The sequence below is a fragment of the Euprymna scolopes genome, chromosome 43 (assembly GCF_053919585.1).
Source record: "Euprymna scolopes isolate OS-2025 chromosome 43, ASM5391958v1, whole genome shotgun sequence".
Classification (NCBI taxonomy): domain Eukaryota; kingdom Metazoa; phylum Mollusca; class Cephalopoda; order Sepiida; family Sepiolidae; genus Euprymna; species Euprymna scolopes.
The window spans coordinates 28,549,213-28,693,391 of record NC_136524.1 but is presented as its reverse complement, the minus strand read 5'-3'; the positions used below and the strand labels follow the sequence as shown (position 1 = coordinate 28,693,391).

The window sequence follows — 144,179 nt, the reverse complement described above, 5'->3', positions numbered from 1 at the left end:
AATCAAAACTTAGGGTAGGTAGAAGCTGAATTAAACCTGGAGGCTGCAACTACAACAAAAATGCAAGACTCACAATCTAAACTCAAAAAAAGTAAATCCTTTATGGTTAAGAGCACAAAAACTTGATCATTATGTAACTTTACCACTACTCGCAAGAAGTGATGATCCATTTCAGTGGTGGAAGAAGATACAGGAGAGCTTACCAATGCTGAGTGAATTGGCTTCAAAATATTTAAGCACACCACCTTTATCCGTGGAGAGTGAGAGATTCTTTAGTACAGGTGGTAATGTGTACGAACTTCTGAGGAACAGGCTGCGTCCTGAAAATGGAGGAATAACTTAAAGTATTCAACTTTAAATACTGAGAAGACTATGAGAGCAGAGGAGGCAGGTAGCAAGAATAGAAGAGGAAATAGAGCAGCAGCAGGTGCAGAGCTTCAGCTTATAGTTATTCACTTAAAGAATTACAATTTGTACTTTGTAGTTGGTTTGTAATTTTTTTTTCCCTATCTAATTGTTTAATTATATTAATTTAAGAATTAGAAATTGTATTTTGTAATTTTATTTAATAAAGACAATAAGCCATGATAATGGGGAGACATTTAATAAATGTTAAGTTAAAGTAGCAAGAAAGAGAAAAGTAAATAATCGCCGATTACGGCAAAGTAGCTGATTAGGCCAATTACTGATTACCTGCCAATTAATCAGTACACCCCTAATAAAAATTCCAACATTTTATAAAGCTGAAGAGTTTAAATAATTAATATATGGTAAAGGTGCAACGTTTTCTATCCTTCAAAAGTCCTTTAAAATTACTACTATTACAGCTTTTTGAGGGCGCTGAAAGTAAAAATAATTGATAAAATTCCAAGAATCAAGTAGTTTTCAAAATATGAAGAAATTATAGTTTAAAAAGTAGGAATCAGTTTTCTATATTAATTTAACGTAAAATGAGCACCCACTTTATGTACACCTTCTGTTTGGGGTAGGGGTTTAAAATCTTGAGTTTTAGGAGTTTTGGGGCGTGCTGGAAATGACTATCGCATTTAAATTTTTTTGCAAATAAGTAGTTTTCTGGATATTAAGCAATGTAATTCCTTATGTTAGTGGCGGGCGTTGTTGTACACGCAAGCGTGCATATTTTTGGTGAACGAGTTGCGACCTTTTTATAACTGAAAATCAATTCCAGAAAAAATGTTGAAGATGCCGGACTCATTTTATTTTTCTTGATTAATTTAAGGGCATTTGGTGCCTAAATTGTCATGTTATCTTTGAGACAATTTAACCTAATAAGTTAGATATTTCTTTCTTGATGTAATATCGTCTTTTCAGTCAGCAAAGATTTTTGGTTAATCACAACCTCATTGGATGCATCTAGATTGGTAATTGATTGTTGTATTATAAAACAGCTCTTCATGTCAAGGATAATTACTAATCTTCATAGAAGATTCTTCAACTACTACTTCATCAAGAAATTAGCTTAACAGAGATGCAAAATTACGCAACATATTTTGCAAGAAAAGAAAACGACCTTTAATGAAGCCATCAGGTAAGTGCACCTTTCAATTTGTTGTGTTTTAATTTTTTGCTCTCTGCCAAAGTTCTAAGCGATGCGGGAATAAAACTCTCACATTGTAATCAATTCACAGAGCTATAAAAAGCATCAAACATTCAACTATATAACAAATAAATATTAGCAAAGGCAAAATAAATTACTCATCTACCTATCTGGAACAGTTTTTACTGTTTTTACTCATTTTAAAACGTTTAATCGGTGCAAAAAACATACATAGTTGATTGAGTGGTATGAACAAGAACATGTCGGCGAAAACTCTAAATATTTGAAGTTCTGATAATGCCATAACATAACATTAAACAAAATACTTTTAGAAACCCACTGAGTATATGTTACCGTGACATATATTGGGTGAAAAATCGATTTTATTCTTTTTAAAACATCAACAAATAAGTATAAATATTTTTTAAAAATAAGGTTCTCTTGTAGGAGATATCTCCTTGATTTCTACTTTCGCTTTTTTTACTTGATTACTGAATTTTAAAAATTATTCTAGTAAATTAACTAACTATTTAATAAGCAAAAAAAGAATGTCGTAAAAATTGAATTTAACTTGAAAATAGTACGAAGAAAATAGCTTTTTAAATTTAGTAATTAAATAAATGGGAATTTTTACTGGATTTAAATAATTCGAAATAATAAAAATGATTTTTTGTTTCAATTTGATTATTTTTATTGTGCAATAATTTTTATCAGTTTGAAATATGTTAAACATTTAAAAAAAAACATTGTTAATGAAGGTTTTGGTAGAAAAAAAAAAGTCCTTTAATATCAGCCCGCTTCTACAAATTCAGAATAGGGGCATGTGAACGAGAAAAACAACAGTAGAAATCAGGGATACATCCCTACAGGAAAATCCAAAATATTATGAGGGGTAGTCTCTTTTTTTAACTGGGGAAACAAAACCAAACCAAAAAAACTGCTTCGCAGCAAAAGTTAAGTGCAGGATATCATTTCCCTTAGGGCGTGATGTTTTACCTCATTAAATTTATGCACCTGTCATGTAATATTTTGATCGTTTAATTTCACCCATTCTTAGTTCTCTGAATGCAAGGGTATGGGTTCAACCCACCTACCTACCAGACCTTTTTATTTTTCTTTTACACCTCCAAACACCCGGACAATGCCGGTTACCCCCGCTAGTCTTTTATAAAATAACAGTAACCAAGTAAAAGTATTTCAAAAAATATTATGGGGGTGTACTCTCTTCTAAAAACAATATCTCCTTCAAGAACACTCATAAAATGTGTTTTCAATCAATATTTGTTCAATAATGGCCTAGTATTCCTACCTAGCAAAAATAGATGAGTTTTCCATGGGCGAGTCTTCCTAAATTTGAAATTTCAATATTCCGCGATATAAAGTTTTAAACATAGAATTTTTGTTAAGGGTTTCCAATATTAAAAAGAAATATTTTCATATACTAGGAAAAAAGACTATTGGCAATGTTAAATTAGGAAATCTATATATATAAAAGCGAAAATGTATGTATGTGTGTTCACTTTTTCTGTATGTCAACAAAAGGCTTTTTTCAGAGAAGCGGTCACTCGCTTCACAACTTTTTAAAACTTTTTATATCACATATAAATCGTAATATCTCACAGTTAACAACGAAGCTCGACTGTCTATTTAATTTGCTCGATTTCGGGAAGATAAATAATCAATATTTGTCGCTTGCTGCATGTGGGTTAGTCTTTTTCCTATAACATCTTGGGCGGGGGGGGGGGGAAGCGTTCAGCAGTAAATGAATACTATCCCGCAGTCAAACTTGACCTCATTAACTCATTAAAACGGGCACCTGCTAAATCCAAGTAATTAAATAAATTCAAACGTGTTTCCATTAGCATCTCGCAGTGGGGCAATGGTTAACGTTGCACATTTTTTTTTTCACACTTCAATTTACAACTTTGCCTCAATGGTTCGGGTTCGATCCTCATATTTACTTTTTTTTTAACCCCCCCCCCCCCCCACTCCTGGAGTTTCCACACACACCTCCAAACATCCGGGCAACACCGGGTACCCCTCACTAGTCTATAATATAAATCTCATCTGTCTGTTTAAATGTATGTATGCATGTATGTATGTATGTATGTATGTATGTCTGCCTAAAACTTTCCACAGAGGTGACAGATTTTCATGAGATTAGTATTGTTTTGAAGCTGGACCCTTCGGACGACAAATATTGAAAAATTGGCCAAAAACATTAATTCCTTCACCCTCAACTGGGCACTTTTCTATGGGGTCGGTTTTTCACTGATATTTTCGAAAGTCATCCTCTATTTTTGATTGACTAGCCTTAATTTAAACATTCACCACTTCTGGTTTGGCAATGGCTGCAATAGCAAAGCTGCCGTTTTTTGTTTTTTTTCACGTTCTTTTCCTCCTTCACAGTACAGGTTCGAGCCTGACTGCCTACTACCACTTATTTTATTTTATTTTTTTGCTCAACACAAACTTCCAAACACCCGAGCAACGCTGGGCACCCAGGCTAGTCTATAATATAAATCTCACTTGTCTGTTTAAATGTATGTATGTATGTTTATGCCTAAAACCTTTGACAGGGGCAATGGATTTCCACCAGATCAATATCATTTTGAAGCTTTACCCTTCGGAAGACAATTATTGAAAAATTGGCCAAAAACATTAATTCCTTCACCCTGAACTAGTCACTTTTCTACAGGGAGGGGGCGTTTTTTTTTTGCTGATTTTTTTGAAAGTCATCCCTTCTTTTCGATTGTCTAACCTTAATTTAAACTTATGTCACTTCCAGTTTGGCGATGGGCGCAACAGCAAAGATGCTCCTTCGCGGTATGGGTTCAAGCCTGCCTGCCTACTACCACTTTTTTTTTTTTTTTGCTCAACACACACCTCCAAACACCTGGGCAATGCCGGGGACCCAGGCTAGTCCTAAATAAAAAAAACACTTTTGATCTAATGTTATGATTATAGAAGTGGCAACTTTATTTGAGCATCTTTTCCAAAAAGTTTACGGAGACCTTTAATTAACAGTCACGTTATTTACACAATTTTCGTCAACAGAGAACGTTTAAAATTAATTTAATACGATTAACTCTTGTCAGTGAAAAGTTTGTTGATTACCTTTTAGGTTTCCTGTAAATTTTGATTGTGTTTTGCATTTTTTTTTTTCCAGTTACATTGATATCATTAACAATAAGATGAACTAGTTTTTTTTCTTCTTCCTAATAAATGAGAAATCTTTTATTATGAACATCTACGATTTATTTAATGAAAAATAAAAATAATTTTAGCCTATTTTTATTTTTGTTTCTTTTTTTTTCAATGATTACTGTTAGAATGTATTTAATATTCAAATATTTAAAATAATTTAAATTAAAAAATTTCCTTAAAAATGATGACTATTGATCAACGACTATTGATCAGAATTTTACAAATGAAGCTCGTTGGAAATGTAATGACCTGAATTGTGTAGTGGACTATGTGACATTTGCTTTTAAGGTTGCACATTAAGGAGATCATCCATCATCCAGAACTTATTTTTGTCGCGGTTTTACAGCCGTAAAATGTTTCAATCATAGTTATTTGTTTTCCTAGTTTTGCATATGAATTACAAAATATCTGATATTTCCCCAAAACCTTTGGCCTTGATGAATGAGAGACTAAAACTTGCTAATATGGTTTCAAATAATCTGAAATAACAGCAAGGGGAGATGCGATTCCAAATATTTCTCTTTTAGTTTTCATACATGAAGTAAATTTCACAGTGTATAAGGATTATTTGATACTCGAGATATTCATAATCGTAGCCTATTTCCAAAAGAGAGGAGATATAATATATGAGAAATGTTTGGAATCAAGTCTCCCCTTGCTGTTATTTCAGATCATTTGAAACCATAGCAGCAAGTTTTAGTCTCCCCTCCATCAAGGCCAAAGGTTTTGAGGAAATGTCAGATATTTTGTAATTCATATAAATATATATATATATAGGCCTTTGTCTTGTAATTTCCTGCCCATTGGCTGATTAGGAAGTGCGCGGTGTAAACTAGGAATCTGATTGGCTAACTAAAAACTCAATAGAAGGTGCGTATATAAAAACGCGAGACAAGCACAACTCTTCGCATAAGCCTGACGAATCCTAGCATGGATAAAACCTGGAATATTCTGTGTAGCTTAATTGCCATATATATTTTTATAACTTACTACTCACTATATATATATATATATATATATATATATATATATATATATATATATATATATTATTAGTAGTGTTACAACTCTCCTACAGTTCACACTTGTGGACTGATCATGACTAAACCTGGCATGATGATGATCCCTCACCTAGAGATGGTGCACACCATTTTCCAACGTAAAAGTCAAGGTCATAGCCTATGTATATATACTCTCTTACAGCTCACACCACTAGACCAATTATGCCCAAACCTGACATGATGATGGTCTATGACTTTGGGATAGTGCACACTTTTTCAAGGTCAAGGTCAAAGGTTAAGGTTGGGATTTTGATGTATATATATATATATATATATATATATATATATATAAAGAATAATTATTGTGTAATTATAATTATCAAGTCCCTTTAAGAATACTTAAGAATGGGCACTGTCTGCGGAAAAGCCAGTCAACTAACGTCTATGCAATTTTCACAACTTCCACTCATTCAAATACCCTGGATTGTCTAATGCCTGCGGCCAAATTAAGTGTTTAATAGTTTTAATTTTCTCCATTTCCATGGGGATTGTAACAACCTAACAAATGGAGCAAAAGTTGGCTTTGTATATATTGACATTAAGATTATGTCTACATTAGCGCCATCAATTTTCAATTACTATACTTCTGTTACTTAATTATAATTATACAATTATTATTATTATAATTTTTTATGTAATATATATTATTGTAATACATTATTAGATTTTAGTATTATTATTAGCAGGAGTAGCTATTAAGATTATGTCTACATTAGCACCATTACTTTTCAATCACTTTTCTTTTATTATTATGATTATTATTATATAATTATTATTGTAATTATTATATATATAATATATATTATTATTATATTATATTATATTATTATTACTTTTATTATTATTATTGTCAGTAGTAGTAGTAGGATGCTATTAAGGTTATGTCAACATTAGCATCATTACTTTTCAATGACATTCTTTCTATCAGTTCCCAAATCACACTTGTCTATTTTACACCTGTTCAACGCAAAGCCTTTATGCCTAAGCATTTGTTTAGTTGTACAACTTTTGATGAGTAACCTAATTATTACAAGGACCATCTGTCTGGGTCACAATGGCACAACCTTTTTTTTGCTTCCATTAGATATTTTTTTTGTTATATTTTTTTAAGCCAATTTTTCTGTCATTACTAAATTCTGGCTGACTATGGAAGCATTCGTTGCGTCAGTCATGCAGTTCATAAAGGAAAAATAATACTCTAACGAATAGAAATAATCTTTTTTTCTCAACTGCTTTTTTTCCCCATTTTCACCCAAACAAGGCACAGTGCCAATTTGATGTAGGTGGCTACTATCAGGAACATAAGTTGCAGGGATACTATGTAGGGAGTTGAACAGCAAAGTGTATGTTTACATTACATTTGAACTTCTGCATGTCAGTACAGTTGGGAAAGCAGGAACCCGGAAGGGAGTTCCAGTGTGTAGCAGTTCTGGGGCAGAAACTATTAGAGTAGAAGGCCTTTTTACATTTAGGGATCACTACTGTGTAGGGGTGGGATTTTGCTGATTGGCAGGTTTGTTAGGGGTGTTTACATCACGGGGATATAAGTGCTTTCAGTTCATCAGAGCATCCACCATTAAAATACTTGTAGAACAGGCAGAGGGATGCAAAAATTTGTCGATGGGACTGAGATTAAAGCTTGGACCTATCAGGGTGGCAGCTCTCTTTTGAACTCTGTCCAGGAGCGAGAGACTAGTAGCAGGTGCACCAGCTCAAATGTGACAACAATACTCCATACATAGATGAATCGTTTTGTTTCAGGCATAGGTAACTTTCTAGCACAGAATAGAGAGCTCACCTTCATCACAGCAGCCCTGACAATGCTTTCAATATATTTGTCCAACTCATGTTCTCTGTGAACGTTAAGCTGAGTAGTTTGAAAGAAGTTCTTTCAGATAATGTATCTTTAGCCATTGCTATTAGTTGTTGAGAAGGTTTCTTCTAATTATTGAAGAAGACAAGCTTAATCTTGCCAGCATTGAATGTGACCATCCATTTTTGTCTCCATTCCACTACAGATTGAAGGTTTTTCCGCTAGTGTTTCTGCCATTTCCTTAGATATATGTTTATTTGTTTTCTCCTCGTGCCTGTTATAGAACGTGGTGTCATCAACAAATATACCCATCTCTGAGACAATTTCATCAGGAAGGTTATTTATGAATATTAAGAATAAGAAAGGTCTAGGGATAAATCCCTGAGGTACACCTGCATTTATATCATATTGTTTAGATGTATGATTGTTGAGGACAACCTAGATTCTTCTCTTATTTAAGAAGAATTTAATTATATTAAGTATTCGCCCAGTAATATCATATGATCTGATTTTCCTCAGAAGACCATCGTGCCAAACTCTGTCAAAAGCCTTAGATATATCTAGGGTTACTGCTTTATCCTCCTCTGCTTTGTCCAGTGTATGGTTAGAGATTACAGTTAGGATATCTGATGTAGAACGGGCTTGCCTAAATCTATATTGTTGGTCGGTCAGAAGTTTAGCAGCTGTAAGGTTAATTATGAACTCAAATATTTTGGTGAAAAGAGGGAGGAGGCTAATGGGGCAATAATTTAATGGGCCAGTTCTTTCAGCAGAATTCTTGTAAACTGGTACCACAGAAGTAGTTTTCCAGCAGTCAGAAAAGCAAGATTCGTTAAGGCATTTGTTGCAAAGTTTGGAAAGGACTGGAGCAACCTCAGCAGAGCAATTTTTAATAGCACAGCTGGGATGAGATCGGATCCACATGCTTTTGAGGTGTCTAGGTTTTTTTTATAATACCATGCACCTGAGAAGGAATAATTTTCAGATCATCCAGTGTGGCGTCAGTCCGCAAAAGAAAGTCAGGGAGGGAGTAGTTTGCTGGGTCCAATGTGGACTGGTAAGCATGTTAGCTGTCATGGTCGCCGTGCAAATAACCTCATGATTGTTGGATAAATAAATGTTCAGTATTTACACAAAAATAATCATTTTTTTTTTTTAAAGTTTGTCAGACAATTTTTGAATTTAGGATTACTTAAGTAAAAACTAATCAAAATGTTGATGTGTAATCTGAAACGTAGAGCGTTAAAAATGTTTGCTTATATTTGGGCCTAAATTTGCTTTCGGCAAGCCAATAAAGGCGATCGCAGAACGATTTTGCACCGAAAATCATTAACGAATGCGTTGAACTTCCTAAACTATTAGCTAGAAAATCTAATGTTGCCTTGTGACTTTTGTGTTTGATTAAAATGAAAGGTTATTTTATTTTTTATCATTTCGATTTTTTTTTTATTTTTTTTTTTAATTACTATTTTGATTAAATTCCTTGTTTGCTTTTAAATAAATATTTTCTACACGCCGGCAACACTGGATTCATCAACTACCAAAATTTTTTTTTTTTTTTTTTTGCTTTTTAATTTTTCTTATTTTTGATTTTGTAACTATGGCTTCTGATGACAACAAAATGCAGCTACTCACTGTAAATTATACGACAACAACTTTCACGTTTCGCCGGTGAACGTTGATAAATTTGCTGCCTTTAGCATTTCTCACTATGACAAGTGTACACATATAAAAAAAAATGAAATAAAAGGTTTATTAAGAAAAAAAAAATCTAATTAAAAAAATTAATAAGAACAAAATAGTATTTTTCATCATATATATAGTTTTCATCAGACTTTTTATTTTTTTTTTTTTCGATTTAATTTTCTTTTAGATGAATTATTTTTCGTTCGTCCATTTTGCTATTAATGTCAATAGGACGAGTCGTCAGGTCAAATTATTGATTTTTTATTTTTGTATGTCTATGTGTCTATTTTCAGCACAGCTAACTAATTACTATCGTTTTTTTTAAAGTATTAATAAATATATAAAAACAATTATAAAAACTAGAAATAAAACAACTAAAAATGAAATAATTATTAATATATATGATGAGATAGCATTGTCAGAAAATCGCCATTAAAAATGCGTGATAAAAACTTGAATAATTAGACTTACTATCTTTCGAAGCTTATGTGAGAAATTCCATAGCAACGCCATTTTGTTTGTCCGCCTAATATGATTTGCTAGACGGTCTTTGATGGGTTCAATTTGAATTCGCCGGTTTGGCGCTAATTTTGTTACATGTGCATTTATTTTTCAGTCTAACAATGAACATGGAACTAAAGACTCACAGCGGTGCTCTGTTATAGAGTGCCAGGATTTTACCTTCATTGGACACCATGCAGTGGGTGGACAAAGGACATTTCTCTAAATACAGAGACAAAATAATTGCTGAACTTATTTTACCCAATGAGGATATTCTACAGTGTTTGGCATGTATATTTGATTATAGGAAATTATTCCTATTTCTTTCAGAGACAACGAGGTCCTAAAATATGCCATATTGGGTGACAACATTCTCGCCGTGATTACTCATGTACAACATGGATCCTTCTAAAAGGAAACCTGAACTAACATTCCCACAGAGGAATCAAACTAAAGGCTCCATTGCGTATGGATAGCAAATTCAGCCACTGTTTTTGCAAGAGATTTACCGTGAACCAAAGAACTTTCATTTATTGATACATCTTGAATAAAATTTGAGTTTTAAAGGTATGGCTTTTGTTTGTAGAGTTTCATTTGCTATCTGCATTGGGTGTGTAGGGAAGAAATTTCTTACATTTATAACTAATTGAAAAATGAAATTCAAACCCTAATTCTTTTTCAATAAAAGGAGCATATATAAATCTGACGTGAGAAAATTAATTATTTTCATTTTAATAGACATGAATGGGGGGGGGGTGAATTAAAAAAACGTTTGTCTAGAATATTATATTCGGTTTATTGGAAAGAGCCTAAATTTTCACATTAAACCTGCAAATATTGTAAAAATTGAACCGATAGAGAAATTTTAATAGATATTTAAATTGAAAAAATTGAAAATAAAATTAACTCGTGAAATTCAATTCATTTTATTACGTAATAAAAATGGTTTCTGAATCCAATGGTGCACTACTACACCGTTCAATACTGTAAAACTGAAACGAAGCTGTTCTGCTTGAAAAGAGCGCCATTTTCTTCTTATTCATATTTATATCGATTCTTTGCTTTAAAAAACTAAAGTAATTACGTGTTTAGTTTTTTAATATCCCATTTTGCTGTTTCGGATTATTTTACTAAAGTAAGTAAAGCTTCATTATTTTTCAAAACTGTTTTTGTTTCTTTGTTTTTCGATATTTCGTCGATATTATTTAGTAAGAGTGTTTAACAGAAAAGCCAACAAACGACTACCCGAAAAAATAAATATACAAGAAATAAATGTTACCATAGTCAATAAAAGTTCAGTTCATGTTTTTTTGTTTTGAAATAGTTTTTAATGCTCTTTACTTGAAATAATTTCAGCGAACCGAAATTAAAACGAAATTTGAAGCGATAACTACTTAAATGAATTCTTATATAAACTACACATGCTATAATCGAATATTCCTCAAGCACAAAATAACGGAAAACATTAAAATATGTTTATAAATATTCCTTACATTGACGGAACTCTCTTAAATTGTTAACACAGAATGCTCAGGTGCTCCACCTTCAAATTGAAAACGGGGCTGTCCATTTCAAAGTCGCTGCCATTTTGAGTTTTTTTAAACCGGTTTGTGAATTAAAAAAAAAAAAAATTCTTTTTACAAACTATTTAAAAATACAAACCAATGAATTTTTCTACCATAAAAGTAACTTTTATTTACTAGGGTAACATTTATTTCTTGTATATTTATATTATTATATATATAACATTTTCTCTTTGCAAGGAAACATCATTTTGTTGGTCACTCTTGGATATGAATGGAAACAAAGTTGATATAAAAAAATATATTTTTGCGAAAATTATCTTTACTTTCATCATATTTTGCTTAGAGTAAAATTTTTGAGTATCAAAACCTATCTCTTTATAACCCCCTCCTTTTCATAACCTATCATACTTTCATCAATCACAGTCCATTTTCTGTAGGCTGTATTTGAACCCAGTTAACGACGAGTACTTCTGCTAAATAACATTTTAGCGTGAGTAATGGTAATTGGTAATACGAAAGGGGGAAGAAAATTCCTTTTAAGAAACAAAATATCCAGAATTTTACATCTAATGGCTTATATAAAGATGCGAAAAATCCGGTTAACGTTCATAAAAGAAAGCATTTTTTTACGGTAATTCTTTTTTAGCACACCAGCACACCAAAAAGTACGCCATGTGCTAAATTTTATTCCATCATAAAAACAACTTTTTACAGAAAAAAAAATTTTTTTTTTTTTTTTTTTTTTTTTTTTTTACGAATCGCAAATAAACATAAAATTATATAATAAAAACCGTGTTTATTATTTTTAAAATCCAACAATGGAATTGAAGTCAATGTTTTCGATTGTAAAACAAACCTAGGTTTTTTTTTTTGGATAAATCTCTGTGTGGCATACCACTAGGTATGTCAGAATTTTTTGGGAATTTTTGACACCCCTAACACTTCTATGTAATGCAATCGATTGAATTTTATGAGTTAAATTGTTTAAAATTTTTTCACTTTAAAAATGTATCAAAATTTTTCTATTGGTTCAATTTTTACGATGTTTTCAGGTTCAATGTAAAATTTTATGTTCTTTCCAATAAATTGAATATAATATTCTAGACAAGCGGTTTTTTTATTCACTCCTTCCCCATTTTGAAATATCTATAAAAATTTTAATAATTAATTTAATCACCAAAGTTTTATATATCACAAATTGAAGATAAAAGATCAATAAATAAAATAAGATAATTTAAAACAAAAAAAGAATAGTTATTTGCATATTTACCTGTAAAGTCCAAAGTTTTAAACCTTTTTTTTAAACCACCTTGATTTTTTTTAAGTGAAACCTTATAATCTTTTTATATTGTCCAGACAATTTCGTACAATTATAACAATTTTTTCTATTTCATTCAATGTTCTTTTTTAGATATTTAAAAAAAAATTCACTCTGTAAAGAAGAAATAAAATATGTTAAATCAAAAACTCATGTATTTCTTTGATAGAAGAAAAAAGAATTGAAAATTGGTCGAGTGGTTTGCGTTCAGTTGTCGAAAACTGATGAGTGAAATATGATCATTTTTTACGTACGGTAACTGATATCGACCAACTTTATCGACTTCAAATATCTAATTAATTACAAAAGGGAGATAAAGGGAGATAAATTAAATGTTTGTTTCTTCATATAGTTACTATCGAGATTACTTTTGAAATGTATTTGATCAAATGTGTTGGTTTTTACGTTTTGGAAATAATTATTGACGTCCCTTTGAGGCATCCATATTTGAAAACTTGAAAAAATTGAACAAACACCGCTTGGCTAATGGCAGCTAACGAGTTGCGAAAACGCAGTTTTATGGCACCCTTGCTTAAAAAAATCCTTTTATTTATAAAATACATGGAATATAAAATTTAAATATGGACAAATTCTTATAAATGAAGAATGGAAGCACCCACTGCTTAGTATTTTTTATAGGTAAGTGATTTTTTGGTATTTATATACATTTATTAGATTTGGATTTAGTTAAAACTCGTTGAATTTTGTGAAATCTTTTTTAAAGAAAACCGATAAAAAATATATTGTATATTTTTCGATTAAACCTTTTATTATTTTAAAATTTGGGCTTTGCTCATTTTATTGAAAAAAAAAAATTAGGGATTGAAATTACATTTTCATTTTGTTATAAGCTTCGAAACGTAGAGAGTCTAATTGATCAAATGTTTATTCACTACTTTGTAATGGCGACTTTCAAATAACCTCTTTACAAAATATGTCTACAATTTCAATTGATGATTAAATTCCTTATTTTAATTTTCACAGAAACAAATTTCATCATTACATTCTTTTTCCAATAAACAGATATCTATTTTGTGTGAGCTAAACAATTGCGATTCCACATTCCTTATTTTCAATAAACATTCTGTATTTATTTTAACTTAGGATTGGAATTTTCAATTCCAAACCTAGCTAGGTTCATAAGAATAGTGGTTGATGGGCAGAAATCAGAGGCCTACAGTATTAATGCTGGAGTACCCCAGGGGTCCATCCTGGGCCCAACTCTCTTCCTGATGTACATCAATGGTCTCCCAAAACATATACTTAAATCATTCGTTGACATCCATGCTGATGATACGCCCATCTATGCCAACACATCAAAGTAAATGACAAAGTTCTCTCTAATTCTCTCTCCTCTGATCTTGGGCGCGTGGTACAATGGGGGAAGAGGTGGCTGGTCACTTTTAATGCATCTAAAACCAAGCTTCTATCTTTGCATCATTAACGCTCTGATCCCCATCTGGCATCAATTGAAATGGATGGCTCTCGTCTTGGGGAGGCTCCATGTTTTGACAAACTTCTGGGTTTGACCTGCACTCCTGATCTGAAATGGAACACGTACATCAAATCTGTTACCAGGGACGCTGGGAAAATGGTGGGATCCTTCTACCGCTCCAAAAGATATCTCACTACTAATGCAATTCTCTATCTGTATAAAAGTCAAGTACATCCAAGGATGGAGTACTGCTGTCACATCTGGGCAGGAGCTGCTAAAAACAGCCTATCCTGCCTTGACAGAGTACAAAATAGACTTTGTGGTTTGGTGGGGGATGCCCTTTTCTCTTCCCTGCAGCCTCTCTCCCACAGAAGAGACGCTGCGAGCCTGTCTTTGTTTTATCGTTATTTCCATGGCAAGTGCTCGTCTGAGCTCCAATATCTCGTCCCCCCCCTCGCCAATCTTTCATGAGAAACACCCGTCTGGCTGAAACTACTGTCAATAGTTTTCTCCACTCTTTATCTGTGCCTAAATCCAAACGTATATTTCATGAGCAGAGCTTCTTTCTCAGAAGTTCACGACTGTGGAACTCTTTTCCGTTCGCCTGTTTCCCACCTGACTACAACTTGGATGTCTTCAAATCCAACATAAACAAACTCCTGACAAACCGCCCCCTTAAGTAAGACACTCTATCAAATCTCCAATACTAATGATTACTACAATACTATCTCATTGATTACTATACACGCAATAACCCTTATCCCTGAGTGGCCTCCAGGCCTTGATAAGTGGTGATCCCATGTAAAAAAAAAAAAAAAAAAGCTTCGCAAGTTCGAATCCTTGACTATCCTATTCCATATTTACATTTAACTAGTAACCTAGTTTTTTTTTACTTACATGAAAAGGGGACAGCCCTTATCATGTAACAGGTAAATGTCTAAACATTCTTGTAAAAATAAACTGTATTCAATTTTATTTTTTATAAAAAATAATTCCTCAGTATGCCGAACATAATTTTATCAAAGTCAATTTTGTTTAAGAAAAAAAAAAAAAAAAGAAGCCAGCTTCATACCCGGTGCATAAATTTTGATTTTTAAGAAATAATAGACGCGGTTTTTCATATATATTTTTATGCTCATTTGCTAGGTAAATGTCTAAACATTCCTTTAAAAACAAACTTTATTCAATTTTATTCCCTAGAAAAAATAATTCAGTTGTCTGGTACGCCACACAGAGATTTATCAAAAGAATTAGTTTTGTTTTACAATCGAAAACATTGACTTCAACTCTGTTGTTGGATTTAAATAATAAACGCAGTTTTTAATATATTATTTTATGTTTATTCACGAGATAAAAATGTAAAAATAAGTTTGTTTTTTTTTCTGTAGAAAGTTGTTTTTATGACGGAATGAAATTTGGCGCGTGGTGTACTTTTTGGCGAGATGGCGTGCTAAAAAAGAATTACCCAACCGCGGTAATTTTTTAAAGGTTATGCCAAGTCTTGTCCGGGCCTTTCGGGGCCTGGGCAACAAGTGTCAAGCAAAGACCATATGTGGGGGAACCTCACATATAAGTTATTAGTCAATGTAGGGGAAACCCTTCATACCAATTGTCACTATCCAGCTCCCCAACTTCCCGGGGAGTTGGTCCCCATTTCCCCAAACTCTCCACATTAAAAAAACGGCCTTGTGTCTAATTTGCTCAGTGGGGAAGCAAATAATACATACTTCTGTAAAGCAAAGTTTATATTCAGACAAGGAAAAATCAACTGGATAGGTAACCGACTTCATCGTTGGTTAAGTCAGAAATAGTTGGTCAAAAAATGATAATTAAAAATTTAGGTCAGTTAAAACTGGAGTTGCCCGAATTTATAGGTGTCAGTCTCGAAACCGGATGTGATCCAGACATCACTCGTGCATCAACGTGTATTGAAAAGATTTACATGGTCAACAGAAGAATGGTAAAAGGGAAGGGGGCCAAAACTATGATTAGCTGTGATAGAAACTTAGCTGATTAAAGTTATAAGCCTGTCAGCGAAATGGGAAAACGTCTACTACTACTACTACTACTACTACTACTATTATTAAAATAATAACATAAAAAATAATACTGAATAATAATAATAATAATAATAAAAATAAAAATAAAAATAAAAATAAAATAAAAAATAAAAATAAAATAAAAAACATAAAATAAAAAATAAAAATGCCTCCCCGCGGGACAGTTAGACACCAGGGTCGTTTTTTTATTTTGAAGAAAAGGTATAAAAATAAAAATTGTCTCAGTCGTGAAGGATTTCTCCTCCACTGAAAGAGAACAAGAAATGGAAGTGCCGCATCTGAAAAACAGATACTACACTTTGATCTTGGCAAAAAAAAAAAAAAAAATGGAAATTGTAGTAATGGTAGTTGGTAATCTTAAAGACTCAAGACTTAAGATATCAATGATAATAATGGTAGTAAACTAGGTACGAGCAAAAATGGTGGAATAAAGATAGGGGGACATAGTTTTGAAAGCTGATTTATCACTATTTTTTTTGAAAGCTGATTCATCATAATTTTGAAAGCTGATTCATCATAATTTTGAAAGCTGATTCATCACATTTTTTTTGTAGGTTTCCGATTACTTTTTTTTTAAATTGTATTTGAAAGATTAAAGACTAAACTTAATTTCCATAAGGGGAAAAATATTTGTAGACATGAAAAAAAAAAAAAAAAAAAGTAATAAAAATGTTTTCACTGCGAACTAACCAATTGAGCTAAATTTTGGAGTTAAATTCATTGTAAAAATCCTTTAAAAGATAAATATTAGTTTTCTGGGTCTATTTCAAAGATAATTAGTAAAGTAAAGTCCTAAGATATTGAATTAAATAAATAAATAAATAAATAAAAAAAAAACAAAAAAAAACACCTTGTTTGTACTAAAAATAGCTTAATTAGACCCCAAATCGAGTGATTCTGCTGTTCGCAAAAGCGCAACCAACTAAAGTTTTGTAAAGACGGAATATACGGAAGCCCAAAATTTCAGACAGTTGAAAGACTGTGAAAATGACGTCATGTAATTAAAAGTGAGTAAGCGGGGATGCTAGTTTTCTTTTTTCCCAGACGTGCATCCGTACATTCATATTCTGAACGTATAAAAATGTAGCATTTTTACCGTTTTTTAATTTAATTATTTTTCTATGTTTCTGTTTTTAAATTATTATTTTTTTTAAATTCTTGTTCAATATTATTTTTAAAATTATGTTACGCCGAAAGTTTCACATTCATTTAAGCAAGTAAAATATTAAAATCTTGCATATAAAAATTATGCGAAACCTGTAGTTAAAAAAAAAAGTAGAAATTCTTTTTGCTATTATAATTTTTGTGTGTGAAAATATTAAATAAACAATGCTTCGTTCGAGAAATTCATTTTTCTTCGAGTTATATCGAATTCATTAATAAAGACTTTAGGGGCTTTTATCGTAATGTTCCTGTAAAAATTAAATAATTTTTTTTAATTGTAATAATTTACGATGCTTTATTTTCATAAAAAAAGCAAAAATAAATTAAATTCATTTTTTTATTACTGAAAACCATAACTTTAGTAAAGATATTTTTTGTTTAAACAAAATAATACATTTCCACTAAGATTTAAATAAAAAATTAGTTCAATATATTCCGTGATTATTATTTGATAAATACTGAAAATTTCATTAAAATTGGTTATTTCCTGAGTTTTGGTGAATTTTTAAGTAAAGGGTAAGGTCAAAATGTATATTCATTTTGAGCATCGGCATACATTTTGCACGTACCTATAGTAAACAAGCTGCTCGTGCATGGCTCCCCCTTTGGTGCTGCATGTGAGATTATGCCACAAAAAAATAGTGAAAAAATGATGAATGTGAGAAGTGTGAAGGGCCAACGTTGCCTTCACATTTTTACCAAGTTTCAGAAAAATCTAATGGATGAGGGTGAAAGTTATGGCATAAAAAGTGTCATTTTTTGCAATTTGGAGGCATTTGTGACCCCTTTTGAGCTCCTGGGAATGCTGAATCCCAGTGAAAATGGACAAACAGTGCAGTTTCACGTCTTAATACATGTATATTTGAATTCAGCACCATGGAAAACCACTATATAGACATACATATCAAGTTTTTGAGTAATATGAAAATAGAGCTCCAAAAAGACATGTTTTTTAGCCCTAAAAGTACCATAGAGATGCAAACCAGAATTTTTCCAGGGTCACCCATACTGAATTTATATTAAGAATAATGGCCTTCACATCTTGGCTAAGTGTCAAGAAAATCTAATGGATGGATCAAACGCTATGGGGGGGAAAAATTGTAATTTTTTGCCATTTTTGGGTATTTTTTACCTCTTTTGAGCCCCTGAGGATGCTGAATCCCAGTGTAAATGGATAACGGTGCCGTTTCAGGCCGTAACACATGTATATTTGAGTTGACCACCGTGAAAAATCACTATATAGTCAGACATATCAAGTTTTTGTTCAGAAATATGAAAAAAGAGCCAGAAAAAGGGGCGTTTTTAGGACTGAAAATCTCTGGGGATGCAAACCAGAATTTTGCTAGAGTCACCATACCATGGCTACCGAGAGAGCAGGCCAATGAACATGACAGCATGACGTCATTACCAGATCAACATGTAGGCAAAGACATGAAGATGTCTAAAGTTTCCGGTGTTCAACCATGTGGCCATAAAAAATATTTTTCGTTGCCTTATATTGTGGCTGTTGTAATTATATGTTTTTTATTTTCCGAAAGAGAAAAAACAGTTCTCCATTTAGATTATTATTGTTGTTGGCATCCTTCCGTCTAGATAGACGATGGAGAATCGCGCCTGAAGGTTGTCATGAGTGGTGGCAACTGTTGCTGTGACTGAGCAGACCGATGCGGGAGTGGCAGATTCTGTTGCACTTCCCGCAGGCATACCCTCTGTCATGCTCTGCCGATGCTGCTGCTGATGTCATTTTGCGCCTGCCTCTCTAATCCTCCCACTGTTCATCTCTTCTCTCCTCGCTCAGTCAGGCAGATTTCTGGACTTTAACCCTCCAGGAGTCACGGTCTGCAGCATAGGATTAGAGGTCAACAGGGTTGATGTTGCCGGATTTTAAGCCCCTTTTGCACACATCCTTAAATCTGAGGAATGGTCTACAGGTTGGTCTCCTGCCGGCTAAGAGCTCGCCATACAGGGTCTTTGGGGATTCGGCCATCTTGATTGCGAACGACGTGCCCCAGCCAGCGCAGACATTTCTGGGAGGGGAGGGGAGAGAGGAGGGCAAACATGCTTGGAAGATTTGCTTTGGCAAGAACATATTTGTTCGGAATGCGGTCCTGCCATGTAATGCCGAAGATCTTTCTTAGATTGCACAGATGGAAGGCATTTAGTCTGCGCTCTTGATGCTTGTAGAGGGTCCATGTCTCACTGCAGTAGAGTAAGATGCTGAGGACACAGGCTTGATGTATCCTCATCTTTGTGTTTATGGTCAGCATGTTGTTACTTCACAATTATTACAATTATCATAATTGCACATTGGGATAATTTTAATCTAACAAAATATAACGGTAAGTGAACTTGTTTTATTTCTATCGAAGGAACTTTTATTTTTATCAAAGGAAGTCAAATATTTTATTTTATTTATTCTTTTAAACTGCAAAACAAACAATTTTTATATGAGAATCATAACTCAATAACTTGAGTTTTATTTCTTCCGCCCGTCACACCAATAATTTCCTGGGTAAGGTTAACACTTTTGTCCAAACTTCCAACTTCTGTACACATAACGCACCTTCTCCCAACGTACTTCTGCTAATTCAACTTATTGCTTTGAAATCCAACTTCAAAATGAACGACCCTCTCAAAAATCAACCCTCTTTTATCTCCAACCAGGAGCATCTCATTTGCATATCAAGTGGTCACATTGTAGGCATATAAAGCGATAAGGCAGCCATTTTTGTTTCTTTCTTCTTCATTCATTTCATTCCACGACCGACCCATTGAATTATGCACACGTGCTAATTAGGTAAGTCGCACGTTTCCCTATATTTTTCAGTCCGATCTTTTAATAATAAATAAAACTTTTCATTGAGTATTTCCAAATATTTTAAAGTTAGAAGCATTTTTCACGACAGATTTTGTTTTATTTTTACTTATTTTTTTAATTATTATTATTTTTTTTTTCAACTAAAACGATCGATGAATTCAATATTTTAGCACTGGGCATAATTTATTTCTTTGAAATATATTTAAAACTTAAAAGTTGTTGTTTGTTTTATAACATTTTATCTGTAAATAATTTACATGACTGAAATGGGAAATGAAATAGGAAATTTTCTATTCTCACCAGAGACAAATTCATTTTAAAAATTCATTAACTAATCAGTTTTAATTAAAGTTTTTTGATATTTACTTAAAATAAAGAGTACATTAAATTTTAGTTAACATATTTTCTTGTGCTTTATCTTATAAATAAATATTGTACACACCATGCTGAAATAATAACGTTATTTAGAAAGCCATTCTTAACAGGAGTGGGGCTTTTTAACTATTTTGCACTTTCACCTAACAATTTATTGAAAAAAAAAGATACCATAAAAATTTAACTTGAAAATCCTATCTAAAATATAGCATGGTGCATACACTGCACAAGCACCATTATTATTATTATTATTATTATTATTATTATTATTATTATTATTATTATTATTATAACAACAACAACAATAATTAAAAAAAAGTACTTCACGGGGAATGTGGACCCTATGTAAACAGGTCTTAATTTAATGGTTGCTCCCTAAAAAGCGTATACGCAAAAGGTTTCATTGGTTTATTTAATAATAAAAACTTTTTTGAAGGTATCATTTGAGGCAAAAAATGGCCAAAAGTATTATTTGAATATGTATGAAAAAATAAAAAATATTAGTGTGGAAAATATAATAAAAATAAATGAAAACAAAATGAAAATAAAATAAAAACAAACACGAAATAAAAGTATGAATCAAATTTAATTCAAGAAATAAAAAAAATTCGAAAAATAAAATACATGCTCGATTACAAAAAAATGTATGAGATATATATGAAGAAAGTGAAAGAAAACTTTAGGGAGCAGCCATTAAATTAAAACCTGTTTACGCAGGGTCCACGTTCCCCGTGAAGTGCAAAAAAACAAAATAACTGTAGATGACATCGACTGACGCTACACCAACTAGTTGTGAAGGGTCAGAGAGGATCCAAGGTGGGAGAGTACTAACCAGACATCCACTGGAAGTGTGCAGTTCAAATCTGGTACCTTGGGGTGGCATTTTATCACTTAAACCGCAGGAAACACCAATAATCGATGCCAATGAGAAATTAATGGCAAACGGCTGTTGCGTGCAAGCATCTGCATAAGCGGTCAAGAGGTAGAGAACATTGGAAATCTGGGGAGACTTGTTGTCACTCAGTCTCCAGTGAGTACCACAGGTTACTGCAAGTGAGCGATCACTGATGATGGCCTGTGAGACAATCCTAGTGAGTGAAATAATAATAATAATAATAATAATAATAATAATAATAATACCCCAGATATCTTAGCACTAAGTGAGACTAACCTACACTCCTCCATCCCCTCTAACTACTTTAACATGCCTGGATATCTCCCACTTTGCCGTAAGGACTTTGACAGACATATGCACGGACTTGGAGTTTACATTCGTAATACCCTTCCCTTGACTAGAGAAACAAACCTAGAATCGGACGATCAAGCCTTTATGTGCTTTAGACTAAATATGCAACATAACATTATTTTATTTTCATTTTTAACATAACTTTTATTTTCTCTACTGCTCTCCCTCAACCCAGGACTGCACCATAATAAACAAAGTCTCTGGCAGCATAGACACAGCACTCTCCCTCCACACTAGCGCACAAGTACATGTATTTGGTGACTTTAATGTCCACCACAAAAACTGGCTTGGATTCTCTACTTACACAGATGCAGCGGGCAGCACAACACATAGCTTCTCTATATCTCACTCCCTATCACAAATGGTTACGTTTCCAACCCTTTTCTCTGACCAGCAAGAATAACACACATCACTTCTAGATCTGTTTTTGACCACAGCTCCCGATGATTGTATAACGATTGCCGACAGCCCACTTGGGAACGCTGATCATGCAGTGATAATGGTTGAAATAGCCCTAAACTCTAGAGTCCAAATTGAAGAGTCAGTGCTCAAAACAACGAGATATTATAAAAAGGCTGACTAGGAAGCCATCAAAGATCTTATCAGAGATCTTATCAGAGATGCCCCATGGGGAAATATTTTTTCTCTTCCTGCTGAACAATGCGCAAATCAGACCACTGAATGGTTCAAAACTGCAATTGAAGCACATGTTCCCATGCGGAAATTTTATAGCAAGCCCCACTCTCCCCAATTGTTTACTTCGACTTGTGCAACTGCCATTGCTCAAAGGCAGCATGCATACTGCAGATTTAACCAACATAAGTCCAGTTCAAACAGACAGAAGTATATAGAAGCTAGAAGTAACGTTAAGAAAGAAATAGCGACAGCTAAAAGAGAATTTACTGAAACCACTAAAAAACGCATCAAAGCACAAAAATTAGGAATTTGTGACTTCTGGAAAATCAACAACAGTGTAGTAAATAATGGGCAATCAACAATTCCCCCGCTAACCAACAATCACGAGGTTGTTTGTTCAGCAACCGAGAAGGCTAACATGCTTGCCAGTCGGTTTCCCTCAAACTCCACACTGGACCCTTCCAACCACCCCCTACCTGACTTTTCTGTACGGACAGACGCCACGCTAGATGATCTGAAAATCACATCTGCTCAGGTGCATGCTATCATAAAAAACCTTGACACTTCAAAAGCATGTGGACCCGATCTCATCCCAGCTGTGCTATTAAAAAAGTGCTCAGCTGAAGTAGCTCCAGTTCTCTCCAACAAATGCCTTAATGAATCTTGCTTTCTGGGCTGTTGGAAAACTACTTCTGTGGTACCAGTATTCAAGAATTCTGGTGAAAGAACTGACCCATTAAATTATCGCCTCATTAGCCTCCTCCCACTTTTCACCAAAATATTTGAGACCATAATTAACCAAGCTCTAGTCCATCACCTTACAGATGCTAAACTTCTGACTGATCAACAATATGGATTTAAACAAGCCCGTTCAACAGCAGACATCCTAACTGTAATCTCTGAGCATATATACCATTCACTGGACAAAGCAGGGGAGGGCAGAGCGGTAGCTCTAGATATATCTCAGGCTTTTGACAGGGAATGGCATGAGGGTCTGTCTCCTCAGGAAAATGAGATCATACGGTATTACTGGTAGAATACTTAACATAATTAAATCCTTTTTAGATAAGAGAAAAATCCAGGTTGTCCTCGACCGTCGTACATCTAAACAATATGATATAAATTTGGGAGTGCCTTAAGGGTCTATCCTTGGGCCTCTATTGTTCCTAATATTCATAAATGACCTCCCCAACAAAATTGCCTCTGAGATGGGTATATATGCTAATGACACCACACTCTATAACAGGCACAACAGAAAAACAAATGAACACATATCAAAAGAAATGGCAGAAACACTAGAGGATGACCTCCAATCTGTAGTAGAATGGGGACAAAAATGGATGATCACGTTCAATGCCACCAAGACTAAACTAGTTTCTTTCAATAATTACAAGAAACCTTCTCTACCACCAATAGCAATGGCCAATGACTCTTTATCTGAGAGTACATCTTTCAAACTCCTCGGCCTAACATTCACAGGAAACATGAGTTGGAACAATTACATTGAAAGCAATGCCAGGAGCGCTGCAAAGAAGGTAAGCTCTCTCTACCGTGGTAGAAAACTACTAACACCCGAAAGTATCCTGTACCTCCATAAGGCTACCATTCACCCATGTATGGAGTATTGCTGTTATATTTGGGTTGGTGCATCTGCTACTAGTCTCTCGCTCATAGACAAGGTTCAAAAGAGAGTCGCCAATCTGATAGGTCCTGACCTGGCATCTAAGCTTCAGCCTTTGTCCCATCGACGAAATGTTGCATCCCTCTGCCTGTTCTACAAGTATTTTAATGGTGAATGCTCTGACGAACTGCCCCCACTTGTGCCCCCATGATGTAAACACCCTCGACAAACTGACAGGCAGCTAAATCCCACCCCCACACAGTAGAGATCCCTAGATGTAAAAGATCTTTCTACTCCAGTAGTTACTTCCCCAGAACCGCTAGACTTTGGAATTCCATTCCAGGTCCCTGCTTCCCCAACTGTACTGATGTGCAGAAGTTCAAGTGTAACGTGAACCGACATCTTGCTGCCCAAATCCCTACATAGTACCCCAGTAGTTGTTGCCCCTGATAGTAACCCCTTACACCAAAGTGTCAATGTGCCTTGTTTGGGGTGAAAATGTAATAAAATAAAATAAAAATAATAATATTCCTTCCTAAATTTACCAGTACCCTGATTTAATATCGTAGATGTTTACTATATTTTCTTAGTTTTTAACCAATATTCACATTATGGTATGATTGTCTTTAAGTACTTATATGAACTTCATTTCCGTATTCATGTATTCTGCACTGATGTGAAAATGAAAACTACAGCGGAGTATAAGATGCCTAACCATGTAACTGATGAAAATATGCTACACATTTTGATGAACAACATGGGAAAAAATGAACATAGAAGAACAGAAAACCAAAACTTTAAATATAATTTCTGTATTAAAAATAATAGTTATTTAAATATTTCAACATATAATCTTGTGGGGAAAATCCAGCTCCTCAATAAGGAGTACTCTAGATAGGAACAAAAATAAAAATTGTCTCAGTCATGAAAGATTTCTCCTCCACCGACCGAGGACAGAAAAGGTGAATTGCAGCATCAGAACATATACTACTACACTGTGATCTTGTCCTGAAGGCCAAGAATTGTTTGTGTTTTATGTTTCTTTAATTGTTTGTTTCCTAAATTCATAATTCAGTTTTATCAGTATTAAATTGTATATTGCTTTAAAATTACTTAATTTTACATAGAAAAATATTTATATTTTATATTGAATAAACTTCAGTTTCATTATTAATCGAATTGGATGCCTTTCTTTTGTTTTTTAGTATGTTTTAATCCTCTTTTTTTAAAATGCCGTCATATAGTATTGACAGTAACAGTTCAACAAATATTACCTACATTGCCTGCAGGCATTTTTCAGTTAACAGGCCTTCTATATCTCGGTGGCCATGCCCATACTGAATTTATATTAAGAACAATTGATTCCACATGTTGGCCCAGTTTCACAAAAAAATCTAATGTAGGGATCAAAAGTTATAGGGCAAAACGTGTCATTTTTTACCATTTTGGGGCATTTTTGACCTCTTTTGAGCCCTTGGGGATGCAGCGAGAATTTTCGTAAAAAAATCTTTTTTACTGTGCACATCTATATATATATATATATATATATATATATATATATATATATATATATATATATATATATATATATATATATGAGAGAAGGGCGGGGGCTGTTTACTGTCTCAATATATTATTATTATATGATATTTTATTAACTGCACTTTCATACGTAATATGAAGCTATTAAAAATTGCATCGTGAAATTACAAGTAAACTTTTTATAAAAACATAACATTTATCAAATCATTATTTTTGTGTGAAGATATTAAATAAACAATTCTTTATTTAATAATATTGTTAAATAATATTGGTACTGGTCGCGGTAAGAGTTCCCAGCCGAACACCCTAAAAAAACAATAACTTCTCCCCGCGCAGCCGCAAAGGACATGTTTTAGTTGCCATAGTAACAACACTTTTTATCGACATTGTTTTACTGTTTATGAATATTGAAATAAAAGACATTACTACACATTTATTAATAATATCTCACTTTTAATCACTTTTATCGACTTTTTAAAACTTTTTTTTTACTCTTTTTAAATGACAACGTTAATGTTTATGAATATTGAAATAAAACATATTACTACACATTTATTAATATCTTTTTTTTTTTTACTGTTTATGTGTCAATTTTATCGACTTTTTCTTTTCTTATATTGAAATATTATATATATGAAATATTGAAATTATTCTTATATTGAATATTGAAATAAAAGACATTACTACACATTTATTAATAATATCTTTTTTTTACTGTTTTACTGTTTGTGTCACTTTTATCGACTTTTTCTTTTCTGTTTTAAATGACTACATTTTACTGTTTATGCGTCACTTTTATCGACTTTTTCTTTTTTAATAGCATTTTCTTAAAATGAATATTAAAATAATTTCCCAACTTTTTTCATTTTTATGTGTTTTTAGTTTTGTGTGTTGAATGAAACTTATTTGTTGTAATGAAAAATAAGTTTCATTCAACACACAAAACTAAAAACACATAGAAATGAAAAAAGTTGGGAAATTATTTTAATATTCATTTTAAGAAAATGCTATTAAAAAAAGAAAAAGTCGATAAAAGTGACGCATAAACAGTAAAACGTAGTCATTTAAAACAGAAAAGAAAAAGTCGATAAAAGTGACACAAACAGTAAAACAGTAAAAAAAAAGATATTATTAATAAATGTGTAGTAATGTCTTTTATTTCAATATTCATAAACAGTAAAACAATATCGATAAAAAGTGTTGTTACTATGGCAACTAAAACATGTCCTTTGCGGCTGCGCGGGGAGAAGTTATTGTTTATTGAGGGTGTTCGCTGTTCGGCAGGGAACTCTTACCGCGACCAGTACCATAATATTTTCTTTGCTTCGAGCTATGGTGATTTTACTAACAGAGATTTAGAACTTTTTTGGCACTTCTGCAGTTCTGCATGTTAATGGCACGAGGCGAGGCGTCCGAGATGAGTTATCGACTCCTGTTCTTTGAATATGCCCTCTACCGGCCGTTCTGTGAACCTCAAATATAGACGTGTCTCTGAGAAAGCAAAAAAAAAAAAAAAAGAAGAAAAATATATGAAAATCAAAACATTGTATACAAAATGTACCAAAATATAACTTTTAATATTATTTCTTTTCATGAGTTATTTATAACTGAAAATAAAAAAAAAACAAATATCTAAAAACATGAAACATTTATAGTTTGTCCTTAGAAATATGTTTTTTTTACAGTATAAAAATGCATTAAAATATAATTTTAGTTTGTCAAAGTAGCAAAATATAATTTTAAAAACATGAAACATTTATACACTTTTTTGTACAGAGAGATTGTTTTTTTTTTTCACAGTAAGTATGACAGGCTGACAGCCGCCCTCTATCGACCGTTCTTGAAACTAAATTGCACACATTAATGTCATTGAAGGAAATAACAGCTTTTTTCCCCCGTCATATACAATCGCATTATATGGGGAAACATTTTTTTATTAACATTTACTGTGCTTTATTCTTATTAAAATAATAACAAAAAAAAAAAAACAAAAACAACTTTTCTTTTACTAACGTTGAATATAACTTCAGTAAAGGTGTTTTTTATACCGAATAATACATGTTCACTAAGTTGTCTAATAAAATAATAGATTCATCATGTTCTCTGATCATTACTTAATGAATACTGAAAATATCATCAAAATTAGTTGATTCCTAAATTTTGGCGAATTTTTAATCAATGGGAAAAGTAAATTTGGTTTTGCTCATGAACACATTTTAAGAAAAGGCATACGCGTAAACACAAGTTACCTCCCCTTAAAATGAGTGTCTTCAACTTCATTTAGAAATATGAACCGGTCGAAGTAGGAATACTATAATACAACAATATTAAATTTAGATCTTTCTCGTACGATATATTCAATGTAATATCACTTCAATCTTTTTTTCTTCTGTAAGGTAAGAAATGTCGTTTTTTTGTCGCTTTTTATTCAGAAGAGCACGAAGGTAAAAATAAAAAAAAAAGTGACCGTAAAAACTAGAAAGAAATTGGTTTATTATTTTGGTCCAAAAGTTCCGTTTTATTTTATTTGTTTATTTATCACGATTAGAATTGAACTGTAATACTTGACTAATTTTTGGCTCATAAACTTTAATTCTGACCAGAAATTCCTTCCCAAGTCTTTAAAATCACCTTCGAATGTCGAACGCCACACAACGTAAACACTGTTCTTATTATTGGTTAGTCAGCGCTTATACGTGCTATATATATATATATATATATATATATATATATATATATATATATATATATATACATATATATATATATATATATATATTATGATTTTCAAGTTGTTAAATTTTTACCGCAGTTTTAGTAAAATAAAAAAGAATACCTCCCTGTCATATTAAAAATAAAGATAACGTTACTATTTAAGCACGGCCCGTATAGTGCCATTTATTTTTATTATTTATTTTCACTGTTATTATAATAACATGGTCATCACGGAATCGATGAGGCCGTAGAAAGTGATTTTAAAGCCTTTAAACTGTCGATTCGAAAGGCAGTTCTAACATCTTGAAGACGTTAGCTCCCAAATAAAGCGGCCATTTTTATTTCACAGCTATTTTTTTCGTAGCGGTGACAGGTCAAAAGTTGTCTACTCTTTTTATTTCTCTGTTTGTCCAGTTTACTCTTCCTCTTTTTATTTTTACTTCTTGATAAAAATCTTCACTACCATTTTCAAATACTGATATTCGTTTTTTCTTCTCAATTTCTTTTTATTTTATGAATAATTATGATAAAAGATTATCGTTTTTCGGCAATATTTAGTTTTCTCGCCTCTATTCCGAATTCATGGCAGTGGGCAGCCATCAATAGACTGCCGCAGTGAGTGCCGCCTCTACACCAATTAATTAATCATAATTAAAACAGCAACAAAGTCACATAAACTATTTTTCAGGGAAAATTTGGTGCTTATTTAGAATTACACTTATTTAAAAAAAAATAAATACAGAAAAAAAAAAACCAAACAAACTTTATGTACGTACGTCACAGAACGAAATTAAAAGTATGTAAATTGATCAAATATATTTCTTTAACTAAGAAAATGAAAATTTACGATTGTTATTTGTTTCGATAGTTCGAACTGAGTTGTCTTCCTTTTACTTATTTAACATAGCCAATCAAAGTCTCACTTCTTCATAAATTTGATTTTATTAAAAGAAAACAAAACAAAACAAATATGCTTGATCAATTTGTATAACTTTTGGAATATGACATCTGCGTTCCGCCGTGTGATGATTATCAAAGATTTGGTACTAGTGCAGTACTGCAGTACTGCAGTGCACTTACTGATCCGCGCTATTTTTTAAAAATCGTATTTCCAAGTTTAATTTAAGTTTTATGATGTTTTTTTTGTAAGGTTAAAGTATAGAATAGGTACAAAACACCCTCCCCATGTTAAGAATGGCTTTTTAAATAATAACGTTATTATTTCAGCACGTATCAATAAGTGCACTGACTGCACAGTGTACTGCCACTGCGGCACTGCCACTGCACTACTCACTAGTACCAAAAAAGTGTAATTCTAAATTAACAACGAAAATTTTATAATTAAAATTTGCTGGTACAATTATTTTAAATGGAAATTCCATTTTTTATCTTATTACTGGAAAACCAAATAATTTTAATTATTAAAATATATATTTTAATGTGCAATCATTTCTATAGTTTTAAGCCGTCTAAATTAAACTAAAACGAGTTTATTGCCGTTTAGTACAAGAAAAAATCCACTGATAGTGGCTCATGGCCAATGATTGGGAAAGGGGCATATAATTGTGAAATTTTAACACTCTAACTGAGAGTTTAATATTCAAACTCTTTGGCCTAACATTCACAGGTAACATGAATTGAAACGTAGAAGCTACTGCAAAGGCTGCTGCAAAGAAAGTGGGTTCCCTCTACCGTGCAAGAAAACTACTCATACCTGACAGTATCCCGTACGTCTACAAAGTCACCATTCACTTAGAGTACCTCCTATAAAACTGGCCCCTAATTCAAAGATCATGGTATATTATTGTCACATCTGGGCTGGTTCATCAACCACACGTCTCTCTCTCTCTCTCTCATATATATATATAATATATATATATATATATATATCTTAGATGAGGCCAACAAAGAGTCTCCAATTTAATAGATCTCACAGCCTACTAAGCTCCAACCTCTGCCCCATCAGCACTATGCTTTTTTTTACTAGTAATTTGATAGAATGTGCTTCAATAAACTTGTTGCTCTGGTGCCCCTTCAATGTAAGTACATCCAGCCAACCCAACAATCAGCTAAATCCCATCATTCACTATAGAGATCTTCAAATGCTATAGCTTTTTTCTTTGAACTGATAGTCTTTGGAATTTCCTGCCTGCCTCATATCCCTGACTGTACTAATATGCAGAAATTTAAATGTAATTTGAACAAACATCTCTCTGCATAACTCCTCACTTAGGGTACCTCCTATAAAACTGGCCCCTAATTCAAGATCATCTCTTACATCTCGGTGGCAATGTGCTTTGCTTCAGGTGAAAAAAATCTCCCTTAACGCTAAGTCCGGGTGGAAAGATTCTGATTTGTGTAACGTTTTACGTTTTGTTAATTTAAAAAAGTCACTTGTACTTAACTTTAATATGAAAACTGCAGTACGCTAAAACTTAGAATTCTTTACACAAGAATAGGAATTCTCTTTGCCAGTCAACCTGTATGATTTCTAATTGCACCGACATAAAGCATTACCAAAAGTCATTTAACAGAGGAGAAAATGTCCAGTTCTTCATAAAGATTTTTCATTCAATCAAGTTTTTTTTTTTTTTTTTTTTTTTTAAATTATTTTTTTGATACAGGAAACTTGCCATAAATCTATTTTTTCATTTTTCAAAGACGGAGAAAATTCATCACTTTAAGCCAAGAGATGCATTAACTTTTGAATGAAAAAAAAAAAAAAAGAAAGAAAAGTTCCATTAACTCTAGGTCTGGGTAGAAAGACATTCTCTAAGTCTGGGTGTAAGCCATTCTTTCATTCTAGGTCCGGGGTGGGGTGCTAACCAAACTTGGGGTTATGCGGGTTTTTTAATTTTTTTATTTTAATTTTTTATTTTAAATGTCTATGGATATACACTGGTTTGTAATTTAGTAAGAAATAAATCATAAAAATCAATCATTTTATATTAGACTTTCATCCTTTTTAGAAATAGGTTCCAGAGATTTGTAGTTGTCATAAGCAGTTCCCATTATAAAGCGAGAAAGCTGAATCTAGTTTTTTTGCTTCTCCACAGTATAAACTGAACTAAACCGACTTTTCCCAAACTAAACCTAAAATAGAAGTTAGGCTAAAACAAACAACAAACAATCAAACCAGTTTGGTTTTTATTTATTTATTTATTTTTTTATGGAAATTATTCCAGACAAAGTATGAAGCCACTTGATGTAAGAAGCTAACAGAAACAACAAGATGACTATTGCAAAGACAGGAGACGCCTATTGACCTTATTCTTGAAAAAAAGAAAGAAACAACAAAAAAAAAAACAAGATTATAGGTAGGAGGAAAACAGCAGAAAGAGTTCTGTAAGTTTGCAGTTCTTAGAAAGGCTACTGGAATAAGAAGCTGTATTATAATAGGGTATCGAAATGGCTAGTGGATGGATACCACTAAACCAAATAATCAAAGGAACTAGAACAAAAGGAGCTAGGAATACATCAGAAAATTCTGAAGAACACATGCCATAATATATATAGAAAAGACTGAGACTGGCAATATCATGTTTTGTATAGAAGTCCAAGAAGAATGTTACGAAATACATTTAAATACAAGATAAAATATCAACAGTCATCTCTGAACACATTTACCATGTACTGAATAAAGGCAGGCAAAGCCAGGGCAGTAGCCCTTGATATATTCAAGGCCTTTGACAAAGTCTGGCATAAAGGGCTGCTAATGAAAATTCAATCGTATGGTATAACTGGACGTATACTAAATATAATTAGATCCTTCTTAGACAATAGAAGCATACAGGTTGTCATTGACAGATGTACATCCAAGCAGCATAACATTAATGCAGGAGTGCCTCAGGGGTCAATCCTTGAACTATTATTATTCCTGATATTCATAAATGACCTCCCTGATAATATTGTGTCCGAGATGGATATATTTGCTGATGATACAACGCTCTATAATATGCATGAGGGAAGAACAGATGTATATAAATCTAAGACAATGGCAGAATTGTTAGAAAATGACCTCCAGACTATAGTAGAATGGGCCCACAAGTGGATGGTAACATTTAATGCTAGTAAAACTAAGCTGCTCTCCTTTAACAATTACAAGACGCCTTTCCAACTGCCTATATCCATGACAAATAGCACCCTACCTGAGAATTCTACCTTCAAACTCCTCGGCCTAATATTTGCGGGCAATATGAATTGGAACAAATACATCGAGGACATTGCAAAGGCTGCTGCAAAGAAGGTGGGTTCCTTCTGTTGAGCTAGAAGACTACTCACGCCTAAGAATATCTTGTACTTTTACAAAGCCACCATTCGCATACCATGCATGGAATATTGTTGCCACATCTGGGATGGTGCATCTACCACTAGTCTTTCCCTCCTAGATAAAGTCCAAAAAAGAGTTGCCAATCTAATTGGTCCCACTTTATCAACTAAGCTCCAGCCCCTGTCACATCACCGCAATGTTGCATCACTGTGCCTGTTTTACAAATATTTTAATGGAATGTGTTCTGATGAACTCGTTTCACTTGTACTCCCTCGACGTACGTATCCCCGACAAACCCGCTTAGCAATAAGATCTCACCCCTTCACTGTTGTTGTCCCTAAATGGTAGAAAGCTTTCTATTCTAACAGTTTATTCCCTCGAACAGCTAGACTTTGGAATTCCCTTGCTGCTGCCTGCTTCCCAAGCTGTACTGATATGCAAAAGTTTAAATGTAACATAACCAACATCTTGTAAATCTTTCCTAGACATGGCCACAAATAGTAGCACCTTACGCACAAGTGGTGATATGCTTTGTAAGGGGTGAACATGAGTAAAAAATAAAAAAAATAAAATAAATAAATAAATAAAAAAAACAGTTCCTTTTGTTATATTTCGATGGAATTAAGTTTAACACCTGCCAGTCTCTTGAAGTTAAACTGAATCGATGACCTAAGTACTGAAACTTTCTTGGATACCTTTTCCTAAAAAGTACTGATGAATCGGTAAAGAAAAACAACCGCATACTGAAATTAATAAAAAGGTGATAATATAATTATGAAGAAGCTATTCACCACAATGGTTAGGTCATAACTGAAATATGGAAATGTTCCCAGGGTTCACCAATTTGCTGGTGTCATCGATAAGGTTAAGAAAGTTCAACACAGGACTACTAAGTTATGTTCTATACTACGGCATTTGCCTTTATGAGAAGAGATTGGATTGGTTGTTTTTGTTTTATCGCATGCCAACCCTTTTCGGGTTATTTAATGCCGAATCCAGTGATTTGGAAGAATTTTTTTTAATAGAATACATTTGTTTTTTTTTCAAGTCGGTTTCTATTTAACCCATAGTTGGGACCCTAACAGGTACTATCACTCTGGGTCAGAGTGGACCTGAGAGCAATGGCAATTAAAGGGTGGCTCCACAAGGTGATAATAAACAAAAATTTGTTTATTTATTTATGATTGAAAATCGAAAAAAAAAAAAAAAATCACCTCAACCGAAAGATACAGCCTTATTTTCAAAAGCACCGCCCACTTAGCAGAGTTAACAAAATGGAAGTGAAATATTACGGCAGCTAACGTGGAAAAATGTGTTTGCGCAAACAACTTCGAATCGCGTCTCTCTCTTTCTCTCTATTTATTTATTTATTTTGTTATATAGCTAAACCGCAAAACTAATTGAATCCAAGGGAGGAGTATTTAACGAAGGACCTACGTCAGGTTACCATGTGAATTTGAATTACTGCATCATAATAAAGGTTAAATTGATCTTTCCCTCCTCCTTACAGTGAAGGACGCCAATTTCGAAGTGTGCCGTTTAATTAAAGTTGACCCCCCTCTCCTACTCTTCCTTAACAGGTGGCGGGGGGGGGGGGGGTCATAAAAGCCTGTTTTGGCTTGCATAATACTTGTTTCTGCCGTTTATTGCTAATATTAATTCTTTTTATACAGTAATGTTGCACTTTAAAGCAATCATTGAAATCTGTCGGTAGATCCCAGAGAAGGAAGCCACCACCGGTAAGCATTCTAACACGAGTTTAAAGTAAGTCATTATTTAAGTAAATAACTAAGCTACTCAGATTAAATATTCTACTCATTTTTATTGTTTTTTGTTTTGGTTTTATTATACTGTTGTTAACTTCGAAAAAAGAATGGGAGAAATTGGAATCAAGGGGTAAAATGAAAAAATTGCAACGGTTAGCAAATAATGAAAACGGCTGAAATGGGAACCCTCAAAAGCGGAAACTAATTCACATGAGCGACAAACACTAACTGGACATAGAGAAACTGCAACTGTAAAACAAAAAAGATAGAGGGACACCACATGGAACCAAGAAAACTGACCCCCCCCCCAATAAAATAAAAAAGAATTTATGTAGTGTCAGCATCGCCTGGTACCACATTGAGAAGGGTCAAGAAGAATGGAAAAACCGAGGAGAGAGAACACTAACCAAACCTCCATTAGATGAGTGTAGAAGAGGACTGGGGTCTTGGGGAGACTTATTGCCACCTAAATTCCAGTGAAGACCAATAGTCATTGCCTGGGATAAGTCAATGGCGAACGGCTGTTGCGATGATGTAAATTCATTTGCAAAGGTTATCGAGTGGAGAGTACTGGAAATCTGGAGACACTTGTCACCCAGAATCCAGGGAACACCACCAGTTGTTGTCAATGAGTAATCTCTGATGACATGTGTGAGAGCTAGTGAATACAAAATAATAATAATAAATAATAATGTCCTTATTTAAAATACAACCATAATAAAAAAAAAAAACAAACAAAAAAATACGGTAAAATCTATGATGTACATACTTGTCACAAAAACATTCAAAAAAAAAAGTCACATAAATTCCTTTTGCAAGTAGTTTTAGTTTCATAAAGAAAATCATTTCTAAACGATTTAAAGTGATTAATGTGAAAGCGTTAGCATTACAAGGCTGACCTCACAAGTTTAAATTATTGTGAACTGATCTGCCCTTGTTTCATTTTGTTATTTTTTTTTAATGGCGACGCGAGACAGTCTTTTTTGTATACTCATAAAATTTTATTTTCTTAGTTAACACAAAAGCTACATGATCCATTAAAAATTTTTTTTTTGAATATTACATCTTCGTTCTGTAACGGGTACGTACATCATAAAGATTTATTTTCTGGATTTTTTTTTTTGATTAGGTTCAATTCTAAATAAGAAACAATAATAACAATAATAATAAGAAGAATTGCTATTCTCGTTTTGTTGTGTATATCCACAACGTTTCCGTCCATGGAACATCGAACCTTCTTCGATTGCAGCTTTTTCAACTTTGTAATCTTCTAATTAAATTTGAGAGCATAGAATTTTGAATTGAATCCATAGTCATATGGCGTAACGGCTAACACCTTGTTTATCAATCAGTTCTAGGCGATTAGCGATTCGCGGCTTTCAATCCTTACCGCAAGTGATAATAACTAAGTATGACATAAATTAACACTTTGCCATGGCTGACGGAAGAACAAGAACAATCTACCCCTGTATGCTAAATAAAGGGTTCTGTTCGAAATTCCGTATAGGTTTCACGATTCATCATAGAAATTCTTAAAGTTGAAGAAAAGCATCTGAAGAAGGTCGCCTAAAACATAAGATGAGAACGGTAATCTGAACAATCCAAACGCAAATTATCAATCCTCATCTAAGAAAAAGTCCTAAATTTTTTTTCTTGTTGAATTAAATATCAAATTTTCAGATTTTTAATTTGTTTTCCAAGATTTATTTTTATGAGGGGGGGGGAGATGTTTGTTATATAAGCATATTTATTCGTAAATATCGATCACCCATTGTAATCGATTGTTTTGGTTTATGGATACAATGAATCAAAATACTTCACTTTTTTTGTCTACAAAGCTCACTGGTGCTTGTTTAGATTGATGGTCTTTTTAAATCAACGCATTTCAGGTGAAGACATTATTACGTACTAACATGTCATGTCGAAAATAGAAATTATAAAAATGACGGAAAAAATAATCCAGTAGAAAAATAATGGTAATCGTGAAGAAAGAGAGAGCCTGTTTCCTCCGTTTGACTATAGGTGGCGTTACTGTCTGTCCACCCAGTTACGGAAGCACAAAATGTTTATAATGCCACTCTTGAAATAAAAATAAATGTTTTTGTTATATTTTAATTTTAAACATGTTTTTTTTTTTTTTTTTTTGCAAACATATTTAAGTTTTATTTTTTCAAACATTTACGTTTTGTTGCTTCTTTATTTTCAAACATTTACGTTTTTTTTTTAAGCAAGCATAAACTAAATATTTTTTAAATATTTTTCTTTTTGAAAAGTTTGCTTATGCACTTATTGTACCGCGCTATTTTTTAATAGTAGTTTCAAGTAAGATTCAGGTTTTACAATATCCTTTTTCAAATATATATATATAAATACTCGCGGAAAAGGTAAAATAAGTGCAGAAAAATTAAAAAAAAAAAAAAAGGGGGGGGGGGCCCATAAAAGATTTAAAAAAAAAAAACGTTGATTTTTTTTTTTTTTTATCATAAGAGCGTAAAAAATACTCGCGGAAAAACGGTTGTACCCATAAATATGTTTAAAAGAAAAATATAGCAAAAACATTTAGTTTATGCTTGCAAAAAAAAAGAAAAGTAAAAACAAAAAAACGTAAATGTTTAAAAATAAACAAGCATCAAAACGTAAATGTTTGGAAAAATAAAACTTAAATATGTTTGCAAAAACAAAAACAAAACGTAAATGTTTGAAAAAAAAATAAAACTTAAATATATTTGCAAAAAAAAAAAAAAAAAAAAAAACATGTTTAAAATTAAAATATAACAAAAACATTCATTTTTATTTCAAGGGTAGCATTATATACATTTTGTGCTTCCGTAACGGGGTGGACAGACAGTAACGCCACCTATAGTCAAACCGAGGAAACAGGCTCTCTCTTTCTTCAAGATTGCCAAAATAATTACATTAAAACAATACATTTTTATTTGTAATTATTTTTCATAATTCAAAAAAAAAAAAATTATTAATTTTAACATGATACGTAAGTATGTAATGTTTTCACCAGAAATGAGTTGGTTTAAAAGTTCACCAATGTACACTAGGCATCTCCAAACCGTTGTGTAGAACATCGTCATCATTTCGTGTGTTTACTATAAGTCTGGGTCAATTTCTATGGAAGATCATTTATGCAGAAATTTATGAATAAATAAAATGCACAATGAAAAGATGGACAAAAACAATATAAGATTTACCTTTTGTAAAACAAATACATTTTTTGATAACGAACTACACAGACGATAAAATTAATTTTAACCTGTTCTGTTGATATATGTATCTAAAGATGCTGTTGCTTACAGGCGTTCGTACTTTTTTTGGAAAAAAGGCACAAAATTTGATTATCACCCTCTGTCATTATTTTAAATAATCAAATCCAAACGAATTTTTTTTAGTCGATTTTGCTTTTGCAATTTTTATTATCTCAGGAGTCATATATTCTATTATATGATTATATTTTTTATTATTGGAAACCTGTTATATTAAAAAAATGTTTTTAAGCTTCATATTGTGTAATATTTGAATTTAATATCATTTAAAGCTTTTTAAAAATAATTATTTTTTAGAATTCTGTTTTTTTTTTGTTTTTTTTTCTTGAATAATTCAAACAATTATATTACCGAGAAAAAAAATATCAAGAAAAAGTGTTAATTTCTTTTTTTTTTTTATTAACATAATATTGATTTTATGTCCAATTTTATTTACAACTTTAGGTGAAAAAAGATAACAGGATTTTATATATATATATAGAAACAACTATGTTGAAATTTTTATCGACCTACATTTATTTTGTTTAATTTTCATAACATGAAATATGAGGGAGGGAGGGGGTAGAACACGTAAAAAAATATTTTCTCTAATATATGTAACAAAATCTACTTCTATTATGAAAGTTTATTTAATAATAAATAAATATCGAAAATTTCAGGAAAATATGATGATTATTTGATTTTTGGTATATTTTTAAATGGGGGAAAAAGTTAGGATACTAATATTAAATTACATTGTGTTACCTACAGGGGGAGGGGGTTAAAACTGTGTCGCGCGTTGGAAGTACGTAATGTACACAAACACCGGTTTATTTCTTAGTAGCAATTACTTTCTATTTGACAAGTTAAAGGCTTGAAAATCCTTGTCAAGTCGAAGGCTACTATGTAAACACTCTTTCCGTCCCCTCCCGCCTCCTATCATTATTGTATTACATAGCACTTTTCCTATGAATCGTGGGAAATTCAAATGTGATTTCCAGCATAACATTCACTTACTTCCACTGTACAGTTAGATGCATTGTCGGTTTTTAGTTTGCATAAAATTTGGTGCATATCCAGAGTTCAACCTAATTAAAAAAAAAATACAGAAAAATCTTTGTATGTACCTGTCATACAACAAAAATATCATATTCTAAAAATGTAAATTTTATATATATATATATATATATATATATATATATATATATATATATATAGTAAGCAAAAATGGTAATTAGTAAAAACCTGAAGAGAATGCTCAGTACTATTGCAGAGCAAATATATATATTTTTTTTATTACCATTTTATCTGCTTAGTTACACATGTTTCGGTTACCGAATCGTATCAACGATCCAATAACTTCATCAGACTGTACATCATTAACTGCTTGTCTCTCTCCTTTTATTTCTTATCCGTCTCTTTCTCTCTCCCTACCTCTGCCTTCAACGTTTTACCCATCCTATACCCTTCTTCCCCCCCCCCCCTTCTATTCCTATCCTTGTCTGGTTGAATATTTTAAACTCCCCCTCGTCCCCCCCCCTTTTTTTGTTTGTTTGTGCTTCTTCTAATATCGTTTTTCCTAATCATAATAATCATTTCTGTAAAGTTTGAAGTTATTGGATTGTTGATACGATTCGGTAACCGAAACATGTGTAACTAAGCAGATAACATGGTTATAAGGTAAAATCATTTTTGATTTCGGTAGTTTGAATTTAGCTACCCCTCCTCTCCAGAGGGACATTTACATTTGGTTACACCTTTTTGTCTCAGTATGATTTCTCTTTCTCTGACCGAGAACTGGGACATTTATCACACTAGTCAACAAAACAGAAGCGGGTAAAAAAAATAAATATACAACAAATAAATGTTACCAAAGGCAATATAAGTTACTCTTCGACCTACCTAGAATAAATGTTGTTGTATTTTAACTTATTTGAAAGCGTTTATTTACTTTGAAACAAGAGTAGGGTCAAGTCTGTTGAGTTAGAACAACAAGAAAAAAAATGCTAGTTTCATTAGTCATTTGGACTCTCAATAATCGCTCAAAAATCGAAAATGAAACAAAATACTAATAGAAAATTACATTTTCGTATGATTTGTAACATATATTGGATAGACAAAATACTGGTGGAAGCCCATCCCATTGACAGAATTAGGCAATAGTGAATTATAGCTGACAGGAAAAAGAATGGGAAAAAAAAAAAAAAAATATTGATCAAATAACTTTCACCAAAGGTACTGCATTTTTTCCCTACCTACAGTTTATGGAGGCGTTTTTTTTTTTTTTTTAAATTTCATTTTTAAGATTTCATTTAAATACGGTACTGCTATAGTCAGGAATTTAAAATGGTTGCGTTGACTTTTCGGAAATCATTGAAGTTGGATTACTTCTTTTGTCTGTCATTTTATTCTTTCCATTAGTCATCCACAGAGACTGAAATTCTCATAGCGGAGCTTCTGTTTGTTTATTAATAATTAAAAAAAATTTCAACACCGCTTTTGCACTCAACAAGGACGCACTTCCATTTCTTGTTCTCTTTCGGTGGAGGAGAAATCCTTCATGACTGAGACAATTTTTATTTTTGTACCTTTTCTCCACGTTAAAAAACGACCCTGGTGTCTAACTCTGTCCCGTGGGGAGGCATAGTAAATAGGTACATCTCTACTCATTTGCCTCTTAAGAACTTTCTCCTGCTGTAATTTTTTCCTTATTGTCGTAGTTTCATTTTATTTTATTTCATTTTTTTTACTTTTTTAAACTTAATTTTGTATATTTACTTTTTATTCTTTTATATTTTGATAACTTTCTTATACCTTTATTATTATTTCATAATTTGTACACTTTTTTATTCCATTATTCTACAATTTGTTTATCCTCTATCTTATCCATTCTTAATTATTGGTCCCCCAATTTATTGGAGAGGGACACCTATGTTTTCAGTGCAGTCCTTGCGTCTGTTAATCTGGACGATTGCCAGATAACCGTCCATTAGTTTTTCCTGGAATTTTGCCACAAATTATATTTCATTACATAGATATGCATAATAAAAAAATTTTTTCTTTTTTTTTTTTTTTTTTTTCAAAAATTCCTGTTGAGTCCCCAGGGGCTCAAAAGAGGGCAAAAATGTCCCAAAATGACACATTTTGCCCCATAATTTTTAATTCATCCATTAGATTTTTCTAAAACTTGGCCAAAATGTGGATCCCATTGTTCTTAATATACATCCAATACGGGTGACCCTAGCAAAATTCTGGTCCGCATCTCTGGGGACATTTGGTGCTAAAAACACCTTTTTGTGGCTCTTTTTTCATATTTCCTTACAAAAACTTGATATGTCTAACTATATACATATTACACAGTGGTCAACTCAAATATACATGTATTAAGGCCTGAAACTGCACCGTTATCCATTTACACTTGAATTTGGCATCCCCAGGGGCTCAAAAGAGGACAAAAAATGCCTCAAAGTGGCTAAAAATAACACTTTTTGCCCCATAACGGTTGATCCATCCATTAGATTTTCCTGAAACTTGGCCAAAATGTGGAGGCCATTTTTTGCAAGTCATTGTATCATCATATTGATTTGATGGACTTTTCTTAATTTCAACATTGCGAACTTCCGGTCGGACAATGGAGCATCGATAATGCATCAGATTTTCTTACACTTTCTTTTCCGCCTTTGCGTCACGGGTTCGAGCCTGCTTGCCTATTATCACTTTTGTTTTTTTTTTTAAACACCTCTCTCCATCTCCCACCCCCCGCCACTACCACTTTTTTTTTAACACCACCTTCTTTATTTTCTTTTTTCACACACCTACAAACATCTGGGCAATGCCGGACACCCACGCTAGTTATATAATAAAAGCTATATTCCTCCTATATCATATAATAAAAGCTATATTCCTCCTATATCATATAATAAAAGCTATATTCCTCCTATATCATATAATAAAAGTTATATTCCTCCTATATCATATAATAAAAGCTATATTCCTCCTATATCATATAATAAAAGCTATATTCCTCCTATATCATATAATAAAAGCTATATTCCTCCTATATCATATAATAAAAGCTATATTCCTCCTATATCATATAATAAAAGTTATATTCCTCCTATATCATATAATAAAAGCTATATTCCTCCTATATCATATAATAAAAGCTATATTCCTCCTATATCATATAATAAAAGCTATATTCCTCCTATATCATATAATAAAAGCTATATTTCTCCTATATCATATAATAAAAGCTATATTCCTCCTATATCATATAATAAAAGCTATATTCCTCCTATATCATATAAAAGCTATATTCCTCCTATATCATATAATAAAAGCTATATTCCTCCTATATCATATAATAAAAGCTATATTCCTCCTATATCATATAATAAAAGCTATATTTCTCCTATATAATATAATAAAAGCTATATTCCTCCTATATCATATAATAAAAGCTATATTTCTCCTATATCATCTAATAAAAGCTATATTTCTCCTATATCATCTAATAAAAGCTATATTTCTCCTATATCATATAATAAAAGCTATATTCCTCCTATATCATATAATAAAAGCTATATTCCTCCTATATCATATAATAAAAGCTATATTCCTCCTATATCATATAATAAAAGCTATATTCCTCCTATATCATATAATAAAAGCTATATTCCTCCTATATCATATAATAAAAGCTATATTCCTCCTATATCATATAATAAAAGCTATATTCCTCCTATATCATATAATAAAAGCTATATTCCTCCTATATCATATAATAAAAGCTATATTCCTCCTATATCATATAATAAAAGCTATATTCCTCCTATATCATATAATAAAAGCTATATTCCTCCTATATCATATAATAAAAGCTATATTCCTCCTATATCATATAATAAAAGCTATATTCCTCCTATATCATATAATAAAAGCTATATTCCTCCTATATCATATAATAAAAGCTATATTCCTCCTATATCATATAATAAAAGCTATATTCCTCCTATATCATATAATAAAAGCTATATTCCTCCTATATCATATAATAAAAGCTATATTCCTCCTATATCATATAATAAAAGCTATATTCCTCCTATATCATATAATAAAAGTTATATTTCTCCTATATCATATAATAAAAACTATATTCCTCCTATATCATATAATAAAAGCTATATTCCTCCTATATCATATAATAAAAGCTATATTTCTCCTATATCATATAATAAAAACTATATTCCTCCTATATCATATAATAAAAACTGTGGTCTTCCTATATCATATAATAAAAGCTATATTCCTCCTATATCATATAATAAAAACTATATTCCTCCTATATCATATAATAAAAACTATATTCCTCCTATATCATATAATAAAAACTTTATTCCTCCTTTATCATATAATAAAAACTATATTCCTCCTATATCATATAATAAAAACTATATCCTTCCTATATCATATAATAAAAACTATATTCCTCCTATATCATATAATAAAAACTGTGGTCTTCCCATATCATATAATAAAAGCTATATTCCTCCTATATCATATAATAAAAGTTATATTCCTCCTATATCATATAATAAAAGCTATATTCCTCCTATATCATATAATAAAAGCTATATTCCTCCTATATCATATAATAAAAGCTATATTCCTCCTATATCATATAATAAAAGCTATATTCCTCCTATATCATATAATAAAAGTTATATTCCTCCTATATCATATAATAAAAGCTATATTCCTCCTATATCATATAATAAAAGCTATATTCCTCCTATATCATATAATAAAAGCTATATTCCTCCTATATCATATAATAAAAGCTATATTTCTCCTATATCATATAATAAAAGCTATATTCCTCCTATATCATATAATAAAAGCTATATTCCTCCTATATCATATAATAAAAGCTATATTCCTCCTATATCATATAATATAAGCTATATTTCTCCTATATAATATAATAAAAGCTATATTCCTCCTATATCATATAATAAAAGCTATATTTCTCCTATATCATCTAATAAAAGCTATATTTCTCCTATATCATATAATAAAAGCTATATTCCTCCTATATCATATAATAAAAGCTATATTCCTCCTATATCATCTAATAAAAGCTATATTCCTCCTATATCATATAATAAAAGCTATATTCCTCCTATATCATATAATAAAAGCTATATTCCTCCTATATCATATAATAAAAGCTATATTCCTCCTATATCATATAATAAAAGCTATATTCCTCCTATATCATATAATAAAAGCTATATTCCTCCTATATCATATAATAAAAGCTATATTCCTCCTATATCATATAATAAAAGCTATATTCCTCCTATATCATATAATAAAAGCTATATTCCTCCTATATCATATAATAAAAGCTATATTCCTCCTATATCATATAATAAAAGCTATATTCCTCCTATATCATATAATAAAAGCTATATTCCTCCTATATCATATAATAAAAGCTATATTCCTCCTATATCATCTAATAAAAGCTATATTCCTCCTATATCATATAATAAAAGCTATATTCCTCCTATATCATATAATAAAAGCTATATTCCTCCTATATCATATAATAAAAGCTATATTCCTCCTATATCATATAATAAAAGCTATATTCCTCCTATATCATATAATAAAAGCTATATTCCTCCTATATCATATAATAAAAGCTATATTCCTCCTATATCATATAATAAAAGTTATATTTCTCCTATATCATATAATAAAAACTATATTCCTCCTATATCATATAATAAAAGCTATATTCCTCCTATATCATATAATAAAAGCTATATTTCTCCTATATCATATAATAAAAACTATATTCCTCCTATATCATATAATAAAAACTGTGGTCTTCCTATATCATATAATAAAAGCTATATTCCTCCTATATCATATAATAAAAACTATATTCCTCCTATATCATATAATAAAAACTATATTCCTCCTATATCATATAATAAAAACTATATTCCTCCTATATCATATAATAAAAACTATATTCCTCCTATATCATATAATAAAAACTGTGGTCTTCCTATATCATATAATAAAAGCTATATTCCTCCTATATCATATAATAAAAACTATATTCCTCCTATATCATATAATAAAAGCTATATTCCTCCTATATCATATAATAAAAACTATATTCCTCCTATATCATATAATAAAAACTATATTCCTCCTATATCATATAATAAAAACTGTGGTCTTCCTATATCATATAATAAAAGCTATATTCCTCCTATATCATATAATAAAAGCTATATTCCTCCTATATCATATAATAAAAGCTATATTCCTCCTATATCATATAATAAAAACTATATTCCTCCTATATCATATAATAAAAGCTATATTCCTCCTATATCATATAATAAAAACTATATTCCTCCTATATCATATAATAAAAACTATATTCCTCCTATATCATATAATAAAAACTATATTCCTCCTATATCATATAATAAAAACTATATTCCTCCTATATCATATAATAAAAACTATATTCCTCCTATATCATATAATAAAAACTATATTCCTCCTATATCATATAATAAAAGCTATATTCCTCCTATATCATATAATAAAAGCTATATTCCTCCTATATCATATAATAAAAGCTATATTCCTCCTATATCATATAATAAAAGTTATATTTCTCCTATATCATATAATAAAAACTATATTCCTCCTATATCATATAATAAAAGCTATATTCCTCCTATATCATATAATAAAAGCTATATTTCTCCTATATCATATAATAAAAACTATATTCCTCCTATATCATATAATAAAAACTGTGGTCTTCCTATATCATATAATAAAAGCTATATTCCTCCTATATCATATAATAAAAACTATATTCCTCCTATATCATATAATAAAAACTATATTCCTCCTATATCATATAATAAAAACTATATTCCTCCTATATCATATAATAAAAACTATATTCCTCCTATATCATATAATAAAAACTGTGGTCTTCCTATATCATATAATAAAAGCTATATTCCTCCTATATCATATAATAAAAACTATATTCCTCCTATATCATATAATAAAAGCTATATTCCTCCTATATCATATAATAAAAACTATATTCCTCCTATATCATATAATAAAAACTATATTCCTCCTATATCATATAATAAAAACTGTGGTCTTCCTATATCATATAATAAAAGCTATATTCCTCCTATATCATATAATAAAAGCTATATTCCTCCTATATCATATAATAAAAGCTATATTCCTCCTATATCATATAATAAAAACTATATTCCTCCTATATCATATAATAAAAGCTATATTCCTCCTATATCATATAATAAAAACTATATTCCTCCTATATCATATAATAAAAACTATATTCCTCCTATATCATATAATAAAAACTATATTCCTCCTATATCATATAATAAAAACTATATTCCTCCTATATCATATAATAAAAACTATATTCCTCCTATATCATATAATAAAAACTATATTCCTCCTATATCATATAATAAAAACTATATTCCTCCTATATCATATAATAAAAACTATATTCCTCCTATATCATATAATAAAAACTATATTCCTCCTATATCATAATAAAAACTATATTCCTCCTATATCATATAATAAAAACTATATTCCTCCTATATCATATAATAAAAACTGTGGTCTTCCTATATCATATAATAAAAGCTATATTCCTCCTATATCATATAATAAAAGCTATATTCCTCCTATATCATATAATAAAAGCTATATTCCTCCTATATCACAGAGGTGCTTCAGTTCCCCTATTCCTTCCCCAAACAGTCTCAATATTTTACCTCTCGCTGCACAATTATTTCACTCCTAATTTAGCTATTGCTAGATGTCACATTACTATTATGTTACCTAGCATCTTCTCTCTTCTTCTGATGAGAAGCATTAAGCTTTGAAATATCATTGCATAAAGAGTTCTTATCTTACACCCTTAATTGATGTATCATCCTTATTGAATAAACACATAAATCTATATACATTAATATATATGTTATATTGTCGTTTTCTTATTTTATTGATAATCTATATTGTGTAAAAGTGAAATTGTGTTTGTGTGTGTGTACATTTCCCTACCAAACTACTGTCATTTTTCAGTCTACAGACTCGAGATTTGACATAAGGAGTATTGAGATTTGGGAAAATCTTAATCAGTTTTTGGTCAGAAATTTTGCTGTCAAGGAGTCAAAGTTCAATGATTTGACCTTTGAAAACTCTACCAAACTCCTTTGCCAATTTAAGGTCTAAATACTTGAAATTTTAGACGTAGGTTACTTGGACTTTTTAATTTGATTTGAACCCAAAACAATGTTAAGGGGTCAAAATTAGAGTCAGTGTTAAAAACAATTTTGACCTCTGAAGTCCCTACCAAATTACTTAGCCAATTTTTGGTCTAAATATTTGAAATTTTACATAAAGTGTATTCAGATATAGGGCAAGCTTTTTAATTGGTTTTTGGCCTAAAATTTGGCTGTCAAAGTTCAAAAGATTTAACCTTTGCGGTCTCTAGCAAACTATTTAGACAATTTTGGATCTAAACATTTGAAATTTTACATAAAGGATATTTAGACATGCAGCAAGCTTTTTAATCAGTTTTTGGGCAAAAATTTGGCTGCCAAGAGGTCAAAGTTGAAGAGTTGAATTTTGCAGACTCTACCAAACTCCTCTGCCAATTTTGGGTCTAAACACTTGAAATTTTAAATGTATGTTATCTGGACATGAGTCAAACTTTTTAATATATATATATGCACATAAAGTTATGAACAGTGCATAGGGCCCGACCAAAACCGGGCTGAACTGCTAGTTGTATATACTGTATTGTATTATATATTCATATATGTACATAATAATTTCATATATAGTAGTTATATGTAATTTTTATTTCTTATCTTATAAATATAAATTTCATAGAAACTAGTGTCAATTGAAAAAATCCTACGCATTGCTTTTTATTAAAGGGAGAGGAAGATATTTAGGGTTATCTGGAAGATGTTTGCTTAGAAGTAAAGCAGACGTTTTTTTCTTATGACTAGTTGTTTCTAATTTTTGCAACGGTGGCAATTAAAAGTTGTCTACTCTTTCTCTGTTCATTTTGCTTATTGCGCAAATTCATCAAGTATTTTTTTAAAACAAGAAAAAAGCACATTTTAATGGCTAAATGTCTCATCTGCCATTTTCTGCTTAAATTTAAAAATATAATTAAACACAGTTATCTTAATGCCAGGAAGAAATCGTTTACCGATCAAATTTTATTTTATAAAAATACTGGATGATTTTACATAAATTTTTGTTTTTAAAAATTTTTTTTATTACATACATGATGTACCCCATTTTTTAATTTTTTTTATAAACCTAACAAGTATGTATATAATGTTTTTTGTGCAATTAAATTTTTTTTTAATATTGAGGTGAAACTGGACAAGCTTCCCCTCCCCCTTATAGTAAACATGTTTCAGGTTCAACTAAGATGAAGCTGTTTAGGAGGAATTTTATTAACAGTAAATCTAAAAATTACTAAAATAGGAATTAACCCTGTCATGGCATACCTTAACCTGAATAAAGTGTATTATTTCTTTCTTCAATCAAAGAATAAGAAATCCTCCCAGCCTTAAATGACCCTTATTGGGGGAAATTTGTCATGGTCTCAAGTTACCGCTCCAATTTGTGTTTACAAAAACACAAATACGCTATCAGCAAAAACCAGCACTCCTTGAATAAGTCACAACCACACAAAAAAAAAAAAAAATAGCAATGACGTATTCAACAACTACGGAAAATGCATAGAACTTCATTTTTCGCAAGCTAAACAAAAACAGACTTTTATTTTAGGCCAAGATTAATATATACACAGGTAATAAACACTCCAGACATTTTTGACTGTAAGAAATCTGACCTGAAATTAATTTTAGTCATTTGTATGTTTACTGAGCCGATTCCTGTAACTTGAACACCTTCCTATGAAGACAGCGAGTTTGGTCTGGATGCTTGTCAAGTGAGTGAGCCCAAAAGCTGTGGGAACCAGGAGCAGCAGCAGTACCCAAACAACTCTTTTCAGTGCTAACTACCAAACTATTTATGCGGTTCAAACCTTCCTTTTAAGGATGACTCACAAACAACCTGAATGTGATACATACTTTGCTCTCTGCTTCTGTCTCTCCTCTGAGATTCCCCTTTACATCCAGCGACTCCAGCAGCTCCAGCCCACTCCTGCAATCCCTGCAGCTTCTAGCGACTCCAGCACACTCATGCAACTTCCAGCGACTCCGGCAGCCTCCAGCACTTCCAGACACAGTCTTCAGCAGCCCTTGATGTCCATCCTCCAGCTCTAGTGCCCATCACTGTCCAACTATCTGTTCTAATGCCCACTGACGTCTAACCACCAGTTCCAGTACTTGTTGACTTTCAGTATGCAGTTTACATGCGGTTACCAGTTTCCAATATCAGATTCCGTTTACACAATCTGAACAAACCTGGCACATACCTCAGGTATGCACAGATTTCAACCCTACGAGACGCCCATTATTGCTCTAATCGATTCTGAGTCCTGATTCTCATTGCTAAATGGTTTACCGTTTTCTTTTGGTAAATAAAACCTGACATCTATCATCTTTAATCGATCATCTGTGTTTGTCATCTCTTTGTTATCGCTGTTACTTCTTTGCCTTGTGTCTATTTAGTTGTACGGTCAATTGACAACTTCACCTTTCGACCCTCTGCAACATATCCTTTGTGAAAAAAACAAAAAAACAACCGTGTGTCTAACCTGGCTCTCTTTTGGAGGCAAATAACAATCAGTCCTTTACTATGGCCATGTTGAAGAGTGGCCTTGCTTCAGTCAACGTTATTTATCTCCCTCTCCCAGCAGGATGACATGACACAAGAGTCAGGAAGTGGGGTTGAAGAGCCAGCACTCTAGAGGAAGAGCATACTAGCCTGCAAAAATTACTTGGGTAGCTCCATCAGCATTCTCCTGTAGGGGCGCCTTAAGTGATTAGCAATAAACTAAAGGGTACTTGTGCATTTAACGAACCAGACGTAACTCAGCATTTGCTCGGCTTTGTCCGACGCATGACGTCAACAGCCGGATATAACCGAGCGTTGCCGATTAAGCAGACGAGAATTTCGCTATCAATTGGAAGAGTGTCACAACTCAAGAAACGCTTATTTGAAGAGTTTTAAAAAAAATTTGTTTTAAAAAGATAACTGACGAAATAATAATGAATATTACAAACCTTGCGGACCAGCTCCAGACCCCAGAGGCTGCACTAAACTTTTGCCAGCAACGGAAATTGTTGGCAGAAAAGAAAAGGTGTTTATTTACATTTTGGCCAGGATTGTGTACTTGCAAAGAGAACAAGCCTTTCCGACGTTTACGGTTGGAGGTGTAGAAGTGTAACATGTCGTCGATGGACCTCCATTAGGATTGGGACCTTCTCAAAATCCCTACTAACCATCGCGTGTATAATAAAAATAATATACTTATGGGCGTTCGAGATGGCATCTACAAAAAATCTCCATCGCGAATGTGGGTTACGTTCTCGCCACACAATCGTGGATTGGAAAATTTGCTGCGTGATATATGCAGGGACTATTTTCTTAGGAATCCCCGGCAGATTGGAGGCCCAGGCCATACGGTAGAAATCGACGAGTCCGTTTTTAACCGCCGGCAGACTTGGGACACCGGTCTGGGTCTTCGGTGAATACGACCCCGCCGAAAAGGAGGGTTTCTTGGTCACTGTACCAAATAGGAAGGCCGAAACCCACCTTCCACTAATAAATAAAAAGGGGTTTGTATTACTGTACACATAGATTCAAAAAAGTTGTCAAAAAATAAATATATAACAAATATTATCAAAGGCAAGATAAGTTACTTTTCTATCAAACTTTTCTACAAATCCTTGTTTCTGGCGAAAAAAATGTGCAAATAATCCTTGTTCCTGCCCCCCCTTTTTTTTACGTTAAAAATTGAAAAAAAACAAAAACAGTTCAGACAAAAAAACAGTTAACAAAAAAAAACTTGTCTTATATGTATTTATTTTGAAAACAGAAAACAATTCCAAACAATAATTTAAAAAAAACAAAAAACATAAATAAACGGTAGGTTTTTGCTTTTTATTTATTTAATTTTTTTGTTTCTACATTTTACAATTTAATTGTACAGTTATTTTGTTGTAGCGTTGTTTTTATTTTATCGCCAACGCTCGGTTTTATCCGGCTGTTGACGTCATGCGCCGGACAAAGCCGAGCAAATGCTGAGTTACGTCTGGTTCGTTAAATGCACAAGTACCAGCTAAAGAAAGAAGACAAACCTTGGGAGGGTTGACCTCTTAGGACTGCAAAGGGCCAACAATATACAGCTATTAACAGAGAAAAAGCAATTTCAAGAATGGTGGTAACTGATTTTGGGACCAAGGAGAAAAAATTCTCCAACAGATTTGATAATTTGTTTTTCTAGGGGTAATCAAGGTCGCTGACAACGAATCTGATAATCAAACCCGTTGCAAATTTACTTTGCATGGTATGAAACCCTGGACCTTGGAACTATTTTGCACCATTTCACCGCCTTTGGTAGTGTTTTTCTTACATGATACGTTCATGTGAGAACAGGCGTATTGAAGTGACTTATCACATCGTGGAGTAATCTTTAAGCGGCCATTTGAAATAAGACAGTTTTCAAAAAACAAAAATAAATAAATAAAATAAATATGTGGATCATTTTTTGGTAAATATAGTGATATGCTACAAAAGAACACTGGCCACTCTAATTTTTTTAGGAGTATTCGAGGTCGCTGACAATGAATCTGTGTGCAGCTTAAATAAGTAGGTCCCGCAGTGAAAAATCTGAACAGTTAGGTCACCTGACATGTGATACCAGCGCTTCTACCATTATTGACACTTGTTAATGTTGACTTATCTTGCCTTTGGTTGCAATTATTTATTTTTTTTCACTTGTTCGTTATGTTTACACAGTGAATTAATTTGTAAAAGTTAGAAAACAAATGTGTACTGCAGATATTTTAATCATTTCAGGATGGATATACCATGCACTGAATAAGGTAGTAGAATCTAAGGCGGTAACCCTCAATATATTCAAACCTTTATAGGGTGTTGCATGAAGATCTCAAGATAATTTAATTATATGCTATTTCTGAACGAATACTTAATATAATCAGATCCTTCTTAGACAAAAGAAAGGTTGTTCTTTGTATCTGCATCTGTTTTGTATCAGAGCCACCAGACTCTACATTCAAACAACATGACATTAATGTGTGTTTGCCCCAGAGGTCGATTAAAAAAAAAATGTAGTCTTTGAGCCCCTGGAAAGGCATAGGCCATCTACAACTTTTTGTAGATGTTTTTGTAGCGAGGAGTTCATTTACAGGGTGAGGGTGCTGGCCCCACGCCCAACCTTCCCGGAAGGTACATACAGCACCTAGCTTTCTTAAATGGTCACCCATCTGGTACTGGCCAGGCTCAGTGTTGCTTAACTTAGGTGATCTGGCGAGAACCAGTGTGTCAATGTGCTTGTGCTGTACATCAGTGGTTGATTCTTGAACTTTTATTATTCCTGATAGTGATATTCGTAAACTACCTCCCTGATGAAATTGTCAGAAATGGATATATTTGCTGATGACACCACACTCTATTCCAGACATGCTCGCAAAACAAATGCAGAATCATCCTAGGCAATGTCTGAACCTTACGAAACGACCACCAATATGTAGTAGAGTAGAGCTGTAAATGGATGGTAGGATTTAATGCTACTAAGACTAAGCTTCTTTCCTTCAACAATTACAAAAAACCTTCTCATGCCATGCCATGATTTATAATACTCTACCTGAGAGTTCATCCTTCAAACTGCTCAACCTAACATTTACGGGCAACATGAATTGGAACAAATCCATTAAGGACATTGTCAAGGCTGCTGCAAAGGAGGTGAATCTTATTTATTGTGATAGATTACAATGGAGAGCATTCTGTATCCCTACAAAACTGCTATTCACTCATGCATGAAATATTGTCACGTCTAGAGTCGTGCATCTACTGCTAGTCTCTTCCTCTTGAACAGAATCTTCAACATAACAAATCCCACACTATCACACCGACTGCCATGCACTCTATCTGCACCGAGAGTTCCATTCATTGTCATTACTCAAAGCACAGATTGAATAGACAGATTGTAGGTATATCCATTCTTGTTTTTCTTATCAAAACTCTGATGATATTAATTTCCCTTTCTCTTGTTCTTTTGTCAGCGATGTCGCCTGTACCAAAGGAAGACCGTGACAAACCAACCGACGACAATCCCGAATGCAATAACGTTGAAAATGATGACAGTGTTCCAGATTTTATTATTACATTAACAAGTTCGGAAAGTGAAAGTGAAAGTGATGCTGATATTGATTATGACGGTTATGAATTGTTGCCACAAGAGGGTGAAGTTATTGAGTATCCGCCTCCCGTAGAAATATCTGAAGACACTGGATCCTTCACAGTCGTTCCGAATAATGTTTGGCAACAAGATGAGGAAGAACCACATAGTAGCACCACGGCACCCGTCTTTCCATTCACTGTAAGTATTAAGTTGATGAGATAGTTCTTGCGGAATTTTTAATTTTGATTTCAAATGATGTATTTTCAAATAAATTTTCATTATAATATCTTTACTTTATATATAATTTTAAGGAGCATTTTTCACTCTAATTGTTTAAATTACAATCGTTTTAAAACAATTGTCTTCTTTGAACGTTGAATACATGACGGGAAAAAAGCAAATTTGCACAATTTTCTTATTTCAACTCAAGCTAGGCAGAAAAGCTGCTGAAACAACTTGCAATATCAATGAGGCATTTGGTCCAGGAATGCACAGCACAATGATGATTTAAGAAATTTTGTGGTGATGATAAGTCTTGAAAATAATGAGCGTAGTGGTTGATCATCTGATGTTGACACTGATCAATTAAGAGCCTTAGTCAAAATTAATCCATGCACAACTGTTCAAGAATTGTTTCTGAATTAGACGTAACATATATGGCGCTATCGAACCATTTGAGAGAGATTGAAAAGAAAGAAAACTTGATAAATGGGTGCCTTATGAATTTAGCAACAATCAAAAGACCTTTATAAAGTGTTATCTTCCTTTTTATACACAACAGGAATGACATGTTCCTACTTACTTGCCTCCCCACAAAGACAGAGTAAGACACAAGGTTAGTTTTTGATGTGGGGAAAATCCAGCTCCCCAAAAAGAGGCACTCTGGTTAAGAAAAAAAAAAAAAAAATTAAAATTGCCTCAGTCTAGAAAGATTTCTCCTCCAATGATCAAAGACAGAAAAAGTGAAGTGTAGTATCAGTTGCGATGAAAAGTGGGTTCTTTATGACGACCAGTTACACTCAACTCTGTGGCTAGATGTCGATGAAGCTCCACAATGCTTCTCGAAACCAGAGTTACACCAAAAGAAGTTCATGCTGACTGTTTAGTGGTCTGCGACCGGTCTCATCCATATAGTTTTTTGAATACAGGCGAAATCATTATGGCAGAAAAGTAGTCAACAAATGGATAAAATGCATCAGAAACTTCAACAAGACCATCCAGTATTAATCAAAAGAAAAGACCTAATTTTCCACGACAACGCCTGACTGCACATTGCTCAACCGAAACTCTGCCTCAACCGCCATACTCTCCAGACCTCTCACCTACTGACTACCACTTTTTCAAGCATCTCGACAACTTTTTGCGTGAGAAATGCTTCAAAAACCTAAGCGATATCAAAAATTCTTTCAGCGACTTCATCGCCATCAGAACGCAAAATTGTTTACATTACTGGCAAAAATGCACTTGCTTTTTCATTGGCAAAAGCGTGTTGATTCTAGTAGTGCTTATTTCGTTCAATAAATTTTTGTTTGAGCCGAGATATGTTCATCTGAATTTAAAAGTTAAAAACCGCAAGAGCTTTCTTGTCAACCTGATAATTCATATTTTAAGGTTTTGTTTTCTTATTTTCATCACAGTATTCATCTATTATTCTTATGCCTAGTTATATATATATTAAAAATTCTAGGTGGACAAAAAAATAAGAAATTGCGGCATTAACACACGTAAGCAAAGAGACAAATCAGCTGATTATTTTTGTCACATATTTTGTTTGTTTAGCTAACATTTCTGATACATTTCTGACATAAATATTTTGTCTGTAAAATACCTAATTTGTCTTGATACATATTTTCTAAGATTGTGTTTTCCAAACATCAACAACGATCATAGTAATAATCGTTCAGGTTACTTGGCATCTACTGACAGTGCTCGATATAACACGATCAAGAGGTACAGTAGATTTTGGATATAAGCTTAAAGTAATGAAAGCAAGTCTGTAATGCTAGATCCAGGAATAATGTTTGGAATCGTAAAGAGAAAGTAGGATGGATTCCAGAATTGCAAAACAATCGGGTATAGATAATCTATCAGATTTCTGGCTGAAGAAACTAACAGCATTTCATAGTTACTATAGCAACTGCTTCATCAGATTGTTGGTTGAGAAATGAAGAGGCCACACCAGCATGGCTAGTAAAAGGTAATACAGCCCTCGTACCCAAAATGAGTAAAATACATCTGCGCTCTCACTACCACCTACAAGTTCTTCACTGGTTTGGTTGCAGACAGCATCTATGGACATCTTATCTAAAGTATTCCTAAAAAAAATAAAAAAGAATGTAGAAGGAAGTGTTTAGGCATCAAAGACCAATTGTTGATAAATGCGACCATCCTTGAGGACTGTAGGAAGAGGCAGAGAAATGTAAGCATGTCTTCAATTGATTACTGAAAAGCATATGATAGTGTGTTCCACATATGGCTATTAGGGTGCCTCGAATTATATAAGATCCATCCGGTTATCAAGAAGACCATTGCAGTAAATATAAATATGTGGTAAACATCCATGGAATAATATCAATTCCGGATTTTAAGATTTGAAAAGAAATCTTCCGAGGAGACAGCTGATCTTCTTTGTTTTTTTTTTGCATGGTGATAGGTTTGTTACTGATTAAATGTAGTAATACCTACAAACCAAGCTAGGGCCACCAACAAGACCCAAGGCCCAAACAAAAGCATCGATCACCTGATAGTCTTTTACGTTTACATACCTTCATACATTTTACATACCTTCATACATCCTGCTTGTCAAAGGGCTTGCGGGTTTTACATACCTTCTTCAAATACATTGGAATGAAGATTGGTCTGGTCAAATGCGGCAAGTGATTCTTCAGAGCTGAAAAGATCCGTGCTAAAGATGTACAACTTTATGAAGAGACTAACTTCAAAGACTTAGAAAGGTAGGAACAATACAGATATGTTGGCATTGAAGAAAATTATTCAATTTGATATATTAAGATGAGAGCAAAATTGATTCATAATATGTATACCATATAAGACAATTCTGCAAAACACGACTTACAAACAAAAATGAAATTGCTGGCATTAACCAACTTGCCATGTCTGATAACATACAGCTTTGGCTTTATTGACTGGTTACAAAAAGATAGTAACAGGCTAGACACTAAGCAAGAAAAATTTAGACGCTGTACAAAATAAAGTACAGAAACCAGAGTCTGCCAAGTCTATTTCTGTACAGAGGAGTAGGCATGCGTCTGTAAGAAATGGACAAATCTTGAGCTGTAATTATGTGCACTGGCAAATATCTGATGAACTCCCATAACTTAAGGCCCTGTCGGTGGGGCATTAGAATACACCGACTGCCCCCCTGCAGAGGGTAAAAGTCCCTCAATGGGTGTCCTGGATATGACCTTAAACTATATCCAGTTGTGAGGCCCCAGCTTGCGGGCTTTGGGTAGTGTGGAGCCACCCTTTAATTGCCATTGCTCCCAGGTCCACTCTGACCTGGAGTGATAGTACCTGTTAGGGTCACAACTATGGGTTAAATAGAAACCGACTTGAAAACAACAAATATATTCTATTAAAAAATTTTTTCCTCAAAATCTTTGGATTCGGCATTAAATAACCCGAAAAGGGTTCATATGCCGTAAAACAAAAACAACCAACCCATAACTCAAACCTTATGATGGTACATCAGCATCAAGAAAGAAAAGCCAGCAGAACAATTTCCAGCACAACATTGGATAAGACTGTGTTACAAATTAGACAGAAATACCAAATAAGCCTGCCACAGTAATAGCCCAAAAGAGCCATTGAAAAAACCTTTCATTGCAAAAAAAAAACTAGAAGAATGAACCGACCAACAATATGCCAAATATTTTCTAGGAGATCTCTCTCAGGACTATATAGATAAGGAAGTTCCTGTAGGCCAGTTCAAAAAAGGATTGCTCAATTATGACCAGGAGAGAGTGATTATGATGACCAATACTTTTAAGATAAATAGTCTCAGTAACTACAAGTGCAGGTTCTGCCACACAGAATTAGAGAGTATGAACCCCCTGACACTCAGCTGTAAGATTCTGCTAGGGGATGGCTACAATACGATGCAACGCAATAGTGTGTAAATATCTCCAATGGACGATCTGTAAAAAGTTGAATATAGAATGTAGCAGCAAGTTTTTGGAACATGTTTACCAGAAAGAACAGTTGGAAATAAGTCATACACCATCCATTATGACTATGCAATTCTTACAGCTACAAACCCCCAAAAAAACGGAGCTATCAAACCTGGCATAATGATGTGGGACAAGAAGAAGAAAGAAGCAACCTTAGTAGAAGTTAGTGTCCCCAATGAATCTGGCTTAAACAGAGCTGAGAAAGAAAAGATGAAGAAATACAAAGGTCTTATGTACGACATGAAAAGAAACTTGAATCTTAGGAAGATTGTTATTATTCCAGTAATTATAGGAGCAACCAGGCTCATGAAAAAAAAAAAAATATTAAAAAGCTATCTGACAAATATACCCAGTGAACTAAGCGCAAGAGTAATTTCTAAACGATTGCACCTAATAGAACAGTAAAAGTCTTAAAGATATATCTAGATGTGAGTCTCTGAAATAGAGGGTGAATATCTGGCATCTAGTAGGATGCTACATTTTCAGCAAAAACAAAAGAATAGGAAGATTGGAAAAAATTTATAAAGCAAATTTGTGTGTATATGTGTGGTGGCATCATAGTTAAACGGCTGATGTAAAAGCCAAACTAACCATAAATTTGAAATTGGCATATCTGAGCTGGTGTTCTCATTAATGCTGGATGTTCTAGAACCTATTTTTCACAACAAAATATTCTAAATTAAAAATACAAAAAGACTTATATTAAAAACAAATGTTCCACCATTTTTAGCGTTCCCTTTTAGCCAACCAAACAACTACTTTTCATGTGATGTATTATTATGAGGCGCGTTCCAAAAGTAATGCCTCCTATTTTTTGTTTTGTCCGAATGAATCAAAAGGGATTACAAATTGCATTGTTATGAAGAATAAAGTTTCTTACATTCATGACCTGAAGGTTTCATCTGTTTATGTTGCAGATAATGATGGTATGAGACTCTTAAGAAAGCAACCCCTGTCATGGATGTGCATCAGAAGCAGAGATGTGTCATTAAATTCCTCCATGCAGAAAAAATTGAATTGATCAACATTCACTGACATCTGTTGAATGTTTACGAAGTCAATGTCAGCGCAGTTAGGAGATGGGTTTGTGGATTTCAGGGTGGCAACAGATGTGAGTGACAAAGTGTGCTTAGATGCTCATACACAGCCACTACCCCATTGCTGGCAAAAGTGCAATAAGAATGGTGGTGACTATGTGGAAAAGTAAATTCTGGAGCAGAAAAGATCGCTTGTTTTTATGGCACCACTCTCATCTTCATAGCTCTTCAACTCTTTTTTTTTTTTGGAATTACCCTTGTATTTACTTTGAAGAGAACTTTAATTAAAAAAAATAATGAATAAGATTATTTGATAAATGTGCACTAATTTTAAATATGCTTTTACTTTCCGGGAGTTGCTACCATATTGACAGAAAACTCAAGAATTACTGCTTGAATTTTGAAGTTGAAATAATGAAATCATTGTGAAATGTATGTAGTCAATGTAATTTTCCTATTTTCTTAACAGAGGAGAAAAGGGTCAAAGAACATCTTTTGTGCGCGAAATTGGCTCATAATTCAAATATTTAATTTCAATATTTTGGTTCTTGTCCAGAATTCCCCTGATGCTAAAAATAAAAAATAAAGAAGAATCTGTATGATGTATGTAGCTGTGACGAAATGAAAATATCATATTCCAAAAATCATGTAAATTGATCAATAAGAAGACAGAATGAAAGTAGATTTTCTCTCCTGTCCCTCTTTTTTCAAGTTATTCGTTAATTAATGAAATTACTTTAAAACTGTCACATTTAAAAGAATTTTACCCTATACTTTATGAAATAAATTGCCTTTGCATGTCACGCTTTCTGCCAACTCCTTTCCCAACTCTAGTCAAGATCCAGGATAAAGCATATCACTGAATTAAGGGTTTACCAAGCACTTTAGGACAGTGAGTCTTATGTAATAGACAGAACTGCTGTCCCCTTAACAAAGTTAAATGGTCATGTTACAAGACAACCTTAATAGAATGTTTCTCAAATTTTTTAGTTGGGAATTAATAATTTGGATTATTATTCTCATCTCCAATCTTATTCACACTGTGTTGTGGCTAGGAAGGATATAAGTGTTAAGTTTAATCAGTTCTAAGTAACTTGTCATCTGGAGTTTGGTAGTCAATCCTCAGTGCAGATGATGCTAAGAAATCAATTACAAGTTACTTCTACCTGGTTGTGGCTGACAGAATGAGAGCAATCTGCCTCTGTTGATAAATAAAAGTTTTTTTTCAAAATTCCACATTCAAGAGTTCGACAAAGATGTACCTAGAAAAGGTCGGTTACATTAGTTGAAACATTGTGAGAATAACACCAAAGACGAAAAAAGTAGTCCAAAATAATCCAAAAAATACAACTTTAATGCAATTCAAAATTTTGAATAGCTTTCATTATAAGCTTTGCTATATATTAAAGTGTTTTTGGGACTTGTTAATCGGAAATATTTGTTTTATCTTGAATTTTCTACTGGCACTATTTCTTTCTTTCAAAGATCTATACACTATTTAGGGATATGAGTTATCTGCCCTTTTAGCAGAATTCTGATTTTGCTTTTATTTTTTAAATCCAGACAAAGCGAATTTCCCCTGGTGTTATCAGAGTCTCCATATCTCTTTTATCAAAGTCTGCTTTATTTTTTTAAATCTGCCTTTTTCTGGCAACAGTTTCTTTTTTTTTTTTTTAACTTTGTTATTTGGCTGGACTTTATTTCCCTTTTTCTCTCTGTCCTGCGTATGATTTTAAGATCTCCAATAGTGAGGTCCTATGTTTTGCTGTCGGAATTAAGGAGTTGCCTCTTGGTTACCTTTGTTCCCAGGTCCGCTTTAACCCAGAGTGGTATTACCTTTTAGAGCATCCAGTGCTACCAGATCTGGCTGCCTGAAAATACAGGCTTCCTGACTAAAAATACACCAAACATTGATGATATTGTTTTCTTTTTTTCCGTTTCCTTTGCAAAACTCAACCATGTTCTGTAAAGTAAAAAACAAAACAAAACAAAAGCAACACTTTTTTTCTACAAAATAACCAAACTAAACAATGTGAATAAATATTTGAAGAAATAAAGAACTTGAAGCATAAAATCTTTTTCACAAATTATTCGATTCAGCATTAATCAACCCAAAAAGGGTTGATATACTGTAAAATAAAAACAACCTAATGAACCTTTTTTCTCTCTTGCATTATCTTTATTTATGTTCTTTCTGTTCTTATCACTCTTTCCCTTCCCTACTCCGTCTTGTTACCTTGTCCTCCTTTTCCCTTCTTATAACAGTTCTCTCTGAAAACTTAAAAATGTTATTTTTGCCATGAAGGTTAAGAATTGAAATGATTCATGGTGGGGTAGGTCTGTTAGATTATTTTTGTTTCATCAAAGAATTAATCTGTTTTTTTTTTTTTTTTTTTTTTTTGTGTGTGTGTGTGCGTGTGTGTGTGTGTGTGTGTGTGTGTTATTCTGCCCACACACCCACATATACACACATATGATGGGAGGGGCAAGTTGAGAAATTAATTAGTAGATATTAGACATTTTTTTCTATAAACATATTATCATTAAATAACCCTTACCCTAAACCCAAAATTCAACCGCAGTTTTATTTTTAATGTTACTTCAGTTAGTGTCTACCTCCATACAAAAGCAGACCCCCTACAATTTTATACATCCTAAATCCATATTTTTCTTTAAAGTAAGCTGTATTTTTGATGATATAGTACATATGATACATAATACTAATCTAATTAGTACTGTACTCTCATATATATTGTAAGCAGCCCCCTCCCCTATTTTTTTTTTTAGTAATGAATTCATGTCTATTTCACTATGGAAAATGTATAACATGGAAATTTAATGTAATTCTGTAATTGCTGAAGGCCATTTAATTAACTTTGTTTTTTAAACTTACATCTATACTGTTAATCTCTAAGTTAAGACAGTTGAGTTATCTCCCCTTGTTTGAGATAAAGGAAAGTCTGTTTGGAGTGAATTGCTCTTGGTTGTTATTGTCGTGCAAGTGGGTTTTGAGGAAGGAGTACACAACATATGCAATTAATCAATGTGTACTGTTAAATATCAGATTTTGTAAGAAATAAAACTCAAAGAAATGAAATTCTGATTTCGTTTTTCCTACGAGCGATTCACATCCTGACCATTGCCAATAAGTTAATTCGTATCATTTATTCATACAGCTCCCAGATCCACCTGCTGCAGAAGCGTCTTCTTTATTGTGGAATCAAACGAACCCCACAGCTCAAGCTGAAATGAATACAGGTAACATATTATTATAAACTATTCATCTAATTAACAAAAAAAATTTTTAATTAAAAATAAAGGGTTTTTTTTTTTTGTTTTTTTTTTATATATTTAAACAGAATTAAAAATTTTTTATGTATGGTCCCCACCTCAAGGTTAAGAAACTTGTAGTTATTTCTAAATTTAAACAATAATAAACTGAAATCTAAAAAAAAAAAATAAAAATAAAAAATAATAATTAGTGGCATCAGCTTATATTGATACCATACAAGATGCTCATGAAGGGTCAAAGAGGATGGAAAGGTTGAAGAGAGAAAGCAATGTCCAGATATCCAGAAGACCACAGAAAGTATAGAAACCTTGCCACTTGTGGTGATGGTAATGTTGTTGTTGTTGTTGAGCATCATTCATTTATTTTGTATGAATCAGATGATTTTTTGTGTTGGTATTTGTTTCCCTGATATCTTTCTAGTTAGAATTCTTTTTAGAAAGACATTGGTATTTACAGGAGAGACCATGTGAAAATTGCCAACATCCTAAGTGAAAGTGATTTTTTTCTTGTGGAATGAACTGAATTTGGACTTGACTCAACCAGGTTGTCTGCTTGTGTCATAGCCCCATCGTCACCCTGTCACCTTTGTTATGATGATAAATGGTGAGCATCATTCATTCATTTCATATGATTCAGATGATTATTGTTCGCAATCGTTACCATTGGATGTTTTTCAAGTCATGAACTTGAACAACATCCAACAGTGAGGTCCTGGATATGACCTAAAACTATATCCGATGGTGAGGCCCCACCTTGCGGGCTTTGGGGAGTGTGGAGCCACCCTTTAATTGCCATTGCTCCCAGGTCCACTCTGACCCGGAGTGGTAGTACCTGTTAGGGTCCCAACTATGGATTAAATAGAATCTGACTTAAAAAAAAAATATAGTCCATTAAAAATCGTTCCTCAAAATAACTAGATTCGGCATTAAATAACCTGAAAAAGGTTGATATGCCGTAAAACAAAAACAACCAACCAACAGTGAGGCCCCATTTTTGTGGGCTGTGGTGAGTAGGAATTTGCTTGTTAGTTACCATTACTCTCAAGTCCATTTTGGTCCGGAGTAGTAATACCTGTTAGGACATCAAGTGCTACCAGATCAGGCTGTCTGAAGATACTGGCTTCCTGACCAAAAAATGCACCAAACATTGATGTTATTGGTTTTTTTTTTTTATTTCCTTTCCCTTTGCAAAACTTGATCATGTTTTGCAAAGTAAAAAAGACAAAGACAAAATAAAGTTTTTTTTTTCTACACTCGAACTAAACACCATAAATATTTGAATGTATAAAAAACTTGAAGCATAAAAAACTTTTTTCTAAAATGACTGTATTCAACATTAAATAGCCCAGAAATGGTTGATATGCTGTAAATATAATGATTTCACCAGATTCCACGCATTCTTTATTACAGAAGCAGCAGCTGGCATTTGAAATACCAGCCGCTGCTTCTGTTATAAAGAATGCATTGAATCTGTTGAAATCATTACCTGGGAAGTAAAACAATCAAATTAATTCAACTTGACACAGGCGTGCCATATATTTTATAGGCTGCTTATGTATACGTAATATCAGTCGCAAGGGTAACTAATTTGCATATTGGTTTTTTTGAAAAGGACATGTTATTAATTAACTATTATTTGTTATTGCTTTTTAATTCAATGATTGCTTGGATTTTCACAAAACTAATTGTTTTATAATATTGTTTTTATTTTCTTTGTGTTCAAATGTTCCTTTCTTTAGAGAGACCAACCTGATTACCATAAAGTTGCGATCTATTTCCAAATTGCAAGTGATTTTTTTTTTTTTTTTTTTTTTTTTTTACACTTACATTAAAAAAAAAAAAAAATTCGGATTGAAATTATCAAAATGTTAATGTTCATCTACTCATATATACATATATAGATCAATGAGAAAGATTTTGTTTTGTGTTTACAACAGTTATGAATGAAATGTTTATTATTCAAAATTAATGGTACGTATATTTCAGCTCATAAACATAATAAATAATTTAGTTATTTCAGTTGGTGAGCAGCAAGGTTTAAAAACAGGTGACCATGAAGACGTCATCTTTCATCACACTTATATGATATTTCAACCATAGGCATGACTGACCTTAAACATGATATTTCCACCATAAGCATGACTGACCCTAAACATGATATTTCCACCATAAGCATGACTGACCCTAAACATGATATTTCCACCATAGGCATGACTGACCCTAAACATGATATTTCCACCATAAGCATGATTGACCCTAAACATGATATTTCCACCATGATATTTCCATCATAAGCATGACAAACCATAAACATATTTCAACCTTAAGCATGACAGACTGAAAATGATATTTGAACTTTAAGCATGACAGATTCCAAAAATGGTATTTCAACTTTAAGCATGACACACTCCGAAAATTATATTTTAACCCTAAACATTGAATCTGTGAGTTAAGCAATAAAAACGTTATTTCAAATTTAAGTGTGACTAGCTGAAGAATTAATATTTGTTTGAGATGCTTATATGAATTTAAAAATAATGATATCAAGAATTTCATTGTATCCCTCCTTTATACTATGTTTATGGTCTGTAATGCTTATGCTTGAAATATCATGTTTATGCTCTATCATGCTGTTGCCACTCATCTATATATATAAAAGTGAAAATGTGTGTGTATGTATGTTCGCTTTTTGTGTATGTACAAGAAAGGCTTTATTCCGAGAAGCGATCGGTCGACTCACTTCATCTTAAAACTTTTTATATCACGTTTAAATGATAATATCTATGAGTTAACAATGGGGGTCGCCTGTCTATTTAATTCGACTTTGAAAAGATAAATATTCAACATTTTTCGATCACTGCATGTGGATTAGGCTTTTTTGTATAATAAAAGCGGAACTAATTCTGGCTGCATTTTTCCGGTTGTGATTGCCGGAAACGTCCGAAAACAATTAGCTTTGATCAGTGTGGAGTTTCTCCTTATATCAGACAATTGCTATTCAATTTGGACAATCCCCTTAAGGGGAGCTGGTTTTCCCCACAGCATCTTGGGGAAACAAAAAATCCTGCCCTGCAGTAAATAAAATACTGCCCCACAGTCAAAGTTGACCTCATTAAGTACGGGCACCTGCCAAGTTTTAATACTTAAATAAATTCAAACATGTTATTGTTACTATTTCATGGTGGCCCAGTGGTTAACGTCGTACATTTTTTTTCACACTTTAATTTCCAACTTCGACTCAAGGGTTCGGATTCGATCCTTCATACTTACCTACCAAAACGTTTTTTATTTTAAACCCCCCTTGGCACAAACACCTGAGTGTTTTGATTTACCTAAAACGACACACACCTCCAAACAGGCAAGACGCCGATGTTGCCTCCAGTAAGACATTCAACACGCCACCTGCCGGAATATCTCCAACTGAAGTATATCTGAAGACATGTAAATATGTATATAACTTTTCTTCCTAATATATTATTGTTATACCTTTACTTTCCGTGTTCTTAATTATTTGTGCAGACACAAGTGGCGACGGGAATTCGAAAAAAGACTTACGCGGGATAAAATCCACTATTAAACACAACACTAATTATGCAGAAATAACTAAAAGAAACCTACCAAATGCAATTATATCAAATTATCATATAAAAGCAACAAACTAAACCCATCAAATTGAGGGAATGGATGCAGAAAACGAAAGACCAAATACCCATGACTACCCCCTCTCTCCAAAGATAAAGAAACAAACTATAAACAGCAAAACGGAAACGAAATGTTAACGATGGAAAGAAAAAAACAAAATATTACAATGGAACTGTAGAAAAATAAACGCTAATAAAGAACTACATCAGCTAGTAGCAAAACTGAACGTGATTGTTATCTGTCTTCATAAAACCTTCCTCAAAAACGGCAAAAAAAAAAAATGAATCTCAAGAAATACCAACAATTCAACTACATAAAAAATATTGATCCCTGAGCTTTAGGTGGCACATCCATTCTAGTCAGAAATGATATGCCTCAGTCACAAAGAACTCAAAACAAACCTACAAGCAATAGCAATTAAAATAACTCTATACAAACAAATCAATGTCTGCTCAATCTACATTCCTCCAAATGGGTATTTAAAAGAGAACAAAGTACAAAACATAATACTACAACTATCCACAGATTTCATATTACTCGGAGACTTTAACTTGCACAGCCCAATATGAGGTTACAATGAAACCAATCAGAAGTGGAAACTTATCAAAAGGCTCATAAATAAAAATAACCTTGGCATTTACAACAACCAATCCCTGACATACACGTGTCCACACTCAGAAATTGCAACGAAACAACACAGTTAATGAAAGTAATTACCAATACAAACTAGGAAACAGACAGAAAAATCCTACTGAAAGTATACAGATTGCTCATCAGATCGAAGCTCGACTATGCCAACTTCGTCTATAGATTTGCCAGAAAATGTTATCTTAGAGAACTAGAAACAATTCACAAGGACTCAGAATGATTTTAGGAGCTTATACAACTTCACCAACAAACAGTCTGTATGCAAAAGGCTTCGAATACCCATTCTCCTTGACATGAGAAAAACTAGCACATCAGTACTACATTAAACTCTACTCAAGCTTTAACAATCCCATGTACAACTGTGTCTTCGATCCCTATTCGACAAAGTAAAAGAAATACTATAAAAACCCATGTACTACAAATGGAAGATATACTAGAAAATTGTCTTTAGTCAAAAACAATATCCACAAATTTAAATTTCCAGAAAACTCTCCCTGGCTGCTAGAACAACTAAGAATTAATATTGCAAAATTCTAAAACTTTGGTAATCACAATGTTACCAATGATGCAGTCCAATCATCCAAAGTCTGTACTCTTCTTCTTTCATTTTTCGGGGAATTTTGAACGAACCTTTCGCCTTATCCCCTATTGGTCGAATATTCTCATTTGATAATTCTGTCCATCCCATCCATAGCCTTGATCCCCTGGAGGGGCATAGGCCATCTACAACTTTGTAGATGCTTTTGTAGCGAGGAGTTCTTTTTACATGCCTAACCTTCCCAGAAGGTACATACAGCACCTAGCCTTCCTTAATGGTCACCCATCTGGTACTGGCAGGCTCAACATTACTTAACGTCAGTGATCTTGCAAGAACCAGTGTGTTAACATGATTGTGCTATACTAATAATTCTGTGCTTTGGGAAATAGTTGATCAGTTAAAATGTTTCATTTTGTTTCAACAAATTTTCAAATGATCCACTATTTTTTTATATTGTTTCCTTTTTTCTTCAGAACAACTAATGCTTTCATCCAGCCGATTATATGTCTGTAAGGGACATTTTAAGACTAACAAAATATTCCCAATCTAATAGATATCCTGCAATCTATACAGACAATCTCAACAACATATTAGAACACTACCCAAACTGGATACATACATATACACAGATAGATCTAAAGACCTGAACAAAGTCGAAAGTGCAGCCATATCCAACAATATCACACTACAAAAATGCTTTCCAGACGACAGCCCAGTTTTCAGTGCTGAAACAACAGCCATAAAATTAGCCTTGGACCAACTCCAACATATACATAATATTCTAGATTCATTATCAGTTTTCATGTCATTAAAAAACAAAAACTTAAACAGCCCCCTAATCATCAAGCTCTTACAAAGAATTAATTATATTTCTCAAGACACAAACATCATTTTCTGTTGGATTTGCAGCCACATACAACTCAAAGCAAATGTAAAAGTTGACACAGCTGCAAAAAGATCATAAAATAAACACTGGCAATACAAAAGTACCATATACTGACTACAGATCCCTGATCTACAAATATATCATATTTAAATGGTAAGTCATGGAATGCCTGCAAAAGCAACAGACTCTATTGAATTAAGCCCATCCTTAAAGGAAAAACAGAAGACAAAATCTCCAATAGGATGAGGATGACAAGAAGGCAAGCAGTAGTAATAGCAAGACTCCAAAGAGGGCACCCTGCTATCGCACACTCATACCTACTAAAGGGCGAAGAAGCCCCAAACTGTATTCCATGTCAGGAACCCTATACCATAAAACATATTCTAATAAATTGTAAACATTTCCAACAAATTCACAAAAAATATTCCTAAGAAAACAATTTAAAAGACCTCTTTTACAAAGTAAACCCTAACAATCTCCTAGAGTTCTTAAAAGCAACAGAGATATACAATATTAAAGTTCTTAAAAGCAACAAAGATATACAATATTAAAGTTCTTAAAAGCAACAAATATATACAATATTAAAGTTCTTAAAAGCAACAAAGATATACAATATTAAAGTTCTTAAAAGCAACAAAGATATACAATATTAAAGTTCTTAAAAGCAACAAAGATATACAATATTAAAGTTCTTAAAAGCAACAAAGATATACAATATTAAAGTTCTTAAAAGCAACAAAGATATACAATATTAAAGTTCTTAAAAGCAACAAAGATATACAATATTAAAGTTCTTAAAAGCAACAAAGATATACAATATTAACGGAAAAAGAAAACACCCTTATAACAAAATATACAGCAAACACTTATCAAACTGCAATAATCACACTAAAATAAAAAAATAAAAATATTAATCAAGCAATCAACAAATTCAATCAATCTCTTCAGCATTAGATAATCCAAAAGGATTGAATCAATCATTCCTATTTCTGAGCAGTTTTAAATATAGAAGTGAAACTGGATAAGACCAAAAATGTTTAACTAAATAATACTTTTTATTAGCAAGAATATACTTTGATTAACTTAATCTCCCCAGAAAGGCAACTTGAAACCATTGTAGATAGTTACTTGCTGCCTACCACAGCAAGATGTAACACAAGGCCAGAAAGTGGGGTGTCCAAGTAAGCACCCCTAAAGGAGGGCCACTCTAACCTAGCAAAAATTGCCTGGGGATTCCCATTGTCATTCCCCAGTAGGGATGCATCAGGCAACAAGTTATAAACTTGCTCCATTTGAAAGCTGCGTGGTAAAGCCTAGGAGGGCAAACCTCCTACGTAATACCCAGACAGCATACCTCAGTTAGATAGGTACTGGGCCAGTTTGTGGCCTTCTTATCTCTAAGGCTGATTATTAAGAACAGATTCTTGACTGGTACTTTCTACCCAGGTCTCCAAGCAACCAAAGCAGCAAGGAGACTCCTCCACCATAAATGGATTGTATGACTAAAAAAAGTTTTAAAATTTAGAAAATCGGATGTTATATAATTTATTAATAAATGATTAAAAACATTTTTTTTTTTTTTTTTTTGTAGACTTTCATTAAGATAACATATTCATAGAATTATTTTTTCTCTTTATTTTATTTTATATTGACCCGAGGTGTTGGCTTCTGATGAGAGAGAAAAGCTGTATGTCCGATGTTGTTGACAGTTGCTGTAAAATCTGAATCTGTGTGTTGTGTGATTAGCTTTAATTTTAAATAGGTAAACCTAATCACATCTTTGAAAACATTATTTCGCAAGTTTAATTTGAAAATTTAGAAAACCAAATAATTTTATAATTTTTTTTAAAAAAAATTATTATAATCATTTTATTTGAGATTTTCATTATAAAGACAACTTATTCATGGAAAAAGACTTAGTGTTCTTTTTTTCTCTTTATGTTCCTGTGGTATTAATCCATAGGGGTTGGCCTCTCATGGATATAGAAAAAGTATATGCCTAATGTTGGCAATTGCAGTAAAATCTGAATCTGTGTGTTTTGTGTGATTAGTGCAAATTTTGAATAGAGAAACTTAGTCACATTTTTATATTTAAAAAAATACTTAACATTTTATTATTTTCTTTTTTTTCTCTTAGGTCAAGAGGAAAAAGTGAAAGCTGCTATGAAAGGATTCCAACTTCCAAGTCCAAACATTCCAGACTGGGCTAAGAATGTACCTGAAGACAAATGGAAGGAACATTTGTTGGACAAATTACGACAGTTAAGCACAAGAGATTCAGACGATGATAAAAATCATGAAAAAGATCCTTCACAAAGTGATGATTCTTCCCTCAAGTGAAATAACAAATAGAATGAAACATTGAAAATAACATAAAAACTCCCGATCATTATTCTATTGAATAGATTTTATATACTGTATTTTTTTTTTTTTTTTTTTTTTAACTATTTGAAGAACAAGCATATTTCTTCACAATCATTCCACCATGTAAAAAAAAAAAAAAAAAAAAATCTTATCCATGTTTTTAAACAGTCCAATTGCTGAAATAATCCTTAATTCTTGGAATGCTGGTACATTTTGAGGTGCTGATCCAGAACCTGATCTAAAATCGTGTTGGCATCTTCTGCTTCCGACTGTTTATGCTAAGTAGCCGGAAATGTTGCCAGAAAAAGCAGATGTGAACATTGCCAGATAATTAATACAAAACATTGTCTGCTGATTGCTGATTGGCTAATCACGTTGGCTTTTTATGACCGCTTTTCTGGTACTTTACTGTAAACTGCTGGAAGATGCTGATACAACCTTGAGTTAGGTTCTGAATCAATACCAATTCTGGTAGCAAACAAATAGTTTAATTTATTCTACTTTAAAATTTTACTTGTTACACAATATCTGTATGGGTTCTTTGCCATGTTATTAAACTACTGCAGGAAAGAAAAACTGTCACTATTTTGATGTACAAGTCCTTCAAGAATATAATTTTTTAAGCTTTTCTATTTTTAAAAATGAAAAAAAAAATGAAAACAAATAATGTTTAAAATAATTTTAATAATAATAATAAAAATGGTTGAAATAACTAATTTGAATAAATTGGAGAATTTTTAAAATAAAATTTAAATGACTTTTATTGAAAAGAATTAGACATACAGATATCATAATAGCAAAGTGGTGACTATTTTTGTGCTATTGTAGTCAAATTCAGACATGAACAACATGATCAAAATCTGTATTGCTATTTTGTAATATATGAAATGCAAAAAAGAAAAGAAAAAAGAAATACTAGAAAAAAAATTTGCTTGTTATAAAAATACACCACACTTCGTATAAATTAATTGGAGTCTCTGTGTTGAAATGTGAATTATTTACAAAATGATAATAATATGGCATTTTTTTGACATGTTGGAATAGTTATAAAGAATCACCAGAAAAATATATTTGAAGAAAAGGAAAAAAAAAACATGTTTAGATTTGGGGGGGGGGGGGATACTTATGCAAAATAAAGATTATGCTATCGTCAGAATTTTTCAAGCAGTTTACATATAATGGCATCAATATAAAAGTTGCTGAACGAAAGTTTGATTTTCTTTATTTCTTTATTTTTTTTTTACGAGAAAATGCTAGCCAATTCTTTTCGCTGAAAAAATATTTCTGTTATTACAAATATAATAAAAAATTGAAAAATAAACACAATATTGTTTTTTTGTTACAAAGAATAAACGATAAATAATTTTTGGATAATTTTTATGAAATTTAAAAAAATAATGAAATCAAGAAAAAAACATTTATTGTAAGGTAAGTTTCATGGATAAATATTTAATTTTTTGAATAATAAACAACTGATAGCAAGTAAAAAATTTTCTTTAATGATTTTTTTTGTTCAAATCTAGATAAATATTTATTTAAAATAAATTTTTTTTTTTTTTAGGATAATAAACCAATGATAGCAAATAAATATTTTCTTAAATGACGTTGGCTCAGCATTTCGTCATTTTACGTAAATTGCCTGGAAAATTCTGACTATAGCATAAATACCTAGATATTCATTTAAAAACTGTTGAATTTTTAAATACCTTTTTTATTTCTTTTTTTCAATGATTCTTTATTATGACTCTTTCTTTTATGGAAGAAAATGCAAGATCTAACTGCTTAATAATGACAAATCTTTTTCTTCTCCATAGAGAAGAAAATAGAGATATTGTTTAATATCGATTATATAATATTCATGTGATTCTATTGTTTCATTATTGCAAATAAAAGAGGTTTTCTGCAAGTTTTGGACAAATGTATTCCTTGGATTATTCCGATTACTATTCTCATCTTGACTGTTATTTTCATAACATTTTGACCGGTATAACTTCACAACAGCTTTGTCAAACTTGTGAATCTTTGTTATCTTGGTTGTTATTTTCACGTTTTCACTGATGTTACCTTCTTCAGTTGTATCTGGTTGTACTCGGCAATCTTTCTGCCAAACTCTGGAATCTGCACGGAACTTGAAGGAGAACATTATTTAAACCATGGGGAGCCATGACTAAGTTCTGTCAGCCATGACTAAGTAGAAGTCTTAAGTAATTTGTAATTGTATTCATCGTGTTGCCTACACTGCGGATTGAAACTTTGACCTACAGAAGAGTGCCATTTAGAACTGAATTTTATCTAGTACTTTATCCGTTATGCCATGACAGAAAGGTTCTGGAGTTCAACAAGATACAACTGAAGAAGGTTGGTTATATCGGCCAAAATAATACAAATTATTAATCCTTGCCTAAAGGAAATTCAAAAGCTAAATCTAGTCAAAATTTTGGAGGGAGGGGCAGGAGGAAGATGTAATATAACTAAAAAAGAGTATTTTAATATTAAAAAAAATTTTTTTGGTAACTTTTTGTCAAATTCTTTCAGTTGATTCTTCTATTCATTTTTTTTTTTTTACTTTTCAAGAAAAAGCCCAACTTTTTTCGATGAAGATTTCAATACTTACGTAATTATTTCTGATTTTCAGCAAACACTTCTGAGACTGGCAAACATTAACTTCACCAAACAAATTAAGTATATTACTAATGTTTTCTTTTGTTTTTATTTTTGCAAAGAAGTTATTTAATGAAAGAAATTGTCAGCTTTATCTTTTATTTAAGTGTATTCTGTAATGTTTCAGTACTTCTATGCAATACAAATTTAACTGTTTTTCTATTTTTATTAACCTGACCCCAATCTAAGTTTTAGTTTTGCAAAAGTAGCTTTAGTTCAGTTAATATTCTATAGGAGTATAGGGACTTAATTCGTTCTTTCCCATTCGTAGTCGGAACTGCTTACACCACAACTGCAAATCTGTGAATTGCACCGAAAATGTATATTTTTTTTACTGTTTTCGTTTATAAACTGCTTTTGTATATAAAAAGGATTCATCTAAAATCATTTAGTTCAACTTGGCATGATCCTCTAATCAGTGAATTGCTTAGCATTTTATTGGTTGTAATTTATTGCTCTTTGCCCTTCTCCCCAAATGATTGGAAATTCTTTGAGGATTGACTTACGTCTACCTGTACACCTATGTATGAGTAATTCACACATGTTCAATTTGATGAAAATAAAGAACAGTAAGTGAAACCTTTTCTTTCTGGATTAAGTTTTTATTTATTTACTTTTTTTTTTTTTTTTTTTTTTTTGTACAATTTTACAAACATTTCTTTTTTACTCCAAACAAAACATACTGCCACTTGGACATGAGGGGCTACTGGGAATGTGTCTAACAATGGTTAATTGTAAGTATGGACCATTTCGTATCCTCAAAAAAATTCCAACAAAAACCTAACGGCCAGCCGTGGTTCTCTCTGGAATGTGCTGCTTCCATTGCGCACAGAAGTCACTTTTTCCATTGCTTCTCACGTGTACTGAGACTAAAGCCGCTTTTAGGACTGCCAGTAACCACTGTAAAAGTGTAATGAAGAATGTGAGACAGTTGTATGCTCAGTCTATCAAGTTCAAAGTGGCCGAACAGCGGCTTGGTTCCCACCAGTTTTTGAAAATAACAAACATGAATAGAAGCGTGTGCTCTATCTTAATGGACCTAAAGTAATCTCGTCCGCATCAGATGAAGCCAAACTTTTTGCAAAGAACTTTGCAGCAAATTCTACCCTATGCGACCAAGGCCGTCAACCTCCTGTATCAGAAAACACTATGCAACATATATGTGTGCCTAATGTTGCCAAGCTAATCAAAAATCTTGATTTCAGTAAAGAAACTGGCGCTGACGGTATTTCAAAGCTTCAACCAGAACTAGCGCCCATACTTACAAAGCTGTTTAAGTATTGTCTTAAGAAGAATTGCTTCCCAACACCCTGGAAAATCTCATCAGTATACCCTAAGAATTCAGGTGATCGATCATCTCTCTCTCTCTGTATAGACCAATAAGTCTCCTGTGCGTCATGAGTAAGTTACTTGAATCTGTGTTAAATAGAGAAGTAATCAACCATCTCAGCAAAAATAACCTTAGTGACATGCAATATGGTTTCCATTCTGCTAGATCTACAGCAGATGTGTTTACAGTTATTTCTCATAGGATTAGCAAATCTCTTGACGGAGACTTCTTTTCTAGGTCAATTGCTCTTGACATATCAAAGGCCTTTCATAGGGTATGGCATAAAGGTCTATTTCACGTGATCTCCAGCTATGGTATAGCTGGAAATGTCTTTTCAATTATTAAATCATTTCTCTCTGATAGGTTCATAAGAGTAGTGGTTGATGGGCAGAAATCAAAAGCTCATAGTATTAATGCTCGAGTCCCTCAAGGGTCCATCCTCAACTCAACTGATCTACATTAATGATCTTCCAAATCACATCCTTAGATCATTTGTAGACATTTTTGCTGATGACACTACCATCAATGGCAGTACATCAAAGACCGTCAATGACTAAGTTCTCTCTGATTCTTTCTCTTCTGATCTTGATCATGTAGTACAATGAGGAAAAAAGTGGCTGGTTACTTTTAATGCATCTAAAACCAAGCTTCTATCTTTACATCATCAACATTCTGATCCCCATCTGGCATCAATTGAAATGAATGGCTCTTGTCTTGGGGAGGCTCCATGTTTTGACAAGCTCCTGGACTTGACCTGTACTCCTGATCTAAAATAGAATATGTACATCAAATCGGTTGCTGGAAAAATGATGGGATCTTTCTATCAAGCCAGTAGATATCTCACTGCTGATGCAATACTCTACATATATAAGAGCCAGGTATGTCCAAGGATGGAGTACTGTTGTCAAATCTGGGCAGGAGCTGCTAGGAAGACCTTATCTTGCCTTGACAGAGTTCAAAATAGACTTTGTAGCCTAGTGGGGGATGCCCTTCTTTCTTCCCTACAACCTCTTTCTCAGAAGAGACATTGCAAGCCTGTCTCTATTTTATCATTATTTTCATGGCAAGTGCTCGTCTGAGCTCCAATATATAGTCTCCCCTCGCCAAACATTCACGAGAAACACTCGTTTTGCTGAAAACACTATCAATAATATCACCTACTCTATCTGTGCCTAAACCTAAACGTAAATTCCATGAAGAAAGCTTCTTTCTTAGAACTGCACACCTGTGGAACTATCTTCCGTTCACCTGCTTTCCAGCTGACTACAATATGGCCGTCTCTAAGCCCAATGTGAACAAGTTCTTGATGAACTGTTCCCCTTAAGTGATCCAATTTTACCATATTTACACTTCTAATTGTTACTATGATATTGTCCTTTTGACCACTCCTTAATTCTCGAGTGGCCTCTGGGCCTTGATAACTGGTGATTGCCTTGTAAAAAAAAAAAAAAAAAAAAAAGGATTGTGGGGAGTTGAGCAGTGAGATGTCTGTTCATGTTACATTTTTGCATATTAGTACAGTCAGGGAAACAGGAAGGGAATTCCAAAGTCTAGCAGTCTGAGGAAAGAAACTGTTAGAGTAGAAGCCGTTCCGACATCTAGGGGCCTCAACTGTGAAGGAGTGGGATTTTGCTGATGGTCGGGTTAGTTGACAGGAGGCACAAGTACTATGAGTTCATTAGAGCGCATTCCATTAAACTTCACACCTGAAAGTTTGAGGTAATTTGGCAATTTTTTATCATATACTTTTAATTTCCTTTCAGTGTCTTCTCTTACTATTGTACACATCTTAAAAAATGATTAAAAAAAATGAAATGAACTTCACCAGTGTTTGAACTCATATTCATCTAAAATCATAAAAGTGTTTTAGTAATTTAATTTCTCATATATAAATTACTGTTTCTGATGACTAAATAAAACATTGACTGTTGACTTTATTTAGAGTGGAAGATTTCTTTTCTTGATTCATTTCAGATAATGGGAGTCGTCTGACTGGCTATTTGCTTTCTTATGTAAACCTTTTTATGCTTTCTTGTTCTTTTTTTTTTTCACTAAAGTAGGGGTGATTTGAGCCATTTCTTATCACCTAAAGAAATAAAAAAAAAAAAAATCAGCCTTAACTTTGTATAAATTTTGTTTTTTTGATTGTTTTGATTGAGAGGAGGTAGATATAAAAAAACAAAACAAAAAAAACAAAACAAAAAAAAACAAAAAAAACAAACAAAAAAAAAAACATGCCAAATGTTAAAAACACCAAAAGCCACATAAATTGATCAAGTAGTTTTATTTTTGTAAAGAAAATTATTTTCAAGTGATTAACGGAAGTTTGTAGGTATTATGAAGATGAACAAGGTTGATTGTTATCAGGACCAAGTAGACATAAAAAAAAAAAAAAAAAAATTGGGTACTTATGCGGAGAAGGTACCATAGTATTTTTTATTAATTTTTTTTTTTTTTGGGGGGGGGTTCAAGTTAAACTTAAATTTTAGAGTATCTTTTGTTTATTGAATTGTTAGGTGAAAGTACAGAATAATTACAAAGCACCTTCATCCTCCTCACGTTAAGAATGGCTTTCTAAATAATGTTATTTCAACTTGGTACCTTCTCTGTATAAATATAAAAAAAAATGATGCCAAATGTTAAAAACATCATTCACTAAAAGAAAGAAAACGTTCCAAACTATGAAGCTTACAAAAAGAAAAAAAACCAAAGACAGGAAAAAAAAAACAAAAAACAAACAAACAAAGAAAAGAAAAACGAACAAATTAGTGATGGAACGATTCCAATTTTTTTTCCTGATTCCGATACTAAATTCGAGATTCCGATATAATTACCAATTTTGATTCCAATTCTAAAATTGCTTAATCACCTTAAAGAAAAGAAAAAAAAAAGAAAGTAAAATTTCCTTTTGTAAGATAGTGATTTAGCAGAATCCCCACCTACTTTCAAATTTCGTTATAATTTTCTTTTTAATTTGAAAAACTTCTTAATGTTTTCCTTTTATGTATTACCCTAACACTGCCTGGCATTGTCCAGTCTTGATATATTTTAATTTATGCAGATTTCGTATTTATTATTATCAAACCAATTCTCTATTGATTATTATATTGTACCCAATATATAGTTGTATATAGTTGTCATTCCGAGAGTTAAAAAAAAAAATGACTTGAGTACCATCAGCTAGAATCAAAACATATAGCTCTCCAGCATTATTCGTTATCTGAGTTAAGCCTAAAGGTATATTAGAACATTATAATTAACATTGCTAAATATATAGATGTATGTTTGCACATCATGTCGAACTATGCCTGGCAAGTTCCACTTTTTCAATTTTGACCCCTTAGTAGCTATTTTTCTGGCTAAAAATTAAATGCATTTTGTTCAACAGGTTTGAAGACCCTATATATCAAGTTAACAGTACTACATGCACCTCCAAATGTTATGACATGCACAATGCAGAAAATATGCACAAATACAACTGTGTGTTAAATGAAACTAATCATTCTGTAACAGAAAAAAAAATAAATGAACAGTAAATTAATAAAAATTCTTTTTTGAAGGAATATGAAAATCAGTTACAAACAAAAACTGTGATAACTTGCGTAAAAACATAACTATTTGAAAGGCGATAATGTATATACGAATATAAATGTGCGTGAAAAAGTGTTAACGTGAAAAAGTGATAACGTGTAAAAAGTGATAATGTATGTACAAAAAGTAACTGCGTGAAAGGTGATCACTAGGGCTGTGACAACAGCATATTCTTTTCGTTGTTTTGACTCTTGAGTATATATCCGACACCGTTAGACACTGTTAATCAACCGAGAACCACACCACTCTATTTTATATAGATATCAACATATAAGATATCAACGGATACACACTCGAGAGTCAAAACACTGAAAAAAATATGGTGTTGTCATAGCCCTAGTGATAACGTACATACAAAAACCGTGTGGCTCCATCTCCGATGTTGAGCACTTCTGTAAGTAAGGAGACATCCAGAGTACTATTAAAACCAATTTTATAACCTCCACCTCCATAGAAGAGAAATTATTTAAGTGATCAGTGAAAGCATGGTTTGTAGAGCGCCACCAAAATATATGGCACAATCACAATGACACACGGGTTCTCACCGAAGTTAGACAACATTGAGCCTGGCCAGTGCCAGATGGGTGACCATTTGAGAAGGCGAGGTGCTGTATGTACCACGAGGTAAAAATACTAGGTTGGGGAAACTGGCGGTGCCTATCCTTTTTTTGAGGGTAGATGGCCCTCTCTTAAGCTGTGATAGGCAACCCATCCAGTGATGGCGTCACGATAAAAAATACCCTTGATAGCCCTGGTGAAGCATCAAGTATTTCCAACCATTAGAAAAAACGTGAAAGATTCCGTGGAATTTGTTTACGCTTCACCTGCACCTACTGGTATTGGATGAAACTTTATATAAAAACTAAAAGCACTAAATGTAATTAAAGCTGCCTCCAGAGTACTACTAAAGAAAGTATACCCTCCTCTTTTCTTTGTAGTTAAAAACACAAAATGAAATTCACACAAAATAGTTTTCAAATTCATTTCAACATGAAAAGTTTGCTTGAAATGACGTCATGACTTAAATTTGAGACAATGACGTCATGACAAGCAAATTTAGAGTTTTAGTACAGCAGAACCCTGGGATATGGTGGCCTTAGGATATGGATTTTTCAGATTATGAAAATTTAAACATGTTAAGGTCTTGGGGACTTTTGGGGCTAAATGGGGGGGGGGGGGGGTCAAATGATGGACTCAGTCATCATTTTTGCATGGTGCAAAACTCAAATTTACATATGATAAGGCCTAAAACCGCACAGTTTGTTCATTTTCACCAGGATTTGAAGTCTCCTGTGTACTTTTGGGGCTAAATGGGGGGTGAGGGGTGGGTGCAAATGCTGAACTTAGTTATTATTTTTATACCTCATTCACTGTGCACCCATGGGGGACCATGCATGCTTCACTTGTTGTTATCTTAATTAATCGGGAAGACCTTTATAATATGATAGATATCTCCATTGGACCACTCATAAAAAAGTAAAAATAAAAATGAATATTTATTTATCTTTTATTTATTTATTTAAAAAAATTTTTTTTTTAAATTTTTTAGGAGAGCCACCACTTCTCAAGGCCAAGGCTCACTTAATGATAGGGATTAATAAACATCAGATGGCCAGTTAAACAACACCATGATGGTTGGTAATAGCGGAAATTGGGTATGATTTAATTATTCAAAAGGATGGCTCAACAAGAATTTGTTCACATTGGACTTGAAGATGACCAAGTTATAGTCAGCTGGAAAACTGCTCTGCTGTATTTTGTTCCACTGTAAGGTAGTTCTTGGAAACAAACTTTGTTCATATAATTTTTTAACATTAGGTACAGATAGAGAGTAGCAGCAAGTCTTGAGAACATGTTTACCAGAAACAACAGTTGGAAATAAGTCATACACCATCCACTATGACTACGCAATTCCTACAGCTACGTACCTTGAAAACAGAGCTATTATGCTTGACATAGTGTTATGGGACATGAGAAAGTAGCAATCCTAGTTGAAGTCAGTGTCCCTAATGATGCTTGCTTAAACAGAGCTGAGAGGAAAGATAACCAAATACCAATGTCTTTTGTATGACATGAAAAGAAACTGGAATGTTAAACGGATCTTCAGTAATTGCAGGAGTAAAAAAATATTTCAAAAACTACTTGGTGAATATACCTGGTGAATCAAGTGAAAAAAAGATACAAGCAATTACATTTAAAGGGATGGTTAGAATCTTAAAGATCTCTCAATTAGATTATCTGAATGTGTCTATTTGTGTTGCGTGTTTGGTATTCTATACGACCTTTTTGTCCAGCACCGTTTACCCTAAAACTGAAATTTTAAAATAAATAACTTTATAACCTTAAAATGGTTAATTCAATCCAATTTAATTTATTTGGCAGAAGGTAAAACAATTAGGCTTCAATTACCAAGTAGGGAAACCGGTAGAAACGTTCAGAGAATATTTTCAGGGCAGGTGCTCAGATGAAAAAAAGGACGGCAACAATATAGTAAAAAATACCATCTCGGTGGGGCAGAGGCCTATAATACAATCCTCTGAAAAGGGCAATTTTAAAACAGGAGTAAAAGGAGCAGGTGCTTGCATATCCCCCCATCTACGCCTCTCTGTGCACCCCTGCGAAAAGGTCTTAGAAATTTTTATAGAAAAGGATACAGCATCCTTGAATTGTCGTGATGTCTGTGCATTTGTTTCCTCACTTGGGGGTCTATTTAAAAGTCCAGGGATCCTGGTAGTAAAAGTGTCCCTCCTCTGATTTAATCGAAACCAGCAGTGAAATAGTTTTTTGTAGTGCAGACCTCTTTCTGGTGCAGAAGTGAGTAATAGGTCTCGAGGTATATCGTAATGACCGTTAAAGAGAGTGTATGCCAAAATGAGGTCACCACGTAATCGTTGGTGCTCAATGGAGAAAAGATTAAACTTCCTGAGTCGGCTTTAATAAGGTAGATCTGATAGATCCTGCATCATCTGAGTAGCCGGTCTTTGAACTTTCTCCAGATGCTGGATATCAAATATGGAGAAGAGCCCTGGACACCATACTCTCACAGTGGTCTGTAAAAACAAAACTAAGCCAAACCAATCAACGTTCACAGGCAACATGAATTGGAACAAATACATTAAAGACATTGCTAAGACTGATGCAAAATTAGAATATTACTCACACCAGAGAGTATTCTATATCTTCATAAAGTCACACTTCGCCCATGCATGGAGTATTGTTGCATCACTTTGGCTGGTGCGTCTACCACTAGTCTCACACTCTTAGACAAGCTCCAATAAAAGTCTCCAATCTAATAGCGGCCAAGCTCCAACCTCTGTCCCATCACAGAAATGTTGCATCTCTTTACCTTTTTTATTAATAGAACTCTACTCTAACGTAATGTGCTCTGATGAACTCATAGCAATTGTACCCCCCCCCGATGTACATACTCCCGACCAACCCAACAAACAGCAAAATCCCACCCTTTCAGTGTTGAGGTCTCTAATTGTTGGAAAGCCTTCTACTCTAACAATTTCTTCCTTATGCTGGATTTTGGAATACCCTCCCTGTTTTCTTCTTCCCTGACTGTATTAACATGCAGAATTTTAAATGTAATGTGAACAAACATATCGATGCTCAAATACTCACAATCCATTGTTAGAAACGGTTCTAAATAGTAGCCTCCTATGTCCAAGTAGCAATATGCCTTGTTTAGGATGAAAAAGAGTTAAAAAAAAATCTTTTCATTGTATGATTGAAGATTGAAGAGCTACGAAAACGTCAGTGGCACCATAATTTTTATTTTTTTGTTGGGGGAGGGGAAGGATTTTTCTTCGGATACCAATTAGACATGTATTCTTTATATTTACCGTGGATGTCTGTTATATGCAGGCAAATAAAACATAAATCTAAATTGTTTTTGTTCTCTGGAACGAATTCAATTCGACAAAACATGACCGGCCGGGTAAACTGTCTGGCACTGGTGATTTACAATGCTTTCATTAAGAGTACAAAGAGAGAGAGAGAGAGAGAGAGAGAGAGAGAGAGAGAGAGAGAGAGAGAGAGAGAACAAAACAACAAAAAACAGACAGTTTTAAAAAATTTTTTTATCAAAGATGTTTATGTCATTCAAAGAGAAGTTAAAAGACAACATAGAAGGTCGTTCCAGCAGTAATGAACGACGGCTATGCTTGGATGTCTAGAGCATGTTTTGTCATACGAGAACCGTTTCAAAAGTAAAGCCTCTTGATTTTTTTAACTAAAAAAACTTGAAGATCTACGAAGACGGGAGTGGTACTATTAAAATGAGTGACCTTTTGTGCTCTAGAATTTATTTTTTCTACATAGTCACCACCATTATCAATGCACTTTTGCCAAGAATTCAATGATGCATCTCTGCTTCTGATGCATGCCCATGACAGGATTTGCTTTTTTAGAAGTCTCACACCATCAATATCTGCAACAGGTCATGAATGCATAAGTCCAGTCATCATAACGATGCACTTTACAAATACCTTCTGATCAAAATAGGAAGCAGTAATTTTGGAACGCCCCTCATATTTATTGAAGTAACAATAATACTATTTACTTCAACATTTTTTTACAAAAGAATCATGGTTTATCAAGGCCTGAAAGCCACTCTAGGATAAGGGTTAATGATTGCAGTGTGGCTGATGAGACACCACTGTGATGATAATTGATGGTGGAAATTCATAGGATTTGATTATTTAAGAAGACTGCTTAACAAGAATTTATTTACATTGGACTTGAAAACAACCATATTATAGTAAGGTAGAAAGTCGCCCTATGGTATTGCATCCCACAGATGGACAAGTTTAGTAAAGATGAAAATTAAGGGAGTACAGGATATTGATTCTTCACTTGCGAGACCTGTGAAAATTCCACTGCAGACTCTTTCATATGTAATATATTGATGTTGGCATCCTGTGAATGTTCAAAGTAAATGGAGATGCCCTGATATTATTGTAGCACTTTTGTTAAAACTGCAAAAGTATTTATCTAAGTTAGTAGAGACGGCAAACATAGCCCACTCATAAAATACACTTAAATATGATATTTTAATTTATGCAGATTTTGCATATGTTATTATAGAGTCAATTTTCTATCGCTTCGTATATATTATAAAGCTGTGATTTCCAAAATAAAAAAAAATGTATCCATATGTCTTGGGTGCTTCAGCTTGAATCGAAACCGAAACCAAAACTTATGAAGAAAAAAAAATGTATATAACTTGAGTTCCTTGAGCTATAATTGAAACCCAAACCAAAACTTATGAAGAATTCTTAGTAAAATTGTTTATAAAAAAAATAGACGACTTGAGTGCAATCATCTATAATCGAAACCGAAACCAAAACTTATGAAGAATTCTTGGTAAAAGTATTTATTACAAGAAATGGAAGGTCATAACAATTAAACAACAGTCACTCAGAAGAAAAAAGAGGTAAGCGTGACACACAAAATAACACACACTCACTATCATATTTATATATAGGTGGAATAAAACATTTATCTGTTTATTACAGACAAAAATTATATTTTATACTATTATTTAATCTACAGAAAACGATTTATTGTGTATAAATGGTCTGCATGACCTCCTATCTCTCACTACCTTGTCTAACTGATTTTCGTGGAAGTCCAGGAAGATCCCTTATTACACGATCTTCTTAATGATGCATCTCTTTTTCTGCACCTTTCTACCATGCCTTCTAGGTATAATGAACAGATATAACTTGTGGAAATATACATGCATCATCACACTGGGGTTTGCTCAGAGATGTACTGGCGATCTCCTTTCATTGTGTGTTCTGCAGTCCTGAACATGCTGCCTCAGTATTGTGTGAATGAACACGATATATTACTGTCACAATTTTGGAGTTCTGTATTGACCAACTATCGGGATGTTCCTAAGTTTTATGCATTCCCAAATTAGCTTAGTAGCTTCTGTCTATTACTAACAGCTTTTATGAGCATGATTTTTTTATGAGTATCTTTTTTTATGAGCATGGATTTAAATGAGCATGGTTTTATATCAGCATGTTTTTTTATGAGCATGGTTTTTATGAGCATGGATTTTATGAGCATGGATTTTATGAGCATGGTTTTAAATGACCATAGTTTTTATGAGCATGTTTTTTTATGAGCATGTTTTTTATGAGCATGCTTTTATGAGCAAGGTTTTTTAAGAATATGTTTTATGAACATGGTTTTTTAAGAGCATGGTTTTTATGAGCAGGATTTTTATGAGCATGGTTTTAAATGACCATAGTTTTTTATGAGCATGTTTTTATGAGCAAGGTTTTTAATGAGCACGTTTCTTATGAGCATGTTTTTTAAAAGCATGTTTTTTTATGAGCATGGTTTTTATGAGCATGGTTTTTTATGAGAATGGTTTTATGAGCATGTTTTATATGAGAATGTTTTTTTTATGAGCATGGTTTTTATGAGATTGGTTTTTATGAGAATGTTTTTTATGAGCATGGTTTTTTATGAGCATGGTTTTTATGAACATGGTTTTATGAGCATGGTTTTTTATGAGCATGGTTTTATGAGCATGATTTTTATGAGCATGGTTGTATGAGCATGGTTTTTTATGAGCATGGTTTTAAATGACCATAGTTTTTTATGAGCATGTTTTTATGAGCAAGGTTTTTAATGAGCACGTATCTTATGAGCATGTTTTTTAAAAGCATGGTTTTTTATGAGCATGGTTTTTATGAGCATGGTTTTTTATGAGAATGGTTTTATGAGCATGATGTTTGTGAGCATAGTTTTTATGAGCATGGTTTTTATGAGCATGTTTTATATGAGAATGGTTTTTTATGAGCATGGTTTTTATGAGAATGGTTTTTATGAGAATGGTTTTATGAGCATGGTTTTTTATGAGCATGGTTTTTATGAGCATGGTTTTATGAGCATGGTTTTTTATGAGCATGGTTTTATGAGCATGATTTTTATGAGCATGGTTTTATGAGCATGGTTTTTTATGAGCATGGTTTTAAATGACCATAGTTTTTTATGAGCATGTTTTTATGAGCAAGGTTTTTAATGAGCACGTTTCTTATGAGCATGTTTTTTAAAAGCATGGTTTTTTATGAGCATGGTTTTTATGAGCATGGTTTTTTATGAGAATGGTTTTATGAGCATGATGTTTGTGAGCATGGTTTTTATGAGCACGTTTTATATGATAATGGTTTTTTATGAGCATGGTTTTTATGAGAATGGTTTTTATGAGCATGGTTTTTTATGAGCATTGTTTTTTATGAGAATGGTTTTATGAGCATGATTTTTATGAGCATGGTTTTATGAGCATGGTTTTTTATGAGCATGGTTTTTTATGAGCATGGTTTTTATGAGCATGGTTTTTATGAGCATGGTTTTTTATGAGCATGGTTTTTATGAGCATGGTTTTTTATGTACATGGTTTTATGAGCATGATTTTTATGAGCATGGTTTTATGAGCATGGTTTTTTATGAGCATGGTTTTTTATGAGCATGGTTTTTTATGAGCATGGTTTTTATGAGCATGGTTTTTATGAGAATGGTTTTTATGAGCATGGTTTTTATGAGCATGGTTTTTTATGAGCATTGTTTTTTATGAGCATGGTTTTTATGAGAATGGTTTTTATGAGCATGTTTTATATGAGAATGGTTTTTTATGAGCATGGTTTTTATGAGAATGGTTTTTATGAGCATGGTTTTTTATGAGCATGGTTTTTATGAGAATGTTTTTATGAGCATGGTTTTTTATGAGCATGGTTTTTTATGAGCATGGTTTTTATGAGCATGGTTTTTTATGAGCATGGTTTCTATGAGCATGGTTTTTTATGAGCATGGTTTTTATGAGCATGGTTTTTTATGAGAATGGTTTTTTATGAGAATGGTTTTTTATGAGCATGATTTTTATGAGCATGGTTTTTATAAGCATTGTTTTTATGAGCATGGTTTTTATGAGCATGGTTTTTTATGAGAATGTTTTTTTATGAGAATGGTTTTTATGAGCATGGTTTTTATGAGAATGGTTTTATGAGCATGGTTTTTATGAGCATGGTTTTATGAGCATGGTTTTTATGAGAATGGTTTTTATGAACATGGTTTTTATGAGAATGTTTTTTATGAGCATGGTTATTTATCAGCATGGTTTTTTATGAGCATGGTTTTATGAGCATGGTTTTTTATGAGCATGGTTTTTATGAACATGGTTTTATGAGCATGGTTTTATGAGCATGGTTCTTATGAGAATGTTTTTTATGAGCATGGTTTTATGAGCATGGTTTTTATGAGCATGGTTTTTATGAACATTGTTTTATGAGCATGGTTTTTATGAGCATGGTTTTATGAGCATGGTTTTTATGAGCATGGTTTTTATGAGAATGATTTTTATGAGCATGTTTTTTAATGAGCTTGGTTTTTATGAGCATAGTTTTTATGAGCATTGTTTTTATGAGCATGGTTTTTTATGAGCATGGTTTTTATGAACATGGTTTTTATGAGCATGGTTTTTTATGAGCATGGTTTTTATGAGCATGGTTTTTATGAGCATGGTTTTTTATGAGCATGGTTGTTTATGAGAATGTTTTTTATGAGCATGGTTTTTATGAGCATGGTTTTTATGAGAATGGTTTTTTATGAGCATGGTTTTTATGTGCATTGTTTTATGAGCATGGTTTTTATGAGAATGGTTTTTATGAACATGGTTTTATGAGCATGGTTTTTATGAGCATGGTTATTTATGAGCATGGTTTTTATGAACATGGTTTTATGAGCATGGTTTTATGAGCATGGTTTTTATGAGAATGTTTTTTATGAGCATGGTTTTTATGAGCATGGTTTTTATGAACATGTTTTTATGAGCATGGTTTTTATGAGAATGGTTTTTATGAGCATGGTTTTTATTGGCATGGTTTTTATGAACATGGTTTTTATGAACATGGTTTTATGAGCATGGTTTTTATGAGCATGGTTTTATGAGCATGGTTTTTATGAGCATGGTTTTTATGAGAATGATTTTTATGAGCATGTTTTTTAATGAGCTTGGTTTTTATGAGCATAGTTTTTATGAGCATGGTTTTTTATTAGCATGGTTTTTTATGAGCATGGTTTTTTATGAGAATGGTTTTATGAGCATGGTTTTTATGAGCATGGTTTTATGAGCATGGTTTTTATGAGCATGGTTTTTATGAGCATGGTTTTATGAGCATGGTTTTTATGAGCATGGTTTTTTATGAGAATGATTTTTATGAGCATGGTTTTTATGAGCATGGTTTTTATTAGCATGGTTTTTTATGAGCATGGTTTTTTATAAGAATGATTTTTATGAGCATGGTTTTTATGAGAATGATTTTTATGAGCATGGTTTTTATGAGAATGATTTTTATGAGCATGGTTTTTATGAGAATGATTTTTATGAGCATGGTTTTTATGAGCATTGTTTTTTATGAGCATGGTTTTTATGAACATGGTTTTATGAGCATGGTTTTTATGAGAATGGTTTTTATGAGAATGGTTTTTATGAACATGGTTTTTATGAGCATGGTTTTTATGAGCATGATTTTATGAGCATGGTTTTTATGAGCATGGGTTTTTATGAGAATGATTTATATGAGCATGGTTTTTATGAGCATGGTTTTTATGAGCATGGTTTTTATGAGCATGGTTTTTACGGGCATGGTTTTATGAGCATGGTTTTTATGAGCATGGTTTTTATGAGCATGGTTTTTAAGAGCAGGGTATTTTATGAGCATGGTTTTTTAATAGTATTGTTCTAAATGGGCATGATTTTTTAAGACAGGGTTTTTATGAGCATGGTTATATGAACATTGTTTTTATGAGTATGTTTTTATGAGTATGTTTTTATGAGCATGTTTTTTAATGAGCTTGGTTTTTATGAGCATGGTTTTATGAGCATGGTTTTTATGAGCATGGTTTTTATGAGCATGGTTTTTATAAGCATGGTTTTATGATCATGGTTTTAAATGAGCATGGTTTTTATGAGCATGGTTTTATGAGCTTGTTTTTTATGAGCATTGTTTTAAATGAGCATGCTTTAGTAAAGGAAAATAATAAAATAAATGAAATAATGTTGCATAATCAACAGTGTCTTGTACCTTTTTTCTGCATCCTTTCACCATTCATTTTAGACATAATATTAAATAGTAAACAGTCTCATTATTTCCAACACTGTTTAACTGACTGAAAGTCAAGAAAGATTTGTTATCACTCTACCAACTGAGCAAACACGCGACATGCACGAAAGCATATGAACCCAAAATGAAGATGGAACACAATTTATTCCTTTAATTCAGTTGACTTATACAATTCTTGACAGTATCTGTTTCGTAGCACAAAATCAATGACATAATTATTATATCAATCAGTGATTGATATAATAATTAAGTGATTGATTTTGCGCTATGAAACAGATACTGTCAAGAATTGTATAAGTCGACTGAATTAAAGGAATAAATTATAAACTGGTCAACATCATGTATTTTGGAATATAGTTTTTTGTCATTTATTCTCTTTCTCTATGCATATATATATAAGTACACATATATTATTATTATTATTATTATTATTATTATTATTATTATTATTATTATTATTATTATTATTGCGTTTGTATACTGTCCAATCATGACAGTTGACTCTTCCAGGAAATGTATCAACTGTTGTGCATTAGCATTGTCATCAGCTAACAAAGCAAGACCATCAGTGTAATCAACACATGTAATCTTTGCTTTTAGCCGGACACAATGTGAGAACATAAAAATGGAGTCAGAGTGTCATCTTGTAGTATGCCAGCTTTTATTTAAAAAAACAAAACAAAGTCGGTGTTGTCGTCTGGAGAACCCAGCATGGCTTTAGTGTTCTTATATCCGATCATTATGGCTGAAACGATCCCTTCAGACGTACCAAACATAAATAAAATATGTTTCATGCTTTCTCTGTGAACCGAATGAAAAGCTTTTGAAAAATCTACGAACGGTAGATGCTTTGTTTTTACCCCTTCAAAAATTCTTCTAACAGTCAAAATTTGACTGATTGTTGAGCGGTTTTTTCTGAACCAATTTTGATTTCTTTTGAGCATCTCTTCGATTTCAGTCGCGTATGTAAATGAAGTCGAGTTGATTCATGTTGTTGTTGTTGTTGTTGTTGTTGTAATATCCGTAGGGAGTTGGTAATAGATAAGCGTAGCATGAAAAACAGCGAAAGTCCAGGCCAGATATTATAATTTTTCGTACACTAAAAAAGTTTTAACCCTTTTTTTTAGGCTGGTGTTTTTAACAAGAAATTGAAGTGTAGCATCCGAAGAACAGATACTACACCAGAAGGCAAAGTGATTGTTAGAAACCAATGTGTTCCGCTAAAATGTTTTAGCTTTGTTTATGAGACGCATGTCTTTAAAAATGTTTCCGCTTTTTAGTTTTAAGTGTCCAGCAATGATGTTTTGTTTTTGTTTTTTCATCGAAAAGAATATCCGGTGCTAGAACAGTGTTTTAGAGAATTCTGAAGTGATGAATAAGTGACATTTGAAGATTGTTTTTGCTTTTTCGTGAAAAGTGCATACTTTTTATGCTCCTCTTTTGTTTGTGACGAGTATGCAGTCAAAATGAGTTTTTGAAAGAAGAGAATCCTGCAGCAATGTTAGCGATACTGAAAGTTTATTGTTTTTAAGAAGCTAAGCATAATGAAAATAATAACGCATAACGAAAATAATAAACAAAGCCGTTGGAGGTTACGTATTCCGGGTCACCATTTTAGTTAAAAATGATGGCAAAACGGAATTGAGTCTCAGTCCAACATTTAATAAGCAACTTTATTTGTCATTTTCGTTAGTAACATTAGTAGGTGGAAGTGTTCTTGTGTAAAGATAGAATTAATATATTGCCGGATTGTTGAGAAGAGAACAGCTCAGTCCATACGAGCCTCCAGCCAGCAGTCGTCGAGACGAAGGAGGCTGGTTAAAGAAAAAAGAAAGAGCAAAGTCTTCAGTGTATTTACGCATGTGTGTGTGTCGGTGTATCGGCAAGAGCAGTTCTCCAACATGATAAAGAAAGTTGTATTGACGAGAGCAGTTCTGTTGAAATAAGTGGGAGTTAGAAGAAAGCCATGTTGACTTGTTATACTCACTTTGACCGGGGGCCAAAGCCCCCCGGTGATGTGTGCTGTAGGTCAGAGCAGGGAGAAAGAGAAAGAGGGTTTGTGATTTCGTCTTTTATGTGCTCGGTCACGTGATTGAGAGTTGGCTTGTGATTGGACAAGCCAGGGAGAAAATGGATTTCAAATCTCGAGCCGCGATAATTAGCTCCTGCCTGTGATTGTAGCAAGTTTCGGCTGCTACAATTTTCTCCTTTCGGATAGGAATAGGCTTATTGTCGATCGTCTGAGAACCTCCATCTTCTACCAAGAAATGCCAACTGGGTTGATCGTAGAAAATGTACATATCCAAAATAGCACATTTTCCATTTGATTTACTTTGAAAGTACCCCATCTTTTGTATTTAGGAACTGGATTCCCTACTATTAACTGATCTCGTGTCTAGCTTTACAGCTGTGGGGGGCAGATTTTCCCTCCATCGGACAAAGTACACCGTGTAGTATCTGTTCTATCTTACAATGCAAAGATGAAAGAGATTAAAGTTTTTAGATGTGTTAAAATGCGTTTAGTAGAATAACAGGGGAGAATCAACGACGCCCTCTAATCTCCAACACTTCTGGTGGCCTAATTTGTAAATTATGTCTTTGGTGAAATCGCATATTTACTCATTCAAACGAGTTCCGGTTTTGAAAGTCCTCGGAAATAAATGGGTGTTAGTTAATTTGAAACTCTTTATCTGTGCCTAAACCTAAACATAGATTCCATGAGCAAATCTTTTTTCTTAGAACTGCACGCCTGTGGAATTGTCTTCCGTTTTCCTGCTTTCCAGCTGACTACAATATGGTTGTCTTCAAGTCTAACGTAAAGAAGTTTTTGATGAGCCGTTCCATATAATTAACAAATTTACTGAATTTCCATTTACTAACGATTACTATATTGTCCAATTTCTACTGTACACTATTTGACCCTTATCCTCGAGTGGCCTCTTGGCCTTGATGGTGATGCCTATGTAAAAAAAAAAAACAAAACAAAAAGAAACTTCTGTTGAATTACGTCCATTCACTTAGTCTGAAACCCCTGTTAATATTACACGTCCTTTACTTAATCTATTACTATGATTGCTGCTGTATAAGCCCCTTTGAATTTATTTTGTGGAAACTTCGTGTTGTTTCAAACTATATTCGCCCTCATTCATTTTCTTTCAATCTTTTAATTTATTATAATTATTTACCTTACTATATTTAAAAAAAATGTATAGGTATACTTTACAATCCACAGCGATTAAAAATAATCAAATATATAACAAATAAATGTTATCAAAGGCAACATAAGTTACTCTTCTACCTAGATGAGTTTTTTTTTAGTATTTTTATTTTTAATGTAAAATGTTTATTCTGCTAAAAAACAAACAAACAAAAAACAAAACAAAGAAACAAAAAAAACAAACAAACAAACAAAGAAACAAACAAAAAAAAAAACAAGTAATATCGACCGGTACATGAATACAAGGGAAAATGGCCGCAATATATTTATTACGCGCCCATTTTTTCTTGTGCTCGTGTATATTTCCTTTGGTAACATTTATTTGTTATATATTTGATTGTTTTTACCACTTTTTCGAATATCTGTGGATTATAAAACATGCCCCCAAAATATTTTACATTCAATACTATTTATGTAAAAATATTCCTATAAAAATCTTATTAAAGAAAAGGTACTTTTTTTTTAATTTAACAGCAACTTAACACTCACCTTAAAATGACGACCTCTATAGGTTTTCGGATCTGATGAAAACGAATATCACATTTGGATTTGAAACTGACAAGTAACGTTCTAGATATTAAGACACTTTTAAAAATATATTACTTACTGAATGTTAGTGGCCATCGCCATTCTTAACATGGGGAGAGGTGAGTGTTTTATAACACGCATGCGCATTAGTACTTTTCAGTTGAAAAACATGGCCGCCAGTGAAAATATAAGAGATTACATTGGATAATAAAGGTTTTAATATCCAGAGAACTACTTGTCTGATCCAAATTTAAATGTGATATTCGTTTTCAGTATACTCGAAAATATGTAAAAGTTGTTAAAGTAAACTATATATATATATATATATATATATATATATATATATATATATATATATATATATATATATATATATATATATATAGATTAAGGACTATCCATTTATTAGTGTTTCCTTTTCAGATTAAATATGTTTTAACTCATTTCAAAGTGTTTTTTTAACATATTTTATTAACTGTTTGCTCATATATATATATATATATATATATATATATATATATATATATATATATATATATATATATATATATATATTGGCAAGTCTGATTGAACACGACGGAGTTATTCTTTTTTCCGATCTTTCTGTATATCTTTTTCATTTGCCGAGCGGTCTTTTAAATTACAGCAGGCATATTTTATAGAATGGCGCCCAAAAGTTGTTCGGCTATATTTTTCTCAAGCGCTTTCTATCGGTGCATCCGATTATTGTCAGGAGCGATTGTTGTTGTTTTCTTTTTCTTTTCCTTTGAGGCTTGGTGTTTATAATTTTTTTTTTTTATCAATAAAACCTTCATTTTCTGCCGTAAAAATGCAGAATAAACATTCTTTTGTTTAATCTATTGTCTTACTGTGCAAGACGGATTAGGACTGAGCTTGCTGACTGCTATACAAGCAGTTGGGTTTTGAATCAGCTTGAAAGACTCACCATGTTTTGCTGCACAGGTCGTCAATCCGCGTCGTCACCTCCCACAGCACTCTTATTAAATAACTAAACAAAGCTCTATTGGGTATGTTTCGGTATATATAGTCTGAACAAACAACTTCTTCCAAAATTTCCCTTTGCGAATGGAAACTACACTGCATGATCTGAAAGTCACCCCTTCTCATGTTTGCAATAGAGTGAAAGTGACAAAGTTGTTTCTGCACTATTCCTTTGTGGCCTGAATCAAACCTTCCTCGACTTCGTATGCAACCACTGAGCCTTTTCATTCTAGATGTTGGGGGATAGACACCTGCAACTTGGAGGCTAATGCATAGCTGTGACTACCGCAAAACAAAAAAACAAAAACTGGCACATGTTTATATAAACAGTATGCTGAAGTTTTATTGACTCACTTCCCCTTATTACCCCTCCCCCTTCTTCTTAACAACAAGTAGCTCAACAGGAACTTGTTCAAATAAGATTTGAAAACGGCGATATTATAGTTAGTTGGGAAGTAGACCCGCAGTATTGTGTTGTATAGATGAGCAGTTCTAAGGAAAGAAACTTTATTCATCGAATTTAGATTTAGTTTTAGGTACAGATAGCTATATAAAAGATAATGTTATCAGTTGTGGTAGCTAGATGGGTGTTTACTGCGAATTGTCTATAGGTAAAATCTCAGTCGAGCACCTGCCTTGAAAATAAAGATAGATCAGTGATAGACTCACTGCGCTCTTCTGCGAGAAAAAAGGCAGTAGTGGGGGAGAAGAGGGTTTCATCCACTACATTTCGAAGCCGAGATACCCACTAGTTTAAATTTGAATAAAAACTGGATTTCATTATTAGAAAATTTCTGTTTTTGCTTGTATTTCTATCATTTGTTAGGGTTTATATAGTTTTAGATGTTCACTAAAAAGTTGAAAATATTCGTGTTAAGAAACGCTAGCATTGCTACCCGGCAAGAGTGTGACATAACGTCTACCCTTTTCTCGTTTTCTCCCTTCTTCAACCCCTCTTTCTTCTTCATCCAACCCATTTCTCTCTATGGACACACACACAATTCAGGCCAGTGTAAGGGAAATAACTCTGTGATAAATAATAACTGGAAAACAGACTGCATTATAACACTTGAAGATGTCCGTATGTCTTGACAACATTAAATGATATTGTTGTGCTTCCGTAAGGGTCCGGAAGATCACAACTCAGCATTAAGTCGAAACAAAAATATATTGAATAGAAAAGCGAATACATTAAATAAAGAGAAGTGTTTATACATCAGTCGGACTGCCATATGCACATGACTTGTGCATAACTAGTATGCTAACGCAGAGGGGCATATTCTTCCGGTCTTTATAATAAGTGAAACGGTTCATTATTATCCGTCGGGTAGACATATCACAACACCATCTCCCAAAGCTTTACTCTGCAAAGGTCTAAGTATCGTTTACTCCTAAAGTTTATCACGATAAGACTTCTGTTTGGGGCCACGGACTCAAATTTTTACAAGGTTTGCGTTTCTTTAGTAATATCATCCATTGGTATTCCGGTTCGCAAATTCAGTTAATTAATTTGGTATTCCTACGTTCATAAAAGGAAACTGAAATGTTAGAAACTGGTATGGTTGGGTCAACTTCGTATTTGTCAATCCTGCTTACAGCTTGGTTTTTTGCTTTTTCCATAAAGCTTCAACATTTACATTTCGAAGTAACTTCCTTCTGATGCACCTCTGAAACGATTTTATTTTTCTGCTCACATTTTCATTGTTGCTGTGTTATTTCTCGACGTCATTTCGAATTATATGCTTTATTCTTTCCAGCGTCCTTTTTTTAAAATTTGTTGTATGCATTTCATTTGATAAGTCTTTGGTTGTTTTCATAGACAACTTGATTCCGAATGAATTTTGTATGACACTTTTTCGTTTCTTTGACTTTCCTCAACTTATATATGTTGGGGTAAAAAACGTTTGATGAATCCCCCAAATTCAACCGATGCATCCAGTCTGTGCCAAATAAATTGTTGGCGTTTTTTTAACACGAGCATTTTCAACGTTTTTGTGAACTAAATAAACTTTTAATGTAACATTAGCAATAATTTTACCATCGAATAATTTTTTTTACCTGTCATTTTATTTTAGTTGATATTTTAGTAGCATGGTTGATTTATTTTCCATGCATACAAATTGAATATAGACAACTCAGACTTAGAATGTAGTTATAATTTGACATTTTATTCAAGACTTTTACTTGTACGTACTTTCTTATAATTGTGCCGTCTCGTTCATCTGTTCTTGTGAATTAAATCCAAGTTTTATTTCCTTTATTTTGTAATGTTTCTCTAATGTGAACTCTTATGTGCAACTTTATTACAAGTCAAAATGTTTTTAAAACGGTATGGCCAGTCTCTACTCTAACGACGGGTTTCACAACGAAAACAAGGGCTAGGTGGCATTTTTCCTGATTCTTATTGGGATGACATGTCTTTGTAGGGGAATGAAAAAATCATTCATTTTGGTTTGACTTGTTTTTAAAAGAGAGTTATCTAGAAGTGTAAGCTATGTTTAGTTTCAGAACAGTTTCCGATGGTTCATTGATTTACACACGTCCTGGGAGGTGACTGGTTTGCAGTAGACAAAACAGTTTCCGATGGTTCGTTGTTCTACACAAGTCCTGGAAGGTGACTGGTTTGCAGTAGACAGTTCTCAAGTTGGAATCCACAGAGCAAAAGATTCTTCTCGTGTTGACAAGAAGAAAACATACGCGAAATTGTTACAGAAAGGTTTAATATTTATGAAGCAATTCTGGTTTCTGATTGGTTGGTAGCAGGACGTAAATTAATTCCATTCGTCAGTTCCTAGCAACATCATTTATAAATAGAATCTCCCGACTGTGCGAGACCATACCCCATGATAGTTCTCCTATGATGGGATGTGTCTCCTAGCGGCTTCGGCTGCAGGGAGACAGGGTAGAGTACTCGTCAAGGATTCGTTTTTGACACTCAGCCCAACAGGTGAGGGGCCGGGAACTGGATCAGCACCTCTCGGACTGAGGTATACAGCTTGGATACTACCTAGAAGGTCCACCCTCCCAAGCCTTGCCACCGGGCTTTTCGGGGGGGGGGGGCAAGTTTATTGCTTGTCGCCTGAATGCCGACGGGGTTACCCAGGCAATTTTTGTTGAGGCGAGAGTGCCACTTTTTAGGGGAGCTCGCTTGTTCTCCACCTTCCGGCCTTGTGCCACATTTTGCTGCGGTGGACAGCAAATAAATATCTACCCCATTGTTGTTCTCTTATGATGGGATGTGTCTCCTAGCGTCTTCGACTGCAGGGAGACAGGGTAGAGTACTCGTCAAGGATTTGTTTCTTGACACTCAGCCCGACAGGTGAGGGGCCGGGAACCGGCTCAGCACCTGTTAGACTGAGGTACACTGCTTGGGTACTACCTAGGAGGTCCACCCTCCCAGGCCTTGATACCGGGGTTTCCAGTGGGGCAAGTTTGTTGCTTGTCGCCTAAGGCGCCCCTACCGGGGAATGCCAATGGGGAGGGTCTCCTGGCAATTTTTGTTGAGGTGAGAGTGCCCCTTCTTTAGAGGAGCTCGCCTGTTTTCCACCTTCCGCCCTTGTCCCACATTTTGCTGCGGTGGACAGTAAATAAATATCTACCCCATTATAGTAAAAAATGTTGTAACAAGTTAGAATGTGCTTTTTGATGTATCTCCCTTATGTGAGCAATGCGCGACTCTTCAACATTTTTTGAGTCTTACTTGATGCTTATAAGTCTTTGACTACACAAACAGTACGTATTAAACAAAACAGCAAAATATAACAAATAAAGCGTTTGATTATACGTCAGTCCGACTGCCAAGTGCGTATGACTTGTGCATAGCTTGTGTGCTAACACTGAGACATATTCTTCCGGTATTTATAATAAGTAAACTGGTTCATTATTATCCGTAGGGTGGACACACTACAACAGATATAAATGGCCATTTGACTCCCAAATAATGAATCTGTTTTAATTTTAAATATTCTACACTGGAAGATACGCAAAAAAAAACAACAACAACATTGTGGGTGTTTGTTGTGTATTTTTTAAGTTTTAGCTGAGCATACAAACAGACATTTGCCTTTTATATAATCGAGTATCAACTCACTAGGTATTCTCACGTGAGTCATTAGCAATGATTGTTCAATGAAAATAACTTGTGGTATACTAGGTGTATCAGAATTTTTGTAGGAATTTTTGACACCCTTAACACGAAACTGCGAATAAAATATAAAAGTCTCGTAATTTCTCTTTTAAAAGTGGGTTATTTATTTTCTTTATGGATTATACTTCCAAAATAAACTATTAAAGTTGTTTTAAAAGTAATAGAAATATTTTTTTTTTATTTAAAAAAAAACAGTAATGAAATTAATTGAATTTTACGAGCGCAGTATTTTTCAATTATTAAACTTTAAAAATCTATCAAAAATTTTCCATTCATTGAATTTTTACGATATTTTCAGGGTCAATGTGAAATTTTATGCTCTTTCCAATAAACCGAATATAATATTTTAGACAAACGTTTTTTTTTAATTCACGCCCCCCCCATTTTCAAGTGTCTATTAAATAATTAATAAATAATTAATTTACTAAATATTAAATAATTAATAAATAATTAATTTACTCACCAAAGTTTTATATATCACAAATTGAAGATAAAAAATTAATAAATAATATATTCAAATTAAAAAAAAAGTAGAGTTTTTTTTTAAAATTTACCTGTAAAGTTCGAAGTTTAAAACCTTTTTTTTTTAAAACCACGTTGTTTGTTTTTTCTTTTGTTATTTTTTTAAAATGAAACCTTGGTCCTTGCTCCTTTAATTGAAAAATAAAAGTTAGGGCTTGAATTACATTTTTCGAGTAGTTATAAGCTTGGAAAGACAGGGGGGTCGAATGATTTCACGCCTCCCATTTTGAAATGGCCATTAAAAAGTAAATTAATTTACTCACCAAAGTGTTATATATCACAAATTGAAGATAAATGATCAATAAATAATATATTCAGATTTAAAACAAAAAAAGTAGTGTTTTTTTTAGAAATTTACCTGTAAAGTCCGAAGTTTAAAACCTTTTTTTTTTTTTTTTTTTTTAAAACACGTTGTTTGTTTTTGTATTTTTTAAATGAAACCTTGGTCCTTGCTCCTTTAATTGAAAAAATAAAAATTAGGGCTTGCATTACATTTTTCGAGGAGTTATATGCTTGGAAAGACGGAGTGGAATAATTCAATATTTTTCACGAAATTTCTGACACACCTAGTGGTATACCCTGAAGTCTGAATAACATCACGTCTTTCTGAATTCCTAGCACTCTTCGCTTCTCTTGATAATCGTTGAAAATCACTTAGCATTATCACAACAGCCTTTTACCATTGTTATCTCATTGATGATTTACTCATTAGAGTGTTGTCATAGGTGTGATTATTAATGATTGTTAATTGGCAAAAAACCCGTTTGGGATTCCCTGCACTCCCTATTTTATTTTAATAACCGTTGAAAATAACTTTGGGTTATCGCAATGGCCTTTTATCATTGATTTCTGATTAATTATATGCTCACTGAGAGCTTTAACACAAATTATTATTAGCGATTGCTTACTGGCAATGGAAAGGACAGTTTCCCGGAACCTGGGTAACGACAAGTCTCCCTGGATTCTCAGCACTCCCTGCCATTTTACTAAATGCTAGAAATCATTTTGCGTTATTGCAACAACCGTTTATCACTGTATTCTCGATTATTGTTTACTCAGTGGTAATCTTCACCAAAGTCACCCTCTAGAAGATTCTAGATATTGCAATCATCGTTGAAAAAAGGTGATGTTACGAGCATACGCCTGAGAACAACCAGTCGGAAGTGTGTGCTTCCGCCTCGGAAGTTATTATAGAATACAAAGAAAGAAAACGTCACGCGGAATATTGCGTATGTGGGCGGATGCTCTTAGTGAACCTGATAACTGCGCACGTGTTTACAACTGCGTGACTGTCTAACTGGAGGCGTAATGTTTTCTTTGAAACTAAAAATATAATTAATAAACTGTCTGAATTTTAGAAATATTTTTCGATTTATTCAGATAGTTTTGTAAAATGGATGTGATTATTCCCCGTCCAAATTTAGCTACATCAGTTTATTTTTTGTAAAATGTTAAACAGTAAGTATTAGACATCGACTAATAAATATTCGCCAAATTTCGTTTTTTTTTTTTGGGGGGGGATTTTAAAGGATATTAGGAGCATAATAAAAGCACATTATGTCATTTGAAAATTCAAATATTTCAGATTTGTATTGAATTTGCTCATTTTTTAATTTCACATATTCCAATTAAAAAAAAAAAAAATTCTGAATACTTTTAATAAGAGCTCCGCGGACGGTATTAAAGACTTAAACGTGTCAGATCTGGCCCACGAACCGTGATTTGGAGACCTTCTGTTGCACATTGCTACATCATCTCTGATGGAATATCACCCCCGGAATTTTTAAAACTCTTTTCTACGATGCATTTTTTAATATTTTATTTTTTTTTATAAAATTATCCTTTATCGCCTTTGTCTTTATCTCTCCGAGTGTCACTGGAAATTATCTTATGGTAGTACACAACGTGTTTTTCACCCCAACTTATGTTTGTATATATGGCATAATCGCGTTGACACACCGGTTCTCGTCAGATGACCGAAGTTAAGCAACGTTGAGCCTGGTTAGCATCAGGTGGCTGACCATTTGGAAATTGTAGGCGCTGTATTTGCTCTCCGTTTATCTCAGCATTTGTTTCCAGTTGTCCTGTGCTTTACTTGCCACTGGTATTTAACAATGTCGTCTCAGGAGAGGTGTGGTTGAGATTGCGCAACTCCAGCCACAAAAAATTTCATGCGCAGGCAACCCTTCGTGGGTATCCTTAGTCTGTCCAAGACTGAAGGAGCCTGTTTATGTTTGTAGAGAGGTTATTACACGAAGAGGTTTCACAGATTTGGTTATCAGTCAAGACAGTTGGACCAATGACCAATCTTTGAAGATAAGAGCTACCCAATCTTGTAGTTACAATTCAGAAGAAGGAGTTAGCATCTTTGGAATCATTTAACCATTGGTGTAGACAAATCCTTATCCGATCCATAAATTGTTAATAAATATTTAAGTCTGGTTTTCAATGGAAATACTATTTCATGCATAAAACGGCGAAATTTATTGCATCAAAATGGTGCCAGTGCTTCTTTTTTTCTATTTGTGAGTAGCTTTCTCGGGTGTTAAGAGTATATGAAAATCATGCGCTATTGGCTTCAGCGATCTGTCGTCCATCCTGCGAAAAATACATGCTCGTATGCCATATGAACTCGCATCGGAAACTACGATTATCTCGCGTTCTGGACCAGAACGAGTACAAAATAAATCAGACGTGAGAATGATCTTTATTAATTTAATTTTATTTTACAAGGAAGTCACCACTTATCAAGGCCCGAAGGCCACTCAAGGATAAGGGTAAATGAATTTAAGGTGGTTGTATAGTAATCGTTAATGGTATAAATTGGTAGGGGTAGGGGAACGGCTCAACAAGAACCTTTTACAATGGATTTTAAAGCTACCTAGTCGGTCGGGAAACAGGCCAGTGAAACAGTGTTTCGCAGGCGGGCAGTTCAAGGAAAGAAGCTTTGTTCATTTTTTATTTTTTACATGGAGGTCATCACTTATCAAGGCCCAGAAGCCACTCGGGAATAAAGAGTTATTTTGTGTACAGAAATCAATAGGATAGTGTTTCAGTATTCATTAGTATTGGAGATTTGATTAAGTGCCATTACTTAAGGGGGAGGTTCATCAGGAATTTGTTTATGTTGAACTTGAAGACATCCATGTTGAAGTCAGGAGGGAAACAGGTAAGCGGTAGAGAGTTCATGGAAGCTGCGTTTAGATTTAGGCACAGATAAAGAGTGGAGGAAATTGTTTATAGTGGTTGTAGTTAGTTGAGTGTTTTGTGTGAAAATTTGGTAAAAAAAGAGACTATAGATGGGCGATCAAACGAGCACTTGCCATCAAAATAACGGTAGAACGTCTCTTCTGTGGGGAAGAAATTACAGAGAAGATAAAAGGGCATTACCTAATAGGATTCAAAGTCGGTTTTGAACTCTATCATGACTTGGTTCTTCTTCTTAATCATGATATGTGAAAGAGAACAAAAATCTTACTTTACAGAAATTACCTAAACAAGGATTACGTCTACATACATACATGCATACATACATACATGATGATTGTCAGACGAGTGCTATTCCCAGGCACTGAAAGTCCATGAGCCGAAAATAACTTTAGTCCTGCCGGCAAAATTCACACGCTCAAACAGACATGACACTGAAGACGGTCATTAGTATATATATATATATATATATATATATATATATATATATATATATATATATATATATATATACATGCACGCATACATACACATACACACATACATATAACACACATATATGCATACATGCATAAACAATAATAATACATATACTTATACATACATAAACATACACAAGATGGTCAATGGCATACATACATACATATATATATATGCAAATATACATATATACACATACACACATACATATCTGTAAACATACACACATATATACATATATACATACACAATGCATAATACACATACATACATATACATACACAATGCATACATACACATGTACATACATATAAATACACACACATATACAAGTACATACACACATATACATACATATACACATATGTACACATATGCACATATATATATGCATACACTTACCTACATATACATATACATACATGAATATGCACTTATACACAAACATGCACATACATACCTACACATATATATACATACACACATGTATATATACACATAGACGCATGCATATATGCACATGCACATACACACATGCATATATACACATACATACAAACAATATATATACGTACATATATACACACATACATATATACATACATATACACATATACATACATATACACATAGATATACACACATATATATATACACCTGTACATGAACATACATACACCTATACATACATATATACATATAATGATGGCAGATCAATTATTACATGCTTCCAGCATTTCAGGCCTACACGCGTCACAACTTTTCCATGGCTTAAGGAGTATCTATACACAGATGATGTTACAGAGTTTTAGCTTTGTACAACAGCTTAATCTCTCTCTCGGTTCAAATAACTCAACGTACGAATCGACGAAAAACAACAGTCCAATTGAATGATATACAGACGCTTGGATTTTTTTTTCATATCAATTGGACTGTTGTTTTCGTCGATTCGTACGTTGAGTTATTTGGAAAATTATGTGTGAATTTGTCAACATGATCATAATCATTATCATGTACTGCATATGTGTGAGTCTAAAACAAACTTTTTATTAAAGAAAATGTGCATACATACATACATACATACATACATACATACATACATACATACATGTAGATGTATATTTTTTAGTAAATGTTAGTGCTTATTTATAAATGGGTATGTAGTTGTGGGTATATATATATAGTTTTTATATACATATGCATGTATGCACGTGTATATGTACGTACATATGTATGCGGAGCCCTAGTTTCAGATAATTTCTGTTGTTCAATTCTTTATTGTTATGATCGATACATATCTACTTGTGTGTGTTATTTGTGCTATTTGTATATGTGTGTGTAGACGTTTTTGTACATATATTTATATGTTTGCACACATATATCATATACATGCATTATACGTATATATATATATGTGTGTATATATATATATATATATATATATATACAATTGTTATATAGTTGTGCGTCCTTGTGCGATTACACCTTATTTCTTACAATAGGTAGTTTTCAAACTATTTATTTGGTCTACGTATAAGATTGACAGATTTAGTTAAGTGTTAACGATGAAGATAGCGATTAGATCCCGTTTAAGCGTTTTTATAAATAAACGCACACACACACACACACACACACACACACACACACACACACACACACACACACACACACACACACACACACACACACATATAATAAGAACAGAGTTGTAAAGTAGAATTTTACATGTTTATATTCGGCAGAATACTCCAAACTGGGTGCTCCTTAATCCCCGAAGTTTCAAAGAATGCTATTTCTTATGAGAGGAAATAATAAAAAAGTCACGTTAAAAGTTTTAACATTTCTATGTATTTGCATACGTTGAAACATAAGATGTAAATATGGAAAACAGTTCATGTGGACAGAGTTCAATGTTACAAAAAAAAATGACTAACCGTATTAAAAGAAGTCCGGTGTAATGGAGGTTAAAAAATTGCAGGTAAATTAAGCAGCTGGTATTCGCCTCAATGGCTAAAAAATGAAAAGCAAAGCGTCAAAACGTTAGGGTTCCAAGAATTTGAAGAGAGCCAAAAAAGAACAAAACGCTTTCATTTTGGCTGTGTGGGAAGTTGAGAGTGATTAGTTAAAAGTAAAAACAGAAGATGAAGAGAGGAAGAGAAGAAGAATAAAAAGAAAAAGAAAAGGAAGGGAAACGTAGGGTTAAGTGTTGATAATGCGTCGTCATGGCAATGAGTGTCAGACGAGTGGAAATAAAGCGGACAGATAGAGTTTGAAATCTGGGGTCGTTATAGAAAAAAAAAAGATTAAGATGATAAAGAAGGGAAATAGAATCCATAATATCGACCATTATGGTAAAAAGCCTAATAAGGACACTGATAAAAATTAGTGTGCGGGAATGTATGCCTAGCAAGTAGGGATATCTAATATAGACAATAGATTTATGTGAATTAGCGAAATGAATTCTTATTGAAATTAATATCAGCGTTTATATAAGGATTACAGAAATAGCCTAACGGCAAGAATATTGCAGTGCAGGGAGCTAAATAATGATTAGGAGTAAAGAACTGAAGAGATGGGTGGCTTAATATACAAGGGATTTATCATATCGCATTGCCTGGGAAAAAGGAAAATAAAGGAAATTACAAATAAAGATGGGAGATCACTGCAGTAAGAGGCCTAACGGTTGAGCAGGCTGTGGAGGTTGAGTTGCTATATTTATATTTGACCCTATGTTTACATTGGAATATCAGCTCATTTTTGGTGTTTATTAGATTTTTCCTGGGCGGGCAGTTATTATACACACTGCTTCAGATAAGCATAGTTGGCATGATTTGGAGTCTGAGATATAGGATTTAGACTTTTTAATGATATCCCATTTAATAGAGAAATTCCTGTTTTCCAATCTAAGTTTGCTGATTAGAGTCTTTAAAGAGATACTCTGGTTGATATCTGTATTAGTTTTTTTGAATGAAGAAGTGTGGTTGGATATTCTTAATTTTACTAAAGTGGAAATAGAACCGATATAAGTGTAAGTTCTGGGAGCCGATCTATTGTTATTGGTAGCATTGTTGAGGGGGCCAGAATTGGCACGGGAAGAGCTAGAAATAGGGGGAGGGGGTAATTGGTTGGGATAATAGAGAGGGATATCTAAAAATTTATATTTGGTTTTGGAATTTACTTTTCCTTGATTAGTAAAATCCTTCTCATGAGCTTTTCTGATATATATATATATATATATATATATATATATATATATATATATATATATATATATATATATATATATATATTCAAATCGCTTCTGCCTTCAAGCTACTAGACTTTGGAATTGCTCCTCGGGTCTCTGCTTCCCTGACTATATTGACATGCAGAATTTCAAGTGAAATGTGAACAGACATCTTGCTTCACAACTCCCTACACAGTATCCTTGTTAATTTGGTATGAAATTGTAGCCTTTACATCAAAGTGGCACTGTAATTGGTTTGGGGCGATAAAAAGAGTATAAAAAATATGCGTGGATTTACGAGGTTTGTATGTAATTTCTATTGTGTAGACGATATTTGAGTATTTTTGTACATATTCATTTACCTATTAGTATTAAAGTCAAAGGTGTAGGGGAATAAAAGGAACAACACCGGGTTACGGTGCAGAGTAAGGGTAGATAGAGTTTGGACAAGTGTAGAGCCTGCACGAAAATTCTCCTCTCGTGAAACAATGTCGGACGAAACAGAGTAGAACTCTAGACTACGATCCCCCCACTCAGCCGGTAAACTCACTATTGGAGTTTATAATATTTTATTGTGTTGTTCGATATTGCAGTGTTGCCATGTGGTCGTGTTTGTCAATAAATATTTGTCTATTGTACTTGTGTTACATTTAATATTTATTTATGCTGGGAGGTAGTTCTGTTTGAACCTTAACACTTACCACAAAGGCTAGATTACTTTTTTAATTGGTTTAGTTAATCTGTTTATTAAGCCCTATTCAAACTTTCTTAAAACTCTCTTGCTTTTTTTTCCTTATGCCAAATAAATATAAGGAATGAGTAAGCTTTAAAACATATGTCGGTGAAGAAATAATATGAATTTATTTTTTCCGCTCTTTTTTCTCCTTGCTCTTTTCGACTGTATTCTGATGTATTTTACTTTATTTTATGATTGCGAGATTTATTTGGGAGTTCAGCCGAAGACATGGAAATATCAAAATGTTGAGCAAGGATATTTACTTTTTTCACATAGCAGGAAGTTGTGACACCAAGTCAGAAGGTGGGGGAGAATGAAGCCAACGTTCCTAAAGAAGGAATACTCATATATATATATATATATATATATATATATATATATATATATATATATATATATATATATGTATATATATATATATATATATATGAGTATTCCTTTTATATATATATATATATATATATATATATATATATATATATATATATATATATATATATATAATCACGTTGACACACCGGTTCTCGCCGAAATCAAGCAACGTTGAGCTTGGCTAGTGGGTGGGAATTCTAGGCGCTGTATGTGCTCTCTGCTCATCTCAGCATTGTTTCCAATCGTCGTGTACCTCAACTTGCCACTGGTATGCAACAATGTTGACTCAGGAGAGGCGTGGTTGGAAACTGCGCAACTCTTATCACGCAAATTTCAAGCGCAGGTATCCTTGCAGTGTATATCCATAGTCTGTCAAGACTGGAGGAAGCCACAATATATATATATATATATATATATATATATATATATATATATATATATATATATATATATATATATATGTTTTGTTGTATCACAACTCATTAGTGCCGCTAGACTAGCACCTCTCCCAAGCCGTGGATTGAACCTAAAACCATCGCGTTGACAGTCAGCAGTTCTACCGATAACCCACGGGAGCGGCGCCCGTAAATAATATCGCCAAATGTCTATTTAAACAAACATCCGTCCACCACTTTTACAGTGCTCTAACCGCTCTGTTTATAAACAAAGAGTGAGCGTACATATATATATATATATAACACGAGCGAGGGCTCCGCTCGTACTTACATCCTGGTAAGCCACTCCAACGAATAACGGGGCCGGGAGGAAAATCACCCTCGCTCGGTTACAAAGGATATAGTGACTCCAGGTTGTCAAATGCAATGAGCTCCTTGTATGCACCCGGACAACTCCTATTAGTACGCCTTCGTGCCCGGGAAATGTTACTGTTATCAATAGAAAATCTTCGTTCGACAGCTTGATGTGCCATCATTCTTAGCGTGAGTGTAAAGAGAAAGAAAGAACAAAACAAAGCGAAAGCTGAATTCACTTGCTCTCTAAAGCAGTGATGAAGAAATATAGAGGCAACAACAGTCAATGACACAAGCCTTTGTTTCGGATTTTTCTAAATATATCTTTGAAAAACAATGCCAGCAAGCTACACAGTTCAGATCAGGGATTGAATAATAATGGATAACAAAAGAATAAAGATGAATAAAAATAAAAGGAAAGAAAAACAGAATTAATACCCCAACGCACTGTAATCCAACAAACCAGCTATGATTTCTTTTCTCTTTCTATTTGTCTTTTTTCTCCCTCTCTCTTTCTCTCCCCCTCTTTCTCTCTCTCTTAGTCTTGTCCATGTATCGTAGTAAAGTCACACGTTATCAATGAATTAATTCTGCTAGTTTTAACTTAGTCTTTTCTTTCGTGTAATATTCTATTAGCCGGATTGAATGCACCTTTAACTGGTAATTTCTTGGCAAATTTCTTTTATAATGTACTTGCTGATCATGAGTTAATTCGATTTCTTCCTTATTATGGGTTCAGGTATTAGTTTCGGAGTTGCCATTTTTTCACGGACGTTTCACAAATTTTCGAAATGTCTTGAAGATTCTTTCATCTGTCCATCTTTGGGGAACTGATCTGCTTTATCCCAAAGAGTTTTACTACCCTGGCCCTCTACTCAAACCAACTCAGCTCTGAGTTCAAAACTCCAACGTTCTCTTTATATTAAGGAGGGTGGTTGTGTCGGAAACGCTATTTCCCTTCGTCCACCAAACAGCGTTCGCCACATCGAATCTCGCTGGCAGATGATTGGTCAACTGTTTATGTCAGACTCGTTGTACATCAACCGTAATTCCAAATGCTATTCTCACGACTCGATTCAGTTGGGGTTAGGGTTAGGGTTAGGGTTAGGGTTAGGGTTAGGCAGGGTCAATCTATTGCTTGACACTACTCGTCAACAATCGAGAATTATAGCAATTTTCATATTTTCTAATCGCTCGAAAACTAATTTTAATCAAAATAATTATTGTTTTATCCTTTCGTTTGGTTTTTGCTTTCAAGTTATCATTCGGCCGACACACACATACATCCACCTGATACCTACTAGTGGGCGTGTAGTTAACGTAATCAAGGAATTATAGTAACACTTCTATTAGATTTAGCAATTAGCTGACGGCTCTAGTCCCACCTCGCTTTGCTTAGATCTTCCAACCTTTAAACCTTCCAGGGTTATTTACACCGATGAGACACTGGGATTCCGCTCAAGCGACAGTGTCACACACACACACACACACACACACACACACACACACACACACACACACACACACACACACACACACACACACACACACACACACACACACACACGCACGCGCGCACACACACACACACACACACACACCTCTTAAATCCTATTTTTAGCTAAAAAATGTGAGAGAGCTACACAGACAGAAGTGGTACCATTAAAACAAGCGACTGCTTTTGTTCCAGAATTTATTTTTCTCTATAGTCACCACCATTCTCAATGCACATTTGGCAGCAACGAGGTAGTGACTATACATGGGCGCCTGTAACGTGTTTTGCCTCTCACATCTTAGTCGCCACTCTGAAATCGACAAACCCATCTCCGTATCGGTTTCGTAAACGTTCAACAGGTGCCAGTAAATCTTGATCGATTCATTTTTGTTCTGCACAGAGGAATACAATGACACATCAAAGGTTGCTTTCTTAGAATCTCACAACATCAATATCTTCACCAGAGAGATGAAAATTTCAGGTCATAAATGCACACATCAGTCATAGTAACAATACAATTTGCAATCGCATCTGATCCATTCGATAAAAATAGGAACGCTGCCGTATGGATATATATTATTTTATTCAATTTAAGTAAACAAAATTGCCATAAGTAACTACAGTAAATCTACTGTTTTAGTCTTAAAAGACATCGTCAGGCAATATACCTTGGTTTTTACTCGAGGCCAGTTATTTAATGAAAATGGAAACCGAGTATAAAAGATAGAAAACAGAAAAAAAAAATAACTAAGAAGAGAAAAAAGGAATAAGAGAAACAAATTTTGGAGACCTTTCCTTAAAACTAATTGTCTGAATGAATGAGTTTTTTTTAAGAAAGGTGACGCTGGTTTAATCAGTTATTAAATTATGTCAAAACACCCACGTATGCTTTGCAAAAAAAAAAAAAAAAGAAAAAAAAATCAGAAAAAATGAATCTGCCAATTGAATGCCAAATATGAAAAGGGGAACTGGGCGGAATAAAGGCTTTTTCAACTGTCTGCAATCTATCTAAGAGTTACTATATATTTGCCACGAGATGCTTTATGTCCGGTTTTGTTAAAAAATGATCTTGGTTAAATTTGTTGATAAAAACTTAGCCTAAAGATTTAATTTGAAATCTTATTAAAATTTATTATGCAAAATTTAATATTTTAAGTTACCTATAATAATAGGTTAATCTTCTCTATAAATATTTTATAATATTTCTCAGTATAAATAAGATAATCAAACTTCAAATAAAAATAATAATGCAATTAATTAAAATTATATTTTTAAAGTAGTTTTCTTTTTTAAATATGTCTAATTTAAAAACGTTGTTACCATACATTTTAGTAGAGTTATGTTTAATATAATGGATAGAGGGTTAATATATTATAGAAAGTAATACTAAGATCTAAAATACCACAAATAAATTATTATAATAATGATAAGTGTTGAACAGCGTTTAGGTTTAGAAAAGAAATTGTAATATGCCTCTGAAGGGAAGTATTAGGACGGAATTTAAGGACGATTATATATATATATATATATATATATATATATATATATATATAATCGTCCTTAAATTCCGTCCTAATACTTCCCTTCAGAGGCATATTACAATTTCTTTTCTAAACCTAAACGCTGTTCAACACTTATCATTATTATAATAATTTATATATATATATATATATATATATATATATATATATATATATATATATATATATATATATATATTATAGCTATTAAAAAGGGAAGACTGAGTGTTATTTTATCCAGGATGAAAAACGTTCGATGGAGGTTGAGAAAAAAAAAGTTAGACAAATAAGGGGATAGAGTCGACAGACCAGGTTTCGCTCTCACTTTTCAAAGCCGAATCAAGAGGTTTGTTTTATATAGGGACGAACGACTAAAATCAAATCAAATTATCGTAATGAAGCAAAAAAAAAAAAAAAAAAAAATTCGGGAACGACTAAAATAAGTCTATCGTTATGATAATTATACAATGGAGAGGAAATGCCTGAAAAACTAATTACATCCAAACCCAAATGGAAATCCCTCTGCTTACAGAGAGAATGTCTCTTTAAACGGACGTGAATAGTCTCCAATATCTTAATAGAAATAGCAAGGTGAGCTTTACTTGGGATAGAAAATGAGTCACTGCTAAAATTCATAGCACATCGCGGGGTTTTAAGCAAATGGTCCGCTATAGCAGAACCATACCTATTGCTCAAAATGTCCGTTGGTCTGTAGATTCCATTCCCGATTTAACTGGATACATGTTGTTGCACGCGATCATCTAACCTAAGAGTTGTCTTTGCAACGTAGTTGGCACTGCAACTACATTTAAATTGATGAACGAAATTATTCATATGAAGGGGGGGCAGGACGTCTTTTCGAGAGGATTGCGATAATGGTTTGTCGAAAACAGCACACGTACATTAGCGGCAAACTTGCAACGTTCAACAGCTGAGCTAATCTGTTTGGCGAATCTTTCAGTTATTGTCCCTAACCAAGTAAACGGATGTTAATTGGACATTTATTTGAAACCGAATCTTAAAATGAGATTCACAGTTAACGAAAATATTAGTACTAAAAGGAAAGTTTTGTTTTAAATAATTAATTTCAGTTTATAAAATAATTGTTTAGGTTGCCGAGGAAGTATTTTTTTTAATAATGCCTATAATTTAAGAAGGTTTGTTGTTTTTTTTAACAAGTAACTTATCCCCTATCTTTAAATCTCATAATATATAATTTTTCAGTAAAACATAAATAACAAGGTGAGCTAAGAGAGAAACATGTTTTATCTTTTCTTAAGGTATTCCTTTTAACAGTTGGTGTAAAATTTTGTCTAATTAATTAATCCATTATAATATATAGAAAGTGATGCATTATAGTTTGGATCCTTGAAGGAGCACTTATGACCGGAGAACCTTTCCCTTAAAGTGTTACCAACCAGACAAATATAACATTTATTGATATTTGGATACTCTTTGTTGATATTGTGGCTTTATATACTACAGAGTTAATAAACAATTGACATTTAGTGGACATTCACTTTTATTCAAGCAGTTACATTATTTAGTTAAACTATTTATATCCGATTCAATTGTATCGTTAAGAAGTTTCCTATTGCTTTTAATTATTGTTTCCAGATTGTCACTTCAGCTATAACTCAATGTTAATGTGTTTTTGTTAAAATTTTTCGCGTGCTCTTAAAAATTTTATGTGATATACAAGCAGGAGGGTGCCCGGCTTAAATGCGCTTAAATGTGATACTTTAATTAGTTCAGTCTTCGTAAACATTATTATAAAGTCGTGATTTCAAAAGTAAAAAAAAGTATTTAGATACCATCAGCTAGAATCGAAGCCAAAAACAAATCTTTTTGAACCCAGTCAACGACGGGTACTTTTGCTAGTATATACTTTTGCTAGTATATACTTTTGCTAGTATATATATATATATATATATATATACAATAAAGATGTTTCTAAAAATCGCCAGCTCAATAAAAATGGACTATTTTCGGACTCTTTTTCTATTCTGAGTCGTGCTTATTCACTATATCACCTTAAGTTGGTTGGTTGTTTTTGTTTTACGGCATATCAACCCTTTTTGGGTTATTTAATGCCGAATCCAAAGATATAATTTAAGGTCATATCCAGGACCCTCATTGAGGGACTTTTACCGTCTGCAGTGGGGCAGTCGGCGTATTCTAATGCCCCACCGACAGGGCCTATCACCTTAAGATCTTAGAGACTATTCACGTTCGACTTAGAAAACCTTCCCTTTGCAAGTAAAAGGAATACCTCCTGGGTTTGAACGTGATTAATCTCTAGGGTATTCGACCATAATGCTGTTTTATTTTAATCGTTTTCCCACTTTTTTTTCTCCCCGTAAATTGAATAAAACGCAATTTTAATCGCTTTTTCATTCTTTGTTTTAGAAAGTCCCTCGATACAGCTTTGAGAAACGAGGGTCGAAACCGGTCAGCTGCCCCCCCCCATTTCTCTTTCTTTCCTCTCCTGTTCCCTTTTCTACATTATATATATATATATATATATATATATATATATATATATATACATATGTACATACAAATTTACTTTTAATCACGAATCATAAAAGTCTTCCCTTCCTAATTGCAATATTTAAATTTTGTATCCCTAAAAACATTATGAAATATTTGAAGACGAGGTACAATTCGAGTTTAATTAAGAAATTAACCTCTATTCTAAAAAAGTAAAATTAGATCGACGCAAGATAATATAACATTCTTACATTCCTGTGTCAATAATAATGTGTGTCCTTCGTTTATTTTATTTAAAATAAAAAAGCGAATTTGTAACCTGGACACAAAATCAAGAATGCGTTTATCCATAACTTTTTTGGATAAACTAGCATTGAATTTAGAGAAATATAAGAGTGAAAATGTTTAATTATGGAAGGAAGTAGTGAGCATTCTTTCGTGCTTTGATAAAGTTTGCTTTGCACGATATGTTGCAATTTTACAAGAACGAGATATTAAAAAATTAGTTTTTAAATCAAATAACAAATTGCAAGACTTAATATATAAAAAGTTGGAAGTAACATTCTTAATTTATCTTCCCATGACTTGTCACCTTCAGAACTAATGGTACTTGATCATGGTTTAGATTTTTGTATTCCTTTGCCCGGTGTTAAACGAGAAGAGGTATATGAAATCCTCAATGCCCAAGCGGAGAGACTTGCACCAGTCTCTGAAACCAAAAATAGGGGTCTTAAGGCAAAATTGAATGACTTTGCTCACAGTTATGCCACTGAGTTTAATGGCGCAAGGAGCATTTTGCAGTCATTAAAACCCTACGACAAAAACCATCATTAGTCATTACTAGACCAGATAGGTCATGGTTGGTTATACTAACTCATCATGAGTACGTTAACAAAATGTCAGTAATACTAGATGAAAAAGACAAATTTGAACAATTGGGCTCTGTCGCAACTCATGATTAAACCGCCTCCTTGGAAACCAAATTTCAAAAGAAACTGGTCAAGTGGGTAAAAAACGGTGTACTTTCGACGAACGTAGCTAGTGAGATAAGACCATCTGGGTCTATTCGCCCAAGGTTATATGGTCTGCCTAAAAACCTTAAAGCGGATATCCCATTAAGGTCCATTCTCTCCATGGTAGGGTCATCGCAACACAAGGTCTCAAAATGGATCTTTGACATTTTACAACCTGTTTTACAACATTATAGTAAATATTGTCTTAAAGATTCATTTTATTTTGCTGACTTTATTAAAAAGTCTAAGATTGTTAATAGATTTATGTGCTCTTATGACATTAGCAATCTTTTTACTTGTGTCCCTGTTTTGGAAACTATAGATATCTGTGCAGATTTTTTATATCGGGGCCGGATATCACCTCCTCCTATTCCTGAAAACATCTTTATTGAACTTATGAAATTTGCCACAACATCTGTGGAATTTAGTTTCAACAATATTATGTATCGACAAAAAGATGGCGTAGCCATGGGGTCAGTACTTGAACCGCCCATGGCGAATATTTTTGTGGGGTTCTATGAAGAGCTCTTACTATCTGAACCCATAAAATCATTAGTGTACTTCCGATATGTTGACGACACATTCTGTTTATTTAATAACCAAACGGAAGCAAACACCTTTTTCTCATTACTCAATGGAATGCATTCCGCGTTAAAATACACCTATGAGGGAGAGTGCTATTCATCCATAGTTTTCCTTGATGTATTGGTAACAAAAACACCATCTAGTTACCATACATCTATATACCGTAAACCAACATTTATAGGATTGTACACTCGTTGGGATTCATTTTGCCCTAAAAAACGTAAGGTAAATCTAATTTGGACCGTAACACATCGTGCCCTTATGATTTGTTCCAAGTTAAATTTAAGTGAGGAATTGGAAACAATTACGGATACTTTATCCAAAAACGGCTACCCACTAGATCTGATCAGGTCAGTTATTCAAAGGAAATTGGCGAAATTCTCTCGAATTAAAGAGAATATAGTGGCCAAATATCTAATTTATCTTCGTTTACCTTGGTTGGGTACAGTAAGTGAGAAATTTGCCAAACAAATAAGTTCAGCAGTTCATGGATGTTATTTTTCTGTCAATGTGCGTGTTGTGTTCTCAACGAGAACTTTATTACCATCTTCTCGAAAAGACGTTCTACCCCCCATAATAGTAACGTTATTTACAATTTTGAATGTGGTTGCGGTGCCAACTACTTGGGCCGAACGAAATTAAGATTAGATGGAAGAAGTCAACAACATGTACTCAGTAAAATTAGGAATGGAACCTACCGGGCAACGGACGTTGTTACTAACACATACGGGTCTTCAATTACTGATCATTTACTTAAAAACCCGTCTTGTGCAGCGAACTTTAGCACGGACTCTTTTTCTATTCTGAGTCGTGCTCATTCACTATATAACCATAAGATCTTGGAGACTATTTACGTTCGACTTAGAAAACCTTCCCTTTGCAAGCAAAGGGAATGCCTCCTGGGGTTGAACGTGATTAATTTCTAGGGTATTCGTCCATAACGCTGTTTTATTTTAATCGTTTTCCCACTTTTTTTTTCTCCCCGTAAATTGAATAAAACAATTTTAATCGCTTTTTCATTCTTGTTTTAAAAATTCCCCCGATACAAGCAAGGATCGAAATCGGCCAGCTGGCTCCCTATTTCTCTTTCTTTCTTCTCCTATTCTCCTTTTTTCCCCTTTTTGGAAAGAAGATTAAAGGAATATATATATATATATATATATATATATATATATATATATATATATATATATATATATAAATTTACTTTTAATCATGAATCATAAAAGTCTTCCCTTCCTAATTGCAATATATATATATATATATATATATATATATATATATATATATATATATATATATATATATATATATATATATATATATATATATATATATATATATAATACTTGTTTATTGTTATATAAACATGCTCACATCCCGCTGCTACAAATAGCCACTTGTTTCCAGTTTCTTGATTATTCATTGAACTTTTGAATAGTCAAGTCGCTGCCTGATGATATCTGTTGTTTGATTGAAACAAGTGGCTATTTGTAGCAGCGGGATGTGAGCATGTTTATATAACAATAAACAAGTATTATCAGCTCTTTTTATTGAGCACTATCTAACAGCCTCGTTGAATTCATTAGTCCATTACTTTTGAATAAAAAAACCCGAATATATATATATATATATATATATATATATATATATATATATATATATAATTTGTAAACAATTCAAATGCCACAAGTATATTAAAATCATATTCATATCATTTTATTTCATATATGGTACGCCTTAAGACGTACTACATATACAATAAAATGACATGAATGTGATTTAAATATACTTGTGTTACTTGAATTGTTTGCAAATTATATATATATATATATATATGTATATATATGTAACTACTTAATTTACTCACATAAAATTAATATACGAAAGTATAGATTTATGCGTAAGCTTTAAGTATTTACTTCAAAAGTGCTCAATACGTAGGTAGAGCTAGTTAGTAAGTTATATAATGTATATGGCGATTAAGCTACACTGAATATTCCGCGTTTCATCCACTCTAGGACTCTTCAGGCTTATGCATAAGTGGATGAAACGCGGAATATTCAGTGTAGCTTAATCGCCATATACATTTTATAACTTACTATATATATATATATATATATATATATATATATATATATATATATATATATATATATATATATATATATATATATATGTAGTACTGTTTCGGTGTTTCACAGCTCATCAGTGCGGTTAGAAAAGCAACTAGCTCAAGCCAGGATCGAAACCCGATCGCCTAAACGACTGTCGGAGCTTCTAACCGTCGTGCTATACAGCTGCTGCTATGCGGGCAGTGAAGTAACAATGTTTTAACAATTTGTTTACACAAAGAGCATCGTGTCATACGCCAATGGTTATTTGTACATCGCTTCCCAAATGCTCAATCTGATAGGGAGCATTTTAGTATATATATATATATATATATATATATATATATATATATATATATATATATATATATATATACTAGCAAAAGTACCCGTCGTTGACTGGGTTCAAAAACAGCCCACAGAAAATGGACTGATTGATTCATGAAAGTATGATAGGTTATGAAAAGGAAGGGTTGTAAAGAGATAGCTTCGAATTTGGGGGTATCAAAACTCCCCCCCCCCGCTTATAACTCCCAAAATGTTTTTGTTTGAAATATCAGTTCTCGACGGTAATTCTTGGCCTGAAGACGTAACCCCCCAACGCGGGTGATTACAGAAACATGTATGCACATATGTAGCCATTAATGTTTGTATAAATAAATTTAATATATATATATATATATATATATATATATATATATATATATATATATATATATATATATATATTTACAAGAGTTCGGAAATTTTCCATTATTTCCAGTCCTTTAGAGGACCCATCTTACTTTGTTTCTTACTTTTCTAACCTTTTTCAACATCTTTCTGGTATTTTTCAAGATATTTTCAATAATTCACGGTGCTTTATGGTATATTTATGATCTTTTCCGACATATTTCTGTTTATTTTCCGTCCTTTACTTCAACTTTCTGATCTTACCTAGTTCTTTCCGGTTATTTTCGGAACTTTTATGGTAACTTCCAGTCCGTGATGCCAACAACAGTCCTTTCTATCACACCGATTATCTTCAAGACCAATCTGACCACTTTCAGTATTTAGGACCTTTTTCTTATCCTTTTTGTTACGGTAAATTTTGCATAATAGTTTGAATGCACAGTGATGGGCCGGGAGACTGGAACATCAGGATTCAATCCTCGCTCAAGTCTCAAAAATGGTACTTGGTGCTCGACTGCTAAATACCAAGCATTATAAAGAGAGGATAAAGGGTAAGTGAAGTAATCCTGGTGTTAGATATTGACCGGACAACACCAAGTAACCTGGTCGATTATTTTATTAAAAATAAAAAAAAATGAGATTTTGGGAAATATGTATGTACAGCTTGAAAGGTCTTGAATTTAAGCAGAAATAAAAAAAAAAATAAACAAAAAACAAAGTCGATTTAGGAATTTCAAAGTAAATTTGGAATTTGATAAGGAGTAAACAACTTTAGGATTACGTGAGAGATCACGTTTTGTGCCCTTGAATGCGTGTTTAGTATTTTTCTAACGTAATAGTTAGTTAGGAGAGATCAAACTGATGCGATGGTGAGAAACACGTTAGTGGACAGATGTGCAAATAACTGTCGGAAGCAGACAGGGTAACGAGTTAACATATAGAAAGAGACTTAGCGTGCCAAACTCCGACAAGGGAATCCATAAGACGAATGCAACCCATGTAAAATATAACTCGTTGTTATGGTGTTCTTTTAGTAGTTTGCATCAGTAGGACACCGACAAACCCGACAAGCAGGAAAATCCCACCCCTTCACAGTTGAGATCCCTAGATGTGAGAGAACCTTCCACTCCAATAGTTTCTTCCCCCAGAACAGCTAGACTTTGAAATTCGCTTCCGGGTTCCTGCTTCCCCAACTGTACTGACATGCAGAAGTTCGAGTGTAACGTGAGCTAACATCTTGTTTCCCAAATCCCCACATAGTACCCCTGTAGCTTATGTCCCTGATAGTAGTCCCCTACATCAAAGTGGCAATGTGCCTTGTTTGGGGTGAAAATATAATAAAAGAAGGAAGGTATGGAATTCTTTTGAGACAAGCAGACATATTGTTACCGTTTGATTGTGAAAATATGTCTATAAAAATTATGTATTACGTCCTGTCAACTACGTGAATTTGTGAAGAAGCGTTCGCAGAGACAATGATCAATGGACATTTTTCATACATGCAGGACACGATGAACATTTCACAGACATACGACGATAAAATAACATTTTTTTTTACCACTAGACGATGTACGAATTCAAACACACACACACACACACACACACACACACGCACGCACGCACACACACACACACACACACACACACACACACACACACACACACACACACACACACACACACACACACACACACACACACACACATACACCCACCGGCTACACAACATTGGAAATAGAGTGACACCCTCTCCTACACATCCATATAGCAGCTAATGAAAAGGAAGCCTTCGGGTCACTCTCGATTATGGTTGACCACTTTTCTTTTACAAAGGAATCACCACTTATCAAGGCCCTGAGACCACTCGAGGATAAAGGTTAAAGAGTGCACAGCAGTTAAAAAGACAATATCATAGTAATCGTTAGAAGTGTAAATTTGGTAAAATTAGATTACTTAAGGGGAACGGCTCATCAAGAACTTGTTTACATTGGACGAAGACGACCATATTATAATCGTCTGGAAAGCAGGCAAACGGAAGAGAGTTCCACAGGCGTGTAGTTCTAAGAAAGAACGCTTTGTTCATGGAATCTACGTTTAGGTTTAAGTACGGATAAAGAGTGGGGAAAATTATTGATTGTGTTTCTAGCTAGATGAGTCTTTCTAATGAATGTTTGGCGAGGAGGGGACCATAGATTGGAGCTCAGACGAGCACTTTCCATGAAATTAACGATAAAACAGAGACAGGCTGGCAACGTCTCTTCGTGAGAAAGAGGTTGCAGGGAAGAGAGAAGGGCATCTCCCCACTAGGTTACTGTCTATTTTGAACTCTGTCAAGGCAGGCTAAGTATTTCTAGCTGCTCCTGCCCAGATGTGACAACAATACTCCATCCTTGGACGTACCTTTCATTATTTTACTTACAGTATCGTTTTGGTGTTTTATCAAAACCTTTTCGATCATTTTCGGCTTCTTACAGATTATTTTCGGGATGTTTCCGGTCACTTCCACTTCTGTTTTGGCACCTTTCCGGTCACTGGTGAGATACGTTTGAACCGACTCATCTTTTCGCATTATTTACGATTTGACTTTATGAATCATCAATAAACATATGCATTTTCATTTCTTCTCACTATTACTTATGATCCTTTCTGCAGACCTTTCAATCGACCTTTTTGACATTTCCAGCTATATTTGCACACACTACTATATTTCACGCATGCGCAAACCAGAGTCGTTGCTATGGTAACTGCTGGCAACAAGATGGCGCCAGCAAAAAAAAAAAAAAAATCTTTATATATTTTAAAGTATACAAGAAATAGCAAAAGTATTTTTTCGAGCCAAAGATGGCCGTTCATATTCTGTCGTTGCTGTTTCCTCATTTAGAACTTATAATCTTTAGAAGCAGGAAGGAACGCTGAGGAAAGCGAGCGAACGCATGCAAGGAGAGCGAGAAGAAGAAGAAGATGAAGAAGAAGAAGAAGAAGAAGAAGGAGGAGGAGGAGGAGAATAATAATAATAATAATAATAATAATAATAATAATAAGAGAAATAGCAACAACAAAAGGAAGAAGAAGGAAAGAAAGGGAAGAACAAGAAGAAAAACAAGAGGAAGAAGGAAGAGGAGGAAGAAGAAGAGGAGGAGGGAAATGACAGTTGAAAATAAGGGAGAGAGAGAGAGTAAGAGAAAGAGAGAGAGAGAGAAAGAGAGAAAACGACATAGAGGAAGAAACGCGGAGAACGTTCATTAAAAGTAAACAAATAAGAAAAAGGAGAATGGGGAATGCAAAGCGAGAGAGAAGAGGAGGGAGGCAGCTGAAAGGAGAAAAAAAAAGAAGAGGAAGGAAAGTTAAGGTAGAGAAACAAGAAAGAAACACTGTGTGTGTGTTAGAGAGTGAGATAGATAAATAGATAAGTAAAGAGATGGAGAGAAAGAGAGATGGGGAGAGAGAGATAAAGAGAGAGAGAGACAGAGAGAGAGGGAGAGAGAGGGGGAAATCGATATGTGTAGAAAATACTTGAGGAGCTCCCTTGATGTAAACAGATAAAATGCAATTTCGTGGGAGAACAGGATTTTATTAAAAACTCGCTTAATCTGGTTGTAAAATAAGACACTCCCATTTTCATGGCTTTCGGAATGGCGATAAGCACACACAAAAAAAAAAAACAAAAACAAAAATGAATATCAAAATACATGTCGTTGTGTTTCGTACTCCCTACCTTTTTAGTTTTAACGAAATAGCTTGTGTAGAATTCTTGAACACCAGTCCCGAAGAGGCACTTTTTTTTCAGCTACCATAGAAGCAAGGGTTGTCGTACAGTTTGAAGAGCACACGGGCCAACACAGCAAAACATTTTTTTAAGTATTTAGCAGGGATAAAATCAGGCCCATCTGCTTTTGCGATTTCAAAGATTTTGCGATACTTAAGACCTGAGAAAGGATGATTACATTAAACTTGTATAGACCTGTAGGTGTGCCGTTAGTAAAAATATATATATATATATATAAAACAGGCGAGAGAAAGAACTACTAGTGATTACAGGAACATCGAGCTTGTCTTCAATCTGTAGTGGAGAGTTTGAAAGGGAGAGAATTATCGAGTCAAAGAGAGAGTTCATGACGAACCGTCGGGCAAGCTTTTCAGTTACTATGCAGGCGGCATCATTGTTGTTAAGGATTGGTTTTTTTTTTTCAAATTATTCGCCAGGCTATTATACATTTTCCCCAAATCGCGAGTTCCTAATTCTACGATTCAATGCGTTTTCTGGCCATTTTGGTTTATCTTCTTTAATTGTGGCTTTTAAAATTTTGCAATTGCTGTTTGATGCAATAATTTTTTTTATTTGCATCAGACAGTTGAGTTAGCGGAACTTTTTCTGTCAATACGCAATTACAACTGCACAATTTTCGACGTGAACCATTGGGGAGAGTAAGTAGGGATTGCCATAGAATTTCTAAGCAGAGGTATCTTCTTCGATAAATTACCTCATTTGAGCAACTGCTTTTAAGCTTGGAGGTCCAAAATGTAGGCTATGAGCAATGTAATCAATCATAAATCGAGAAGTGAAACATGCTGATCCCCACGATCTGAGATATGGTCAGAAAAGTCACGGTCTATGAAGGGGAATGCGCAATACAGAAACTATGCGTGCTAGTACCAGCTTCCTCTGTATAGGTCAAGAAACCAAATTAATCTCTATGGTGAATATTTCATTGATTGATTGATTTATTCGTTAATTCAAGTCGTGTCTTTCCTGGTTCAGTCATTGACGGTTACAACTCTCTCCCTCTCTCACCCTATCTATCTATCTATCTATCTATCTATCTATCTATCTATCTATCTATCTATCTATCTCCTTCGAGGCATTCGTGAATTCATTGCTGCTCATCATTCACAACGCCATTCATGCTGTTTTCTCGGAAGTGCTTTTGATTTATTGAAACAGCTTTCTTTGCAATTGTACAGACAGTATGTTGCAGTTTCTTTTTGTCCGAGCAATGCCCATAACTGAGAGATAGTCCTGACCATTGTACCCAAAGGCATCTCTTGCTCAGCACAACTAGATATGAAACCATGAACAGAATTATTTCTGATTGCTTCCGTATTACACCAGTCACCTGCTTTCTATGACCTCACGTAACCTTGTTCCGGGGGGGGGGGCTAAAATGAGTGATCGACCTTGCCCAGGGGTCTCTCACTGACTAGTGGTGGGAAGGAGGCGCTTAACTTTCTCCTTTGATAGTAGTGCTGTCTCGCCACTCTATAGAACACCTAGTAATCCCAAATGGTCAATCATCAGGTATTAGCCAGGCTCATCGTTTCTTAACTTCGGTGGTCTGGCCAGAACCGGTGTCTCAACGTGATTATGCCGTACATTAAAATCCCCAAATACATGTGTTTAGACGCTCGTATCCAAACATCATTATCTGAGACATAGTCGAGGATGGCATAGTTCTGGGTCGGAGGAGAAGGCTGAAAAAGTATAAGTATCTAAGTAACTAATGCTATTGCTGTAAGTTTAATCTTGGGTTTAGTTTGGAAGTCTCGTAAATCTCGCTTCTCTTATTTTGTCCTTTAGTCCTCATATTCCATGAGCGATGTTTCTTACAAAAATGGAAAGAATTGTTGTTTTCCGAATCAAAATATATTCAGATAACATTTGTTGTTCGCTAGTTTTTGACCTAGAAGTAGTAGTTTATTTGTGTATTTTTAGATCCTTACATCAAGTGACTTAATGTCTTGTCTGGAACGACCCCCCCCCCACACAAAAAGAAATTAAAACACATGTAGGACTGATCATCTGATTGTTCTCTAGCTAAAGGCAGAGTGTTACAATTATCACCCCTTAGTCTATGCATATGTTTGTCTGTGTCCTTACGGCAGAGTGGGAGGTATCCAATAATAGGTATTAGAGGCATATAGGTTAATTTTACTTTCACTTTCACTTTCACTATCTTGTTATGATATCCGGGGAGTTTACTAGGATAAACGATTCTGCATCAGCACACAAGCACATACAAGGAACACATGCAGCGAGCATGGTAGAGATACAATTAGTGGACTTTAGTATTGTTTTTGCAATAATTAAGTTAGCTTGGTAATTGCGCGTGTGACACAAAGTTTACACTCAACAATTTTTTTTTAAATCGAAATCGCTCCAGGCAAGACATAAAGCCACTTGATGTAAGGAGCCAAAATACTACTTCAAGGTCAACGCTTGCCAACGATAAGATAGACCCACTCGTGTTTTCATCAATCAAGTTGATATATGGAGTTTGTTTGATTCATGCAAGGTATCAATTCTTTGAAGCGGCGAGAGAAGCTATGGCGAGGAAAAAGAAAGAAAGAAAACATATACAAGAAGAAGAAGAAGAAGAAGAAGAAGAAGAAGAAGAAGTAATAGAAGTAATGACAAGAAGCATTTGTTGTTGTAAATAGGTTTATTTCATTCATGTATTTCGGGACAAACATAAATTTCTTAAGAGATACGAAACCTACCTTCGCTGTATAAGTACTTTCATTTGTGTTGTACAGAGGAAAAGTTCCTTCTGATTTATACTTAAATAAATTTAAGTTTGATTTTAAAACTCCACATTAAAATAAAACAAAATAATCTTTACTTTGAAACGAAATGTTCTCTTTTTTTATTAATTCTTTATCTTTAATAAAATATGCGATAATGAAAATAGATTTTATATGATAATTTAAAATAAAATAATTATATGGTAATTTGAAATAAAAAAATATATCGTAATTTGAAATAAAAAATTTTATATGGTAATTTAAAATAAAAAAATTTATATGGTAATTTAAAATAAAAAATTATATGGTAATTTAAAATAAAAAATTTTATATGGTAATTTAAAATAAAAAAAAATTATATGGTAATTTAAAATAAAAAAAATTATATGGTAATTTGAAATAAAATTTTTTTATATCGTAATTTAAAATAAACAAATTTATATGGTAATTTAAAATAAAAAATTATATGGTAATTTAAAATAAAATTTTTTATATGGTAATTTAAAAAAAATTATATTGTAATTTAAAATAAAAAAATTATATGGTAATTTAAAATAGAATTTTTATATGGTAATTTAAAATAAAAATATTTATATGGTAATTTAGAATAAAAAAATTATATGGTAATTTAAAATAAAATTTTTTATATGGTAATTTAAAATAAAAAAAATTATATGGTAATTTAAAATAAAAAAATTTATATGGTAATTTAAAATAATTTTTTTTTTATATGGTAATTTAAAATAAAAAAAATTTATATGGTAATTTAGAATAAAAAAAATTATATGGTAATTTAAAATAAAAAAATTATATGGTAATTTTAAATATTTTTTTTTGTATGATAATTTAAAATAAAAAAAACAAAGTAAAGACTTTTTGGTGCTATAGCGTGATTCCTACCCTCATTTTGTTTTGCTACCTCAATATGGGTTATTCAAAAAACAAAACACAAAACAATAACAAAAAACAAAAACAAAACGAAAACAAAATAAAACAAAAGACAACTAAACGAGAAAAATCTCCCCCCCCCCAATAATGTAATATTCCTCTTCCAAGTTGATTTGGCCATTTTCACTTACAAAACGCCGAGAAACATAACTAATCACGCATGTCCTTCCAAAATGTTGTTACGGGAGTTTTATTCTGGAGTGATGCACTAGGTGTATCAGAATTTTTGTAGGAATTTTTGATACCCCTAACACGAAACTGCTAATAAAATATAAAAAATCTCGTAATTTCTCTTTTAAAAGTGGGTTGTTTATTTTCTTTGTGGATTATACTTCCAAAATAAACTATTAAAGTTGTTTTAAAAGTAATAGAAATATATTTTTTTTAAAAACAGTAATGGATTTTACGAACTCACTATTTTTCAATTTTTAAACTTTAAAAATCTATCAAAATGTTTCTATTGATTCTATTTTTACGATATTTTCAGGGTCAATGTGAAATTTTTAGCTCTTTCCAATAAACTGAATGTAATATTTTAGACAAAAGTTTTTTTGTAAATTCACGCTACCGATTTTCAAGTGTCTATTAAAAAGTAAATAATTAATTTACTCACCAAAGTTTTATATATCACAAATTGAAGAGAAAAGGTCAATAAATAATATATTCAAATTTAAAACAAAAAAGTAGTGTTTTTTAGAAATTTACCTGTAAAGTCTGAAGTTTAAAACCTTTAAAAAAAAACACGTTAGTTGTTTTTATGTTTTTTTTTTTAATGAAACCTTGGTCCTTGCTCCTTTAATTGAAAAAGAAAATTAGAGCTTGAATTACATTTTTCGAGGAGTTATAAGCTTGGAAAAACGGGGTGGAATTATTTACTATTTTTCACGAAATTTCTGATACATCTAGTGATGCACAGTGAGGAAACAGCAACACAATATCTTCTTTCCACATGGTCTTCTGGTTGAGGAAAATTCTTGACACAAGTGTGGTTGGCTAGTGCTTTTTATTAACAAGACAAGACGGCCCGTGGACAGACTGTTTCAGTATGGAGGTGCAGAAGAAAAGGTTGCCAGTCAGTTCGGTCAGTTAAAAAAGAGAAACGAATCTTTCCATTATACTAATGTGAATGGAAAACAATATAATCTTAAATTCTGTGAAATTTTATAGCTAGTTGCATGTGGATAATCAAGATGCCAATGGAGAAAGTGCCAAAGAATACTGACAGACCAACAAATACCATGGGTGACTGGTTTAATACAGTAAAAGTAACACTATAGTAGCATCGAATCTTTCATGTAGAGTTTTAAAATTAAACTGGAATTTATGCAAACATTAACCAGAAGGCAGTTTTTCTTAGTATACACCACACGACTTGGCAAGACTTCCGCTAAACAGAAAACGGAAGTTAAAAAGAAACTGCTTTAGTAAAAAACAATACAAAACAATATTTTATAGTACACATACAGACATACACACACATATGTATATATCAATGTGTGTGCGAGTTTGTATGTGTTATATGTTACGTATGGTATGTATGTGTTTTTGAGGTATGGTAAACTCGGGAGCGTAGTTTGATAAAACAATATATAAAATATATTCAATGTATAATAAATATCATTATGACGCACGCACACACACACATATAATTGCTTATATATATGTACATATATATAAATATATATACATATAAATAAATATATATCTACATATACATAAATATACATATATGTATACATATATATAAATATATACATATATATAAATATATATACATATATATAAATATATATCTACATATAAATAAATATATATCTACATATGCATTTATGTATGCATATATATATATACATATATATATATAAATATATATGCATATACATAAATATACATATATGTATACATATAAATATATACATATATGAATATATACATATATATATGCATATATATCTGATGATATATACATATGCATAAATATATATACATATATATGTTTTCAGAATGTGAGAGAATATATAATTATTTGCACAGCCAGACAACGTCGCAATCCACAAAAGCCAAGAAAGCCAACAAACCGGAAGTCCAAGATCAATCAGACACATCGGATCTGTGCTGCGAAGTTTTCTGGCTGTTGAAATAATTGCATATATATATGTGTGTGTGTGTGTGTGTGCGTATGTACGCGTGCAAATATATACATATATATATATACTTATATGTTTGCACGGATATATATACGTATATGTATATATACGCATATATATATGTATATATACGCATATATATATATGTATATATATATACATACGTATATATGTTTATATATGTATGTATGTATGTATGTATGTATATATATATATATATAAACACACATATATATATATCTATGTATATACACGCAATTAATTATTTTAGAATGGAGGATATTACAGATTGCAAACTAGCAATACTGCTAACCGGCTTTGCCCGGTGGAAGCATCCCCTCTCGAAAAAAAATTAAAGTACGGCTGTTGTTGTTGTTGTTGTTGGCCAACTCCCAACCTTCTCATGTTACGAACGGCTTTCGGAATAAACACCCCCAACTACTCATGGTAAGGACGTCTAACGGAATGGATGCCCTCAACCTACCCTTGTCAAGAACAGGTGGAGAGAGGAGGTGTAGTAAGGATATTGAGCAAGTCCCAGCTGTAAAAAAAAAAAAAAAAAAAAAGAAAATAGCAGCGAGGGTAAAAATAATAATAAAAAAAGACGCAGTAGTCATATCGGGTGGAGAGAGGTGATAAAAAAGTAGTAGGGAGGCAGGCAGGATCAAACCTGTAAAGCGAAGGATAAAAAGAAGGAGAAAAAAATCTATCCATTTAGCTGTCCATACAAAGAGAGAGAGAGAGAGAGAGAGAGAGAGAGAGAGAGAGAGAGAGAGAGAGAGAGAGAGAGAGAGAGAGTCAGTAAATTTTGACGGACTAAATTCGTTGTGTTTTCAATAAAGAAAAACAGGAAATACTTCATCAGACAGTTTTAAATATGGAAATCCCCCCTCCACAAGAAAATGTGGCTCATTATTTTTGCGTTGTTACGTAGTTTTTAATGCTTTTTAGTTGATCCAATTTGCAGTTTAAATAACCGATGTTCTGTAAGTAACGCACCGACATGTACAGTTTAACGTTTGTTACCGTGCTCGTCTCTCTCTCTCTTTCTCTCTCTCTCTCTCTCTCTCTCTCTCTCTCTCTCTCTCTATATATATATATATATATATATATATATATATATATATATAATTATTGAGCTGGATTAAATCCGACGATATGAAATAAAATGGAGGTGGAAGGACCTGGATACTCAACGTTTCGCCCGATTTATGCGGGCTTCTTCAAGAGGGATGGTCAATCCCTTTGAAGAAGCCCGCATAAATCGGGCGAAACGTTGAGTATCCAGGTCCTTCCACCTCCATTTTATTTCATATCGTCGGATTTAATCCAGCTCAATAATCATATATATATATATATATATTTATATATATATATATATATATATATATATATATATATATATATATATATATATATATATATATATATATATACTATCTATCTATCTACCTACCGCTCGGTTCGGTATCGCGCTCAAATGTAAACAAAATAGATATAAATCTCGCTCTGTCGCTGTCTCTGTCTCTCTCCATCTATCTGTCTGTCTGTCTGTCTGTTTGTCTCTCTCTCTCTGTAAACACATTTAGAGAGAGAGAGAGAGAGAGAGAGGAGAGAGAGAAAGAGAGAGGAAGAGAGGAGCAATTAACTCCGAGCAGCTAAATAATCGTTTTATTTAATTTAAAACGCTGGCATCGTGTATCTGTAGACGCCGTACTGGATAAGCTCCTGCGCGTTTGTTTAATTTTATAGAATTGTATTCGGGAATAAAGGATCGGTCTGATTTTAGCTAATGAGAATAGCTGGAATGTTTTAAGGGAGAATTTATTATTTTTCGAATTGACGAACGGAAATTTAACATTTGTGCTATGAGTTTATAGATCAGTTACAAGGGTGTATCTAAAATACCCATACCATGTGTATAATAACCGGCGGTGTTTACTGGGATCTGCAGGGGTAAAAATCGGGACTGCTTCCTCTTTAGGTTAAAGTGATAGTGCTGGTGTAGCTCCTCGGATGTAATCTAGGATTTTATTTATCTGACCTGGATGTCAGAAAAGTGATTACATAAAGTAGTGGCTAATAGGTTAGAGATAATAAATTTGTATGTGGCATATGTTGTTGCAAACCTTCGGTATTTTGGTCCAGAGTGGAAGTTCTGCAATGATTTTATTATATAGAGGATACTCAGTTGGATTATGGTTAATCTTTCTTTTTCTTTTTTACTAATGTGTCACCGCTTAACAAATATTGGTTGCCACTCGCGGATACGGTTAAAATAATTATGAATGTCGCCACGAAAAGATTGGAAACATTGGATGGAATGTCCATATGCTTACATGAAAGGATTTGATTTTCCAAGTGGATGACTCTGACAGGTATTTGTTTTCATTAGACTCGAAGACGACAATGTTATAATTAGGGCTATGACAACAGTATATTCTTTTCATTGTTTTGATCCTCAAATACGTATCCGACACAGTTATACACAGTTAATCAACCGAGAACCACACCACTCTATATAAAAGCATATAAGATATCAACGGATACACACTCGAGAGTCAAAACAAAGAAAAGAATATACTGTTGTCATAGTCCTAGTTAATCAATTACGAAGTATGCTTGTTATATTTTATTCGTGAGGTTGAATTTTCTATGAAAAAACTTTGTTTATGGAAGTTCTATGATACAGAGAGAGAGAGAGAGAGAGAGAGAGAGAGAGAGAGAGAGAGAGAGAGACAGACAGACAGACAGACAGACAGACAGACAGACAGACAGACAGTGAAAGCGAGAGTGTGAGAGAGTGAGAGCGAGAGAAAGAGAGAGAGAGAGGATAGGGAAGAAAAGTTGTTGTAGCTAGGTGGAAGCATAATGCAAGTACAACTTCTCATTTGAAAAGTCGAATATTTCAGATTTACATTAAATCCGATTTATAATTATTACATTCTCTATATTTCAATGTCTTCTTATGACCTCTTTAAGCTTAAGTTGTAGATTTTAGATTATTTTTCTCTCAAAAATCATTTAATAAATATAGACAAGGTATGTATCTAAATCTTCGTACCAGGACATAAAAATGGTGCAAACACATCTGTGGAGTCCCCGCAAAATTTATCTCCAGCCACGGTAAAAACAGACAATTAGAGCAGTAAGTGGAGGTGCACAAAGTCTCAAATATCCACCAGCTCCGCAACGTCGTAATTGAAGAGTGGAAGAACATTCCAGTGGCTACATGTGAAGCTCTGGTAAATTTCATGCCCAGGGGTTTAAAGGCAGTTTTGGATAATGATGCTGGTCACACAAAATATTGATAGTTGATATGTTGTATGTTAATATTGACAACTTTTCGTAAGGGGTGTACTCACTTTTGTGGCCAGGGATTTAGCTTTTAATGGCTATATTTTGAGTTATTTTGAGGGGAAAAATAAATTAACTCTGTTATATATGCTGCAGACAGACCACTTTCCATTATGTAAAAAAAAACAGTTTTTCAGTGTTGTCCCATGAAGAGATATACTTAAATATTTAAAGAAATGGGAAGGGTGTACTCACCTTTGCGATACACTGTATATGTACATATATATTACCACAATTAATTAAGCTCAATAAACATGATTTTACACTTTCAGAGCATAAATATCACTCACAAACATTCCAAACACAAAGACGTATTTATTTCACACATATGAGTGTGAAATAAATACATCTTTGTGTTCGGAATGTTTCGGGAAAAATATTGGAATCGTGTTATCACTAATACATATAATAATATATATCTACCATAGTTTGGGGTAATTGCGCCAAGTCTGGAGGTAATTGCGCCAACTAGCTAAAAGTGCTCTTTTGGCAACCACGCATATAAAGAGCACTTTTTTTAGTTGGTGCAATTACCCCAAAGTACCAAAGTACGGTATATATATATATATATATATATATATATATATATATATATATATATATATATATATATATTTGTGTGTGCGCGCGTGTATATATATATATATATATATATATATATATATATATATCTATATATATATATCTATATGTACACTTGTGTGTGTGTATCTATCTCTCTCTCTCTCTCTCTCTGTCTCTCTCTCTCTCTCTATATATATATATATATAAATATATATATATATATATATATACACACTTGTGCCCGATATTATTCATACCCCTCCTTGAAAATTGAGTTTATTAGATGTAACTTTGTAAGAATTTATTGTTTACGTCCATATTGATACATATTCTTAATAAACCTCTTCTGATCATTTTCGTCATTTTAAAATCTCGGGATACTTGTAATAAAAGAAATATACAGCTATTTATAAAATCTGCAATGTTCAAAAATAATCATACCCCCTTATTTTTTCAGTATTAATCGAGTTTCTGACTGTTTGTTTCCTGTTTGATTCTTATTTTGAATGCTTTTATACAACCTTTGATTAATTTCATTTCGTTTTTTGCATTTTTCAGAAATTAAAATGATATCAACTGAAAACCAATAAAAGAATAAAAATTATTAGAATGGGGAAGAAAAAAGAGCTTAGTAATGATCTTAGGACTAAAATTGTGAATTCACATAAGGATGGTTTAGCTTACAAGTCAATTTCCAAGAAATTTGAGGTCCCTACAGCAACAGTACAGAGCATCATCAAAAAATTCCAGAGCCACCACACAACAAACAACTTGATTGGTAGAGGAAGGAAAAGGAAACTGTCTGCTAGAGCCACCAGGGATATTGTAAGCAGTGTTAATGCAAATCCAACCACCACTACTAAGGACATTTTAGAAAATCTGGAGTCTTCTGGCATAAAAATATCAAGGCAAACATTGCAAAGAACTCTGCATGAAAATGGTCTGAAAGGAAGAAGACTAAGAAGGACTCCATTGCACACCGGAAAACACCTTGCAGCACGTCTAAAGTTTGCTAGGACCCATGTGAATTCTTCAGAGTCCGTTTTCTCAAGTATTTTGTGGACTGACGAAACAAAAATTGAATTGTTTGGCCATATGGATGCTTCTTACGTTTGGAGGAAGAAAGGAGAAGCTTACAACCCAAAGAACACCATACCCACGGTGAAACATGGTGGTGGTAGCCTAATGTTTTGGGGCTCCTTTTCGGCTAGTGGTCCAGGTAGTTTGGTCAAGATAGATGGAACCATGAAGAAGGAGCAATATTTGGAGATACTCCAGAAAAACATTAGACAGGATGCGGAGAAGCTCCATTTAGGACCAAACTGGGTCCTTCAATAGGATAATGATCCAAAACATACTGCCAAAATAGTCAAGAAATGGTTTGAGGATAATCAAATTAATATTTTGGAATGGCCTAGCCAGAGTCCCGACCTGAACCCTATCGAAAACCTCTGGCACATATTGAAAACTAAGGTTAAAAAGCGGAAACCTAGAAATTTGAGGGATTTGGAGAACTACTGCATTGAAGAATGGTAAAAAATCAGTGTTGATGCTTGTAAAAACCTTGTTGATAAATATCTAAAACGGTTACAGGCAGTTATTAAGAATAAAGGGCATGCTATTGACTATTAGTAAGAGAGGTATGAATAATTTTGAACTAGTGCCATTATTGTTTTTCTTTGTATACTGTTTCAAACTTGCATAATTTATTTATTTGTTGAGTTTAAATTAAATGCTTATGCTTGATTTATTGTTTGAAATCCCTTTAATATTGTCTACCTTCTGGTTTGAGCAATATTCTTATAGAAATCTCAAAGATCCGAGGGGTATGAATAATATCGGGCACAAGTGTATATATATATATATATATATTAGTGATGGGACGATTCTAATATTTTCCTGATTCCGATACGATTACTGATACCGTGCTAAATTCCCGATTTCGATATAATTACCGATTCCGATTCTTTATAAATCTCTAATTATTTAACTATAAGATTTTCGTAAAAACACATGTTAAATATGCAGATATTTTCCTAAACATCAAAATACACTTGTGGAGGATGATCTATCGATTTTAGCTTTACTGGTATTTTAAAATCAATAAATATTTATTATTTATCATTATCACCAGCAATGGAAGATTTTGCTTTAAACAAAATCAAATAAAAAAAGACAATTAAAAGAATCGTTTTGGCATCGGAAAATAGGCACCAATCTTTTCGATTCCGATACCGATTCCGATACCGATTCCGAAACCTCTAAATTTTCCGATTTTTCCGATTCCGATTAATTGAACCAACACTAGTATATATATATATATATATATATATATATATATATATATATATATATATATATATATATATATGTATATATATATATATATATATATATATATATATATATATATATATATATATATATATAACATAAAAAATGAAGTATTGCCAGATGCACGATCTGCTCTTCTGAGAACCATCTTTTTATCATCTACTCCAACCCACAGCTTAGACTGATCGGGTCAAAATCGGAAAAAATAGGACCATCTCCGGTGTTACCCGATTAGTTGTTTAATAACCCACAAGGTATTTGGGCAAAACTATAGATAAATATAAATGTCTTGGCTATGCCTCGGTCAAGTCACATAAAACAATAACACCAGCAGGCGAAAATATGTTCACAAATAGGGGGGAAATTGCTGCTGCTGCTGCTGCAGCAACAACAACAACACAAAACAAAACAGAACAAATCGAAAAACACACACAAAACACCAGCAAAAACAAATTAAAAAAAATAATGTCACTCTATAGCTTCTACTATAAAATGTAATTATTGACAGATTATGTGTACACTGATAAGAAAAAAACATGTTTAAATTATTGGATGCGTCTGTGCTTTCATTACAATGTCTAACCGATAAAAGTGCATAATAGTTAACAATCGATAAATTATACAAAAATTAAATAAAAATAAAAGCAGCAAAGAATGTTCAACAAATAAAGTAGAATAATTCTTTTTACCGCCCTGTATACTTTTAACGCGTGGAAATTGTAATGTTCATTTTTATATCAGAATTTAATTTCGATATTCGGGTGACATTAAAACAAAAATGGATAGCCTAACTTCGGTTTATTTCGCTAAACATAGGCAGTTATGTATGGTTTAACAAAATCTTTTTGGAAAAGAAAGGGAAATTTCCACGCGGACTTAAGATTAGTGGCAAGGTAAGTTATTATTTATTCATTATTATATGGAGACATAACCTTTCCTTCTCTCAACACTTTAGTGATAGGTCGCCATCTTTTTTACGCATCTCAAAAATACATGTTAGAATTAAGTAAAAAATGTAAGACAAAAAACTTAAAAGAACAGTTTCAGCATGTTAAAAGTGTCGACAGTTAATTAAAATTGCGTTAGGTATAAATTATTAAAAGTGTTTATTTCTTTATCCATTTCTCGGCTGGTAACTATTCTGCACTTTTACCATCTAACCCTTTGCTCTGAACATAACTGGGTAAGTTTCAACTTGCCCGAAATTATTCCAAACATAAAGATTTTTGTCCATAGCGTTATAATCCAACATGGCCACGTTAACCCTTTCTTCAGTATTGAGAGTCGGCAAGGTTATTCTGTTTGCCCCCATTACGGTGTCCACGCCCGTTTTGGTGTTGTACTGGTATCGAATAAAGGCTTTCGATGCCGGGGGCGCTTCCACACCGTACAGAACTCCGCACACCATGAACGTATTTAGAAGCAGATTTTTAGGGAAATTAGTCACCCACGTCTTCTCAAGTTCCATTGTGACATCGTTCAGCTTACTAAGCACCACCTTTCCGTCGGCTTTCATCGTTGAGTACACGACCCAAAGGCCGTTTTCATCCACAGCGAAATCAACATCACTTAGGATACCGTTCTGGTAAGGATAACTGTTGTGAACACCGGCCTCTTCAAGTGGGTATTCGTCGATATATGCCGACCCGCCAAGGTCGTAACGGATCATAATGTTACTTTTTGACTTTAGACAATAGAGAGCGTTCTTGTAAATCACTTGGCCCGTCCCTTCACAATAGAAAGGCAGTTCGTACGTCTTGCTAACAAGCTCGTGCCTGAGAGCGAGTTCGGTGTCGTACTCGACTAGCGTGTTTGAACCAGAGTAACCGTACATTAGCCAAGTTTTCTCGGAGTTCTCTGGAATCACATCTCGCATTATACAACCTTTCTGGACGCCGACTTTGATGTTTCTGATGATTTTGCCAATCCCTACCAGTTCCTTCACGGCACAGTCACCTGAAAGACACAAATATAAGTAAACAAATTAATATTAAGTACCGTTGAAATTAAACTTTGTTTATGCCTTTACTTAGACAAGGCAAATTGCCACCAAAACATGAGGGACCGCTGTGAATTAGGGATCATGCTTACAGGGACACTCCAAGTAGGGAGTTGAGCAGCAAGATGTTTGTTCACATTGCATTTTGCATGTTGGCACAATCGGGGAAGCAGAACACATTGAGGAGATGAAAAAATCTGAGGGAATAAACTTTCAGAGTAGAAGGCTTTTTGGTATCGGGGGACCTCTGCAGTGAAGGGGAGGAATTTTGTTGCTTTTCGGGTTAATCGGGGATATTTATGTCGAGCGAACACCGGTGCTACGAGTACGTCAAAGCAAATTACATTAAAATATTTGTAAAACAAGCGCAGGGGTGTAATATTGCGGTATTAAGGCAGAGGTTAGTACTTGGTTGATGGTACGGAATAGCTTGGAGACTTTATTGGACCCTCTCCGAGAGATTTGTAATTGATGAACCGACTAATATGTGAGAACGGTATTCCATGCATGGCTTCATAGCAATATAGGATACTGTCTAGTGTGAGTATTTTTTAGTGCGATACAGGGAACCCACATTCTTTACAGCAACCTTAGCAATGTCTTCTATGTATTTGTTCAAATTTATGTTACCTGTGAATATTAGACTGAGTAGTTTAATTATCAGCTAGATCAATTCATCATGCTTTTTGGTCTGTATTTAGCCGTTATAAAATTCTGTACCCCCCGGAAAATTTTCAAATATATATATATATATATATATATATATATATATATATATATATATATATATATATATATATATATATATATATATATAGGGTGACCATAAAAAATGGGCCCCAACTCTAATTAGGTCCCATTTCTTAATGTTTTGTCCGAATGAAATGAAACTTTGGTAATAACTAGTTTATTATATTGAAAAAATCACATCAAAACACAAGGGTCTTTAGCCTTTTTTTCTCCGTTCTATAGCATGTGTTCTAGATGACTTCAATTCAGCTTTTGTTTTTTAGGTCACACTGTATATATCTATCTATCTATATATATATATATATATATATATATATATATATATATATATATATGTATATATATATGTATATGTATATATATATATATGCTTATATATATGTATATAAAATATATGTATATATGTACATACGCATACATATATTTTTATATATGTGTGTATATATATGCATATACGCATATGTGTGTGTGTGTGTATATATATATATATATATATATATATATATATGACTCTGATTTATGAAAGCATGATAGGTTTTGAAAAGAAAGGGTTGTAAGAGATAGCTTCGAATTTGGGGGTATCAAAACCAAAGCAAAATATGATGAAAGTAAAAATAAAATAGATAAACCCCATAATTTATTATACCATACCTGTTCACACTGAAACACTTATCACAATATTGTGTGGGTTTAAATATAAAAAATACCTTGTTAAACTTTGTGACATATTTCCATTCTATGGAGGTCAGGTGCGAACGAACACCCCATAATTTTGTTATACAATATTTCTTCAAACTGAAACATAATTATCAAAGTATACTTACGCAGATAGATATGAAAAGTCTTTATTAATGTTTGTGCCTATTTCCATTCTATGGAGGCCAGGCGCGAACGCAGACCCCCCCCAATTTTATTATACCATTCCTATTTAAGTTAAAACATACTTATCAAAATATATTATGTACGTCTATATCAAAAACACTTGTAAACGTTTTTTTTTAATTTTTACTTTTTTTATTTCAATACTTTGTGGACCAGGCGCGTACGCAGACTCCACAATTTTAATGAATCATCATTATGCCAGATCAAGCATACCCATTCCTGTCTCTCGATACCTCTTCTAGCATTATATGTGATCAGTTTTCTATAATAGTCAACCATATAGGAGCCTATTCGTGACCAGACACATACACACAGACGGTCAGCTTTATATATATATATATACTAGCAAAAGTACCCGTCGTTAACTGGGTGCAAAAACAGCCTACAGAAAATGGACTATGATTTATGAAAGTATGATAGGTTATGAAAAGAAAGGGTTGTACATTTTGGTTGAATTTGAGGGTATCAAAACCAAAGCAAAATATGATGAAAGTAAAAATAAAATAGATAAACTCCACAATTTATTATACCATACCTGTTCACACTGAAACACTTATCACAATATTGTGTGGATCTATATAAAAAAAACCTTGTTAAACTTTGTAACATATTTCCATTCTATGGAGGTCAGGTGCGAACGAACACCCCATAATTTTGTTATACAATATTTCTTCAAACTGAAACATAATTATCAAAGTATACTTACGCAGATAGATATGAAAAGTCTTTATTAAAGTTTGTGCCTATTTCCATTCTATGGAGACCAGGCGCGAACGCAGACCCCCCCAATTTTATTATACCATCCCTATTTAAGTTAAAACATACTTATCAAAATATTCTTATGTACATCTATATCAAAAACACTTGTAAACGCTTTTCTTAATTTTTAAATTTTTTATTTCCATACTTTGTGAACCAGGCGCGAACGCAGACCCTACAATTTTAATGAACCTCCGTTCTGCGAGACCAAACATACCCTTTCCTGTGTCTCGATACATCTTCTATCATTATATGTGATCAGCTTTATATATATATATATATATATATATATATATATATATATATATATATATATATATATATATATATATATATCCCGTTGTTGTGTGTGTGCGAGTTTATTTCCTCATAGATTCTGAACAGCTGAGCCATATATTTTGAAAATTTTACACAAAAGTAATTTATATGTCTGGCAGTGTTCCTAAATATGTTTTGTACAGAAATTCACTCAAGAAGTATCGAAAATCGAAAAAATCTGATCCTAAAAATAGTCTTTTTTCTTAAAAAAATAATAATTTTACAGTGGAATATTTTACGTTACTGACTAAAGGAGATTATAATAAAATATCAGCAAACCATTTCTTCTTAAAAATATCAGAGTTCTTGTCATCTGGAGATATAACTCAGTGGTAGAGGATTCGACTACAGATCGAATAACCTCCTGTGCAAGCCCAGGTGTACCTCACCATTTACTTTTAGTTTTATTTGTTAATGAGTTCAATTTATGGCAAAAGAGGAGGTGCAATTTAAAATCCCCGAAAATCATTACTTCGTTTGCATATTTTAAACATAAACATTAATTAGAAGTGACTTTTCCATGGCATTCATCGTTAAGCTCAAATATCAGCTGACGCGATATTGTAAACAAACACGGGCGGAATTTGATGCACGATGTTATCATTATTATTTTTTAAAATTTTTATTATTTTTTCGAATTAGTTCGCTGGGTAAATTATTACCCGTAGTACAAATATTCAATAGAGAATTGCTTATATATACGGCATATTCGCGTTGAAACACCGGTTCTCGCCAGATCAACGAAGTTAAGCAAAGTTGAGCCTGGCTAGTACCAGATGGGTGACCATTCTAGGCGCTGTATGTGCTCTACGCTCATCTCGGAATTTGTTTCTAGTCGTTTTGTACACTTCACTTGCCACTGGTATTTAACAATGCTGATTCGGGAGAGGTGTGGCTAGAGGTTGCGCACCTCCTGCCAGTAAGATTTCACGCGCAGACATCCTTTCCTGGGTAACCATAGTCTGTCAAAGACTGAGGGAGCCCCCAAAAAAGAGGATTGATTCTATAATATTTATTGATTTTATAATAATACGTACACGTTCTAAATAAATTAAAATATCATGTGGAAGCGAATGGTACGATGGGGAAATGCCGGGCGTCTAGCTAGCATATGCACACACACACACACACACACACACACACACACACACACACACACATATGTATTGTTTAGTTTGGTTTCCTAGATGTAGATCAACTATTTATAATGTATGTGTTGTATGCGCTTGTGTTGTTGTGTATATTAATTTATGTACGTAATTATATATATATATATATGTATGTATATCTCTCTATATATAATATAATTACATACATAAATTAATATACACAACAACACAAGCGCATACAACATATATATTATATATAAATATACATAAATACAAATAAATACTTATGCATTCCCAGAATTACTATAATAGTACAAATACAGACTTAAAGAAACAAATTTGAACTAATATATAAAAAGCAGAATGTATGTGTGTGTGTTTGTATGAGTCCCTAATCGGATCGAAACTGGTACCATCTGAAAGAGCGTTGTCTCAGTCGAATATGTGAAAATTAGAAAAAAAAAACAATCAATTATTTCGTATAGATATGATCGTTTAAAAGAAGGGTGGGTCGCAAAATATCGTTCCTGCTTAAACCACTTCGGCAACCACACATGCGCATCGAGCATTCTTTCTTGAATTAGTTGAAATGAAAAAAAAAAACACAACATTAATTCGAAGACGTCGCCGTGGAGCAGTTGATATAGGGGCCACGTCCTAACCTCCGGATTTCACGTTAGAGCCCATGTAACGGATTGATATTTTTGTTGTCGAAAGTTTTAACATTTAAACAGGATCATTTCGCTTCTTCTTTATTTTCTTGTTTTTATCTCTTCTTTTATTTTTCCATGCTCTTTTTTTAACGCCTCGCCCTTGCTCAATATCGTTACTACGCCACCTCTACACACCCGGGCCACGCCGGGTACCTCCCACTAGTCTATTATATAAATCTCACCTGTCTGCTTCTGTATTTGTGTGTTTGTGTGTATGTCCGCTAAAACTTTTGACACATGTGAATTAGGGACCATGCTTACAGGGACACTCTAAGTAGGGAGTTGAGCAGCAAGATGTTTCTTCACAGACACTGACAAAATTGGTATCGTTTGAAAGTTCAGTCCTTCCACCGACAAAATATCCAAAAGCTGGCGAAAAAAAATCATTATTTCACCGTCAACTAAATCGCTTTCTACAAGGAGGGGTCACTTTTTTCGTCGGCATTCGAAGATCGAAGGTAGGAGATAATACAAAAAAGTTGTAGTCGTATAAGTGAGGTAGTGATAGGATAAAAGTGAGTAAACGCCTTGCATTATCACCATTAGATATAAATTTAAGTAGATAGTATAGGTAATTATAAACTTAGGTAAAATGTTTTAAAGGATATAAGAAAACGAAAATCAAGAACGTCGATATAAATTTAATTATATTAAAGTTGAATTTAGAGGGTATGCAGGCGACCAAAGGGTGTGATTTATAATGCCTTCAATTAATCGATATCTTTATTTTTTTTTAAATTTTATAATAAATAGTTTTTCTTTTAAGCATAGAAAACATGAGGAATCTAAGAATTAACAAGATCTTTTAAAGAAATTCACATTTAACAAATGGTGTAAGTTTGTTCTTTATTAGTTATTGGTAATATAAAGAAAGTGAAGTTTTATGGTTATAATCTGGATTAAAGAAGGGGCATTTATGGCTTATGTATATCTTTCTTTGAATGCATTTTCTGTCCGACCAATATGATATTTGTTTATAGTAGGATCTCCATCTTCTTTTATATTCGCCTAGTAAACAACAGTTTACAATGTTATGATTTAAAAGCGACATGGTCTCCTGAAAGAAATCAACATTATTCCAGTTGTGATAGAAGCAACTGGCCTAATGAAAACAAAATCTTAAGAAATTTCTGAAAACAATCCTTAAAGACTATATGGACTCTGAAAAAAGCATATATTATGCTTGTTGTGATAGGAGTAACTGACCTAATGTTAAGAAAAGCAAAGGATTAATACAGTTGAATGGGAAAACATAACAAAGATATCAGGACCAAAAGAAATCAACATTATTCCAGTTGTGATAGAAGCAACTGGCCTAATAAAAACAAAATCTTAAGAAATTTCTGAAAACAATCCCTGGAAGACCAAACTGGCACAAAATACAGCGAGCAACCATAAAGGGAACAACATCTATCTATTGGATATACATTCAAATTGTGATAAAATCAAGTTCCCTTTGATCCCTTAAAACTAACCAAAGTAAAATCATAAGAAGAAATAGAATAAAACTTGGAAACAATCACAGGAAGATCAAGCTGTAGCAAAATACAGAAAGGGGACAGTCTGACTTGTTTATACAACTACATGTTTTGGGGTTCTTAATTTTATTTTGGTATTTTCTTTTAGAATTTTATTATTGCGATTTTCTATCATTTTGTCTAAATTATTACAATAATCACAGTTAAATTTAATAGTATTATTAAAAATGTGGAGAATGTTGCTAGGAGAAAATGTAGTTTAATAAGATTTAGAAATCTTTTCGTAGGTTAGTTTTAACCATTGTGTTAAAAAGAGGCGTAAACCAATCGGTTTTTATTTTAAGTCTTTCTTCTTAAGTCTATTAGTTCATAATGTATACTTAATGTATTCTAATTTTGTGTTCTTGTAATCGCTATCTGCTGGGGCAACATTATAAAAGATTTTGTGAGTGTCAAAAAGTTCTTTAGTTGACGAGTTATTGTTAATTCTTTAATGATGAATTTAAGTTTGATTATAGATATATACGCACACACACACACACACACACACACACACACACACACACACACACACACACACACACACACACACACACACACACACACACATATATATATAATCATATATAGAAAAGGGTTTGTGTTTACTATAACCTTTTTACGAAAATATTACGCAAGTATAAATCATGTAAAACATCTACATGAATATAATTACACGTAATAGTTAACTAAATCCCATAAGAAAACTGAAAAAAGAACCCCCCCCCAAAAAAAAACAATAGGGAATTAATTAAAGCGAATGTTTAAAAAATATGTAAATTAGCTTGATCGCTTGCAAATGAATGAAATTCCACGACTCATATATAACAAGTTGTATCTATTTTTTTAAATAAATAGAAAAAAGAGTTTTTGATATGAATATCAATACATGTAATCTTTATAGGAGTATGTTCATACTTGTGTGTGTGTGTATATATATATATATATATATATATATATATATATATAGTCGTATATATATATAGTTGTATGTATATGCATATGCATGGATATATATTTATGCATGTATTATCATATATAATATATATTCATATATATATATATGCATATATATATATGTATGTATATGGATATGGATATATATGTCAAGGTATGCGTATATACACATACATATACATATGCATATATATGAATATTCTGGTTTTTCATAAACTGATGTTTTAACTAATTGTACAATTTTATACGAATTTCTTTTTGTTTATCATTCTAAGAAAAATTATAGCCTAAAACAATATGGTTGTTGCAAGCGCACACCTGTTTTCTTTTCTTTTCTAATCTTTCATTCAATTAATCAATGCCTACAGTTCGAGAGGTCCTGATATAACGTAACTCACCTTTGAAATCTTTAAAATTCGAAGCGGAAACAGAATTAATTTGGTGCGAGAGAAGTTCGTCTTTTAATCCTGCCAACGTTCGTCCGAGGTATTGGACCCCCTTCTCGTGCTCTGCGGTCATATTTAGCATTTTCTCAAATACCTTTCGAGTGAATTGAGTAAGTGTGTTCACGGTGCTGGTCAATTCGGTGAGTAAACGGTTCTGTAACACAAAGTAATTGCCAACGACGAATTGCTGGTTTTGTAAGTATGAAAGGTATGCTTCCTTTTCTTCCTCGTTTGAGCCACCGGCCTCGTTCTTTATTTGCGATAGTTTTCTCAAACGTCGTTTCAGACCCATATTACCATCTGTAAAACGAAAAATTATTTGTTAGGATTAGGAAAAAGATAAAGATAAAAAGTTATTTGTCGGTTAAATATGGTATGCATGGAAACAAAGACAAAGGCAATGGCACATTAAAAAATAGAATATTTCGAGAAAAGAATCAGTTTGACGTTGTAGTTACTAAGTTGGAGTTCGTGTTCCCCGCATGAGCATGGCGCACACGGTTCCAAAACCCTTAAGTGGTTAGATTATGTCTCTTAGCTAACCGAGTAAATGCACCCTCCACCCTCGCTGGGTAACCTCCAACACACAATTTTTTTATTTATCACTCGCCTGAAGACGACTCATGAAAATCGAAAACTGTCGCGAGTACGGCAAATTTCTTTTTACACTCGAACAGAACGTTCAAACATTATCCAAAGAAGAAGAAAAAAAAGGATTGCAAGAAAAACAGGAATTATCCATGCTCTTAAATTATCAAGGCCCTGAGACCACTAGAGGATAAGGGTTAATGGGTATACATTAGTCAATGTGATTATAGCGTAGTAAACATAAGTAGTGGGAATTTTATAAATTGAATTACTTAGGGGGAGGGTTCATCAAGAACTTGTTTACGTTGGACTTGAAGACAATCAGATTGTAGTCAGCTGGAAAGCAGACAATCGGAAAAGAGTTTCACATGTGTGCAGTTCTAAGAAAAGCTTTGTTCATGGAATCTACATTTAGGTTTAGGCACAGATAAAGAGTGGGGAAAATTATTGATAGTGGTTTTGGCTAGACGAGTGTTAGAACAATTGAGGTATTGGTATTAGTTGGCAGGTGTATGACAAGGAAAATAGGAGTAAGTGATAAAGATGAACTTGAGAGAAAGAAGGATAATTCAAGGACTAGCCAGATAGGTTAGTTTGGAAATAAAGTCTACAGTCCGCTTAACCCGTCAGCACGTTAAATAAACGTAAACCGGAAATGATACTAAAATAATGTGGGATAGTAGACGTAGAACAGTTGAGATAGCAGGTCCAGTTGACAGAGATAGGCGAAGAAAAAGATATGAGAGGAATTGATAAACATCGACCTGAGAGAAAGAGGAACCAATAAAAACCTGGTCAGAAATAAGTTTTGGAAGTCAATTTATAACAGTCACCCAACACATGCCGTCACGTAAACCAAAAGTTTAACTGAATAGAGTGATGAAAGAATAGTTGAGAGTTATTGAATTAATAGATGTAGAACAGTTGAGGTAGCACAGTCAGTTGACAGGGGAATCCAAAGGAAAATATCGGAGGAAGTGATAAGGATGGCCGAGAGAGAGAAAGAGAGAGAGAGAGAGAGAAAGAGAGAGAGAGAGAGAAAGAGAGAAAGAGGAGAGAGAGAGAGAGAGAGAGAGAGAGAGAGATACATACATACATACATACATACAGACAGACAGACAGACAGACAGACAGAAGTAAAGATCTGGCCAGCTAGGTTCGGAAGTAAATTTCTAAAAGCTGTGATAAAAATGTACTTGAAAGAGGGATATATGAAGACCTGGGCATAAAATTAAAAACTGCCCAACACATGCCAACATGTAAAGCGAATGTTAAACCGAGATGATGATGACGATGACGATGACGATGACGATGATGTCTACAACGATGATAAGGACGATGATAAGGACAATGATGATGATTGATAATGACAATGGCGAAAAATGCGTTAACTTATTTTTGTATACTTACCTTTAATAGTTTCGCTTACATTGTTCAGGTTTGTAATAAATGAGATTAACCGGTTTTCAATCTGTGCAAACCTGTTGGAATTATTTCGCAACCAATCTAGATTTGGAACCGCTTTTATTGTCTCGTTATCCGGAAGTGTGAAAAAGATCCGCGGCACGTCGATATTACGCCCGTAAGCTCTGCGGATATCGTACTTTTTCCCGGACACTGTATATGAAGCGTCTTTCCCCCTGAAACCGTTCGACGACGCCTGCATTTTTTCCAAAGTAAAGTTTTTCGCGGCACTCTGTCCGCACACGATCTGCAGAAAGTTTTTGTTCAGGTTGAAAGCATACACGCAGTTCTGGGATCGGAAAGTATCTTTCTTCGCCGACACTTTGACTGGTTTAACTGTCGCTAGAAACAGGTGAACAAGAACACAGGAAGTGACCACCGTTTTGTATGCATAGGTTGTAAACCTTTCACTCGCGGCCATTTTCTTTTCTTCAGAGACCAAAAAATATTAAATCAAATTCGTTTTTAGTTTTTTTGGTAGATGTTGATCATGTTGTATTTATATTCATATGCTTAGGCAATGTATTTTCTGGAGTCTCAGTTTTCTTTTTTAGTACGTTCAGCTAGTAAATATGTATCCGTTTGTTTTGAAATATTGGTCCGAACAAACAACACGAAGACAGCTGTTATCGTCATAACATTTATCGTTCATCTGGGAGAATTCTAAGCAGGGTAATTGGAACCGCACTGGATGTCCCCATCTTGTTTAATTTCGCCATTTAAAAAAAAAAAAAAAAAAAAAAAGATGAAAAATAGAAAAGAAAAGTAAGCTGAAAAGAAAGAAGACGAAAAATAAAATACATGTCACACTTTGACGTCATCCGCTTTGTCTATTTTTATTTTATTGTTTCTGCTGTGTAGTTATGGTACTCCTCATCCTCGCCCCCTTGTCGTTGGACACCCTCTTTTTATCCCCTTTTCTCCTTCATCCTCTCTACATATTTCCTCCTTCTCCGTCCTCTTCCTCATACTCCTTATCTTTATTCCCCGTCCATCACCGCATATAATTGTACATCTTTACTTACGCCTTATTTTTAGGCGCCTGATAATTTCCACTTGAATAAAGCAAATCTAAATCCCGTAAGTTCTGCAGACTTTATATTCTTAAGATACGTCCACTGATAATAAAAAAGTAATGAATAACAAGAACAGCTATTCTTAAGATGCGTTCACTTATAATAAAAAAGTAATAAAAACAACAACGGATATTCTTAAGATAGTCCACTCATAATAAAAAAAATAGAAATATAAACATGAACAGATATTCTTAAGATACGTCCACTCATAATAAAAAAAATAGTAATATAAACATGAACAGATATTCTTTAGATACGCCCACTCATAATAAAAATAGGAATAAAGACAA

General features: G+C 33.1%; 2 protein-coding genes across 3 annotated transcripts; one reads left to right on the top strand and one right to left on the bottom strand.

Annotated features, from left to right (window-relative positions):
* Positions 1-27,811: 27,811 nt before the first annotated feature.
* On the top strand, positions 27,812-75,565 carry LOC145268259 (uncharacterized). 2 transcript variants are annotated; one of them, XM_080123605.1, is made up of 4 exons: positions 27,812-27,963; positions 52,923-53,239; positions 61,445-61,526; positions 69,411-75,565. In XM_080123605.1, the coding sequence occupies exons 2-4, from the start codon at positions 52,925-52,927 to the stop codon at positions 69,611-69,613; spliced, it is 600 nt and encodes a 199-aa protein (XP_079979731.1). In that variant the 5' UTR covers positions 27,812-27,963; positions 52,923-52,924; the 3' UTR covers positions 69,614-75,565. The 2 variants fall into 2 exon arrangements, with proteins under 2 accessions (XP_079979731.1, XP_079979732.1); XM_080123606.1 differs by lacking the exon at positions 27,812-27,963 and adding an exon at positions 34,141-34,291.
* Positions 75,566-131,791: 56,226 nt separating this feature from the next.
* On the bottom strand, positions 131,792-143,645 carry LOC145268258 (noelin-3-like). Its single transcript, XM_080123604.1, has 3 exons — positions 142,760-143,645; positions 140,714-141,061; positions 131,792-133,267 (listed from the first exon to the last, which is right to left on the bottom strand). Exons 1-3 carry the CDS (start codon positions 143,232-143,234, stop codon positions 132,468-132,470), a joined length of 1,623 nt encoding a protein of 540 aa, XP_079979730.1. The 5' UTR covers positions 143,235-143,645; the 3' UTR covers positions 131,792-132,467.
* Positions 143,646-144,179: the final 534 nt, after the last annotated feature.

Excerpts from the sequence above, each read along its gene's own strand:
- LOC145268259 (XM_080123605.1), top strand. The coding sequence starts at position 52,925 with ATGTCGCCTGTACCAAAGGAAGACCGTGACAAACCAACCGACGACAAT. Across the intron at positions 53,240-61,444 it reads CACCCGTCTTTCCATTCACT|CTCCCAGATCCACCTGCTGC; the intron begins GTAAGTATTAAG and ends TTATTCATACAG. Across the intron at positions 61,527-69,410 it reads TCAAGCTGAAATGAATACAG|GTCAAGAGGAAAAAGTGAAA; the intron begins GTAACATATTAT and ends TTTTTCTCTTAG.
- LOC145268258 (XM_080123604.1), bottom strand. The coding sequence starts at position 143,234 with ATGGCCGCGAGTGAAAGGTTTACAACCTATGCATACAAAACGGTGGTC. Across the intron at positions 141,062-142,759 it reads TGTAAGCGAAACTATTAAAG|ATGGTAATATGGGTCTGAAA; the intron begins GTAAGTATACAA and ends TTCGTTTTACAG. Across the intron at positions 133,268-140,713 it reads GAATTTTAAAGATTTCAAAG|GTGACTGTGCCGTGAAGGAA; the intron begins GTGAGTTACGTT and ends TGTGTCTTTCAG.